The sequence below is a fragment of the Rhopalosiphum maidis genome, chromosome 3, assembly GCF_003676215.2.
Source record: "Rhopalosiphum maidis isolate BTI-1 chromosome 3, ASM367621v3, whole genome shotgun sequence".
Classification (NCBI taxonomy): Eukaryota; Metazoa; Arthropoda; class Insecta; order Hemiptera; family Aphididae; genus Rhopalosiphum; species Rhopalosiphum maidis.
In genome coordinates this window covers 43746380-43890558 of record NC_040879.1, presented here as the reverse complement: position 1 = coordinate 43890558, position 144179 = coordinate 43746380, and the positions used below count along the sequence as shown (strand labels likewise).

The 144179-nt window shown below is 26.7% G+C and overlaps 2 protein-coding genes across 2 annotated transcripts in view; both read right to left on the bottom strand.

Annotated features, from left to right (window-relative positions):
* Positions 1-26419: 26419 nt before the first annotated feature.
* Positions 26420-130959, bottom strand: LOC113555596. Its single transcript, XM_026960044.1, has 75 exons — positions 130800-130959; positions 121875-121919; positions 121643-121800; positions 121458-121579; positions 120771-120912; positions 120556-120708; positions 117917-118121; positions 117409-117527; positions 117223-117347; positions 116618-116752; positions 116227-116434; positions 116028-116158; positions 115785-115951; positions 115524-115694; positions 115339-115448; positions 114832-115023; positions 114573-114701; positions 114313-114500; positions 113358-113540; positions 112726-112999; positions 112488-112629; positions 112259-112432; positions 111846-112141; positions 110543-110783; positions 110283-110431; positions 109499-109684; positions 109181-109350; positions 107800-108023; positions 107456-107618; positions 106635-106860; positions 106288-106501; positions 101985-102250; positions 100641-100841; positions 97339-97581; positions 97100-97252; positions 94898-95146; positions 94505-94654; positions 94143-94405; positions 93806-93932; positions 91927-92097; positions 90604-90749; positions 90277-90516; positions 89207-89405; positions 88901-89100; positions 86143-86292; positions 85870-86041; positions 84463-84681; positions 83785-83893; positions 81765-81904; positions 80869-81111; positions 79784-79965; positions 79430-79580; positions 79186-79354; positions 77918-78099; positions 77612-77766; positions 76241-76372; positions 75981-76083; positions 74046-74156; positions 73756-73930; positions 73474-73662; positions 65926-66035; positions 65664-65776; positions 64828-64939; positions 64560-64689; positions 61492-61700; positions 58156-58312; positions 51460-51710; positions 48081-48214; positions 46970-47170; positions 43031-43152; positions 42714-42835; positions 42489-42600; positions 33108-33239; positions 31752-31951; positions 26420-26707 (listed from the first exon to the last, which is right to left on the bottom strand). Exons 1-75 carry the CDS (start codon positions 130867-130869, stop codon positions 26621-26623), a joined length of 12594 nt encoding a protein of 4197 aa, XP_026815845.1. The 5' UTR covers positions 130870-130959; the 3' UTR covers positions 26420-26620.
* An 11147-nt stretch (positions 130960-142106) lies between these two features.
* The window catches only part of LOC113555715 (chymotrypsin-1-like), a 2338-nt gene continuing 265 nt past the window's right edge, over positions 142107-144179 (bottom strand). The window contains exons 2-6 of the mRNA XM_026960232.1: positions 143962-144084; positions 142728-142921; positions 142405-142672; positions 142231-142335; positions 142107-142112 (exon numbers count right to left, since the gene is read on the bottom strand). Coding sequence (XP_026816033.1) covers positions 142107-142112; positions 142231-142335; positions 142405-142672; positions 142728-142921; positions 143962-144084 — 696 coding nt within the window. The remainder of the gene's footprint in view (positions 142113-142230; positions 142336-142404; positions 142673-142727; positions 142922-143961; positions 144085-144179) is intronic.

Sequence of the window (144179 nt, the reverse complement as noted above, 5' to 3'; positions counted from 1 at the left end):
TAATATCTATTAAATAATACTTATGAAATAAATGTATGCGGTTATATAGTACGACGTGTGTTTCGATTGTGTATACTGTATACCGTTAACCATCGCGCGCTGTTTTGTTTTCAAAAATTATTAAAAAATCATGTGCCTACAGCGTTGGATGTGTTGCAAAAAGTCATACATTAAATAAAATGATAAAAATGAAATATTAAACGTACTAGTGAACACGACCGTGCAAGTTATTATGTCGAAATATTAAATAGACAACAATTTATTAAGCAATAACTTGCAACACAAGGCAATATAGACGATCCTCTTTAATAAGTCGTCAAAACTAAATCATAGGGAATTATAAAATGATGAATGCAATATATCGATATCGACATCGGATGCAATATTAGTATAGTCATATAGATTTCATCTGACGCAATTAGTTAGCAATTTGTTGTTAAAAAAAAAACATGTTATCGGTACGCAATTCATATGGAAAAGGGATCTTGGGACGCAACTCGTTTGCTGCGGAAACCCGAAACCCCAACGAATGATTCGGATACAAAACCCTTGGAAAATAATATTACCTTATAAGGCTTAAACAAAAGGAAAAAAAGGTGGACTAGTGGGTGCGCCATTGCTATGCAGTAGACGTCGAATGGGTCGCCACTGTGATGGATGTGTTAAATTTGAATTCAATGATACGCCGTTGAATATACGGAAAACGGTTCTGAAATTGCCTGATATGAGTTTATTGCGGCAGCAGTTCAATACAGTCATCATGTATTATCTCCGCGAAACAGCGATTTTTTTTTTCGTGGTAAAAATGTAAAAACAAAACTAAAAAAATCGTATACCACCTAACGGATTTGAACCGCTTTTGACTATTATATACTATATAATATTGGGTATACACGTACTACCTATATAACTTTGAGATATTTTCCGCCGGTTAAGAGCAGACCGGCGATGGCGCGCGGTGGCATTTTACGTTGGTATAGGTATAATAGGAAGCGATATCGCTTGGGAAACTCGTATTACCTCGTATAATAATGGCTCTGCACTGGTTATGTACCTATAGTGTACACAATAACGATATTAATAACGTGTATTTTGTTTGGAAAATACAAAAGGTTGTCAATACTGCCACGAAAAAGTATCAAATGTTAACAAAGCCGTTAAGGCGCCACCGTGCACTTATCGCATTGTTATAATAATACGAGTGTATATTACTGCGGGGGTGTATTTTTATGGTTGGCGTAGAGGAGGGGGGCGAGAGGTCATAGACGTCGTATACTGTGTAGTGTACGCGGAAGTAACAGTAACGGTGTCTGGATGGAATATTTTACCCGGTGTCATACTTCCTTCGGATTGAAATTCATCATCTGAAATATCATATTTTATCAATAACTATTGTACAATACGAAAAAATAGATGAAAATCAGTTACGACATAGATACTCAATACGCATCTGATTATTTTTCGTACCTTAGTTATGTAATCCTTGGTTAGGCCAGAAAATAATATGAAAATATTGTAAAAAGTTTGATTTTTCAAAAACTATTATAGATTTAAGATCTTTATATAAAATTATTTGGAAGTTTCTTTTCATTTTCATTTTTTTTTTTTTTTTTGTGAAGAAGTTAAGGAGTTTTTAAAACATTTTATACATCCATATCATCTATAATAAGTAATACATTTTTTTGTTTAATTAGATTTGGGTAGTGGCCAGTAGATAAACTTAAGAATTAATATATATATATATTTTTTGAAATTTCATATTATACTTTAAATTTTAATATAGTTATGAAAAAAAGTTGCTGCGACAAACTATATAAAATTTATAGTAAACTAAGTAAGCTCACGACCAAGATCGGCAAGATCTATTGCCACTCATCAAGGCCATTTGTTTCTACAGTGGCGGTTCACTTATACATTTATTGATTTTTCTCATCATATATACTTAACATAAAATTATTAATATTACAATCTATTGTAGATGTATACAGATAATATATAACATTTCACACTGTCGACTGACGTGCGGTTAAGTATCTTTTATTGCAAGACTAATCATACACACCACTGAATGTTTATTTAACGTAATGTTTTCAACTATATCGTTTTTTACGTAACATGAGCACGTACCAATGGGAGATAGAAATAAAAATCATTTTATGTGTTTCAAGTATATGCACTTACCAAGCGAACGTCGAACGGACGTGTTACACCAAAACTTAGTGGGTTCACGTATATGCTCGTATACATATATATAAGCGATTGTGGATGCTGCAATGCTGTTATACTGCTGCTGACGTTGTGCAAACTTGAAGCGACGTATCCAGACGATAATATTATTACAATTGTGGCGTGTTTAAATGTACATAATATTATAGGCAGTGTTGTCATGTGAACGCTATCAAACACGTCTAAGTAAATAATAAAAAGACTGGAGTGTTCATTAAACGAAAACCGGGGAATCCGCTTTGCTGTGAATGTGTCGAATGTCCCTCGTCATCGAGAAATAAACAACTGGTAAATTATTATTGTATACACGGATAACGATTGGGATTGAAGACCGTCTATCAGCCAGTAAAATATGTTTTCTAAGGACACTTTATTGTACAGTATTTATATTCGTACTATTTTAATTAGATCGAATTATTTTGTTTTTCCAAAAACAAACCGTACATGTTATACAATATTATTTTATATAACACTGTTAGATTGCTCGTATTAACTTATAACTTATAAGTAAATGTATAAGTTAACTTGTAAGTTATAAGCCAATACCAACGTACCGTAGAATAGTATGAATATGTTCGTGGTATAAATAGCTTAAAATTAATCTAAATATTTTTATGATTAAATTCCTTTGTGCATAGAATACATATGGAACATAATAATAATAATTTACTTAATGGAAAACAATTTCAAGTACTTAAAATAAATATTTTTTTGAATTATAACAAAATAATAATAATTGTTTAATAAATAATTGTTATACATTTGATATTAAATGCAATAGATTAATGTTCAGTAATTTTTAAATTTTAGATAAAACAACTTATGCGAGGCCTTGTGTTATATTTTTAAGCTTTTTTGGCAGGGCATATTATTATTATTATTTGTTTAAAATAATATTCAATTTCTTCAAAACTTTAAAATCAACTTCAAATGTTTTTGTCTATGAAAGAAATTGTTATATGTATTTTTAATAATTCTAGATTTTTGTAAGATAAACTTATTGGGACCCTTAGTTGTTTGTTCAATTTAAATATTTAATTAGTAATAATTTTTTTTTTTTATCTTATGATAACTGAACATAAAGATTTTTATGATCAGTTTAAAATAAAAGTAAAAATATACAAACATTTAATTTTTAATTGGTTAAAATTGCTTAAAAATAATTTAATATTTTTGAAAATCATATCGTGTACCTATTTAGAAAAAATATAATTTAAATAGCTTATAAAGAGTTTTGTATTATGGTATTTATCTTTTCAAATATTTTTAAACAACAAAAATAAAATTATCAAAAATGTAAAATTTCTAAGGAAAATGCTAGTATAAGTATTTGATAAAAATGTCAAGTATCGTCAACTATATAATTCTAATAATTACAAAAAAATCGACTGCAGTATAAGCACTACAAATATTAAAATTAATATTGTCGAAATAAAGTTTATAATAATAAATGATTATAATCAAAATATGAGATTTGAAACAAGTCTAGTATTGATGGATTGATTGAAAATATAAAATACTAAAAGCACACCGCGATGTGTTTAATAGTATATAATTAGTTCGTAATGTCTTTAAATAAACTTTTATTAATCACAGCTAAAATCTTCGATCTAAGGGATTTACACGATGAGTAAAATTGTCGAATAGGAACATATATCACGAAAAAAGAAAAAAAACACCCAATAAGCGGCGAGTGTGTGCAGAGCCGCCGCCGGTCGATCACTCTGTGGATGTTATTATTTTTATTTTCTTCTTATTAACGCGCGTATAATACGTGTATCGATTCGTATTCGAAATAACAACCGAATGTGTATACCACGTATTACATCGTACGTAATTACTTGTGACGTGTGTTGGGGGTTGATAAAATATTCCCTGCCCTCCGATGAGCGCTATTGATATAATAATATTCGCAGGTACTAATGATGAACGCATAGTGACACATATACGACCTATACCCTATTCACAACGCGTTGACAATAATATAATAATATATTGTAATATTATGTACGCATAAACAGACAGACGATAATGTCGAATCGAAACGGAGCGATATTGTGTCGCGTGACACGGGCGTACTGTTATACTATACATATCGCGGTGTTCTAGTGACGGCCAAGACGTGGACAACTCACCAGACTAGATCGGCAGAACAGCTCACAGATTACTACGAGCGCGCGTCACGCCGCGGAGGATTAAAATTTTAAAAACGATTATTTCGTATGCGCGGCGGTTTAGGTGACGCGATTGAATCGCGAACGATGTGTGTGGGGGCCCATTAAATATCATTTAGAATATCGTTATACAATAATATACCCATTGCCCGCGCGCCGAGGACGGTGCAGTATGTACGTATACAAACATACAAAGGTAGATACTTAAAAGTGAAAGCTTCTCGGCAAATACACCTGTTAAAAACAAACACCCTTATGTGTTGTCGCTAACGAAATATATATATATATACAACGATGTAATACTAGACGATATATAATAACAATAATAATAACAATACACTTACCTAGCAATCGGATACGCGTGTACGATAATATGCCGCGGCAGGCGCGCTGGGGCTCGCCGGCGAGGGGGTTCAAACGCGAGTCTCCGCGGGTGTGTGGCTCAAAATTTTAGAGCGTTTTGCATTTACGATATAATATATATACATATATCAATATAACTACGCTGTGTGTGCACGTGCGTGCATACCGTCATAACATATATCTCGGTTTATATTATTACTACATATACAGACACGCCGCACGCGGGAATAAACAGCGAGGTTGTTTACAAAACATACCGCCGCCGCCGTCTTTGTGTTATAAAAGACGGTATGTATATTATTGTAAATAGCTGGTATATAACACGAGTGTGGGGTAAAACGTTTTCGGAATCGGATCGCACACAAACACTCGTCGTTCCGCGCGCACAACACTCCGCGGTTATAGGTAACAATATATAACTGCAGCAGTGCATAAACATTGCATTCGACTATTTTATTATGTACATTTCATATACGTTCGATCTATCTGGTACGTATATAGTGTGATTTCTTTTTTTTTTTGGGGGGGGGGATATAACGAAAATAAATAAACACATATTATTGGGAAAATATATTTCTACAAAACTATATTTTTCTCTCAGATTTTTTAATTCTCGTATTGAGGAATATTTACCAACTGTGCGTTGTAGATTGAGTACATTTTTATCGTAAGGTACTAATGATACTTTTGATATTCAAATCAATATCCGTTGATCGAACCCGACCTGTTTTTTTTTTAATTATGATTTATGATGTCATATATCTTACTGTGGTAACACTTTACACCGTCGAACTTACAACTTTCAAGCGGCACATTCGATTTAGCGGAAGTGCATATGATGTAACTACGAAGATTAAAGGGTTTGATCGTGTTTGTAATTTTAAGTGTATTCTATAGTACCTGTATATAATGTTTGGTTGCCAATTATTATTGTCGTACTGTTCTGATTTTTATCGAGTGTGCCGTTGTACCAGGGCGTACATCGGGCGTTTTATTTTTTGAGTTTTGTTTTTAGGATCAGAGCGAAGGTGAATTCTGTAAAAACTTTTATACTAAAAAAAATAGATCAAAAGTTTCAACTGATACCTCTTCACCAGAAAACGGGTGTGAAACATACTTTAGTGAGGTAATTTTTCAATTTTCTCTTGTTTTCATAGCATGGGGAAATATATATACATCATAAGCTTTTATTAAACATTTAATAAAGGTACTTTATATTTCTATCTGTGAATTGGCAATGCTTAAATCGAATATGACTTGGTGGTGGTGTTATCTGCGCATTTTTATTGTAATTTAAAACGTATAGTAAAAATTGTAATAATTTGGAAATTTAATATTGTGCTGCTCTGAGGAATTTATCCATCACTAAATGTATGGGTATTTGTCCAAGTGGAGTAATTTCGTTACGGCCGGGCAGTAAGAGTGAAAGGGAGCCGGGATAAGCGATCTTATTGTGAACACGCAGTTCTCCTGTCAGATTCAATAGAATGTTGAGCATTTACCTATGTATAGAATTCTACAAATACTAAAATAATTTGCACATTATCACGGTAGAAACATGTATGCTATAATTCTAAAAATCAATTAATAACTGTTGAATTCAATTAGCAATTTGATACTTGTTAACTATGTGACCTATATCGGCTATATTGTAAATAAACGTTGTTATAGGTTGCAATGGTCTGCTACTAACTCATTATTACTATTAAAAGTTATAATGGACATTATTTTAATGGTCTTTTAATTTAAATGACCTAAGCATATTTTATTTCAGAAAATTACTACTAATGAAGTTTATTTTATAATATTAAAAAAAAATTAGTTTCACGTCACGCCAAAAACATATCAAGATTTGCCGTTTCCATATCCATGTAGGTACGTTAAAATGATTTGCATTTATAAATAATATGTTTGACAACTTAGTTTTGTAAACTTTAATCTCAGGGTACCCTGATTTCATAAAATTTCCCTTCAAATTCCTTTCTATTTACTATTTTTAGCATATTTTTTTAATATTCCGTCGAATAACAGTTCATTTTTTCTTTGATTTAAATACCCAACGTTGGTAATCTATCTAGTCATTACAATATTTACTAGGGTATAAAGTTAAAACGTAATTGATTGATGATATATTAATGCATAACGTAAACCACTGAATGGATCAGGTTTACATTTGGCATGCAGATAGCTATTATGATGTGAGCATCTGCTAAGAAAACATGTTTGAAAATTTAACTTCTAAAAGGCTAAAACAATAATTAAAAGGCATAAAAATTATGTGATAGCGAATTTATTATATAATTATACTCGTTAATGAAGTTTCAATTTTTAAAAATCCCTGGTCTAAAAACATACACTTTGACTTTGAGTTAACAAAAAAATATAGCTAGTACTTTAATACTTCATCAGATAATGTCACGTACGTAGCATATCATTATTATACTTAACGAGTACCAGCAAATTATATTACATTTTTATTTTGTAAAAGCTATCTTTAAGGTAAATAATACATTTATAATTGCATAAAATGCTATTGTTTTTACTATGAATTTAAATTTAAAAAAATATAACTTTTTAAATAGGTATTTAAAAAAAAAATTGAAGACATTTTGTGATACGATTTATATTAGAATAAGTATTCAATACGTTAAGTCACTTAATAGTTGGTAAAATATTATTTTACACTATGCGCCATAGGTTATAGTTTATGTAGTTAGATACACATCAATTGACAACAGTAAATTATTATTTAGTGAACACCATAAATACCTACCTAAAATTACAAATTTATGAAGGCGTAAGTTTCAGTTACTTAATCATTAGTGTCAAAATGTATGAAGATGAACGATCCAGGGTATAAGATTAACTTATTTAATATTTTTACACCTTCCTCATTTTTAAATTTTAAATTAAACAACGAGATATATTACAATTGTCTTAATTAACACGTGTTATTTATATAAACGCATATAATCATTTAATATGATAATAATTTAAGTTAATTTTGTGAGTTTATGTTAAATTATGAGTAAACTACTCAATACCGTGTTAGTTTATACTATTGTTATATAACTTTTAATAACAATCGAGTAAAATTAACATTTGAGTTTAATTTTTAAGCCTACCAAAAAAAAAAATGTTAAAACAAATTGATAATAATGTCATAACACTCATAACATCATGCATCTGAATATGGGTAAACATACAAAAAACGTCATACGTGAAAAATGCACATACAGAGTGATAAAAATATCGTGCTACAGCAATTTTCACATATCAGCATGCTAAGTAAAGAAAAATATATTGATCACGAATTCATGAATATAAAAAAAACCCACAAAAATCTCAAATATTTGATAATTTTTTAATACTCTTTCAAGGATGGTATATGAGGTATAAGCTTATGAAAAAGAAATGAGGATATTTTATTTTATGCAATAATTATGTAAAGATAGTATACATTCACATACATTGAAAATTCTTCTTACCAAAAATTTAAAGATCTTAGAAAATGCATTTAGTTTTAAACAACGCATAATAGTTATTTTTTTATATTTAATTATTTATATTAAACCGTATTATAGCATTCAAAATCAAACCAAATAATGTTCTACTGCTGTAGTACTGTATATATTAAATCTAGGTATACAATTCGTATACCTACATTGATTGGTTTCAAATTTTTTTTTTAAATAAAGAAAAGAAAATTATAAAATGTTTACTAACCCCCCTGTTTTCGAAAGGAATGAACATATTATACATAAATATTTTATAGTAATACGACTAAATAAAATATATTTTAATATTAAGATGGTGTTGCCGTTTAAATATCTTTCAAATTAAATGAAAACTCATGCTTTGTATTCAATTCTATAAATGATCATGAACAGAAAATTTTAAACAGTGACCACGCCATTATATCATAAGAAAAACAAATACCAGTCGGTTGTATACAATGAAACGTCGTCTGATTTTGATAACTTTTCATCGGGCGTACTCACTATTTAACACGATTCTAGAAACGTGAGAGAATACGCACGATACCGGCAGCGTGTACATGGCGGAATATTAACGATCTTCCGTACCGCAGCCTATAAGGACGCGCCTGAGAAAGATGCAGTATTATCCGTGTAACGTGTGCAATGAATTGTTCTTCAAAAGAAGCCGCGTCTAAAGGCACATCTGTGGACACACGCGGTCGAAAAGCCGTACTCGAGCAACGTGTGCGATAAATCGTTCGACAAATGCAGCTATTTAAAGTCACATCAGCGGACGCACATGGGGGAGAAACTGTATCCGTGCGAAATATGTGGAATGCCGTTTGCCACCAATTATTCACTAACGCAACGCCGGCGGCTGAGACACACACCAACACACCATCAGTGACAAGTGATTCGCTCAATTTGACGATTCAACGGTATATATAGGTATACCGGCGCACGCAAATGAATTAACAGAGGTTATTTAGATTTCTGTTTGTTTGTTTGTCACTTGTTCGTGTTTTAGATTCTCAATAGTAAATACTTATACTGATTGATTTTGAACGTCCGTAACAACACAGTTTTATAGTTTTCCATTCAAATCAATAATTATTATATCCGCAGTTAATTGCGTTTAAAATAATATTATATTGTCAAATTGATAGAAACCTCAAGCCAACGCATTCGTTATATAAAATTACTATTTTTCTATTATAATTAAAATTAACTATTGAAATTGTTCTCACTTTTAAAACAACCACTAAAATATTTCGTACATATCCCGACAATTGGAACAGGAAACATGATGTATTATGTAATTTGGTATATAAAAGCTGATTTTATGACCACTGATTTATATTATATATATATATATATATATAATATTGTCTTTATCGTGATGTTTCAATTCAATAAAGGTTGATGAATGATGATGCGTTTTTATTTTTCTCTGGTTGTCCCGTTTTACGCATCTCACAGCTTGTTATACCTTGGCTATAACAGTACGATTCTTTATTTGTGCCTTACTTATCTCAAATATTTAACGATTTTATTTGACGATTCTCGTCCAATGTCTGACTGTGAAATAAAAATGGCTTTTGATACTGTTATTTTCATGCTGTTAAAACGTCTATACGGTTGTGAGCTATACATTCTGCCCATGTACACTCCAAAGTTTTTACTCCGGTTTGGGATTGACACATTTCGTTAAACGGTCTACACCTAATCTAATCATAATAATATACAATATTATGGTAAATAAAAATGTTCATCAGAATGAAATTACAAAGTCAAATGCAGATTAAATCAACTTGATATCATGAATTAAATTCAGAAAAAAATATTAGCTTAACGAAAAAATGCGTTATACTTTTTATTTTTTATTTCGAGGATGAATATATTTGTATCTCGTTTCGTGTAATATTCCTGTATTTATTATTAAATTCTTGAATCATGTTGTCGTGCTCTATAGGGAAATAATTATTTCACGATTACTTGAAGTTTGTGTGAAATTTCTTTTACTGGGGATGGCAGTCGTAAAATCGCTCATTGTTATTATTATTTTATGCGTACACGTGACATTTAGACTGCCGTTCGCGTCCATACTTTACATACAACGTATTTAATTACGATCGCATAGAACGATAAAATTATTTTCTAAAATATAACACCGATCGTCATCGATTAAAAACAAGTCCATTTTTAGCAATAGTCGTCGGGTGACCTTACAATCAAGCACTTATATTTCCAAATATTTTCCCAATCATCTGTACAATTTAATAACCAATCAGGTAGATTTATTTGTGTGTGTATATGTTTATATAGTGTTGTTAAAATGAGTCTCTATAACATCTACTGTATAGATAAGTATACATAATATTCACTTTATCTGTGTTATACTTGACATTTTATACTTAGTTATTTATACGTATGACAGATGTTCGCATATATTTATAACGGGCTAAGATCGAAAAACTGAAATTCCCTCAGAGAAAAACAATTGAGAAAATCGAACGCATTTTCTGAAAGCGTTTGACGGCGAACGTGGCAACGACATTATGATTTATATTATTTATATGGTTTTATATAGGGTGATTCACTAAGTATATTTAATCCAATTTTATTATTTAAGAATAATATATCCTCAATGCATACGTTAGAAAGTAAAAACTGCTCGTTTAAATCTTGATTTATGGTAATTAACATTTTCTAAAAAATCACCTGCTTAACAATTTACACGAAAAAGATTGGTTTTGAAAAAAAATAAATTCGCATCACCACAGAATACTCCTCGAATAGTATAAAAATCTAAACGATCGACAATTTGGTCGCTATATAATATAGTTAAAAATTCCAAAACTCAGATACTTAACGCCTTATAATTGAATAATAAAAAAAAAATGAGCTTGATCATAAACGACGAATCACCCTGTATAGCGTATATGTTGTGCGTGAACATAATCGCTTACCTACGTGACAAAATATATAGATATATATGTAATATATATATATATACTATGTGTGAACAACAATGTACGTCATACTGAGAGCACACAACAGACATTGTTTTAGTTTAAATCGATCATAGAAAAACATATATTGTGTGTACATTATATTGAAGTTGTTCAAACACACAATAGAATATTAGAATATCAACTCTTCGGGTAACTTTGCATTATATCAGAGTTCGAAAACGCTATAACTATTTACGATTTATTATTATATTGTATTATATAATATAGATTTGAATTATATTAGATACGGAATTTCGCGTACGCGCATATACAATATTGACAACCGCCCACGAAATAAATTGCACGCAGGGACCGTACAGTTTCGTAAAAAAAAAAATGTCAAAAATAAAAAAAACAACCTGTCGGAGGACCAACGTCTACACACGTCTGCAATTGCGCGTAGCGATAATAGTTATTATTCCCACGCACCATATAATATTGTACGAGTACACCTATATTATAGCGCATATATATTATTATAATATTTGCAGCGTATCAATCTCTCCGATCGATAAGGTTGTTCAGCCGTTTCGAGTAGAGGTACTTACAGTCGTACCTATATATATATATCACAAAAATAATGCGTGCCATGCGCGTTACGTAAAATAGATTGCACATCGTAGGTATATATATATATATATGTATATGTTGTTATATATACAGTCATATTATACGGGATTATCGCGAGTTGCCTATTGCACGCCTAATACACCGTAACACCATCGTATGGACAATCTGCGCGATGCAACATGGATGTGTGCACAATAATATACTATTGCATTATAGGTAGGTATATGTACCTACATATATAACACGCGTCGCCGTTGTGGCGGCGGTACTCGATAGAATCGTTGCACACGGTGGTTGGGCTGCTCTGACGAGAGCCGGAAATATGAAATTCACAGTGCAATACATAGCTATATATATATATGATATGATATTGTACAATATATACATATACGAGGGAGCAGCTATATAAGCTATAGTACCATATCGTGTATATATATATATATGTATGTATATTATTTATCCTATACGCGCGCGTTATATAGAGCTGAGTGACAACTGAAAGAAAAGTCGTGCAGCAGGCCATTACGGTCGTCCGACTACACCACGCGAAAAATGTGCACGAGATGACGTTTCGAAGAGACGCGCGCGACGACGAACATCTCTCGCCCTGCAACGCACACACGATATAATATTGTATAATAATAAAAACGTCCGACTCGTCGCGGTTGTTCTCGCCGAGCCGCGTGTTTTCCGCTGAAAATAATCGCCGTCGTCGTCGCTTATATAAACCGCGTGTACATCTCATATATTATTATTTATTATTATTATTATTATTATATGGGATAGGCGTAGGTATATAATAAAATCATTGTCGTTATTACGATCAACGCGCGCGCGCGCCGTGTAGACGCAACAGACGCGCAAGATATACGCGCGAAAACGCTGTCGCGCGGTCGTCGATTTCAACCGTTTGTAGGTGGCACTTTACGCGTTGCATCGCCGCCGCGGTGTGTTGCGAGACAAAAAACTCATTTCCATACAAACGCGTATATGATGATACGCGGCGTGGGCAGCACACGTTTTAACGACGTGTGTGCCAAAACTTTCGTTTTCGGCATATACTTAGGTACCTATATATGACACGACGAGGGGGTAACTATATTGATATATAGGTACCATTATAATTTATATGATAAATGTATATATATATATATATATTATGATATACCGCGTATATCAATTTTAAAGGTAACAGGAATCGTTTCGAACGCATGATTTTGACTTTGATTCGGAGTTTTTTTTACTGCGTACAGGATATAATATAAATACATCTGTTTTCGATAAATCTTAATTTTTAACTATTTTTATCTGCGCATTCGCAGTAAAATAACGATTTCTTAAGTAAGGGCCACTATTTTTAATACTGGATTTGGATTGCTTTATTTTTTCTGAGCAACTTTGAACTTTACAGTTTTTTGATATCTTTAAAATTGATTTTTTTAATACAATCGAAAGTTTTAAATCAGACAATTCGTATAATTAAAGGTAAGCATTATTATAATAATTTATTTTGATTAAGGCTACGAGGTTTATTTATTATTACATTGAATTTATACAAAAAATAATCACTGAAATTTATCGTTAAATTATACTTATAAATGCGTGATCACGACAGACCACATCCAATACGCTGATAAAAATAGTTAAAAATTAGAATTTATCAAAAACAGATGCGTTTATGATTTATATGTCCAGTACGAAAAAAAAAAACTCCGAATCAGGCTCAAAACCGCGCGTTCGAAATATTTCCTTTAAAATTGAACACACTGTAAAGTGTATACCGCTGTAGCGGCGGCGCTCGTATCTGTCGCGCATTTTACAACGAAAAAATACGCGTGATTTTCCCGAAAGACCGAAAGGAAATTACGATTTATTGTGAACTCGTCGTCGTCACTCGTCGGAACCGAACAATCGTAGTCACAATATTATTATCATAAAAGTTCTAGCCAACCTCGAGACACGTCGTTATAGCGCACAATGGTTAGAATAATATTATTAATGATGTTATACACTGCACGATACTGTGTGTACAGTGGCTGCTGATTGTTGTTCACGTGTGATTACTTGTCGAGAAACGCGTATACGAGGCGTAAAAAAGTCAAACATTTCAAATGTCTATAATAATAATACCTCAAAAGTTGCCGAAACATTTTTTAAAGCTACACCGCAACTATATCAAATGCTATATAGTGTAAATATTTTGCGAATTTTATTTTTTTTTAGTTTTTCCCTATTATTGAGAAAAGAACGGTGTATATTTTACTTTTATTCTTCGTTCGTCGACAATGTTATTCAAAAATTCAAAGGCGAACAACGAACTCGAGTTGGTCGGGTAGGTATTATATATAAAAAAAACGTCTTTTGTGATGCCGTTTGTAGGAGGTAGTCCAGTCACCACTGTAAAATTACGATGTCCATAGGCTCGTGCAAAAACAATTTGTACACGAGTTAAAAACCGTAAAAAAGAATAATAGTTATATACGTCAAAACCGGAATTATTATAAATAACAGGTACTGCGGTGTACACGGGCCAAATGTCACAGCACATTTACGAGTGTGTATTGGGTAGTATATACCTATTGTTTTCGAGCAAAATATTGGAATATATAATTACGTAGCGACTGATTACATAAATACCTTTTCATAATAATAATAATAATAATAATATATAATATTGCACGCCTCGTATTCGTTTCGTAAACAATATTGCAACTTATCGTTTAATTATTACCGCTAGTTCAATAAAATATATGGAATAGAATGATTCAATTTACTGTATAATATATTTTAACAAATGTATAGAAATTCGAGTGACAATGTAGAACCGTGCAAGCAGTTGTGTAACAGCACAAATGCATCGGTCTGATTCATTACTGACACTGCCTGTCGGCTCTATTATTTAATTTTAATTTTTTTTTTTTTTTGTTAGCCGTTACATATATTTTCTGGTTTTCATTATTTTAGTCTCGCGCGTACGAAACAAAACAAGTAATTTACTATATTAAATCAATTAAAAACCGTATTAATGATAAGTATTATTTATCAAGTTATAACAATTACAGCTTTGACTTGTAGCGAATAATATATACTTAGCAGGGGAATGTAAGAATTATAATTAGAGTTAGGATGTTGATGACCTAAAAACACACAAAATGCCCTTAAAAAGTGCAACAATGTCCTAAAAGCTTCAAAAAATTACCATTAAAATGGTCTAAAAAACTAATTAAGTAAGTGAAAAAAATGTATTTATAAATAATAAATTTTTATTGGAGATATGGGCGTGATAATGGGTGTAATAGTAATTTAAAATATGAATTATAGATTACAATATTAATAAAATAATAAACAATAGTATACATTTACATTTTAAGCATTATATAAAATTATTAAAAATAAATTAATAAGTAAAATATAAATAAAATTAGATTTTAAATAAATTAAATTTGTTTCCAAACTTGAGTTTAACACTTGTTCTAAAACCTAAAATTGCCCCACATTTTACAAAAACTACAAAAAATTACCTAAAAGATGAAAAATGTTGAAAAATGAAGTTAAAAAAACAAAAAAATGCATTTATAGCTAAAAATGCCGAAAAATGCAAAATAAAATTAGAATATTCTGCACCAAGAGAGCATGAATCAAATTTTTAGCTAGAATAGCATTGTATAGAATTAAAGGAAAAAAAACTGCAAAAATCATCAACAATCTTAACTCTAGTTATAATATTATGTAGAAAAATGTTAGTTCAACGCAGTTGAAAAATATCATGACGTTATGTGTATTGTTCTTTTTCGTTAATACCTAGGTCATACGTGATCATATAACACGATGCATCCCAAAAGTCCGTCATCACACTGATATAACCGATACTATCATTGTGTCGGATCATTACATCGAAAATCGCGGGATTTTTTCAACTGTTATTTTTAAGAAAACGTGAGTGGGTATATGCCGTTCAGTGGGAACTCTATTCTTATAGATCACTGTTGAATAGACAGCGTTTAAATATATTGAAGTGTGACGGCCTCGCAGTGATACTTTGCGGACGGTATATTATGACACTTTTGGGACGCACTGTATGATAATGATTGTGCAAGATTGAAAATATTTAAACAATAATTACTGACTTTTCGTCGTGGGTACACTCCCAGATAGCATCATGAGAGAACGATAGTATTTTTACAATATTTTTATAATGATGCCCGTAGTACCTATATAATATTATACGACCGTACCTATAATGGTTAGACGTAAATTACACGTATAATGTTTGTATTCGTCTGACAATTAAATATCATTTAAAATCATTGAATACACTGCGGTGGTGCGTTACGGCGTGATTGAGAAAAAACCATATTAGACGCATTTTCGCCAGTAAACTATATTATTGCTGTTGGTATTATTTTTCGGACTAATTGGGAATATATCTGTTATCGCTGGCCCTCGTTACCGCTTATACGCGTCGTGTTGAAAGCTTTGACGAAAATTAGTTTTGAAATTGCGTGCTATGCCCACCTCCGTTCGTAGGTATTTTTCGGAAAAATATTGTTGTCCACCGCCGTATAGTACTAATAATACCTCATAAACGAACATTTTCCACCGAACTCACAACTGTGACGTCATCAGCGCGCGCACGACACACACGCGACACACGCCTACGCGCGCATTATATCGCCTACGCGCCGATAACGTGTATTTACGATTCATTCAACTCCGTTTCATCGCTGTGCGTGTAAAACGAAATTATTGTTGTTGCTTTTGTTGTTTTTGTTGTTGTTGTTGTTATTGTTTTCACGTCAAACGTCGAGTGCGCGATTCGGAACAGAAAAATAATAAAACGGAATAGGAGAAAAGCGCGTGTCCGAGATCTAACTTCAGTGTTTTACCCATCCCGAAGCTGCTCGACAAACTGGTTTGTACAGTTGTGTTAAATATTTAAATTATAATAATAATAATAATGTGTGTGGTGTACGCGTTACCGATCGAACGACCGACAAACGTGCACTTGCGCAGCGCTGGTCGTTATTTCACTGGCCGCGTCTTTCGACCGTCGAGAATTTCTGTCCATAAATTTTCTCTCGCGCACACGCACTCTATGTATATACACACAAAAAATGTATAAAAATATATTATTATGAAAAAATATATATATTTTTTTTTTTTTCAAAAGAACTCACCACTAACAACCGGTCGCATGTCCACCGCATACAGCGTAAATGCAAAGTGTTCATAATACGTAAGCTACCTATATGCTTTAGAATATGATTGTGTTATACCACTACGGACCTACAACTACTATAATATGTGTATAAATATGGCCACCGTTCGTCGTACTACGTTTACACGTGCAAAATCACTGACTTGAAAATTCAACGATTTTTATAATTTATACAATAATATTGTTGTAAGTATAGGCAAAAGTACATATTATAATATGTAACATTAAATATAAATTTCAAAATTTGATTATTCAATTCGGTTTTAAATAACAGTTACGATTATAATACTTGCATATATATATATTGTTGAATATAGCAAACTTCAAATTTTAAGCTGAAAGTTAGTGAGCAACATGAGCTTTTGGAAATTCCTCATTCTTTTCAGTTCGATGTTATTGTTAAATATATTCTGACGTTAATGTTGTGCGATAATTTGACGCAAGATAAACGGGCAAACGAAGTATAACCCGGAAATCGAACAATACGCAACTGTCTTAGAAAAAAGATCTGAGAAATTAATGGCAGGGCAGTGGTTCTTTGAGCGGCTGTAATCGTTTTCACCGAAAATGAATAGTCCGTTTTAGATTTTTGAGCGTAGGTGATTAAATATTTAATACAAAACTCTTATTATAAGTTGTTAATTTCTCAGTTAAAAATATTTTTTATAAGCGTTCAAAATTAGAATTTTGACAAAATTTGTAAATATCACGAAAAATGTAATATATTTTGAAGTTAGAAATTAGAAATTCAAAAGAATTTTTATTTTTCTACCAAAAAATTAAAAATTTAATACAATAAGATTATTTATTAGTTTTTCAGCCTATATAATATGAAGAAACGTTACTACGGGAAAGCCATCGTATATTTACCCGTAAAATAAAAAATCCTACTTAAACAATTATTGATATTAAATTGTATTTCAAAAAAAAAAAAAAATATGTAATAATAATAATAACAAATAAATAAATAAATAATAACAATAGAACTTGAAATGTTCACTAAAAATTTATTCTAACCGTTTCCGCTAATAATCGATTTTTGTATACAATGATATATCATTGAATTCATATTTAACACACCTATAATAGTAACTCATTCGATATCTAAGCCGTATTCACTTAGCTAGTTTTTTTTAATTATAAATTTATTTTCATATTTTTCAATTTTTGTAATTTTATAAAAAATAAAGTTCCTAAATCGTTATGTATAAAAAAAAAAATCATGCCTGTGTATCTTTAATATTTATATTTAAATAATAATAACTTATATAATATGAGGAATTTTTATTAAATTTTCAAGGTTATTGACCTAGCGGACATTTTTTGATCGGTATTTATAGAAAATACTAAAATAATAGAAAATATCAAATGTCTAAAATTAGTTCAAAAATAATTAAATTATACCATACATAAACAATTTCTGTTTGTTGACAGAAGAAGAAAAACATATCACTATAAAATCAATACATTCACCACTTTATACTCACTAAGAATCTAAAATGTACATACTACATAATATTATAATATAATATATAAATAATTAGGTACATTTTGATTTTAATATTTTGATAACCGGTACCCGTTAAAAAAAGGTATTTTTATACCTTTTTGTATGTATATGTATATTATATATACATGTTCGATAAATCATATTGTCTATTTTTTAAGACATAGGCGTGAACAATTATTTCCAAAAATGTAAACCTGTGTTTGATATTTCATCAATGACCTGATAAAAATTATTTTTTTTTGTTTTGTCATATACATAACGAAAAAAATGTATACTAATTTGTCACCTTAACAAAATTAAGAAAATGTATAACATTCACCGGTAAAAATATCTTTAGTTATATATTAGACTTATTAGAGCCTTGGAGTTTTAAGTTACTACAGATAATAATTAAAACACAATATAAATGCCCTGTATTTTATTTAAACGTCCTGTATAATTCATTGTATCCTGTAATTTCTTCAAATTCTTTGGGTAACTTAAAGTTACATAGGATGTCATTTATTTTATTTACTTATATTTATTTCACTTTTTCTTGAGAAAAACTTTTTATCAAAATTTTTAAAATTAATAACTGATATAGTAGTAATACATTTTTTTTGCCAACGATTGTAATTATATATCATTAGGTACATGATGTAAGATATAAAATTGTAATAATTTTTACTTAACGGCCTATTAATTAAGTATTTATACTAAAATAAAACCTAATAGTTATTTGTATTTTATAATAAGAACAAAATGTATTGCCATTGATGGTTATTATTATGTGTGAATGAAACACTGTCGTATCAACTTATGATTTGACTTTTTAGTATGTATTTTTTTTTTTATCGGCGTGAAAACAGTTTTTAACATTAGGTAAGCATAATGTTATAATATACATTCATTAACCAGCTATTTGTGTTTATTGCCTATATAATATTATTAGAATTGTGAGTTAAGTGTATATTTTATTATTAAACTGTTGCTTATTGCCGTGTTATTTTTTATAGTCTATTCCAGCAATGATTTATTACCAGCATATTTCATATGTTGTCTTGACTTAAACAAAAAGTCGTAGGTTAATTTTTATCGTAATATAAACAGAAATGTTTTAAAAATACCCGTTCAAAAATATATACGTTATATACATACAAATAATAATTATAATACGTTGATATTTTTGAATTTTATTAAAAAAAATATTTATTTTCTATTTATAATACATGTTATTGCATATTTTTTTTTTGATATTTACACGTCCAGGACGAGAGGGCGGATGCCGGTGTATAAATCCACATACTTTTGTCGGCCCATAGTGGCTGGGTTAACCGTAGCCATCAATCAACAGTGTAACACGATACAATTTTGGGGTACCGAACATTTTCATTCCTCTGATATATACGAACGATTTGACCATCTCTACGTCATTAGTACAAAATATACTACTGACACATACATACACACTCTACGCAGAGAGGAAATTCCAATGCATCAAAACTACAAACGAAAAAATATTGCAGTATACAGTAACATATTATAATATTTATTAAATATTTAACATAACTGCAACGAAATAAAATACATTTTTTTCGGAAATAATATACAGTTATGTAACATCACAACGATGAGTCATTGAATTTGAAAAATTTAATAAATAATGCACTTTTGACACAGCTATGACTTTCAACTCAATACGGTTATCGATTTATTTATTCGATGTATAGACTGAGTAGAGTAAAATACATGGCTTTATTCTGCGTCAAAAAATAAAATTATAAAAGGCTAATTTAAGATATCGTTCGTTTTCAATTTGAGCGATAACTTTCGAGCAATTTTTAGTATTTTCAAATAATTATAAGATTATTTTTGTTCACCGTTGAAAGCTCATTTCATTGAAATCTTAAGACGATTTTATATTACCTTGAAATTTCCCGAAAATAGTCCCTTGCCTTTTATTGATACATGTTACGTCAAAAAGCAATTTAACTGTAATAGTTATTATTAATAATGATAATTCATTATGTAACTTTGTTGGTCAATCCCAATAATCTTCGGGTTGGTGACATAATTATTTCACTGCTACTGCCAGTTAAAGCTGGTTTATTATTCTGCGGTAATGAGGGTGACAATTACAATTCGGGTTAGTTTAGGCGTAGATTAATAATTACGTATTAGTTCACTTTAGGCATTTGTCTAGAGCTCTGATATTTTCAGACCTCTGGGGCAAACTTGCCATCTAAATTGTACATTTTCATAATATTATTAAGACAAATGTATATTTTAAATAATTGCATTTTGTCATAGGTAATCAACTTGTCAAAGACTCAACTATAGTAAGTATCTTATATGTGTCCTATGTGTATTAAGGTAAAACATTTTACTGGTGGTTGTTGTTGTTCAATACTATAAAAACATAAGATGGGTGGAGAACTATAATCTAAAGTGAACTGTAGACTGTTTAATTACGACAGCTTCATGCCCTCATGCACCAAATATTTAAGCAGATTTTAAAGACGGACTAAAATAATGTTATAAATCATTTTTTCATTTGTTTCATATTTAGCTTATAACCAATTATTAAAAATATACATACTAATATTTCATGTTTTGTAAATCATCTTATTAGTTTCTTTGCTAAATAAATGTTAGTGGCACCGAACACGGGTATGAACTGGGAAAGATTCCCCAGTACTATTTATGGGTGAGTCAGGTGGGTGGGTGGGAAATAATAAAAAATAGTTTGTTATGCAGTATCTCGTATGTATATAGTTAGAAATAAATAAAGTACTATTCGAACGTAACTAACTAAACATTTTTTTAGTTGGTTGATAGGCAGCATTTTTTCCCCGTAACATGATGAAATATAGATCGGTGCCACTGTTAATGAAATATTATAGATAGTACTTGGAATATTTTATGTCTGAAATTAATGTACTGAGATCGGTAAAATATAAAATCGGCGATCTTATTTTTAAATCTTAGTGAGTAATATTCTGTTTTTTCCTAAAGTTAATTATAAGAAAAAGAAACAAAGAAAGACCACACATCATTGTAATGCGATTAATCCATCGCTCCATCAAATATTAATATAAAAATATTAATTACAACTTTAATAAAAAAAAAGACTGCAAACATAGGAAATTGTTTCAAGTATCTTAACTGAAACAATATGTTCAAGCATCAAATTTCGAAGACGACCTTTATCGATAGACTAGGTAAATGTCGAAAGAACTTTTCTGAAGTTTAAAACTTAATTAGTAGATAACCGACAAAACTTTACATTCAATAATAATTTTGAAAATTATATTATTATTGCAATGTAAATATTTAATACTTGCTTATTTAGTAAGTTTTACGTCTGGTATTTCTTAATTATCTTCGAAATTGTATAATACTGGTAAACATAAATTATTATTATTCTATCTAGATTAAATCACGATGTTGCAAAGTACAACAGTTAAAAAAAACCTTTTCAAATGTTGACATTTTTTTTTAATTTTCATATTTGTACGGAACTATATATACTTGTTTATTTTGGTTCTTTGTATAATACTTTAAGCAATAAATATCATTAAATTTGTATATATAATAAATATATTTAATTAAATTTTTTATCGAGAATATGTTATTATAAGAAACTTTTTTGTAATTATGGTTTGAATTAACATTTTTCAAGCTTAATATATTTAACGTTTTTTTTTTTGTTTGTTTATATTACTTACATTCAATCATTTTTAAGCTTATTTCTGTATTTATTGAAACATTTAAATTCAATGTTTGTATTATTACTTATGTCTTACGGTGCTATTTTCAATTTGTGAATATTTAATGACTAATGAATAATATGTGTATATAACACAATAGCACTGATAATAAATTATTAAAAACACTTTATAGTTATAAGCTACAACACAGCTTCTAAGTTTATAATACACGTCGTGTTATAAATTGAAATTGTCTACAGTGCAGTGAATAATAGACTGGACATTTATAAAATGATTTTTTTTTCAACAACTCGACTGCAACTACACTCATAATATTTATATCCAATTCAGTAAGACACACATTTTGCGGAAATGTCAACAATTTGTTTTTCTCATATTATTATTAAATATATGTATATTATATTATTGTCTCGATAAACTGATCGCCATTATGCAATACTATTGTTGTTTAATGTTCTACAGTAAACTATGTATTCGTGCAAGTATAAGTACCTATTAAATTATGTGACTGCATTGAGTAATGGCTTTGATTGAAATTATTCTGAAAGTGCAATTAGACGCACAAATCATTTTTACACCGTAAACTCTGTTAAATAATAGTTTTCGGAATACGGCGGGGTCGTTACGCCGTCGCTCGTTTACAATAACACTGCTGAAGCCACGATGCGCGACCCCGTCGAATATGAAAATCATTACTAATGTATAGAATATTGATCAACGAAATTTAAACATTTTTTTTTCTCTTTCGAGATCCGAGAAAAGCCACGTCTAGACAAAATTAATGAAATACTGAGTTCAACGAAAAAACGTCTTGTTTATTCAATTGAAATAAATGAAAACAAAAATATTACTTCTATCGAGACGATTTAGAAATGTATAAGGTTTTGTCAAAATTAATAACATTTTCAGTTCTGCGAATAAACTCTCTGTTTATACAACAAAATTATCAAGATAAACACCACTTTAGAAAATGTTATATACTGGCGAAATCAATACAATTTCAAATTCATACGGAAAACATTATTAAATTATTATTATTTTACAGTTGGAATAATGTACAATGAAAACTTAAATATCGTACGAGACTGCCGATGTATACGAAAATCGTTATTAAATCTAAATACTAGTTTAAAACAATAATATTCATTTTTTTTGTTGGTATTTTAGTGTTTTGATAGACGTAAAGATTTTATCGGTTTTGGTACCGATACAGGTGATGTGAATTTTTTTTTTTTTTATTTGCAAACTATTTCGTTATCAAGAGGACGCCATACCCGCGCGTGTTGTCTCTTTGTCTTACTAAAGTACATTATAACAAATTTTCGTCCAGTAGAATACATTTTGTGACGTTAGCTTTAATATTAGAGTACATTTACCTATTATCAAATTTAAAGGTAAGAATATTATCTAGACAATGACATATGCTTTTAATGATATTATCATTTTAAAGTTGTTATATTTTACATAGCTATAACTCACTTTAAAATAATAATATCATAATAATAATCAATAATATCAAGCATATGTCATTGTCTAGATAATATTCTTACCTTTAAATTTGATAATAGGTAAATGTACTCTAATATTAAAGCTAACGTCACAAAATGTATTCTACTGGACGAAAATTTGTTATGATGTACGTCAGTAAGACAGAGACAACACATGCGGGTATGGCGTTCTCTTAATTCATAAAATTTTCAATTTTTATATCACGGTCTTGAAAATTTAATAAAAAGTTCCTCGTAAGTATTTCATACATAAATTTAAAAATACCATATGGCCCATTTTTTTTGTAGAATTGTTTGAAGTTTAAATTATGGTATTGGTAGATTATCAAAATTATCGATATCGAATATTCCAACAAAATTTTTTTCTTTATGCATTTTAATTATTTTTCTGTAGGTAATTTAAAAAAATGTAATCACTATAGAGACTTTTTCTTTATTATTATTGTTAAGTATATTTATTATTGTTTATATATTATATAATGCAATTTTATCAACTGATTTATTATTACTTATATGAGACATAACAGTAATTTAAACGAGTATGTGATAGTTTTGGAAAATAAGATCAATCTGCCGAATAGCGAAAATAATAATAATAATAATAATAATAATAATAGTAATAATAACATTAAGATGATGTATAATTTTATTAAGTTATATCATATTAAGAATTAATGCTGATCCATCACTTGTATCAGACATTTTTCTTTGTCAAATTTATACACTCATTACAGTGACTACTCAATGGCGATAATATATATGCGCTCCAAACTAAATGAACAGCAGATTGAATTCCGCAATATTTTCATTATCGTAGTACTATTAATATCATTATGTTTGATTTTACTGTAATATTGCAGGGATCCACTGCTGCAGCATTAGCACAATATGATTTAATAATTACAAACTCTTTGAACTAGAATTACTTCAATAGTATTTATATTTTGCAACATTTTAAATACTCCTAGTCTAAGAACTAAGTAAATGATCACAAAACAATTTTAATGTTCAGAATTATTGATGTGTCCAATTCAGAAAATTTTATCGTTGATTAAACAAAATCCATACGATATATTATTATATTTTAATATATATTGAACACCTTGTATTTTAAAATAACTTGTAGTCCGGAAATCGCAGTTGGGAGTTGCCAAAAATTAATTTTAATCAAGAATATTTAAAATCATTTGTGTGCGAGTGAGGTCGCGTGATATTGATCGTAAAATGTTGGAGTTAGTAATATAAAATAGCCAATAGATCGCCCAAGCATTGTCATAATAATATTATACAAACATATACTTAACTGATAATATGACCCACAGTTACACCGATTTAATGATTTACCCAAAGTATATTAAGCAGTGTAATGGGATTATAGTGTTTGCATCGTTTTTTCGTCGAGATATGTTTTCGTTTTTTTAATACAATAAAATTGTTGTACTTATTCAAAACGCTTTGATATGACGAATAAGGTGAGACTTAAAAGTGCAAAGCAATCGACTCGTGTATGATATTTAAGTTATAAACGAATTACGGATTTGTATTTTATGCTGTAAAATGCAAGGCCAGTGGAAGCTGGTGTTTGATCACACATGATGAAAATTTGGGATTTTTACATCAAAATTAATATAGTAGCTCCTGAATACAATTCCATTTGAATTATTCTTATATAGCTATAAATGGTATAATGTTCAAATGTTTGAATATTTTAGTGCATTGCCATACGGGTCGTTGGTATCAATGATTTATTAATGGAAATCGAGGAGCGTAAGGATGCTTACTGTTTAGCCCCATCAAAAGCCCCCAAAAACGAAAATAAAAATAATTGTAGCCTTTTTTTCTTTGAAAATATACATATTCCTAACCTTACTTTAAAAATGTTATATAAAATATTTATGTAGTCATGTAACTTATCACTAAACAAATATTTTGATTGAAAAAATGGACGAATTGCGTGAAATAGAATCATTTATTACTGTTATTTTTAAAATAAATTATTTTTTTTAAAAAAACGAAGAACTTATTTCTGTTGCGTAGTAGGATGAAATAAAATAAAATGCAATACATCATTGTATATAAAATATTATTCTGAGTGAAGGAGGCGGACAGTTCGAACGCTTATCAAATAAAACTGTGAACGTCACGACTTTTCGATATCAATAAATTGCTTTATGAACAACTTATGTGGAATATATTGTATCTCATTTGTAAGTCGTTTAGGTATTTAAACTGAACATTTTATATATTTTATATAAAATACAAAATAATTAGCGGGTACCTACCTTTAACTTAAGTAATAGTTATCAGTTTAAAACTATAGTGAAAATATTAAATAATAAAAAAGTGATGAACAGACCAACGTTGCAGTTGCTAGTAGTATTGAGTAAGCAATAAGATCCTATACAATGTATGAGTATATTATAATATTCAAGTACTATCGATCATTAACAATTCACTATTTGAATCGGTACGGAGATTATTTAGTGTCGTAATATATTATATTTTTTACCGGCCGAGCTATTTTATGTATCATCTATGTAAATATAATATACTACAATATACGTCATAGTGTGTAAACATTTAATATAGGGCGTGATTCTATGGAATAAAGATAATATCAACACATCAATAATTTAACGATAAAATATATAGCAACCAATAATTTATTAACGAATGAAATAAAATATGCAATAATATAGTGTATAATATAATAATATAATAGGTAGGGTAATAATAATATAATGAAAATAAAATTTTGGATATATTTAGAGAGCGACGCATTTCATGTGATGTATACATTATAACAATAGTAAAATAAATATAGTGTCATACGGCGTTATGTCGGCGGTTAATTAACGTTGTGATCGTCGTAGTAGAATCCGTTGCCGGAATCGTATGATAGAACATTTGGCGGAATAAAATCGTCGTTGAAACCCTGTGAAAAAAAAACAAACACTCATACATATTAAAATACTGCGTCAGCCGTATTGGTTCTTTAAAATAAAATCCACCCCATGACCACACAATAAGACTGTGTAGACGGGAAAACGTTGATTGCCTATATGTATACACGCGTACTGCGTATATATTGGAATACGAGATTTAATTAACTATATTATATAAAGTGAAATGATTAGTAATCAAAAAAATACTCTTATCGGATTTCTAGTTACATTGCTATTTTATTCGGCATTTGCTCCTTTTATCGTATCCGTTTACAAGTCACAACACAAAATATTACGACAGAAACTACTATCCACGGTGGCACGGTGGGGCGATAATAGATACGTCTTGGCATTGGCTGCCCACACTTATTCTAGCAACTAATAATGTTAGTTATTAACTTATTTTTTTTAAACTGCTTACGTACACTTGCATATAGTTTTAGTATTATTATTTATAATTATTTTTTAACAAGCTGTAAAGCGTACTAAAAAGACAATTTTCTCGGTTTCATTGGCTTAACCAAATTAAGGCGATGGTTTATTTTAATACAAATTTATTATTAATTTAACTTTCCGTATTAACATTTTTTGCACAACTTTAATAGGACAATTTATAAAATTATAATTTGTAACAAAACAAGAAGTGTCGTTCGTAAAAACTACGATTATGTCTATTTTGATATTATACATATTATTATGTTATGTTGTTTTGTGCGTAGGCAAAAAGTATTTAAATACATTCTTATAAAATCGAATATTTGTATTCGCAATATTATCATTCATTCAGTTAGATATTTTAGAATATATTTACTTGATATTATATAACCATTATTTGTATATTTTAATTATTATCATATATTTTCATTTCAAATACATTATAATTTGTTATACTTATAATCAATTTTTGGTAGTTTGACTAAATCTTAAAGGTGCCATTAAAACGTTTCGTGTTATAATCGTGATTTTTGTAACCATTTATAGTTATATCGGTAACAGTATTTTGTGAATAATATTGGATTTCCAACTACGATATAAGTCTATCGTTAAGAGTAATTTGACGTGTGGTGGAAAAAAATATCAAAAATAAGCCGAATATGTCGAAAACCGTAGATGATACGATACAACAGTCGAATAATATGATAATAATTATTATGGAACCAACGCCGTAGAGACGGCGCGGCTCTCCATTCCCGTGGAACGCTACCCACAACCCGCTACCCCTCCTTTTAGAGTCCTCGTGCTCCTTCGTCTCCGTCTAAATGTACATGTCACACGTCGACAGTATTATAATATTCGTGTAACTTAATACTATTATAATATTATCACGGTGTTAAAACAATGACGATAACACTGTTATTGTGAAGTTCTATACAATATGTCGTGTGATGACGATTATATTTTTACGCGCATACGCACTCGCATGCATACATACAAACAAACGCACACTTGTCTATAACACAACATAATATAATATAGTAATAATAAATAAATTGTTATGCAACCGGTCGAGCGTGTGTGTGTGTGTGTGTGTGTGTGTGTGTGCGTGCTGTGATCGCGCGTCGAAAAAACACTTCCCGGACGAACGAGAGACCGGCACAGCGCAGATATACTATATAATGATATTGTGTGTAGATACACTGTAGGTACCACCAGGAAGGTAGGAAATCTGTTACTGTAACATTATATTATTATATTATGGTATTCGCCTTGAAAATAATAAATAAAATATAATATCGTAGCAGTCGCAGTATTATTATAGGTAGTTAGGTAGCGAACGTATTATACATATTTTACGAGTCGGCCGCCGGTTTGTTCACGTCGTTGCTATAATAATAATAATAATAATAATAATAATATAATACAGTGTAGTCCGTACAAGTGTGTGTACGTTCATGATTTCAAAAAGTTTTTATTTTTGTTGTTTTAAATATTATTTTTACATAGCCCGATGTCTTCCAAAATAAAATTATCGAAAAAAATGTTATGTATATATTTAAACGTTTTCTGAAAGACAGAGCACATATTTTATTTAATTTTCCAAAGCAGAAAATCTATTTGAGAACGGCGATACAAAAATTCTAATGAATTTCAAACAAGTAATTAATTATAAGTATTCAAAGTTTAGACGAATAGAGTAGCACACTAACATATTGCGGAGTTCTACAGTTTAAATACTAATACAAAGTATAACTTATTAACTTCTTCGAGTTTATTTTTTGACTTGTATATGTATTGAAATACTTAGAAAAATATTCTGCTTCAGGTTATGCAATTAAAAATGTATACTGTCATTCATTTCAAAATTTAAAAAGTTAAAACCATGAAAAAAAATACAAAAATGTCTTGAAAATCTATCAAAATATTATATAAAAAGTACAATAAAAAAAAAAAAAAATTAAAACTTCAGAATAGTTAGTACCTATATAGTATTTTAGTAATATCAATTGTATATACATATCAGTATATCACACTCGTTTGGCCCATAAACGGCGGCAACGGTGACTGCACATGATTCAGTTTCTATGCGGGGGCAATTATTATTATACCTTGAAGCAGTATATATTGTTAATTTTTTATTCATACACAGAATATTTTTAAGAAAATTTCAATTTAGTACAATAATTTAATTTTAGTTATCAATCGATACCGATTCCACTATATCAGTGCCTCGTGGAGTTTAGATATGTACAGGATAATTGATTTTTAACAAGTTAAACTTGTCTTTTAAACTTTAAATAATTATAAATAATAAACTGTTAGTTCAAAATTTGATTTATATAAATCCTAATACTCTGATAAGTATTCTGCTTCGAGAAAAATCACATTCAGGATACATTTTTTTTTTCAGAGCCTTAGTTATCATATTCAATATTGTAAATATTTCAATACTTCTAACACACATAATATTGTTATAAGAATTCATATGGAATCTAGTTTAATGCAACTGAATTTGTTATAATTGTATTGGGAATACTTAATTTCAAATTGTTAATAAGTGTAACAGTATAAATAAGTATGGTTTTTAAATTTTTAATAAAACTAATATAACTGAACATAAATTTTATAGTATATAATGAATACATTATAATATATCAATACAATTCAGGAAGAGTTCATCAAACATACTCTCCTCTTTTTATGTATCCATTAATAAATAATTATGCATTTGTTTAAAACCTGATTTTTGGTATTTCTAAATATACTTAAATCTATTTTTTCAAATATTTCATTTTTTTTCTTGTCATTCAAAAACAGCCCAATACAGTCTTATTTTTTTTTAAATAAGAAGCATTATTTTTATTAGAATATTTTTTTTTAAATACCTATTACTTGGTCGTTTTTGTGTAGTTCAATTGTATTTATGTAGGTACTATGAGTACTAAGCTACTATTTACTAAGGATTAAAGTCCTTATAACAATGGTTATACATTAAATATAAATTAGATGTAGTATTTCAGGGGACATGTTTTTTATGCCAAATTTAATTCTCCAATTAAATCTATATATAAAAATGAATTTCGGTTATTTTTATCTCTCACATAAAACTCATCTTTGGTAAATCACCTTGTATAGTATATACCTATAATAAGCAATTATTTTTTTTTTAATTAGATATTTTCTCATAGATCCATTCTAGGAAACAAAATAGTTAGTAATTTAATTTTTGGATTCGCGGTTCGTTTGCTGACAGCAGGGGTGTTTGAAAACCCACGCTATATCAGATTATCGGGGGGACTTACGCAATCCGTCAATTTTCCACGAACGGACTTCTCTAACAACGACATGACGTTTATTATCGCTAATAATGATTAATGTCATTTTACGTTATTGTGTAATATCATTAATATATAGTTTATATTATATGTACAATATACTGAAATATAATGTACAATAAATAGAACATAATATGGCGTAATTTAATTGAAAAGTTAGTCCGTTATAAGAGTGTATTGTATACATTCCTACTGTAACATAATGACTATAAATTATAATGCGAGTAAATCCAATATTCTACCTATTTCGTTTTAGATTCTGAGTGGTGGTGTATTGAATCAAATGTGTTTTTATTCAATTTATGTTTTTACGTATGTCATCGCCTTTTGGTTTTTGGATCAGTAAAATTTTAATCAACTTTCAGAGTGAACTTTTACAGTTGATTTGATTTAATTTGTACTCTGGGAAAAATGCACAGTATTTTTTCAAAGAATCGGAAAAAATAAAATCACGGAAAACCCAGAATATTTACGCGATGCCAGTTTTGTGTAAAATCGATTTTGGTTTTTATTTTTTTATTTATGAAGCGAAATTTTTCAAAATCAATAAAATATGTAAATTAAATTTTAGTAAAAAAATTGCACAAGGAATGTAGATTTAAGGCTTAGAAATATGAACAAGATCTCACGCGAGTTGTTCTAACAAGAATTTTAAGACATAAAATTACATAAATGCGGTTCAGTACATTTCAATACAAATACTTAATCATATGTAGGTATCACAATTCACGAGCCAGTGACCAAACTTTTACGCCTTCAAAAATTTTTCTATGCCGGGAAACGGGAATATAATCGTACACTGAGACTAAAATACGTTTGGGAACTTCTGCAGCGGTATGATCACAAAATATCACAATGGGTACTTGTCGTTATTGTTTTCAACCGCCTGGTTCGGGCACACGCGCGGGCACCGCGACCGTATATGAACGCGTTCCAGAACGAAGACGGAATATTGTTATCGTTTACTCGTATATTTATATATTGTATACCTACTTACAATGCATTTGTTATAATAATATGTTGTAACCGTTCTGCAGAAATCAAGGATTTGCTCGGTTCATTACAATATTACAATGCCTATGATATTATTATAATTTATTATTGTATTATACCTAATACAACAATATTATTATTATTGTGCATATAGTAATAATAATATATATGATACACGGGAACTGTTGCACTATATATATATATATATATATATATAGGTATAATGCATTTGTGTGTAAGTATTTACGGTGTTTTATTTATTGCTTACGTATTCGATGTTAGCGGCCGTAGGGTACGAACAAGGATAACAGTCCATGTGGCTAATTCCATTATCGTCAGAGTTGCATTCGCACGTCTGACATGTCGGCGCCGGCGCTGTCTTGGCAATCCTTTTAGCGAAAACTTGCAAAAATTTTTTCACTAAATTCAAGTTGTCGGTTTCCATTTTTTTCGACGTGAACAACGAACCTGCGAAAGATTATAATATTATCATTAAGAATACTAACCGAAACATTAGGTATGTCATTATCAATTCGTTAAACCCAATCGAAATCGATGCGAATACATACACTAAGTATGTGGTATGCTAGGAATAATATTATAAATTATACAGAGGTTATCATTAAGACTACTACAAACCCCTATTTCTCATTTAATAACGATTTTATTCGAATTCTGAGTTTTGAGATTTTTAAATACTTATATTTAAAGATTATATATTTTCAAGTTCTAAGGCTTTTTTAACATTGTCATGAAAATGATTTGCTAAGTGGTAAAAATGGGGGCTCTTATTTGAAAAAACATAAATTTGTATTTCCATAGGACACTTCTTAAGTAGTACAAAAAAATCTCAAGAATTTAAAAATTTTGTTATTTTTGTGTATTTGAAAATTAAAAAAAAAGAATCAGATAATGAATGACTATATCGTTGAAGAAAAAATGAAGTAAGCAATGAACGAATCATTGTATATACTATGTTTTACACAACGTTTGATGTGCGCCGTGTCAATATAATACATTTTTAAAGTATGACATTTTTTTTTTTGATTATTATCACTGTATCCTAGTTAAAACTATTATTATATTTGATAGAAGTTTACGGTTTATACTTAAACTCAATAATAAAAAAATAAATAAGTATGGCGTGTCTTCGTGCAGCTCTCTGTGACACGTAAATAGTTAATTTATCGATTTTTGATTTATGGAAATATTTTAAAAGTCGAATGGCTAATTTCCATTAAGTATTCAAACAGTTGGGTAAGTTTTTAAGTCTAAGCGGGAGGAGGGTAGAGAGACTCGTATATCATATATATATACAGCAGGCGATCGTCCGTACAGAATATGTATATACGGCGAGGACAAACATAGTGGGACTGAACGCTGTATATTTTAAAGACATCGATCGCATATATGAATATATGACGTATAACATGTACATATAGTGTACCCCACCGAGGATTTACTTATTTAAAGTGTTGTAGTGTAACAATAGATGACACACCGCAGCTCGTACCATTATTGTCAGCGCGACAATTTTAAAACGGTAAATTCCTTGCGGGACGCACATATATATTTTTATAAAATGTTTGCGCGCATAATACTATCGACAGTTCAATCCACAAACCGTTCGACTCCAAAACGATCGGCGTGCAGTATCCCAGCATGTTCTTCGTTAACTTCACCTGCTTTCTGAGACCCGCGTCTCCTTTTAATGCCTTGAAATCGTTTCTCGTGTATGCCGTCTCGGCGTCGACACCTAAAACACATATGGCCAAAAACACTTAATACTATAATATTATTGTATAATACGTTATTATAAATTATAATAATATGTATTTTATAATTTTGTTTTAAACATGTTTATATGATAAATTAAAATGTATCAATATTTCAAGTCGTGTACACCTATCTCGCACATAATTCATAATATTATTATATCCACACGATCACTACACTTAAACCTTATTTCATTATATTCGATATAGGAACTCTACACATTAGCCTATTTTTTCTAAAAATTTAACAGGAATTATAATGGTTTTATTGATTTGAGTATTGAATATTTAAGTATTTCCGTGTTCTAGTGCTATACAATTTCTAATTTTACAATAATTCTTATGTGGTAATACTATTTTATTATTCAAGGGGCGATTCATTTATTTAAATGATAAGTTATACCTAACCATAATTTTTATAGTTATTTTCATTTTAAACCTTTTTATGTTGTTTTTTTCAAATGAGAATATATAGTTTTTAAAGAAAAATGTGAAACAGGTAATTTTTCTGAAAATGTTGACGTATTGTAATCGAAATTTGAACGAAAAATTCCGGAGATATTCTACTTTAAATACTAAGGAATGAGGATAATAATATAGTATATTATACTAAATACTTTGTAAATGGATACGAGCTCGATAACTATAATTCGGTATGCAATATAAAATATTCGTTAATAATTACTACTTTAATAAGTAGTAATAGTACTAAATGTTTATGGATTAATATTGCACCTGACAATTTTCAAAACAAAGGAAATGTGTATAATAGACTATATTATCCTTATTCCTTAGTATTTAAAGTAGAATATCTCCGGAAGTTTTCATTCAAATTTCGATAACAATACGTCAACATTTTCAGAAAAATTACCTGATTCACATTTTTCTCTAAAATATATATGTTCTCATTTGAGAATCTAAAGTTGGTATCGCTACAGGATTCTTGTTGTGAAAAATATAAGTGCTCGTAAATATCATCTTTAATTACGTTTAAAAATTCCAAAAACTAGAATTTGAATATATTATGCATCAGTCAAGCACAAAAATGGGGTAAGCGTACTTAAAAAATCACATTGTGTGTATATACATATATATGTATGCTGTCTTTTCCACAAATTTTTGATTAATATTTTTATTTACATTGCGTATTTTACTTGTCCATTTTATTTGAAAAACAAATAAATTGAATAATTATACGACACTTGAAACCACTAAAAGTCAAAATTTTGTTTTACTCAATAAACAAAATAAATTGGATGAACCTTTGTTTCGGTACTGGAATCGTTTTAATAATAATTAAGTTCAGTATTATATTATAGTCCGTTAAAAAACAAATTTCTTATGATATGGATCGTTTTATGTACTATATTATTATTATAAATATATTATGCTATATTACATTAATTATTATAATATTATATGATTATCTATGTGTCTCTCGTACACTGTCACTGTGTTTCAGTCGATGAATGTGTTATTAGGTTAATGGGCGTGTGCATTTTTTTCATGCGTATTTTATTACATGTATATATATAATACACAGGTATATTTTGTACCGTATATACCGTACAGGTACACTTTCGTAGGGCACCGTGTGATATAATGAGCGTTATATCGACGAAACCGCACGAGCGTCGTCGCCTAAATAAAATAAATTTTTTTTTTTCTTCGACCCGTTGTCTGAAAATGCGCACCTACTACCTAGGTATATAATATTATAATAATGATATCGCGCCGCACAAAGACAACGCGCGCGATTATTATTTAACAGATATAATACGTATATATATATATATATATACGTACGTGACGTTACACCATCATGACCGACTATAATACACCTCTTGGTTAATATTATTTATTCGCAATATAACCTATACCTACCTACCTACCGTCCGTACTGCAGTGATACTAAATGCAGCACATTCACCGCGATATAATAATATTATAATATTATACCATGATATCCGTCTATGCTGCGCGAGGTCTTTGTACTCTTGAAAACGGCTTGTATTACTCAACTGTTCCCATGGACCGCGCAAGTACAACACATTATATTGTATTCTATACAATTATTAATGTATTTCGTTTATCATTTTTACCGGCGTTTTGGTTTCTGCTAAGACAGACACGGTAACACGTATCGCTCAGGGCCAGTGGTCCGCGAAGTGGTTCGAGATATTATAAATAATACGTGGATATATTATAAGCATCGAGTGCCGCAGCCAGTGCAGAGGTATACCTGTTCAAATGCCGTAAGCACTCTATAACCGCGCAGCAGGTCTCGTATTAATTCTTGCCACGAAAACCATATAATCTACGTAGTCAGGTGTTATATAAAAAATTTAAATCTACAATTTTCCACAGATAGACGTAGCGCAGTTTTGGAAAACAAAAGGCCGACGGAAAAAAGATCGGACTACAAAAATGTAACCGAAACAATTTTTTCATTCGTTCTCCTCGATAATTCGGAAAAAGCGTCTTTGTACATTTTTCCGGAACGCCTACGACTGTAGTATGGGTACCGCGCGTATGACGTATTATCATTACAATACACGACACGTAAACGCACCTACGTTTCGCAATTTGCCGTACACGCACTGCAGACGATCCGCACGTATTTGCGCAAAAACCAGACGCGGTTGTTTGCAGTACGAACGGGCACACAGAATTCATATATCATTCTTATTATTGTTGTTGTCGCCGCGATCGTATACCCGAGATAATAATATATACGGGATTTCGCGGTTAGCGGGCGCGATATATACCGACGACGCACAACATTGTATCATGTGCTGTGCCGTTACGATATTACTTGCGATTTTCCAGTATCGGTACTGCAATACCACTTGTCGATTATATTATTATTATTATGGGTATAAGGAACACACGTCTCCGACCTTTGAGCTCGCTGTAGACGGCGATCGAGCCGATCGGAAATCGGCATTAACCGCTGTACGCGCGTTAATATTACGATAATAATATAATGCGTTGACACAGTATTACAGTAATACGGTGTATATCGTTAATTTTACTACTATACCGCCCCAGTACCCCACAATCAGTGTTTGAAAAGTATGCGCGTGTATCACGTTCACGTTGATACGTTGCGAATGACACGAAAACGTCATGATAGTCACTCGCTATTCTATTACATCAAATAGAGAACGCAAACGCGAACGAAATGCATATTTTAAAAGAACCTTTTTAGGTCGTTCAGTTGATTTTTTTATTTAATATCATTACCAAGTTTTACCGTATCGACATTTTATTTATACACGGTGGAATCGAAAAATCCATATTGTTATACAACATTCAAGATTTTTTTTTAAATGTTTATGCAATCATCAAAAGGAGGAAAGTAGGCAACCATTCTACTGTACAGTTGTAGGCGTCGAGTGAGTCTCGTCGTTGAGAGTAAGTCACTGCAATGTATGTGCTAAATTTAAATTTAACTATAAATCATTGCATAAGAAAAACGATTCTAAACGAAAACCTACCTCAGCCCACCTATATTATTATTAAGTATATTTTACGATGTATTTATATTGTATTTTCTTTTACATTTAATAATACAGTAGTCACTAGACACTAGTCAGTAGGTTGAATTGATTCTTTCCAAAAACATTGCGTTGGGTCGAAACATTGTTGAATATTTAAAATATAACTATAAACGTTGAAAGCAAGTACTCATAAAAAATATTTCTAAATTCAACAAATAACTATAATAATTGTTATAATTCGTTTAAATACTTAATTTATTATAAATTTAAAAGGTTTAAACAATTTTAAGATTTTGTTGGTTTCGGTATAAACTATACTTGTGAGAAACCTTTTATTAAATTGTTGACTGTGTAATAATAGGAAAATGTTCGTGAATTTAACAAAGTTTTTCAAAATTTTATTTTGATCTTTTAATAAAACATGTAAATATATAAAAATCATAAGTTTACCTATTAATATTAAATATTAAATATCTATAAACTTATGAAAAACATTGTATTAATTTTTCAAGTTAATTGTTCTAGCAAACATTTTTTATCGACATTTATAGAAAAAAAATTTAAAATGTCTAAAAATAGCTTAAAAAAGTAAAATACACCTTTGGCATCTTATGTATATAAATTTCTGATACTTAAATATTTGGTTAAAATTTCAAATATCTAAGTTATTTTTTTTTTTTTTAGTTTCATCAAAAATACAAAATCAATTTTGTCGAATACTGGTTTTGCATAAAATGCATGTTTTTCTCAATTATTTTAAATTTGTTTTTCCTATTATATTGAATATTTTCAATATGGTATTATATAACTAGTAATTTTTACTTTTGATCCTTTCTCCTTTCCCTAAAGTGCCAATTAGATATAATTTGCTACCGGAAACCACCTTCAAAACTGAAAATTGTAACATTTTCATAATAAAAGGTAATGGCTGACATAAAAAAAAAAAAACATCATTATAAAATCAATATATTCATTCTATTTCTTAGAATCTAAAATATGTAATATGATTTATATGATACTTTTGAGAACTTAAAATTTAAAATTTCCATTAGGTACTTTTCTAAATAATCAAGAAACAATGAAGGAAGACGGAAATGTTCACACAAAAGCAGATTAGATTTTTGTTTTTATGTAATTAAAAAAATCATATATTCTTGAATACTCGTATACCTATTCATTATTCACCAAATGATTCTATTTTCATTATCTGTACATGGCATAATTTTTAAAATATTTCGATTCTTTTTGAACTATTTTTAGACATTTGATATTTTTAATTTAATTTAACTTTTTGTTATATAAATAAAAAATATCGATTTTATGACCGAAAGTTCATAAAATTATTAATTCATTGAATTTAAATTTAACACATACATTACTGCGGCTTACTCAGTTATGAAGTACACTCAAGTACCTATACTGTCAGATTACTGGCCAACTTTTTTAGTTTAATATTTATTTTATTATGAACATACAAATTTAAAAAAAACTTAAAACGTTCATATTTTGGAGTGGACAATTTTACTTGTTTCATAGTTTTCATATTTTTTTCATATAAACACATTTTTTAACTCAGAGAGTTAAAGGTTTTTTTTTTTTAAATGAATAAAGTTTACAGTTTTCTACTAAAAATTAAAATTCCCTCTCCAAAGGCAAATTCCGAATTACGTCACCGTGTAGCACAATTAACGTGCTAATATTTTGTATCATTGTTTCTTGATATTAAATTTCGTTTTGTTTTTTAATGATGTCCATAATAAAAATACCGTCTTTGTTTATATTTTTTCATTCAAATTATTTAATGTACATTGAGTATTGTAAAGTTATAAATGTTTTATAAGTTTCTAGGCCAATATTTACGCTCATTACACCAGTGATTATGATATGTACGAGACAATATCATACGATTTTTTTTTAACGAACATCAATGCTAGGTTTTTCAAAATTTTTACATTCAGTAGTATAATAATAGATTTTTTTCTATTCAAGTATAGTTTGCTCGACCTGGTTTTTAATTAAACAAAAATACAGATAGTAGTTCACTATAATCGAAAAAGAAATTGTTTATAGTTGGATTATAAAGAGTGTATTATAACGACACATCCAAATTACTTCTGAAACAATGGATTAGGTAAATTAAAGATCCATTACATAGATGTATTTATTTTTAAAGTAAATTTATTTAACCTGCTTCTATTCATATAATATAAATATAAAAACATTCAAACCACGTTAATACCTTTCAAATAATTAGTATTTAATTTTGGTATATCAGCCTGTATCATTTTCAGAGTGATCAAAATTTAACTTTACAGCAGTTGTCTTCAAACAAATATTTAAAATATAACGACAGATCAAATATAAAATATTGAATTAGTTTAAATTATTACCTATTAAAAAAAAAAAAAAATGTAAAAGACATTGTGGTCTTAGAATTATCATGTACCGATGCAAATATTTCGTAGGATGTTAAAAAAATGTATATATGGCAAAGAAGTAGTAAATAAAGACACAGAGACACAGACCAATCATTGGAAAATATATTTTTAATGTGTTTTTGAGTTTGGTTAGTAATATTAGGTAAATGAAAATTCATAAAAGTATCAAATATTTCAATATAGGTAAGTTTTGCGGTTTTTTGAAAAAGCTACCAAGTGGAAAAATTACATTATTGATATTTATAGCACGAGAATCAACATAATATCTGTTAATTGTTTAATCTATTTAATGTATATATTATGATGAATTGACAGATGAATACATGTATTAAGACTTCTAGGCCAATATTTTTACTCGTAACTCTATGTGAACGCATGAATTGCATGAATTGACCCCAATATACAATCATTTACGTTATTATTATTTAAACCAATTTATTTCATTTTACTCGTTAAAAATATAGAAGTAATAGTCAGTTTATCTACACTGTTCGGTTAAATTTAGTATGAAATAAATGGGATATACTACAGAAGTACAGAACCATTTTAGCGCTTCACACTGAAAGGTTGAGTTTGAGTTATTACTTTTTTCTAAATCAACGCAATTGCTAATGACGACAATTTACTCAAAACGATAGCGCAAGTTTTCTTTAGTAGTTTAGTAACCTAATAGTGATAATTTATGAATCAATTATTTACCCGTTTAACATGGATTTACATAGCCAAATGCGCGAAGCGTCGATCGTACCTCATAAATTAATAAACATTAATAAATCAGTGACGTGTCCTAGTGAGATATGAAGTCTTCCCTCTATCGGATCAGGGAAATAATGTAATACAACTTTATTGATTCTTACGATACCTTGCTAATAATTTCAACATTTTCAACTGTGTACCGTGTTTAGTAACTTTATTACGAAAATGTTAATTAATTTTAATTATTATTATTTATTTTTTATTTTTATGTTACATTTATAAATTGACTACATTTTAATAGGTATTTATATAAACATTATAAACAATATAATATGTTACTTATTATGAATTTTATATTTCATGTTTCCAACGTACTTAACGTGACTTGACGTGTACCTGTTATGGTAAAGAGGAAAAAAAATAATAAAGAATAAAGTAAAAAAAGAATTCATTCCAAGCCCGAATAGCCGTTCATAGAAATATTTTAAATATTAAATATTTTAATTCGTATCGTAAATTATGATTTATAATATTGAGCCGGCCAGACCGGGTGCATTAGGTACTGTATGGTCTTCACCACGACGAATGTGCACGCACAACATACGCGTTAATGTTATAGATACCAACGCTCGCCGAGCACGCTATAAATTCAGTTATTTTTCCTCTCCTACTTATTTATTTTCTTTATTTTTCCATACAACATGCGGTAGTGGTCGTCTAATATTATATTACATAATATGCGTAGTAATTGGTGAAGCTTAATATCAGGTCAGTTAGAACCAAACGGCCAAACAAACTGGGAAAAAAATCAAATCAATCGTATACGAACTTAACCTAAATATAATGCAATTGTTTAATATTGTAAGTATACGTGACACGCAAATGCTTAGGACGTCACGACCCCTGCGATCTATAGAAATACTCACTATATCGGTTTATTTTCGGCTACTAAAATAATTATATTAACTGATAGTGGCATGAAGTAGAGGTCGAAATGACTCAAAATAATTATTATGACAGGGACATTGGAATTTAGTAATTATTTGTATGTGTTTATTTGTTCTGTGGTTCTATCTATTGTGGCTATATAGATAAGTAAAGTTTCGTATTATACAATATTTTGTATATCTAGAGCAATTTAATACTTATACGTAATGTGTTTTTTTGAAACTTGATATTTATTTGAAATATTTAATCATTAAATATATTTAAAATACGCATATATAAGTATATGTAGGTAATATATATAATATAAATATGAAAATGAAAGACTTGTTAAAAGGAATTACATGAAGGAATTACTTAACACTTTTGACGTGGTTTTTTTTTAAATATTTTCTTTTATGCTAAATCTTTACATCAGTTTCTCTTTATCCTTCTTGAAAGATTTTCTGAAGGAATATTCTTGGAGCCAAAGGCAAGGATCAGTGGGTTTGAATGATTTGCAAAGCAGGAGCGGAAAAGTTTCGAGTTTCAAGTAGATGTTGCTACTTCTGAGGGTGTTTGAACTTTTAAGTTCTATAGTGAACAATATGATTTGAGATATAAAATAGTTAATTCGTAATCATATGTATATTGATTGGAAAGTTTGTATTTACTATAATATATTAGATTCCTTTGGAGCCACTCATGGCTTATAATTAAATGCAGTAAGAGAATTTTTTATATTACTATAGTTGTAATTTAAATTATAATTTTTTTTTGTAACTGAAAAGGATGCATTGTTTTGGAAAAAAATAGGAAAATGAAAAATGCAAATTTTAATCGCTTCACTTAAGGGTGCCTATATATACAGTATTATACACGTATACGGATATACTGTTTATTTGTAGATATTGTATCTATATCACCGTTAGTTTTGTAGCATTTACAAAAACACAGTGATTTACGAGGCCAAGAAATCATATACGACGAGCTGTGTTTGATTTAGCACGAATTAAAAAAAGCCAATTAGACAATAAACGCCGCGCAAGCATGACCAAATTTGTATAGACGCTGTGGTCAAGGGATTTTTGATTTCATGCGATCACGGAAGACTTGAAGTATCTACCTATACTTTGTCAGACAATTCGCTGAATATAATATAATATTATGCACTATAGCGCACCTTCCATGCAGAACTGCAGTAGTTGTAGGCACAATAAAATAATATGATACCCTGTGTATACGGTCCTACATAAAACGACTGTCGACGTCTATATATATATATATATGTATGTATAATATAATAATAATATTATACAGCTTATAACAACAGTCGGTTCGTTCCGCGTGTTGAACATTTATCTATAACTACATTTATTGTTTTGTCTGTAGTATGCGTACCAACATTTATCTATGTATCTATAGGTGTATACTATATATATAAACCATTATACGACCGATCACAATATTATAAATAAATGGAAACGTTTCCAACGATATATCGAGCAGAGCGCTCCGCGGAGAGCGTTTATGCAGTAAGTAGGTGTACGCTCGTTTTATACCGAACAACAAACCGCTGCATTGGAGGAGACTCCGCGTGTACGAGAATAATATATGAATAATGCGAATAAGACACAACGAAAAATAAAAGTAAATTGTGCACACTTACCGAATAACGAGCTCCCCACTCGTGACTTATCAAGAACGAATGGCTTGTCCATTAAAACGTGTAACTTTATACTTTTCTCCGTAATTATGTGGTTGATAACGGAATAGTCCAACTAAAATAATACGAATTGTATTGTTGTAAAAACTTCAGGCGTTATGTATACGACGTGTGCTCTACTTGTAGAGACTTGTGGTAAATTAATGTAATTATAACAATCGGGTTTACCATCATGTTCGACGGATCGCAGTCGCTGCACGGAAACAGTAAAAATATTATTGAATGTGCCGTCCTGAAACGCAACTTTGACGCGAACCTAATGGCGTTGAATACGTCAGAATTTCCGTCACCTGTAAAAAAAAAAAAAAACCAAATGAATAATAAAAGTTTTAATATTTTATTATTTTTTTAAATCAAAAACATCGTGCGGCCGTTATACATTATATAGTACACTGTTGCGGGTTCCACATTATAGGTCTATCAAATACTTGTTTTCCAGTCGCACGAAATATCATGTAATGTAATATTGAGTATTAAAACTATACCGATTTGTATGTTGTTCAAGAACTGTAAAAACAACGTTGGGCTTGCGAACACTTGTCCGTTGATGACAACGCTATGAGGTTCGTCGAATAAACCGTTGCCACCAAAGAAAACGGCTGAAAATCTGAAATCACAAAAAATAAATTGTATAATGTTTACACGTTTGTATTATAAATGAAAAATTCTTCGTTTTACATTGTATGTATATGGTATAGAAAAAAAACTGATATTATTAGTCGTCCAAGGTCTACTCATTCAGTAATAACCAATGTTCAATTATTGAAATTAATTGTTAATTTTAATATAAAACAGAATTGTGTATAATTTATCGTTTATTTTATGGATAATTTTTAAAGTTATTTGTTACACTATCTATATTTTATATCAGGCACCTACTAATCCATATTATAATTTAAAAACAATTTTATTTTATTTTACATTAAAACTTTATTCGAATGTATCAACACGATAGAACTGATGTATTTTTAGGATAAGCTCTGCAGACTCAACCTTGACACCACTTATGATGCGTGGCTCACATTTGTTGAGACAATAGCCCGTTTCAAAAAAATATTTACGAAACGTAACGTGATAAAATACTTACAAAAATTCGTGCGTACAGTATTAAAATAAGCAAGACTTAATAGTTGATAATAAAAACCGATGCCCCATTTAATGCGCATTTACGCATTGATAGTTTAAAATTACTTCACATGACAGTCGGCAATCTATCTAACGACCTATCTGAATTATACGATTAAGCTCAATGAACTTACTCGTTTTTTCTTCTTTGTAGTAAGATATATTTACATTTTACAATTTTATAATGTACATAGATTACACATAATAAGCTATTAAATATACCTCTTTCAAGTTTCAACCATTAAACATCTTATATATAATATTTTATTCGTTTTAATGGGACGATTCTTTATAGTTGTCATAAAACTTTTGTGCAATAACGAATCAATGATAATATTATTATCGTCGTTATTGATTTAATAATTGTATATAAACCTATCAGATACCTATTAATATTATATGGGTACAGTTTATTTTAAATGCACTTCCATATTACTTTTTATAATATGTACGTAGTATTAGTTATATTGTTCAAAGTAAATGTTGATCTAACTAAATTAAAATGCCAACTAGTAGTTTACCAGTTTCTGAGATATTATAATTTACGAACTATAATCCTTAATAATGGTTTAAAATTTAAATCAAATATAAAATAGAATAATTTAAATTTACATATGATGTATAATATTAATTAGTCAAGTAGTCAGTAAGTACTTATTAATAATTATACTTTGTTAATTTATGCAAATTATAAAATTACTAATATTATTATAATTTAAAAATTATTATACCTAGTAACTGTTATATTTTTAAGCCTATTATCAACGACTTAGCTTTGAGTAAATTTGTTTTTTGGGAGAAAGAACATAAAAATACATATTTTTTTTTATTGTAATGTGTCATAGATTTTATAACATAACGACTACTTATAATATACTATTATATCAATATTATAACTTATAATATATACATTAATTGTTATTAAAATGTATGACTTATGAAACTATTTATTTTGTTATTTCTTGGATTAGATTAAGTAAATTGATAATGAGCAAAAATTGCTGTAAATAATAAGAAAAATCAGTAATTAATAGTCAAAATACTCCTCATCATATAATAAGTAATAGGCAACAACAACCTGGTAGGTGTAATTTCTTTAGTTTCAGTATTATAACATACAATAATTATAAACATCGAATTCATAATTCACTTGTTCTATCAAAACAGTAAGCCACATTCAAATTCCGGGAAAATAAAACAACATTAAATGAAAAACAGTTCTTAGTATACGACAGCTGCCCGAATGAAGATGGGTTTTTATTATTTTTAATTTATTAGAGAAATACACAAAATAGCTTGTAGATGGAACTTTTAAGACTGTACCATCTTTTATTTTACCAATTGTTTTCAATACATATACTCACTGAATACGGAGATCGTGATTTTAACGTGAGCCCTACTGTGTACGCGTTATTACTAAATAAAATTCAACGAACTTACTCTCATTTAATTAACAATTTACTTAAAATTAAACCTACATTAAAACTTTTGTTAATTTTAATGGATTTCGAGCAGGCTTCTATTAATGCATTTCGAACAGTTTTTACACAATCACATCAGCATGAATATTTTATTTTTCATTTATCACAATGTATTTAGTGCCAAAATTCAGAAATTTGGTCTTGCAGAAAAATATATAACGGATTCAGAATATGCAATAAACGTACGAATGCTGATCAAGTAATAAACGTACATGAAACACTTATAGATACGACATTTTTCACATTAAACGAACATGTATTTATTTCATTTATGAGTTATTTCGAAGATACACGAATTGTACGCCAGATAGGAAGAAAGAAGAAATTTTCAAAAACTAATATTTTCAATTAAAAAATATAGAATTGTAATATATATCTGCTAGCTTAGACTTCCAACCACTAACAATTACGTCGAAGGCGGCTGATATAGAGGATTTTCGAATATTATTATTGTTTGTGTTAATATTATTTATTATACTATTGAACTTGTTGGTAAAGGATCGCATCATTCAACACTTTGGAATTTCATCGAAGGACTGCAGATTTCACAAAAAATTGATGGAAAACGAGAAGGAAACAATATTTTTCTGGTGAGCTGCCAAAAAAAAAAAAATATTAAGATTCTGCTAAGACAATTAAAATATTACTTACATAACTATGACTGAAATTATAATTTAAGTTTCTAAAAAACTTAACACTTAGCCACTTAGCTCTCCAGTGGCGTAGCCAGAGGCAGGGCTGAGGAGGCTGCAGCCCCCCCCCCGAAATATCAAGAAAATAAAAAAATAATTTTAATTTTCAATGGTTTATGAAAATCACTACAAAAATCTTAAATTAAATTTTACAAAAATTTATCAGTCCCCGCCTCCCGAAATAAAATCCTGGCTACGCCATTGTAGCTCTCAATATATAAACAGTATGCGTATAATCTATAATAATATAATATGTTTAATACTTATTAAAATAATATGATTAAAATGAATATTTATGACTCTAATGATATGTCTATAATAATTATTATTAGCTTTTTTTAAAACTATTTTATGTAAATAATTGTGAATAAATAAACTATTTTATTATTCGGATTTCGCTCGCTCTTTTTACCTCGATATTATTACTTTTAGACTCATTTTTTTTTTGTTAACTTGTCCACTTTTGTCTATAATATAGTACGTATGGTTATATAAATATTTTAATGACTTACTATAGTAGTATTGATTTTATAATTAACTATTATAAAATTGATGCTAGTAATTACCTACATAATAAATTATAGGAACACTGGAATATAATATTCAATCATGTTTGAAAAAAAAAAAATAATATTATGATGTATAATAAATTAAAGCTTATACACGATACATTTTCTCCTATTATAAAATATCAGAGAGACAACTACTGTCCACGTCCTTGCCACCATTCGTTCGAATTTCAATTTATATAGACTTATTATTTCTGTTTCAACCTATAATTATCTACCATAGTACAACATCTAACCAAAAGACAAAAAATAATAAGTGTATTATAGCATCTAAACATCTTAAAACATTCTAATCAGTTATTCATTATTTCTTGTGTTTATTCTCACCATTTTAAGGAACTATCAATATAGAAAAAACTGTATATTATTATATTCATAATAATTCATGCGTGTTGCATTATACAATCTTAGTCCTATAGTTAGACACCACATCGTGCGATATCCATTCGGAATAAAGTACAAACATAACGCGATTTTCGTCGAGTCGAAAACGTTTGCGGTCGCGTTTAATATTTAATCGGGATCTTTGATCTTTTATGATACATAGGTGCTCTCACTTGTTGTTCGTCATTCCAACGTCGTGCAACTCTTTGACCATCATCGTGAGCAGGGTGTGCACGTTTTTTTTCTCCGCGAAATTCTCGTTGCACTTCTTGGCCTCGACGATGAATACGATGTCGGCCGACGACGGTACGTGGCTACCGTTGATACTCAAGAAATCGCCCTCGGTAATTTCCGTGTTGTTTACTCCGTGACACCTGTGGCGAAACACATGGGCAATATATCGTGAAATAAGTATCGATATTGCAGATCGGACATAATGTATTATATATGTATACTATTATGCATTAGATACACACTATACAGTGATTCGTTTCACTCTCTTTAAAAATCGGTTTTTGAATTTTTGAAAAAATATTTTTGTAAGTACACATATTTTTAATCTCATATTTTTTATTAAATTTTATCAAAAGGTTTTTAATATATATAACAACAATCGGTTGTTAAATGAATGACTTCGTTTTTATTTTTAATTGATTAAAATTTAAAGTTTGGATGATTGGAGTGAAATGATAAGCGGTATCCTACAAAATAAGTGGTACACTACCCCACTAATCTAAACTTATATAAACATACAAAATTATTTATTCAATACTTGATATTAATTGATAAACATTTTTAGAATATATTCTGATTTTAATTATGTATAATTTGTATGATATTAATGTAAAAAAAATATTGATCCCCCCAGGCAAAAAACTAAAGCCGTCTCTGTATTATTATTATAAATACTTTAATCGAACTATTCAGGGTTAATATGTCCAAAAGAAAATAGAAATGAGTAGTTTCGAGTCATTAAACTTTATGTTTGTTGTGTCACACAAAATTTTTTATAAATTACATAAAAAAAATATAAGTATATGCAAACACGAGTTAATTTAAAAACTTCATGAATCGGAATTAAAATAAAATCATCATTTTAGGAAAAATTGCGGAGTGAATCACAAGGATTTTTCTTTTTTTCAAAACACAAAAAGTGGTTTTAGAATATACAGTATCTACAAGTATAACCACAATATTATTACTATGATAAGATCCCGTATTGAAAACCCGTACGACAGGTGATTAAATAATAATAATAATAATAATACATTTCCGATCACTGACCTGACACAGTTTGTCGGTGTGCGGACCGGTAGATTTTCTATGGAGCACATTTCGCTGTAGGCGGTCGCCGATGTACACGTCTCGTTTTTGTTGGCTTGTTTCAGGCACAGGTCGTAATAAGGGCTGGGGTTTATCTGCAACAAATCAACAGTGCAACGGAGAAATTATACGAGCCGTTATCACTGGTCTTGTGCGAATCGTTTGCATTCCGAGGAAAATCATTAGGTATAAGAAGGTACATAATATTATATATAGATACGATAGGGCATACGTGTACATTACATATAGTTATTATCATGGCGTCATTACAGTTTGGCTGTAACTACGGTACCTAACATCATAACAATATGATACCGGTTGGGTAATCGATGCGAGCAACGATCAAGAGTATTACTGATTATTGTCATCAGTCGGGAAAATTTATAATAATATTATGTGGACGCTTAATGTGTATCAGACATTTGAACGATCGAAAAGCATTTCAAAATTAGGTATACTGTTTAAATTTGGCTGTACATTACATTGTATTAAACCTTCTTTTTCACCTTATCGATTTTTAGACCAAAAAATGTTAACTCTAAAACCTCAAAATGGTGAATGGATATCACTGTCCACTTAAATCGATTTATATAATTTTTGATTATTTCGATAACGGAATAATTACAACGATTAAAATTTATTAATTAATCAATTGAAAGTAAAAATATTTTCGACATTTTTGTTGACGTAAACGTAAATCATGGTTATACATAATATATGTCGATATTATTTAAATGTTAACATTACCTATAACGGCTGTAACATATTATTATTACGTATGTTCGTATATCCTATGTATATGATTATATTCAATATTAAAATTTGAATTATCGTCTATCACTAAAAATTTTTTGTCGAAATACTTTTTAAGTCTTAATGCTTATTAAATCACGATTGTCACTTATAGTAATGCAATAATTAGAGAATTAGGACTGTGTAATATGCAATAACCTGTGAGTAAACCCATTTTAGGCAAGTAGGTACCTAAAGCACGACTTTACTGATTTTTTTTTTTTTGTTAATTGCTGTTGGTCAATCATATCATGTACTATACATATGTTATACACCAATAGTCATAGAAGATTTGTTAATAAGATGCACTTCGCGTAGGTCTAATGTGAATATAGCAACAACCCGTAAACTATTACAGCATAATAATATACCGATAGGGTTTAACAAAAATAACTGACGAATGAAATTATCTAACACTATAATAACTTCTTTTCTAATGATTCAAACTATTATTTTTAAAAAATCCAATTATTATCATAATATATTTTGTTATAAATTATATAGTAATTAATTTAAAAAATAATATTAGTCAGTTAACTGTTTCACCAAATAGTCTTTTTTCACCATTAAAAAAGTAACCTAATCCTAACATAATCAATATAACAGATTAGTATTTTTCTACCAATTAAAATCATTAAAAATTCAAAATAATTTATTTTTCTTTATAATAATTTGTTTGATAAATTTACATTAAATGTATTTTTTTATTTATTTTAGAGTATAATGGACAAAATACGCCAAAATAATAGATAGTATAAAAAAAATATGTAATAAAAGAAATTTAAAATTATGTTAACGTGTAAAATTAAAATAAAATTCTAAATAATTTTTGAATAATATACAATTAATTGTTTTTAATTTCTAATCAATTTAATTTAAAAATTACAAAATATAAAGATATTTTCACAACCACACAAATGAAAGTACTGACACTATTGAAAATTCGTAAATATATTTTGTCTAAGAATTGTTGAATATAAAGTATAATCGAAGATCATTAATGTATAATAGTTATCGAACAGAAATAAATAAGATAAACTATAATCAAGTTATTAATATTTAACTAAAACTTTCATTATTTATTTCTTGTATGTATTATACACTTATAATTTGTACGAGTACTATTATCGAAGTATAAATGTATTATACTACTAAACTATCAAAATTGTCAAAATTCAAACATTTTACAAATAATGTTAAAATATATATTTATGACGAAATATGTTAAAACATGTAAAATAAAATATGTTTTATTTTATTGCAAATCACGTGAAATTAATTTATCATTTGCAATACTTAATTTATCATGTCTTACTAAAAATATGTATTTACATACAAATCCCAGTCCTAATTATAATATATTTGTTGCTGTAATGATTAGTATTGAAAATAATATATCTATAGGTTTTATTACTGTGCATGATATTTTATAGTTAACTGGTACACGTTTTTCTATACCTACTTAGAAAATTGATTTAAATTTTTTATACAGAGCGATGTGGCGAGATTAGAATTAAATGGCGCGTGATTTCCATTTGACGTTCTAAGACCAGTGCCCCACGGCGTTTGGGACTCGTTATTAAATCCGGTAAGCATAGCTGCCGTTGCGGTACGTTATTACAAGCGCAGTGAATTTAATGCACTAAAAACTCATGAAATACGAATGCATTCGTGCGCTCAAAAATAGGAAAATGAGCATTACAAAAATACAATAAATATTCCGAAATATGTGCAATTTAGTCCATCAAAAAAATGCACTACAGTTGTATAGCTTGAAAGAAGTGTTCAAATGTTATAAATAGTACGCATAGAACACTAAAATTGTACATTAGTAAATGTATATAAAAAAATAAAAATTATAAGTAATATATGAATAAAAAAAAAATTTCTCTTGAAGAATTTATGAAAAATACAATTTATATTAAAATAATATAATATTATAAGTACTGAATCTGTAAATTCAAATCCATAAATCCATATTTTTTCCACGGCTATGCAATACAAATTAAAATCATAAATAGTCAAAAAAAAATTATATCCAACAATACGTATATAAAATTATGCAAAATATATTTTTATACTAAGGTCGATAGTATCTTGAATCAAATATGTGTCTCAGTTATTATTAATTAATTCAAAATTGAGTTCATCGATGCGAAAAGTTATTAAAATCACAGCCCTAATTATTTATTACTATTAGCTTTAAATTATTTCATTAATTTTGAAGTGAATGCTTTTTCTTTCAGTGCACAAACGTAGCTCTTCCCCCCTTCCCCATTCAACAAAAAGAAAGAAATTAACAGCTCTCTGAATTCTGGTTGTACATCAAATTCCTAATGTTGGTTTGCGAGCGAACAAAGACTTTAAACTACTATTAAGTTGTTAAAATCGAGTTGGGGACCTATTCTTTGTCGGGCATGTCGAGTCCTCACATATTATATAATATAGCCGTCCACAATAATAATATAATATAATTAATTATTATTATTATTATAGTGACACAACGACGAAGACGAGCGACGACTACTGTCGATTATATTATGCGTACCACAGAGAAGCAGGTGAATAGCGACGAAGTCTTATGTTTGAAATAGCTGTCGCAGATCTCCACGATCTGAGCGCTTGGCGACGATTTCCTCTGGACTGATGTGTACGCGCTGCAGCTGTTCTCGTTCAGCGACCAGCTCTCGGTGAACTTGAACAAATCCGGTTCTAAGTAGCCATTGGACGATAGCATGTCGTCGATGGGCTCGTTGTCCATCGTTCCCAGCAGTCCCGCCGTCTTCCCGAAATACCAACCTGCAGCAATTTCCAAGACGTGTAATTAATTATTTGGTAGTATGCAATTTTGTAATCAGTTATTGTTTTTATTAACCATAATAATATATTGAAAGTCGTTAACAGACAATCATAATATCATTTATAATCAGCATATTATGCTTCGGTTATGTATATTAGTTTGTAATAGTTTCATTTAACCATCAACACTTTATGAACATTAATATTCAAACTATTAATGAAGATCTTATATGTATTCAAAACAAATTATAAAGATTATACAAGATAAACAAATATTAATAAAACAAAATATTAGATAATGGTTTAAATACATTTAATAAAAAAATGTGATAGCATTTTGAAAATATTATCATTTTTATCTGAGAAAAATAAAATTCTAAAAGAGAAAGTTTAGGTACCTATTTGAAAAAAGTTTTTTTTTTACAAAATAATTGCTCTACTTCTTAAATCTCAAATTAATAAGATTTCAATTCGGGAACGAGCGATTGATAGACTTTAATAATTTTTTAACTTATTATCCAAACCTGTTTATTATATATGGTAATTGGTAATAAAATCAAACTAAACTTTTATTTGTAACTAAAATTTCCATTTATTATTTTTGTTTTCGGTTCAGTTTATACCTATGTTCATCCACTTAAATACATAATACGAAACTACATTGATGTCTGATGATGTCGAAAACATATTTATCGAATACCCTGAAGCTAACTTTTTGTTATTAATAAATGATTACAGTATTTACCATATAATAATTTTTGTTATGGTAATTGATATTTTAATGATATATTATCTTAATTTAATTGTTTAAATATTATAATTATTTATTTCAATTATAAAAATGTTATTCTTGACTATATTATATCTAATATTTTATTTAAATGTTATGCAAAATTATTGCTCTATTTTTTCTGTTGACTGTAAAAAATGACGTGACTTACAATGTATTTACCATGTATAATTAGTAAATAATCTAAACATAGGGGTTTATTTTATCTATTTTAGCTTATTTGAGCTTTATTAATATTAACCTTCCTTATTTTACTATAATTTTAATATTAATTATAACTTAGGTAATATTCTACTATCGTATCAATTATGCAATAAATATTGTACCCCTAAAAGTACGTAGACAATAAACATAAATAATCTTACCTCGTTTAGCTCAGTAAAAAACTATAAATGTAGATTAAATAAAACTAAATACCCATTTATTATTTCAAAATTCTGAAATTTTCTGTATGGTACTTTAATTTTTCTAGTATCACAATAAAAGTAAAAATATAAGACACTGAGATTAAATATATATATATATATTATAAATTATTAATAAGACACAACATACAATTTATTTATCTATCAGTTATTCAAACTCATTTTGGAAGTTATTAATGTTAAACAAAACTACAGGAATGATATAACATTTATATCTATTAAATAGAAACAGATCCGCCTCTATGTAATTCATGATACTAAGAATTAAGATAGGAAAACTAACTTTGGCACCTACCATAATTGTTAATCTATTTAGGCAACTCTTTTCAAGCGTCTCTAAGATATGCACTAACTATAAGTAGGTAACTCCAAAAGTTATATTAACGATACAACGATTCAATTTATATATTATCTAAAATTGTCGTTTTTAATTAATTATAACTTATTAAATTCAATTTTTATAATTACCCAGATGATATTTCAAAAACATTCTTTAAAGAAATCGCATTTGTTTTATTATATTATATATTTTTACCTAGGGACATCGACTTTTTTATTTAATAAATGGACTTAGACGAGTATATTTTCAGGTGAATGGAAGTTTTCATGTACTATCACATAATATCTTTAAAAAAGATGATGATTCTAAAATTAAAATTAGTGTTTTGTATCAGTTTTTAAACCTCCCCAAATTATTATCTAAATTTATAAATAATGGAACTTTTTCACAACTACAATATGCATAATATGGTTTTAGACTAAAACGCTTATAAATTATTAATTTTTGTATTTTGTAAAGGTATTGTTTTTTCAAATTATAGCTCTTTAAAACCCAGATATTTTATATTAAATTTAAAAATTGTATTTATATTATTCAATGAAATTATGACTGATTGCCCTAAATTTCTGGAGCGAATAAACTCTAAGTCTGTAAGGTAAATATTTTAATAAATTCCGGAATAAACATAGGTACATTTAATTTATCAAATATATTATTAATTATTATATACAATATACATATATATATTTATATGATAAAATTATAATGTTTACATACTATATTATGGAAGTAATATTGTAAATAATTTTAATTTATTTTCAACAATAGTCTATAGATAAGTTTTCTTATATTTTAAAAGAAAATTCTTTCTAAATTCTTTTACTTTTAGTCAATTTTTCATTTAATATTAATTGTTAACTTGATTTTTGTTTGAGCATAATATTAATTATATGTTGTTCTTTGTGTTATTATATTGTAGTATTTAAATTATAAATTTACTTAATACTTATAATAGTTATTATACTTTATATATCTGTAATTTACATTTAATTTCCGAACGACAATCGGTTAAATATCGAGGTGAAACTCCAATAGGCGAAAGAGAAAAAGTCACGAGTACCTATTCATTTTTTAGAAAATATTGTAAACGTAAAATGCTGATTTATATTTCCAACAGTATTATTATATTAAAATAATATCGTGAAATTGAAAAATAAGATAACGGTTATATGTACCTACTTATATTTATATAGGCATCACTTGGCAAATATTTTAGGGGCAAACATTCATCTTGGTGTTTACACATCTTCAAGACATTCTGATATCATAACTTTATATTAAACTTGTTTCTTATTTTATCAAATAAAAAAAAATAATTTAGTCGTACGTAATAGTGTATTTTTATATTCCAATTTTATTGTGATTTAAGAATGAAACTATGATTTTATTTAATGTTGATAATTTTATTAACCAATCTAAAATCTTATTTTTCATTTTTATCAGATCAATAAATAATAAATATTAAGCATGTTAAAAAAATAAAATTTAAGATAAAATACTGTTAATATTATTGAACTTTTTTTTCCTAAGTTAGAGGAAGTGATGCTACAAATATTTTATAACAAAAAAAAAATGTTGTTTCCAAATAAATATTGATATGAAAAATATGTTTTTTTTTATGGTTCTGAACTAATACGATAAAACAAGCGAAATTAATCTGGAATAGTATGACAATTAATGTTATAGAAAAATCATAATAAATTTAGTTAGGTACAAAATGATTATATTATACATTTTAAGTTGGAACTATATTATGTATTTATGTATCGATGAACGAATACATAAGATAATTCGTTGTGTATATTTGTTATCCTGACAATTTTTTTAAAATAATTGAAGATTACGTATATAAATTATATAAAACCGCGATCAATATATTAATATTAAGAAGACAGGAAAATAACATTTTATGCATAAAAATTTGTTTATAATTAATGATTTTTGGAATAATAATTTTTATTTATTAATATAATACTTGTAAAACCCAATTCAAAATATGCATACATAGACAGATGATAAATAACAAATACAATAAAATGAAATAGAAATAATTCTAGAGAATATTTATAGATAATATAAAAATTTAGCAAGAGATGATAAGCCAAAATATTTGAAAGATATGCATTTTCTGGAACAACAATAACATGTAATTTCTGAACAAAAATAAAAATACAGTTAAACAAAGCTAAATCAAGTATGTCATTTATTAAGTAAATCAAAGTTTAACCCTTTCACTGCTATGGACACACATATTTGTCCAATGTAAATGACTTTAGTGTGCTATGGACGCACATACGCGTCCTATCATTTTAAAAATCAACAAAAGCTGTTATCGATAATGTGATAGTATCATAAAATGGTAAATAATTAGACGAATCTAAAGAGATAATAAAAAAAAAATATATGTTAAATATTAAAAAAGTTATAAGTAAATGAATTAATTTGATTTTTCCAGGTTTCCAAAGTGTCATTATTTGATAAACTGAAATAATAGTTCATTGTCGGCTATTTGGGAACCAATCACTAACTTAATCAACTAATATCTGTTAAAAAAAATACTTGACATTTTTTTTTTTTTATTGATAGTTATTATTTGAACTAGGTATAACAATATTTAAAACAAGACGAAAAAAATATTTAAAAATAAAATTAATCCCAGCACAGTGCTGTGAACTGGGAAAAAATAATTCAGCAAGGAAAGGGTTAAACAACACAAGGAACACTAGTACCAGGTACAGATAAAAATACAAAATCACTAAATCAATCCAACATGATCAGTTAGGCAGAACGATTGAAATAAAAAGCAAAAAATAAAATAAACCAACCACGATTAATTCAATAACAGAAATATACGGTTGCTATTAATTAACAAAAAAAATAAGTTAAAAAGTAGATACTGAACTTATTAATAACAAAGGAACTAAAATATTTTCAATGTAATTAACATTCAGAGACAAAACACGACAGAGAATATTATGTGAATTGTGACTTATGTGAGTTAATATTTTTCGGGAGTGAATCTAAAATGTTTCAAACTTAAATAGACATTGAACAGTAGTTAAAATAGTGTTTTCCGATTTTTTTTCTACGACCCTCACCCTCTAATAATTTCATCGTCACTGTATCACCCGTCATGCACACCTATATTATGACAAAAAGTCTAATTTTCTTTTCAATTTGCATTGTTAAATTTGTTTATGCTGACATAATGATCAAACATATTAACACATGTATTGATAATAATTAAAACGTAATAATCGAACACATAATTACGGTAGCTTGCGTAGAAATGCAAAGATAATTTTTAAACCAGCTGAATAAACAATTATACGAGTATACAACACCAATAATACATACATAGAGTCAAGTTATTTTAGATTTTGGCGGTCTTGTTTACATCTATCATTACGTAGAATGGTAATTATAACAACTATCAAGTAACAATAATAATAATATAAAATAAACATAAAATAATAATACAATTCGTTAGAAACAAAAAAAAAATAAAATAAAACACATACTATATTATAGAAATACTGTATGTTGTATGAAGTATAAGCATTATAGTCTATACTCTATAATTTAGTTGTGTGCTAATAAAAATAAAGTACGCTAACGAATAAAAAAAAAAAATTTTTTAAATTTTTTTTTAACTTCATAAAAAGTTTAATAAAATTGTGTATTAAATTTATAACTTAACTGAGTTAATCAAAAATTTTATTAACTAACTTTTTCTTATTGCTGCATATTAATTTAACTGAGTTTAAAAAAAATCATTAACTTGCCCAGCCTTGACACCTAACACAATATACGTCATTATATGATATATAATATATACATTATACGATTAATTCAAAAGTTAGAACATAGGTATTCATAATTTCACAATTTTTATACACAATATTTACAAGATTACAAATTAATTTTGTTTTAAATAATATAAGTATACAAAATTTAAATTACAAAATGGCTTAGTTATAAATTGACATACTGTGAGTTCCGCCTAATGTGATCACGTTGATTCAGATAATTTTTATTCTATTAACCGGTTGATTCCATAAAACATTTTTTTTTATGGGTTTATATCTATGTATGTTTAAAATTAAATTAAAATAAAGTAAAAAAATTATCTATTTTTGATTATACTTAAGAATCTACTAATTTTATTTTCATATTAGCCTGACATTAAAATCTATATTCAATTACTATAATATATACATGCATTTTAATTATTCAAAATTAAATAAATAATAATGTATGTACATTGTACCTATAAATTTTGAAACAACTGGAAAGTATCGTTTTCGCCTATATTTTTGAATAGCTCATTTTAACTTTTTTAAAACAATTCTTGTTTATTTTTAGTGAAAGTTTGAAATACCATTAAAACGATAAGAACGTTCTTAAAAATGATTCAATTGTCCGATACTTGGTGATTCTAATAAAAGGTTAATTTAACATTAGTGACATAAGATCTGGTTTGGGATTTTCAATTTTGATTCCAATAAAGGTTGATTCTATAAACCAGTGATCATATTAAACGGAACTCACTGCATATCATAGAATATAACATAAGGTAAAGATATTTATTATGATAGTTTTAAAAAATATGGAAAGTAAAAATGATGAAATATTCTGAATCACTATACGATGATGATATTAATTTGTAACCTGGTTAGCATTGTGCCGTATAACACTTATAATAGTACACCGAAACAAGGTAATCAAAACAATGATAATACTATCTAAGTAACTTTTATAAGATACACTGCACGGCACATATACCACAATAATATAATGTATATTATATACTAATATTATTATGCATACGTATATGCTCATATAGTTGCAATAATTTTAGTTAAAATAAAAATAATAATAATTTTGTACCTGATACATGAAACGTGCAGTATTGGAAATTCATGTTGCATATTAGAGATAATCCCCTCTCGCTCTCCACAATGAGTAATTCGTTTTCGTAGTAGATAACCGTATCGTTCAGTTGCAAAGGTAGTTGTTTAATACTGTCGGGAAAAACTCTCACGTCCTGAAGCATATAAAAAAGAAACGATGAAGACCGTTCAAATATACTATAGTTACAATATACCAATATAATCGTTATTAATATTATCATATCGTGATAGTATAGCGCATAACATTTACTGGAAACATCGTTCGATTATGTATAATGTATAAATCATGTACATATATATAGTATATTGGGTTAGTTTCATATTAAATAAATAATAATTATTATTATAATATAGTACTCGTTTTGAACTCTAATGGCGTATGTTGTTGGAACATGCATTATGATAATAGCGTATATATAGCTGGTTCGTCACAATAATAATGGTTGAATAATATGTCCGAGGATCGATTTTGTAGGTACCTACTCCAAATCAGCTGTAGTATATTTTAATATGCAATTTACTTAAAATTACAATCAATCAACGATCGTGTTGACTATATTTTTACAATGCGCTATTGCTAACAACTAAATAAAAACCTTTTTGCCGACATTTTGTAGAACATAATTTATAAAAAGTACAAAAACTTGAAAATTTAAATGTTTTTAAGATCGTTGGCAAATACAGAATATACGACAACAATGCAAAATACGAGTATCTTTCCATTTTAGAAGATAATCATTAGAACTTTTGTACTTAAAATAAAATAATAAGTCACAAATATGATTAATGATTAAGCACTTAAACATTTAAACCTTATTGCATAATAACTAAAATATATTCATTTTCAATTGTTATTAGTTATTACTTCTTTATAGTAGGTACCGATTATATATTTTACACTATATCCAACATGTAATATAGAAAATAAGCAAGTAATTTAAACTAAATATAAATAAAAAAATTAAATAACAACATTAACTAATTAATAATATTATCTCAAAATGAGATTATAGTGAATGCAATTAAAAAAATATAATAAAACAATTATATTAAACATTTATGAAGGAAATTTAAAGCGAGTATAATATAGTGCCATCTCGGTTTAAGTGGAAAAAGAGTTCAGACGTTGATTTAAATGAAACCGAAATATTAAATGTATTTATATGATTATGATGAGTTCGTAAAATAATATATTTCATTTGAGTTTATATTTTGTTATTAATATTACTAGTCAGTATTAAAGTATTAAAGTAAAATTATTTAGTACCTATTATAGATTTATAATAAAAAGTATAAATTATTATTTTTGTTGATTTAGTAGTTTCATTATAACTTACTGTACATATTATTATTTAATTAATTAAATATTGATTGTACATAGTGTACACGTAAAAACATCATAATTAATAGTAAAATAAAATTAATAATCATTTTAAATATCATAATTATAATAATTAATATAGTAACTTATTACTTATCTAATTGTTGCTATATTTTATTTATTCTAGATAAGTAAGTAAATTTTTCCATTAAAATTTACAGACATGTTATTTGCCTGTATAATATAAGTTTATTGTACTGAATATTTGAACTTTTTTTAAAGATTTACTTTTTTTCGTTAAAAAAATTATAATTACCACTTTTACAAATCAAAGTAAAAATATTTAAAATAACAATTTCCAGTCACAGGTTGTCAAATATTCAGAAACCTTTCATAATTTTATTTTTCATAAACTGTTTATACTTTTATAAGGTATGTATATTTTAAAGCAGTGAATCTCAATCTCATTAGAACTAAGATCCAAATGTTGCTCTATCAGTCTATCACTTTTACAGAATCAATTAGTAGTCCTATAAAAAAAAAAATCAAAATTGTTTTATTACTTTTACTACTTATTAGTGATTACTTTATACTATAAAGTTTATAAACTTATAATTAATATAATTTTATAAATGTATTTTTGATAATGAGTTGATATACGTAATGTGTACTTGTTTTCCTATAATGGTTTATCAACCAGCATCTTATAATTCATATAGTTTATGTTAATACAGTATAAAATAACAAAAATATCTTAGAATCTATATATAATTTAAAAAAATGTTCACTACCTACCTAAAATTGACTTGCAACTTGCAACCCAGTTTGAGAAACGCTGTTTTAGAATATATTAAATTATTTAAATATAGTTTATACTTTTAAATTTTAGGAATCAGTACGGTTAGAAGCATTGTTTGATAGACCACGTACTTTATAATAATATATTCAGCCCACCAGTCATTTTATACCAAAATAATTGTCGTTTACCACGTCACCCGTACATCATCTATATTATTATAATAGGTATACAGGGTGTAACAGATAGAACTGAATTTTGGAATAACTTTTGTTCTAATTAATATTTTTAATTTTTTTTTTATTTATCATTAAAAGACCCTAGTGCTACATGTAAAATTTATTTTTTTTTTATGTTTATTTTTTAGTATTGAAAATAAAAAAAATTATAATTGATTTTAATTTTTTTGGATAAATTTAAAATATCCGATTTGTAAATCTGATTATAAAAACAATTTTGACGGCAAAAATATTTATCTCAGTCAAGTAGTTTATTTTTAGAAGAATTTTTTTAAAATATCAATACTTTTTGTTTAAATTAATTTTGAACGTAATAACTTTTTTAAAAATATGATTTTGAGAATTTGCTGACAAAAGTATATTTCTTAAATTATTTACACATCATATGATATTAACAATTTTTGTAATACGTTTAAGTAGCATACATTTTTTTTTCAAGTCAAGTCTATCTGTTACACCTTGTATACCTACATCATGGAATACAAATATTGTAATAATGCAAGTACGGGATCGCTACTGTTGCGTTATTGATGCGTTTATCTTAAATTATGAAAGTATTTGTATTAAATAAATGCATTCTATAGGAATTAGGAAGAGGTGGAAAATGTGAAATTGAGTATTAAATACGGTTCGTTGTACACATTATTAATGACGTGCCATTGAAGTTTCCACTACAATAATGTTTAGTGACCATAGGTACCTACATTTAATTGTAAGCATTCGAAATTAAATAGTCAAGAGAACTTTATTCATCGAACCTCAACGTGCTTAAAAGACAATTATTCATTGGTACTTTATCGCATTTTTATAACAACAACGATACTTATGATAATTACTCATACATCATATAGTATTATAACATTAAATATATTGGTGGTATTAAAATATTATTTTTGTGTACGCTAAAAACATTACCCTTAAATCTCTATAGAAAAATATTATGCAAGTTGCTCGTACCTTACGATGGAGATCTATCGAAATCGTCTCTGATCCCAATAATAGCAACATCGTATAGTGGCCTTTGATTTCCGATTCATAGTTGAGCACCAAGGAAAACTCATGACCGACAAAATCATTGGCCAGCAGATATGAACATTGTCCCTTAAAGTCGTAATGTCTCTGATCGAACGTTACAAAGTGCTGCGAGCCAACTATCATTGCGTGAGCTGCAACATAATATGTGCGTGGTTACGCAACAAGTTAAATAATAAACGAAAACAGGTAAGTATAATATTATAATTTATTAATATTTAAGTGCAATATTGTTTCATGGATAGAGTCAGTGATGTTGAATTACGAAAGTGTTTCATAAACAAGTATAATAATATGTTTTTTATGAAGAGTGGATCAATAGCACTTTTTCTTCTATATCCATTATTTTGATGTACTTGTGTCGTGTATTACCATTATAAAATCTATGTGAATATTTGATGTATTATTTTGTCGTATCTATGAATTAACATTAAAAACTTAACGATTGGATCAAAGCCTATAAACTTATGAACCGGTTGGGAATTTTATATCGACGCAAAATTGAAATATTCTTTTCACTCGACAAATACCTAATAAAACATGATTATAACTTACTATAGTAGCTATTATAATAAGTAAATAATAATTAATGAATAATAGCTACTTCTTAATATAAATAAAAAATAATAAAATATCATGTGCTTGTGTTTAGCTTGTAATTTGTTTGATAATATTGATAATATCAATATTGTTTATTGTTATTTATTATCGTTTATCAATTTAATAAATCATAACCACAGTAAGCAATATTGTTTAACGCGCAATTACATTGTACGTATTTAGAATTTCTCGTAGATCTAAAAGTATTATTATCATCATAACCCACATCATTATATTATATAAATTGATAAGTGACAGGTATTATATCGGTTTCACCATAGGTTCAAAAAAACTTACACTACATGATGTATCGATTGGGATCGGTCCAGCCCTACATATTTCCAATCAAATATCCATGTCCCAAGTCCCAAATATCCATTTCCCATTAATAATAGCCAAACACCGTTTATCACGTATACAATGTATTACCTACCTATTATTAAGTGTTTCTTTTACGTTTATACTATTATACTTAATTAATGTATTAATAAAATTACTTTTGTGTTAAAAACAACCTTTTTTAATGTTTACTTTTTGTGAAATGATCGCAAAAGTATAGTTTGATAAAAAACAAGCCTATCATTATTATATAATAATAATAAAAATTATACCTACAAAGTACAATTTTTTTATAAGTTGCACAGATCATTGGAAAATGATTTATACATTTTTACATGTCAATTATTAGATATTTTTCGAGATTGCTATGTGCTAATAATATTATAAAAAATAAATTCTAATATTTTAATAAATTCTAATAATTTCTATTCGGGACAGTCAAATTCAAGCAAATATTAATTGCTTTATATTTACACAATAATACAATAGGTCCTCAACAATGAAATGTCACACATGTTATAATATCAAATATTATAAATATTACATAAATAATTATGTTATTTTTGCATATACACAAATATTATGTAATTTGTGTATTGTGTATACAAAAATTATTACGTTTCCGATACGAACGTTTGCATTTAATGAGGTACGTCTACTTACTACACAAGTGGTTTTCAGTAAAATCATTTTTTTTTCACAATATTTTAAACAATATTATTATGTATTTTAATATTTATAGCCATCACGCGTATTAATTGACCGTTTTTATGTATTATACAATAATACGCAACATACAAGTTCGCGTCTGGTTGGTAAAATAATTTGCGTTTGGTGCACGTAACTAATTAGTATAATAGTAGACTATTCTCGTAAGCTAAATAATATATACATATATTATATGATATTGTTAACAAATAATAATACAAAAGGTATGAAACTTTAAACCACGAAACGCGATTCGTGTATTCAAATACATTTCTTAGCAACGAAATTCCGATCACGCGTGTACCCGCACTCATATCCATAGGCATTATTATTATAATATACGGAATTATCGTCATTATAATGTTGGTGTTATAATAAAGATACGTTAAAATATTACGCGGTTACGCGATATGTAGCAGTGTAGCCTGAAATACCGAGAAAAACTGTGGCTATGCACTCGATAATAATATGATATACCTATTCGCATTATAAAACCGTAATGACAGGGCATCCTCGTGGTTTTTGTTATTACCTATACACAATATCATAATTAGGGCTGGGATTTTTATGCGAAGGCATCTTTTTTAGTGCATTTTTTGAGTTTTTTAAGTCATTTTTGCATTTTATAAGAGCATTTTTTGAAATTTTTTAGGGCATTAAAATCCCAGCCCTAATCATAATATATAGGATATTTAAAGGTTGGCCAATTCATGAAAACTATAAAATATTAGCTAAAGTTGGTTGAGTTAAGTTAACGTTAAAAACGTAAAGCTCTATAAAATTATAGTTAACAGACAATATATAACTATTTAAATCTAAATAATTAAAATTAATAACATGGAGAAATAAGTTTACTCAAATCAAACAAAAAGGAATTAATTATTTTCTTTTAATTACTACAGGGATCACACAAAAATATAAAAATTGAGAAATATTCAAATATTTTCAAAGAATAATCAAATATTTTTGTCAAAAATGAATCTTACACTGGCTATAGTATTCTTTCTTATTGCACACAAAAGCTATACCTATGCTAAGCATTTATATACGTTTTTTGTCAACTATACTATTAAGTCAAGAAATGTATTTATATCAGTATTTAACGTCATAGGTAACAAAAGATATACATATATTATATATAAACTTTTAACTTAACGTATTAATTTTTGAAATTAACTGAAAAAATATAATTTGTGGCAATGGGTTCTTTAACTATTCAAGTTAATAAGTTGATAAGAAAATAAGCTCACTATTTAAATTAAAAACTTAAAAAATATAAATTGCTTAGCTTAGCTTTAATATTTTTAATAGTTATATTATATGCTTAATTGTGTAAATACACCTACCTCGAAACGGTGGCAACCAGTTTGTGTAGTCCATAAACGGCATCAAATTGTAGTACAAAAACCAAAACGTCACATTGGATGGCGCAAACATGCTCAACAATTTAGTGGCCATTCTGTATTCTGGAATTTCCTAAAAAAAAAAACCGTTGAGTACCAAGCGATCGTGTTTAATCGTTATTTCATAGTTTTTGGTGCAATTAGTTAAATATATTTTAATAATATTAAATTGTTGAATAATTTATAATAGGCATGTCGTATTGAAAATTACTTCATATTTAGGCGTTTCGTTGAAAGCGTGCCATGAGAACGGTAACTTCTGTTCCAGTTCTAAAATTCCTTTTTCCGGATTACATAAGAATTTTGTTTTCGCCTTGTGGTATCTGAAATAATATAATAAACACGGTAATTTAAGATTTTTTTACCGTTAACTTAACTATAAAACAAATAAACTTAAATATATTTTTTAGTATATAAAAATAAATTTAGTATTCGATACATCGGCACGTCATTATATCAATTAAGTAGGTACCTATTATCCTAATAAACAGTGGTGGTGGTGTTGACTTACAATTGTTATAAGGGTGATTCAAAATTCATGCTCGCTTCTGTATATGTACTATTTATTATTTTACATAAAATATTAGATAAATGTATTATTTAGGTAAACGTTATTATCGTTCTAAGATTATTTTTATAGAAATTATAAAATTTTCATAAAGATTAATATAAATTACTAAAATTCCCAAACTATTATAGCCTTATTAATCATTCAATACCTACTTATTAAAACCTATCTCTAGTATACAAACTTAAATAATCTAAAAGTTATACTTATTTGAATTTCGATATAAATTCATCAAAATGATTAACAATAATTTACATTAAAAAGAGTACTTCTCATTTAAAAAAAGTAAGTTTCTATCAGCACAGAATACTATTGAATACTTCTCGAATTGATTAAGTATTTGAAAATATGGTAATTAAGTTTAATTGTAAATTCTAAAATTGGTAATTGAATAATAATAATGCATTATTTAAAGTAAATTGGGGGGAACATCTTTGGTGACTCATACGCCTATATACAAACACAAACACAGGCCTTACTTCATTTCATTGTCGACAGCCGTGTACGTTAAATCGTACAACCGATTCACTAGTTTGGGAATAATGCTTTGTATTTTTTTGCTTAAGTCAATGTATTCGCAAAACCACACAAACTAAAAAACAAAACAAACAGTGTAAATGGGCTGCGAATAACGCACACTTAAAATAATATTAGATTTTTTTCATTGTTCAAGATAATATAATAATATATTATGTGTCTGAGCAACAGTCGACATGTTTTCGGTTGTGTAATGATTATTACTTGGTTGATCATTGTCTTAGTATTGTCGATAACGTAAGAAATCAACGGCAACTTGAGCAATTGATTCACGCCGTCCATTATCTCCAGTCTGAGGGCGTTCATTTCGGTCGCTGAAATCATTCCAAACACACATCATATACATAATATATGTTATTGCGAAGAACGCATATGTCGTACAACACGTCTGTCTGTTTGATACATAACAGCGCAACAGTAATATGCAAAGTGAAATTTTCATACGAAAAATACAGCAACATCACAATATTTTAATATTTTTCGGTCGAGTACCAAAAATGATGTACGTACACGCATCGCACATACCTACACTATAACCTATATATCAGTAAGTAGTCACTATACCTACTACATCGAGTTGATATTTGCCCTTGTACGAGGAGATTGACATTTTGCAAGTAAAGCGGATAAATTATTCAAAAATCGTTTTGTAAAATATGTACGTGTAGTGGATAACGGAAAACCCCATAAAGTAACAATGGTCGGAGTTATCGTATATATATATATATATATATACCAGTATGGCAGTATACCTATATGGCTATATAATATTATACTTATAAGTAAAATAAGTACAAATTGAACCTATTCATGCAATAAAATATAATTATTGTACACCATATTGTCGATGTAGTGTATTTGTATTTGTACCTATTAAATATTTGTATTATATAATATAATAATATGGGGCGATTGTTTTAAAGGTAAACACTCATTTCCTTGAAAAGTATAATAAATATTTTTTCTTGTATAATTTAAATTATGGTCACTGAGAAATAGCATTAAAAAAAATGTATATATTTTTTACTATTTTTAGTGGATTATAGTTATATCGTTTTAAACGGTCCGTTTAGTTTTAATATAAGTGGAGTTGACGCCAACGTTTTGGGTTATGTCATTCCATTTCATTCATCAAAACTTAAAATATTTGGATATAGGTAGGTAACTTAACTCAAACCATTTAACCTACTCGTTCGAAATTCGATTTGATGTATTGAAGTTATTAAAATAAATATACTGCTTTGGAATATGTGATTAAAAATATATACTGTTATCCAAAATAATTAAAAGTATAACTAACTATAACGACATAGGTAATTAGTAGAAATATATTTTTTTTTCAAAAATGTTGTTTTGTAATGAATTAAAATTATTAAACAAGTACATTAAGGCTTGTCGAAAGAATTATATCAATTAGCTTTGAAAGAATCACTTATATCGTAATCGTCATTAAATTTAGTGTTGTAATTTTAATTAGGGGAAGGGCCCACAGAGAAATATACAGGAATAAGCTATCGTATTTTAATTTGTAAAGGCACATTGACGTGCTACTTTTGGAACTTAAGTATAACATGAGATTTTCCTGAGAAAAGAAGGGTGGGTTGCCATAAATCTAGTATAAAAAAGGCACAAATAGGATAAGCTTTGATTTTTTTTTTTAAAGTCAGTTTAAAGTATCAGTTTTTTTAAATAAATCTTTAATGGCGTTGTTGAAGGCACTAAATCGTATTGACGAAGTCAAATAAAACTCACACAAAATCTACCTAAGACAATTGTTCTGAACTACAATATCTTTAAAAATAGTAATACTTTTAAATTTTAACTCCAAACATAATATTAAACAAGAACAAAATACACGATGATTATTTCCTAGTTTTTACCATCATATGATGATTGTGATGTACCTATGCAATATGCATTTATTTACAATTGGAGGTAATGTGTCAAGAGGTAAGCGAATACTATTTATTAATATACTGCATGTCGAGCAGCTGAAAATTATTGCAAATTTAAATTAAATTAAACTTAAACATAGTTAAATAAATACAAATTTTCTAAAATTTAAAAATATTATATGTGTAGCTAATAAGATATTTAATTTATATAAGTGCGTACATGATATTTTATAATATCATATGTGTATTGTTATTAACGGGTTCTTTTTGGCACGACTTGAAATTGTCGAATACATTCTTTAAGTGCAATCCCTATAAGGAAACCATACGTGTATTTACACGAAAACTAGTTTTTTTGCAATCTCGTACGAATGAATTTATGCCAATATAATGTTTTTATTGGATTGAGTAGGTAATTATGCGAACAAATTTTTCTCCATTTCTCAATAACTTTAGTAGAATTATTTATAATCATACACAACTTTAAATTCATTCAAGTTTAAGATATATTAATATTATTGACTATTATACAGTCTATAACACGTATGAAATCAGTCATTGATTTAAATAACTTTATTCATATATAAAAACTACAAAATAAGTACATTGCATGGTTATAAAAATATTAATATATAGGCAAATATATAATAAATATATATTATACGCAATATATTTTAGTGAGTCTCTTGCATAATAAAAACAGTAGGAGTATAGAATATAAATATTATAATAAATTAATATACTAAATAGGTTATCTACTGCAAAGTGCAAGTCATATACCGCCTGTACAAATATACGTTAAAAATTCTTGCTTGAATGTTATATTGTTAATCAGGTTTAAATCTGGTTTTGCTGGACAACGAAGTATGTCTGATTTGTAAAAAGTTGTATATGAAAATATTATAATATAAAATGTTGAGATTGTTTCTACATGATATGTCACATGGATTGAATTATAAATTTTTTAACAAGTTAGTGGTACCTTCTACCTAAGACCTAACCACATATTTCTAGTGAATTTCGAATTATTAACTTTTCCAGAATGCGTTTGAGCAGAAAAACTTGTATGTTGTATACCTAGTTTTGTAAATAGCCACACATCTGACTTATTCTAAGTCAAAATTACTTCTAAATAAAATAGGCTTTAGTATGGTATCAAAAATAAATACTAATCTGTCTACTATAAAACACTAGAAAAAACATTATTCAAAATTAAAAGTTCATACGTTTTGACGTTTTTGAAAAGTAGCGGTTAGCAAGCAAGTGAGTAGCATTTGACTTGTATACTGTATAATATATTTACAAACATATACACGATACACAATATTACAGAGTTTCTTATATTTTAACGTACGGAATTTCAATTGACGTTGGTTTTTATTTCAATTTTTTTTTTTAAACCCCTTTAATATTTAACTTTAATGATACGTATTATGGATTTTTATCTTGATGAAAACGTGTAATAGGTGCCGAATAACAAAAGCAATTAAAAAAAAAATTTAAAAAAATACATTTCCGCGACAAAACGCGTAACTATAGTGTAATGATTGATTACAACAGTGCTATATTATGTTCACGAATGTTATGTGTAGGATAAATGATAATACAATACATATAGTGTTCTACTAAAACTATAGTTATATGTATATAAAAAGTCATATTTTGACACTTGTTTTTATTTATTATTATTAAATTTATTATTTCGGTTTATAAACAAATGTTTGACATACTGATACTCCTTCGTTAGGTAAGTTCGCTTTACATTTAACATCAATATTATTATACTTATATTGACACCAGACACGTATCTACGGGCTGGTTTAACTGTGGCTGGACCACAGACATTTTTAAAAATTAAAAAACAAATGGTGAAGGCCCCCCAAAAAATGCTATCAACGTGCCTGATCGACACAGCATGAATGCGTAAAATACAGTATAATTGTATTCATATATTACTGCAGTAGATACGATATAATTCTACAGAATAATTCATAACAAATGTATATAGCACGATTAGACAACATTATAATTTGTATTATTGAATACTTGTATAAGCAAAGGTACGGAGAAAATATTTGTTTTATGTATATACGAAATATTCTGGTACGTTGTACTTAAAATTGTTTAACATTTATTAATTGTATTTAAAATTGTATTATATCATTAACTGAACTGTATTTAGCATAACTGTTTTAGTCTTACGCTTTATAGTTAATAGGTTTACATGTACATAACATAATATATATTTACGTAGATATAAGGACCTATATTAGAAAACTAAATTAATAGTTTTAAAGTTATTTCGGTCGTTCTTATGAATAATATATAACTATCAAAATTTTCAGAATCCTGATATTGAAATGGTCCACTGACTAAAATGTCTTTGATATTATATTATTCAACATCTCATTATTTTAGGCAATATAAATTACCATAAAATTAAAAAAAAAAATTAAATCCACCAATACATTATATCATATATTCATATTTTTATGTTGATATGTACCTATACATTTTATTTATATGCTATATATTAAAGTTTAGTGACTACTCGAAGTAGTTCCATAATTATTCAGTATTTTTTTTTTCATTTAAGGGTTCAATTACAAAGGTCAAAGATCATTAACCTAAAGTAACATTTACTTACTATAATTAATTTTTACAGTATTAGAGATAACATATAATATAATAATAACAAGTAAATAGTTAAGGAGGTAAGTAATATAAAGTTAGATCAAACCAAATGTACAGTGTACATCAATAATAATATTAAAACATTTTAATAGCCCATATTAGTTTTTAAAGCTATTTCAAACTATTAAATAAGCCACATTTTTTACAACGTGAACGAATCTGTCAAATTTAGATAAATCTAATCGATATAAAACGTATTTTTATTATTTATTTGACAATATCTACTACATTAGCCTTAATTAATTTCTCCATTTTAGAACTTGAAAAATACGAAAGTATAGCTAATTTTAATGTACGGATTAATAATGCACGAAGTTTTTCTATTGCTCTATTGCGTATTATGTACGTAATGTGCTGATTTTCCAGATCGTATTCCGTTCTACCCGAATCACTATAATACTAAATATTGTAACTAAATATCTTATAATAAACGTGGTAAAATATTTTCGTTTATAATAACGAAAATATCATACTGACAATGATATTTTATCTAGATGTTACAAAACACTGAAATCGTAAATATAATAATATGTAGAACGTATAGATATTAATTTTCGTTTTTAAAAAACACATAGATGACTGGATTGTTATTTTTTAATGAATGCTACTATTAGAAAAAATAGATGAATCTACTATTTGTTTTATTTTACTAATTTTTGCTTTGGGCTAATTTTGTGTTTGGTCATGTTTTCCTCTGGTTATTTTTGTACATGCACATTTATTTAGCTGTACAATTTGTCCGTAGCCATTTTTACCAATTACCGTTAAATAATAAATCCATTAGACTAGAAAATATTTTGTTTTTAATTATTTCGTATTGATTTTAAGCTTTCTCAGTTTTTCGACGACAATAATTTAAAATTATTATTTTAAAAATTACCAAAATAATAAATCATATAAATATACGAATTATAAGCTTAAATATTTCAATGATTAAACAAATTATGTTTCAAGGTCTTTCCGTGCACGTTGCTTCCGTGCCTACCTTCCTAGTCCGGATTATTATCAAAGTATACATACAAGCAGTTTTATTATAATAACTCATAGTCCACACAATATGAAAGTTATGTAAGTATTTACTTCAAAGTAAAAATAAACTATTTTTATAACAATTTTAGAATGGGTTTAATTCAAATTGTGATCTAAAATTTAATTTTATATTGAATATATTATTATTTTATTATTTTATCATGTTCATTAAATAAATACAAATATCATTATAACTAAATGGTGTATATTTTTGAGACTCAATATTATTATAAATTATTTCTTGTCTTTAAGTTACTTCTTACGTTGTACATAATATTTATTTAAATATAAATACTACAAATGTGAAATGTACGTTTTTTTTCGATTCTATATAGGTACTAGAATAATTTAATAAATTTATGTACTTTTTTATTTATTTAAATAATTAACAATTTCAATTTCAACATAGGTACCTATCGGCTATCAAATGTTTTATAGAGTTACAAATTTACAATTAATACAAAATGTAATAGTTCATAGTAACTCATTAAGGATAAAATATAAATTGATGTACACAATATAATTCTATGTACATATCATAACCATGTTATAAACATCTCACTTTTCCTGGTTTATTTGTTTACACAAATCGATCCTAATCGGATTTTAGACGATTTATTAAATAATATACATTTAGTCATTACGGTATTATACATTCACTTTACAAAATGTATGCGAATTCACAATAATAAAACAATGATAGATTGTATATTTGCATGTGGATGATTGCGAATTACGTAAATTCCCTATTCTGTATTAAACTATAAAATGCACACTGTTATTGCGTATAAATGTATAATACAATATGCACATAATTTATATTATTTGTATTTTTATTTTTTTGCTTTACATTGAAATTGTAAAATTTGCCAACTTTATTGCGTCTGTTTTATGTGGGATAATGGTCGTTGAAATTACTACCCTGTGACTGCGACATTGTTGATCGTCTCGGAAATAACTTCCCAGACAGTCAAAAACAAAATCTTGATTTCACAGCAGATTAAGTTCATTATATTGCTTGATTCAGTGTTATTGCCCCCCACCCCCAATTGCGATTTAAGTATTGAAGAAGCGGCGTTTCTCCAATGTTTATCGCTATAGCTGTCGGACAGAGTCGATATAATTATTTCTCATAACACACGCAATAAAACGGCGTAAACGCACATAGTCCAGTAAGGTTAGCTTAAGGCAGAAAGGGTAGATAGTATGGAAATCGCCAATCTCCTAGTGACGATTATTTGCTTTATTGGAGAAGCCTATCGATTTGACATATTGATAATTTTCAACTTTGATGCAATTATTATAATAGCCATGATATTTGTTTGTCATGTTTATAAATACGAAATACACAGACATAAACGAAACTGGCGAAGAAAATAACTTATTACGTCTTTATTTAACAATATTACCTTCCTATTTAATAATAGAAAAACAAACCAAGATGAAAAAAAAGTCTCAGATATACCATGAGCACCATCGTTTCATTGTCAACTAAAAAAAAGATCATTTGTCTTTGCTAAATGACTAGATTCACTGCTAATCGGTGTCCCCGGAGTGCGTTAAGTTATTTTCACTAATAGGTAAGCTATCCCTTACAGAACTACATATAATAGGTTATTATCTCAATTATCCCAATTTGGTGGGAGGGCTTGAAGGAGGGGAAGTGATTACCATCTCATAATTACACTATTTGCGGACTAACTTAAAAAAAAAATAGGCTTCAATACCCCAGTTTTTCTATTGAAAATTTGCCATTGTCCATTATAATAACATGGTTGTGTACTTGTGTCCGGTGTTTGATATCAGAACCAACTTATTTATCAGTCACTCAAATTTTACTGGATAAAAATATAATTAAATATAAATAAAAATAAATACTTTTAACTGTTCATTTCATCATATGAGTCTCAAAAAAAATATTTTACGTTCAGTTCTAAACTGAAACTGTGTCATATTTATATACACAGATATTTTCGATATATTTTTATTGTATAGACTATAGAGGCATATAATATATAATATATGCAGATTACAGATATATTATCTATATATATATATATATATATATATATATATATATATATATATAGAAAGAGAGAGAGAGAGAGAAAGTGATAGCGAGTGAAGTACTTACCGAACGGTATGAGGGGATAATATTTAGTCTTGATGACGTTGTACAATATTGTGAAGTATTTTTTTAGATTTGTAAATAAATCATTTTGCATAAGATCTTTGTAAAATCTGTCCAAATCTTGTGTCATATTCTGTGTGTGCGCATAATACGGTGATTGCATAAGCTCTTGTTGTCTCGCGTACAAAAACTCTGTTGTATCATATGTCCATAATAATAAAAAAAAATGTTCGTTATTATTTTTTTTTTTAATTCATTTAAATTATTGCTGTTCGTGGAACTCACGAATGACGTGTTTTGTAGCTGACACAAAAACAGCTTCGATATGATGGAAAATTTGCACCACAGTCGGCTCAATAGTTTTCAGTACATTGCTCCAATAGGCCGCCACTGTGTTTGACGATTCTTCCAACATACTCTCAACGTACCGTATGAACGATATATGAACGTCACGTATCAACTGGTCAACAAAAATACAGTAAGCCGATGAAGTTTTACTTGTATTTAATAAAAATTATATATTATTATATTTCTATCTTATAGTAATTATCTAATATAATATATTTTATACTCACTTTGTCGTATTTAACCATGGAGCTATTGATAAAGTCTGAAACGTAAACAAAGGCTTCGCCTTCCATCAATCGTTTCAATAGTTTACCAAATTCTTCGTAGGCCATTTTTATCTACAACCAAAACAGTCAAGCAATAAAGTGTAATCATTTTTATAAGACATATTATAGTTCATTGTTCTTATCATGATATTATAAGGCCATTATGTTTATTGTATTCACGTTTAGTATCGACGAAAAACGTTAAGTTCTCATTTTTATCAAACATACGTAAATTAGTAAGTTTGATTTAATTTAATTTAAATTGACATTTATTTTTAGAACATTTTTAAATGTTTTTAGAGCATTAAAATCGTGGAATATTTTTTTTTAATTTTAATATATTTAAAAATTTATACCATGTTTAATTTTGTGTATTATTGTATAATTTAAAAATATTTGTATTGTTTTTCAGAAAAATAATCAATAAGTTATTTTAGTCTATAATTAATACTCAATGCGAACAGTGAACAACCAAATAAAAATATTATTATTTTCAATTAACGTAGATACTGAACGAGTTTAATTTTGTACAACAGTGAGAATGAATTTAACAGCCAATAAGAATCTGGATTGTGTGAAATCTAAGCTTATAGAACACTAAGCACACTATCTGTGGTATGGTTTTGTAGAAAAACTAAAATAATATATGGTTTAGAAATCACTACGATGACAAAAGCAAAAAACCAGGGTAAGTATTATAATAGCTCTTCGAATATATATTATATTTTCAATAAAAACAATGGGACCGGAATACTATAAAATATTATAAAACCGGGGTAATTGACAATTGTATATAAGTACACGAACGTTGCAAATAATAATAATAATTCTCAAAGAGTTAATTTAACAATACAAATGTTGTTGTTCGAAACCGTTTTTATTACAATATGCAGCAGTTGTTTATATTTCTGCTTTCTAGTACAAATATTTAAACTGTTATTTTATGTAAAAAAGATATTCAATTATATAGTAGTCTTAACGTGCTTCTGAAAATGGGCTATATACATCAATATCGGGGTAGACTATAATATAATATTATAACTTATAATGTTTGTATCCATATAAATATAATAAAATAATGTTTGATATAAGTATCCCTAATTTAGGTATCATGCATTTTTATTGCATTACTGGGCGTATATAGTAGTTGTTTCCAAATTGATTTTCCTTATAGAGTTATGCCACATAATTATAATTACTAAAAGTTACGGTACGCAATCGATAAACTTATATACTTTCAATAACAAAAAATGTTAAGATCCAGGAAAAGCAAGCACCTCAGACCAAACTAACATTAAAATATTCATAATAAAATATGAAATTAATGTTAATTGTATTAATATTTTATTGCAAAAAAAGTTATTTCTCGAGTATTTTTATATTTTTATTGAAAATGTGTTTTATAAAATTATGTTACTAATATTTTTATAGTTTTTATAGGTCTAATTAAAAATATTAAATGTTAGTAGAGAACCAAAATAAAAACAAAATGAGAATAAGAATCAAAAATATAAAATATAATAATAGTTAATTTATCAATTTTTGTTCTTTATATCCTAATCAAAGTTACATTTAAGTATTAAACTAGAATTCCATTTGAAGAATTGATATATTAAGTAAAATTTAAAATGTATGATTATTCAGGTTAAATTTTAAAGTTAGATTCTTAAAATTATGTATATAGAATGTAATAAAAAGAACTGACAATTTGTAATAATTTTTTTACTTATCAATATTTTTTATTTTATTTTTATTATATAGGTATATATAAAAAAATAAGAAAATATATTAGTGATTAGAAAATATATAACAGCACGTTAACTAAACTTATCAATTATACTGTAAAACCATGTATATATTATGGGCATTGTATAATATAAGCATAATATCACTCACGTTATCGATAAACCAAACTATAGATTTCCTAATTGTTTGGCCTGTGTCACCTAGTGCTGTCCATATTTCATTGACGATTTGTGGTAAGGATCCCATTGTGTCCCTAAAAAATGAAACGAAAACATAATATTAATAATAGAAAAAAGTTACTAGTTATTATTTTAGTGTAAACGGAACACCACAAAAATGCATCGTACTAATACATTCATTTAATAAGTTTATATTACTTTCGATTTCGTCAATGCTCATGAAATACTTACATAAATGACATGTCCTCCATCATTGCAATGTATAGCCCATGGATATCTTTCAGATAAAACTCGTTCGCGTTATAAGAATTATTGAACACCTTTCTGAAGTACGCCAAATCTTCTTCTAGTACGTGGAAGTTGCTGAATAAATTACGAACAACATCAATAAATGTAGAATAAACAGTATGTGTAAATAATATAGCCATATAGGTAAGTATACATAAACAAGATGTTCCATTTATCTGTCTACTCTCAATATTTCAGACGATTTTAAATCTTTTTGAAAATATTTTTTACGTAATAATTTATGTTAAAATAATGTTGTTGGAAAAAAATATTTTCTATTTTGTATCGTTATTATTTTTTAAGTGTTGTTTTTTGAATGAAAGAATACATCTTAAATACCTAGCATCAAATATTTTCGAACTATTTTTATATTAACGTAAAAATCGAATTTCGAACGAGTAATTAATTATTTATTAGTATTTAAAGGTTTAAACAGTGGAGAAAAGTGACACAATGATATAGCATAAAATGCTCCTAATGGTACTTAGGTATAACTAATTGATCACTAATTTGTTAATTGATTTTAATTTAGGTATTAAAATATTCTACATAGGAATATAATATTAAAAATGTATAATATATAAAATGACGACATACATTATTGAAAAATTAAATTTTTCATAAGAAAACTATGTAAATCAAAATTATATAAAAATAAATTCGTAAAAACTTTACAATTTTTTGAAATAATAAGTGTAGAAATAACGTAGTCAAATTTCAACTTAACTGTTTAACAATATAACTATTTTCCTTAGAGTACTTAATATTATAAAATGCAATTCACAAAACATTAAACTATACTTATTGATCACTTAGAAATAATTAAAATATAACATTGTTATTAACTAAATGCTAAATAATACTTCTAATCACTGATTCAGTTTTTTGTTGATTTCTTGAAAGTTTTACTGTTTAAACTGAACATATGTCCTATTTTAAAATCAATCGATTAAATCGATAAAATACTTGAATATTTGAACATTGTCCATGATAAACATTTTATGTACAAGAGGTGATCCAAGAAGATCTAAAATAAATTTTTCTATTGTTTTAAATCTGTAAACCTTCGTGAAATCAAAGTGAATCGACTTTGAGTGTGCCGAATTTATGTTTGAACAAATTCAACTTCTAAGAAAGGGTCATATTATACTTTCTATGTACAAATCAATAAACCAAAAGTATTTGGTATTAAATTATAAAGTGCGTCACTCTATTAAACACATTTATTTTAAATAATAAAACAATTTTATCACAAAGTTTTTCTTTTCTTAAGTTTCTATTCTCCAAGTTTGAATAAAATAAAAATCACAATACCTTATATCGTTGAGAAATTCTTGTATTTCCGGTTTTGTGTCAGCCCAAATGCCATTTGCAGTTTCCACCGTCTGAGATTTTATGTAATGTGTCCAAAACTCTGTTGTATCTTGGATATAACACCAAGTACGGTTAACTGATGTACGTAGCACACTCTAAACATACACACATAATATTATTATGCATCATAAATTACCAAGTTAAACACGAGGTGTAACATAACCAGTGTAATAAAATCATACATTATATAAATAAATATAATAATTTAACTGAATAGTAATAATAATAATGATGTATGTTAATTACCACAATATTATCTTTTAAATCTATTCTCCATTCCAAAGAAGAAGACAGTAATCTAGAATGGTTAAGACTTAAAGAAAATCCGACATCTGGAATAATTACATTATCCTCGGTTCTCCATATGTTAAATTTGGCAATTTTATTCTCTAACATATTTCCAGACATAAACAATTGTTTTGTTGCATCTAAAAATATAATATAATATATAATTATATAATAAAAAGGTATACATTATAATTTTAAAATATTTAAACTAATATTATGCTTCGTATAGGTTTTGAAAAAATCGAATTTTAGTTTGTTTTTTATAGTTGTTAAATATGTTTGTGTTTGGTCAAATTTCCTAGAGACGACATGGAAATCATTCAATTTGGGTGATTGACCGATGTATGTGTAGTGTGTACACAAAAATTTAAAATATGGAAGTACAAGTATAAAGCTGCAGAGCGACTACGCCTATCAAAACGCCACAGAAGCATTTTTATTGTTATTTAAATAAAAAAAATTTTATTTTCTAACAATATAAATTTCATAGTATAAATGTATATCATTATATGTCCAATATATGACAAGCATTTTATATAACGTTTGTCATTGTAAAAAACGTACAAATTTTATCTTCTGCTCATAACATGATTTATTAAGTTCAATTGTTCACAAAATAGGATATTTAAAGGACCTACTCATGACTATTTAATAAGGGTTAACACATTAAATCAACTTGTACACTGGTTGCCACCAACCAGTACCTTTGTGTTTAGTAAATTATTTTTAGTATAAGTGAAAACTGTAAAGTATTGTTGTATGGACTACTATACAATACACGCATGCATATATAAACTGCTCTGCCAGATAGAAAAATTACAATTTACAAGTGTGATTTTATGCTTAAAACATAGGTATGTTATAGGTCTGATTTCAATATGTTTTTTTTTTTTTTTGGTAGAAAGAAGAAGGTATTTAATAAGCCACATTGGACTTTGATTTACAATTACGTTATTAAAAATACAAATACATACTAAAAAATATTAAAAACTCGTGAAAATTGATGAAGTTCAAACTTTTAGTGTACGATTTAGAAAAAAAATTTTAAAATCAAAGTTATGCCCAATAAGAAGTCCTGTTTTTTTAAATATTCATTAATGCGATTTCTTGGTTATTGTTGTTTTTTTTTCATTCAATAATACGGATAAATGTAAAATATAATACCTACCGTTAAATACTAATCAATACTCGTATTATTGATAAATTATAATATTAATTATTCTCACCTGGAGTGAAATTAATAACTAAATTTGTATCTTTCTGTGGAATATTGACGTAGAATTTCCCAACAATGTTTTGATCATCTCCTCTTCGTATCAGTCCGTTCACATAATGTGTTCCTTGAAAATTACTGTAATTCCCGTGGATAATAGTAGTATCGTGAATTGAATATTTCTAATTCACAATATTATTTAATGTTAGTTTTTTTTTTTTTTTTTGTAGTAATAATTTATTATTAAAAAAATTTACCTCGATCTGTATGGTTTTGTTAAAAAAATCCAATAAGCCCTTACCATCCCAATACTGATCTGGTAAGTATGCTCGTTTATAAGTAATATTGTTATGGAAGTAATGATAAAATTCTTGTGATTTAAAAGTGCCAGCAGCGTCTAATTTAAATCTAAAAGTAATTCTTATGTTTTAGTAATAATATTTATTGTTTTTCACATTATTTTTTTGTTTTAACAAATTATCTATGAATATATATTTTCATCGATGATTTTGTCTTACGGTATTTAATTTTTATCAATAATTTGGTTGTGACTTTCTTATCCTTCATAAATACAATCATTCACGTGACTGATAATTATAGTTAATTATTACCTGGTAATCAAATGTCTTCCTTTAAGGGATAAAAAGTAGTTTCGTTTAGACTTAGCCGAATTATTTTCAATCAAGCAACCAATAGTAAATTTCCGTCTTGAATCCAATGCGTAGTCGTATTCAGCATTTAAATCGAAGAGTATCGAATTACCACGTGAATAGTTTCCTCTAATTGTAACATTCTAAAAATATAATACATCGTTAGACCCTAGGTTAGGTTAGGTAGCAACATACATCAATTACATTCATTGGATTAAATATTATGATAATTGCACCATTAAGCAATTATCTTAAAACCTAAATCTAAAAATATAAAGTGAAGTAACAGTATCTTTTAAAATATTAAAATGTAAAATATAACTAATTTGTGAATATTAAAATACATTAGAAAAAAAACAATTCAAGTAAAATGTGAACATTAATTTTCTCTAAATAACTATAAATTACTAACTAAAAATAAAATAATTCACTAGTTTTTTTTTTTTTTGAGGAATTATAATTAAAATAAATTAAAAATCATATGATTTTATTTACCAGACAAATTACACTATTCTAATTATTCTAAAAACAAGTTGTTATAATATTTATAGTTAGTTATTTTTCTCATTTGAATGGCGTTTTTAACGCATAAAGTATCCTTATTATTATAAATAAAGGGGCCCACATCTTATAATATAACAATAAATTAATATACTACCAAGGTAGGTTCGGTTAGGTTAGGTAACCTACTCCTTGTTTTAAAAATGTCTTCTCTAATATTTGCTCATCAGAGGTGTGAATAGTTTATACATTTACAAGTTTACCAGCGAAACTGGGAATATTATTTTGATTTTTACCGGTGCGAAGTTAAAATTATCAATACAAATATTTTTAAATAGAAAACACAACACTGTAGTAAAGTATATTTATAAGTGAATATTTAAAAAAAAACCCTATCGAGATCCAAGCTCTCTTAAAAATATGCAGACATTGAATAATTTTTATAAATAAAATAATATAATATGTACGCACTCAAACAAAATTAAAGTTAACAACTACAATTCGAAGTTTATTTAATCGAGACGTCTTATACTAGAATTACTTACTTTTTGGAATGAAGGGTGATATAGTAATACAGATATACGATGTCTATTGACTTTAGACTCAAGTTTTCTCCAATCAATTCTATATCCGAGTACGTATTTATCGTCCGGCAAAGTTCTGTGCTGTATTAGTGTCATTTGAGACATCAAATATTTAGTGTCTGTCTCTACATCGCTAATAATTGAAAAATTCCTCCTGGGATATGCTACGTTTATATCAATGATTTTTCCATATTCACTGGGTGTCTTCAAACAAAGTTAAAATTATTGAAATTATGCAATTTAAAAATGAAATATATACTTGTAACGATGCCAGTGCGCTATTGAATTTCTTTTTCTGAGATTCGTAACAAATTTGCATTCAGCAAAACTAATCTTGTGTTGTTAGCTTAAATATTATAAAGTGGATTTAATATGATCAAATTTAAAGTGAAAAACATTGTTTGTGCTTTTAAATTTTGGCTATTTTACGATATTTCAATTTTTCTACAAATAATGATTAGTATAAGTCAGCGGTTCTCAAACTTTTTTTTCGGTGGTGCCTTTTTTTGGACCCAATTTAGCCACGGTTCCCTGCTGTGAATAACACGAAAGACAGAACAAAAAAAATGTTCATTGATAACCAATTTTATGTAGGCCAGGGTGCCCTTAAATGTGCTCGCAGTGCCCCTAGGAAACGGCTGTACACAGTTTGGAAACCACTGGTATAGGTATATGAAATATTAAAATTTAAAAAGTTTATACATCACAAGTTTGTTAGTAGACACTCTAGTATTAAATATAACTAGGCAAACTATAGTTAATTCAAATTTAGTATGCTGTGCGAGGACCAGAGATAGAAAACAAATAGTGCACCAACATTTTCTGATCTAGTTTAATTACAACCATGCACTACTTACCGAATTATGATAAGCAACCCTCAGTGCCGAATTCAGCCAAGCTTCGGGATTCAAAACTATTTTTACATTTCTTGTATAAGAGTCATCATTATCGTCGACATAATATGAATTGACCACGACGCTCCTGTTGAAATTGATCACTGCAAATTTAATGAAAACAACTTTAAATTATTTTTATTGATTTTTAAAAAATGCATACTATTTGTATAAAAAAAATTAACTAGAGGTATATCACGAAAAATAAATAAATATCTGAATTGAGTTATTTTTTTTTTTAATTTTACAATAAATTATTATATAAATTAAAATTAAGAATATATTAGAGTAGGTATGTATTATTTTCTAAAGTTTATATACTATATGGCTTTTTAAATAAAAACTTCGGTAATACAATATTAGAATCTTGCCCTGGTAACCTGAAAAAAATCCAGAGTATGCTACAGATAGTTCGTATAGTAATGAAATCAAATTATTTAGTAGTATTTACCTAACCAGCTAACCTAATCTATTTCCTAAAGTAATTACGTCTTACGGAAGAGGAATGAGGCCAAATTTTCCCGTAAAACATATAAAGCATTACATTCCTAGTATCGTAATCTTTGTGATTAGTTGAAGTTCAAATCAAATGCTTGACGTATAATTTAATATTTTTTTAACTGTATTTACATATTTATTAAAACATAATTCTACATTTATAGTATTGTTGATTATTGTTGCAGGTATTATATAATATATTCTACATTATAATGTTGGTAGGCCGATTTCTTATTTGTTATTAGTAATATCTAATAATTCAGTACGATACATGTGATAAATACTAACAAAACAGACATAATATCTGATGCCAGGAAATTATGCACGTTGTTAAAAAGAAAAACTTTAGCAAGAACAAACATATATTATATTTTATAATGGGCCAGTAACAATGTTGCTCCCATCGTTTATAATTTAATTTTATAATTTTGAAAAACACGTATAAAGTTATATTTTAATTTTAAATATTTGTTTTAATACATTATTAAAAGAAGTATTGTATTTTTTGTTTCACCGATATTTTTTTTTTTTTTTAGACACCAATACGTTTTTAATTTTTAATATATATTCAGGAATTGACACATTTGCATACTCAGTTAAAATTAGATTGACAGACTAGCTAATAATTTTTGATGCCCATCTCCGTTAACTTTAATACTGTGTGTATAAACAACTGATTAAAATTTCAAGTATAGATAATTTTTAAATATTTTTATTCTGACTTTTATGGCTTTTTTAAAAGCCTTATATCTTTTTCAGCGTTTTTCCGGTGCATCAATTTTAGTCGTTGTCAACGAGTCTATACGTGTCACGTACGGACAAAAAAGTATATAGTTTAATTTTAATTGCGTATTTTATACTTATGGTCTTCTAATAGTCTGTACGCGTGAAATCATTTAAATCATAACAAAAAATTAATATAATATTATTGATTAATGAATCTAATTGTACACCAATAACAGCGTTCTCCTTGCCTTGAATAATTAGTTTCTGACATCAAAGACATGCCCAGTTATCACAAAATTCACTCAATCATTCTACGTTTTCATCTATTGAAAAATAATTAATTTACTGTTGACCGTAATAGTACTTGCAATGTCAAACGATACCGATACGCAAATAATTCTTGGTAAGGTATTTGATAAATGCGAACTTACGCGTTGTTTACTCAGGATTCATTAAAATGGATTTTTTTTTTAATTATGCGAAGTGTTGTTTTAGACCCATGAATGGTAACTCAGGATCGATTACGCAATATTTATTTTTAAACTACAAATGTACACACAACTCTCAGATCCCTCAGATTAGTCAAATTCTAAGCGCAAAGTATATAATAATATGATACAACATTATTGTATTTTCAATACAAATTCTTTTTTGTCATTATTATTATAAAAGTGTAAACTACAGCCATTTAGATTCAAAAATATGATATTAAATCATCACACGAATAACAATCTCGATTACATAAACACAAAACCCAAACCTTTCAATGTATTTGCCCTGGCTACTTCATATTTGTCCTGCAGCATCTCAAGAGTCACGTTGAATTCAGTTTCGTTGTGAAGTTTAAAAATTTCTATACGTTTAAAGTCCTAAAATCAAATACAAAAATATTATTCAATAGTATAATAACAACTCTAAAATAGTCTCTATGTATAAGCTACTTAGATTACGATTAAGAGGATGACTCACCGGCATTTTCCAATGATTAAATATAAGTAACATTATCGGTATTTGGAAAAAAAATTAAAAAATAAATGTATGTGAATTGGCTCAAAGTGGTTTAAATTAAGCATACATATTTAAATCGTCAATTACTTTTTAACATTTGTCTTAAAAATAAAATAATTTTGAGAGGATTTCATATTGGTTTTACTACATTTGAGCAAGTGTTGTAAAATTAAATTTTTTAAATTTATTTATTTATTAACTCACTTTTTGTTAAAATATATTTTTTTAAATCATATGAAATTCCTCCCAAAAGGTTAAAATCTTTAGTCTCCGTAGTAAATATTTTACCTCTATCTATATAGTATTAATATAAAGGTAGTAATAGCCAATCTGAATCAACGTGTTTATGTACAAAAAAAGGGCGGTGAAGCATCCTTGACGGATAAACGCGTGAAAAAAGCAATCAAATAAAAAAAAAATTGTTACGCACAGTTTTGGGAACGTTCACTGTGGCCACATGACCATCTTTATTCACCCTGTGGAGATATTTTACGCCAAGTGGTAACACTTTATTCTGGACCGTCACGTCAATAGCATCGTCAATAAAGTCGTTTTCGTGTACAGTAAATACCCTAGTGAAGTTTCCTTCAACGATTTTAATATCGTCGTACACAACTCTTGAATCCCCGATTATTTCTTTCGTTAAGTCCTATAATGCATAATAATGTATTTTATAGAATTTAATATTAATGTACAGTGAATGGAACAAGAAATACGAATTTGGATTATTTTCAACAAATAACATGCATATTATACCTGTATAAGTATCATAATCAAAATGACCAGATTAATGGTGGTACGGATATATTATTATTATTCTACCGTCTGGCTTTAAATTGTAAGTTAGGGTTATTCATATATTATGTTTTAGTACATAAATCACCAATAATTATTATTTTTAAATAACAAGAACCGTAGATTAAAAATTACTATTTCATTGTAAGCATTTTTTTTTCTATTTTTCAATTAAGTATGACATAATAATATGAACAATAAGCAAAACGGGCAAAATAAATTATAGAGTTTTCCGGTTAAATAGTTAGTCGGGACTTTTTCTTTCATGTATTTACAGAGTACTTACACATTTTAAAATATAATATGCTTTTACTAGATAAGTAGAATATGACACCAATGTATTTTTAGATTGCTTGAAATAGTTTAATAATTAGTAAATTATAATAGTGACTAAGTACTGAGTTAGTGATAGTTATTGAAAAGTTTGTAACGGTGTTTTACTAATTTAGACAAGAGTTATAAACTGAAATAAACTAATTTAAGGTATAATCATTGAAGAAATGGTTTTCTAGTAATGGAGTTTTCAAATTATAACTCGTATTATTATAAATTAAGTATTGTTTTCAGATTTTATCATTTTACATTTTTTTTTAATTTAGTTATTTTGTTGATTGTTGTAATTTATAGATGTCTACTATAATATACATGAATTGAATATCTAAGTTGTTTTATAATTTATAAATTTGTATGTTGGATATAACATTTTATTAATTTATAATAATTATCAATTAATATTTCTTATTAATATTGTTGGCATTAAGTAATTATAATTAATGTATACCGTATAGGTACAGTAGGTACACACGCCAACGTTAGGTTAAGTATGTACCTAGTTATATTAAATATAAGATTTAAAAGTTACAATCTTAGGCTTGAACAAGAATTTTCGAATCTTAGATAATAGATTATTTAAAATCTATGATAATGACAGGACTTGGGTATTTTTGTTTTTATCCGAGAGAAAGGAGGTATCTTGATCTAAAAGAAATTGGCGTATACGCTGTATATATATGGTATTACAATTGTATGCCAATGAACTTACTTCGTATTTGAACGCGAACCTACCGACGTGGTACTTCTTGTCGATTGGGAACTGTAAAAGTATTTCTCCAACGTTTAATGTGCTGACTTCTTTCAGTGTCTTGGAATTAGTGGCGTTCAATAGAGCGCTAGTGTGTGGCCAAAACACTTCGATATGTCGGTGAAAGTTCAACCTGTCGAATGCATACCACCACTGTAATATTATTGTCGCAGAAGTTTCCGGTTTTAAAAGTCAGATGTATTTATAAAAGTTTAAAAATAAATTATATTTTACAGTGTTGTTTCTGCAATAATGCGTAACGCAAAGTATGGAATAGTGACGAACGGCGTAGTCGTGTTAATGAACGATATAAAATTATCGAACGATTCGAAATTCACCATTGCTGAAGTGATCTTGACTTCCGGTGGATAAAATACTTCCAAACTATAAATTAAAAAATAAATACAAACATCTATACAATTTATTGATTTTACACATTATGTACAAATAGGGAATTAAATCAACCATTGCTTAAGCAGTTGAGCACTTCAATTTTTTAACGAAAACCTCACTGCTACAATTTAAAAATAAAATAATTGTTTTTCAGTGAAACCAACTTAGATTATTATATTAATATTATATATTATTGTTTATATTCTTTTAAAAATGTCAAAACAATTATACTATTGATTTATAATCGATAAATTAATTGTTTACTATCTAATTAATTTTATACATATCATAATAGTTATAAAAATATTAAGAAATTTTATAAAGTACATATTATGAATATGTTTTTTATATAGGTGGTGTCAGCGCTATATTCGCAGGATTTATTCGAAATAAATGTAATATATTTATTGATTAAAAGATATTCAATTTTAAAACGATGTATATAACCTATCTAAAAATTATTTTAAATTTATTTGTAATTTTATATGTTTGGCTTACTTTATTAGTATTTTTGAAGTTTTCTAAAAACATAATGTAGATTTATTTAGCAGATATTTTATTTACACAATATCTACCCACGCGTAGTATTTCTAGCATTTTTATTACGTATGTATTTTTGACAAGCGAGAAGGTAATATTCGAAAAGGTATATTATAAGAAATTCTGAAAATTGTTCATCTTATTTTATAAATAGACATGAAATTTAATTAAGCAAATACTATTAAATTGAATATGATTGCAGACTGTAAGTTATTTTCCGAGTAATTTTAAAACAATTTGAAAAATTCAATGTTGAATGAAATTTATATTAATGATCATTATAAGAATTCTTTTTAATTTGCTATTTTGGATAGGTACTTGATATTTTGGTAAAAATTATGGTGGACTAATGATGAACTTATTTCGATCAAGATGTTGGGATTATATTTATTTACATTTGTAAAAAATAATTAGATTTTCATTCTTCATACAAGCATACCCGTTTTTAAAATATTTTACTTTATCAGAGATGTAGGTAGAAAATCTATGTATGATATTTTAGACGCTCTGAATAGTATTATTATTATTATTATTTTAAGTTATGCACGTGTGTTATTCCTATGCAAAATATTATTTATAAATAAGCTGTGTATAGAAAATTATTTCAATATTTTGTCTGCAGCCTTTTTATTCTTGGTTACAAATACAATACTATTTTTAACTCTATGACCCTAAAGTTTCTTTTTTATTATTATTCAACTTAATAAAATGTCTAGCTTTCATTCTGCGAGATTCGTGTACATAATAATAATATGGCCACTCTATAATTACTTTCCTTTTCAAATTTCATGTTTTCGTTTTCATTATATTTTTTATACATTTTTTAAACGATAATTAACAATAAAAAATAAGCATTCCAAAAATCTAACAATACAATTTTATTTTTAATAACCTACAACTACTCATAAAAATTTTAAAAAAAATGTTAATTTTTATTAACCTACTTTTTATGTAGTGATACATCGTTTTTACAGTTAAATTTACAATACTTAAATCAAATACATAATCCAACATTTATCCGTACAAGTATCGGGTACTAATTTTACTTTTAAATATTGATAAAAGGAATCTCTTAAGTAATAACTTATAACATTGTCATCATCATGAATTTAAAATGACTAATTTTTATTGATAACGATGTCTATACAGATAGATTCTATTATTAAATCACACTCATTATTTCAAAATCTTTTAACGTTTTTTTATATCATATTTTTTAAGTTTCTTACTTTTTTAAATGACATACATTTTTAATTTCATATTCTAAAGCAGAATATTTTTTTGTGTATTTCGATAAATAAAAATCGAAATTCGAACGATTCATGAGTAGTTTATGACTTTATGAGTTATAGGTGTTTACAGTTTAAGTGAGTAGTAGAAAAAAATTTTGTGGAGTATCTCTGTGTTTTTTTACTCGGTGGCTCATTAAACTTCAAAATGCACAAATGTGTTCCATTTACCACAATACATACTTAAAAAAAATGTTGTGTTGTGGTTTTTTTTAACCAACTTACCAAAATATGCCATGGCCATAATTGTGTTAAATTAAAAATGTATGTTGTCAAAAAAATTAAACAAATAAATAACAAATTATAACAATAAAAAAAACTTTTTTTTAATATTGTTTGATTTCGTTTGGAAGTTATGTAAAAAAAAATATTTTTAAAAACTAATAGATTTTGAAATAATGAGTTTAATTCGATAAAAAATATCATTCGGTAATTACAAAAAAAAAAACAATAATAGTAATAAAAATGTTCATAGTTTTTATGAAAATATTTATTTAATTTTTAGTTCTTTGATGGTGTATAGATTAAAATATAAGTATATATTAACCACAATTATTGTTATAAATTTGAATTTATTTTTACGTATCTAATATTATTGAGTTAAAAAATAATTAAAATAAACTTGAAAATGCTCATTGAATCATAAAATCATTTTAATGTTTCTATAATATTTTCATCATAATAATTATTTGTCCAAATAGTAAGAATTATAATAATATAATATGTACCTACTATAATAATTATATACATGCAAAATTAATTTAATTCACCTGATATTATGCGGTTTGTTTGGCTTTTTGTACACTAAATTAGAAATATGTCTGTGCTTAAGGAAACTCGCGTCAAACACATTATGTATGTCGTAAAACTTTTCCATTGTCTTACCACTGAATGTGTCAACCAAAAACACGCGATTTTCCGTTCTATACGCCCACGTCACCAAACCGTTTATTTTCTCGTTCCAGAGAACCTGTGTCAAAAACATTCAGATACATTTAAAACCGTCCGCCACAACAATGACATTGCCGTTGTCCGTCATAGTTTGGTAGGTAACCACCTATACATAAGACACTTACCTCGCTGAACGTGGCAAATTCGTAATTTAGATCTGGCGACCGGTAATGGAACAGATGAGAGATGAATTCGAATTGATCGTGAATCTTCAGATTGCCGACAATTGCGTATTCATTGGTAATGTTTTGTGGCAATATCAAATGCGTCAAAAATGATATGTTCCGGAGCGACGGTATCATCGCTGTTGAATTAGCTTCGAACCTATTATTGATTAAGCATAATAAAATATTTGGCGATTGCGAAAACTAATATTATCATGCTCTATATATAAAACGAGCTATTCGTACGGTTTAAGGGCAGGTTGTAACACTGCCCTATGAAATTTAAACAAACAGGAAGTTTTCTTATAACAACATTGCTTTACTTATTTTCTTTTAAACATTTTGTAATTTTTAAAAAGTATCAGTTATCAAAGGAAAATGTACAAAGTTATTACAGTTTTTTTAGTAGTAAGAGATATTTTTTTAAATATTTTATGTAATGAACTATATCTTGTTTTATTACTACGTAGATATTGTTTATTATTAATGTATTTTCAGTATTATAAAGCAAAAGCCAAAAGCAATTTAAAAATAAATGGCATGCCCAGAGTTAAGAATGGATAAACATAATTTATTATCCACTAAATACGTCAAATACGTTTGTTTTGTATTGAAACTTAACTGCTATATAATATGTCAGATACTCAGATGTGGTAGGTGAGTTAGTACATAAACAATAATAACACTTTCGATAAATATAGAAATGCATGAGACGTAGACTTGGCAAATTATTATAATGTAGTTATACAAAAATCTTTAATTTAAAATTATACCTAACCAAAAAAAATTAACAATAAATAAAAACTTAAAAATATTTAATACTTATTTTTTAATTTGAGCCTTAAGGTACACAAATAATTATAGATCTGTAAATTTTTTGTTTTACAAGTATAATATTTTAAATAACTAATGTCATAAGCACTTATTAATACTTAAATATTAATTATTATTACCAATGTAAATTGTGGTTATCCTACAAAACCATTAAAGTTTGGTAATAACTAATAATATATGCAATAAGTATGACTTACGTCCACTTTTTGTTGGCAGTGACGCGTGCTCCTACGGTTATTTGACTGATACTGTTATCAGGGGCAATGAAGTACATTTTGGAAAATAGCTTTTGGTACGACATTTTATTCAGCGCGTATTCGATGTCTACCGCTCCCCAGATATGTTGTGGTGGCGACATTACCCAGTCGATATTTATGTGTCCTTGTAAATATCGAGATTCCACAGAGCTTCTGATTACGCCTTTATCGCCAATGAACCTGTTAGCACAAATATCGTGATTTAAAACTCTATTATCGATGGAAACCCCTCAACTCTCGACCATCCGACCTAACAGCCGCACGTACCACAATTTGACGTTTCCTAATAACAAAGTGGATACTCCGTCGATTATTGATTCCCCTTGAACGTTGACCACATATATTCCTGGCCGTTTGAACACTAATGAACTCTTCACGAATACAGCTTGAGAGTTATCTTGCATTGAAGATATCTACAAGTAAACCAATAATCAAACATATATTATAATATAGTAAATAATATTATATAATATACTCATAATACGTTGATAAAATATAAGGTCATTTGGAGAAGTTTTCAAAAAAACTATGATGGCAAAAAAATTATTGGCCTACGCGTACCCACTCAAAATTAAAAAAATTTGAGCCACTCGTGTTTTTTTTTTTTTAATGAACTATTAACTCCCGAGGTAGAAATCTGATATTATGCTTATCAACAAATTTAATTAATAATATCGATCATGTTTCATTCACTGAATAATAATCTGCTTGATTAGAAAACTAGATATTTGTCATTACTCGCTAATCTAGAAAACAAAACAACCTTTCACACATCAACATTGTGAATACGACGTTATAGAAAATCCATTATTTTTAATAGAATAATTACAAAGTTAAATATTTACCGAAAAAAAACTAACTGAATTTATTGATTATTTATTATATACAGCTGTAGGAATGAGCAACTCAAATTTACCAAAGCGATAATTTAAAAAAAAATTATAAGTTCTACAGGCAGCATTTTATTTGTGCTTTTTTATACAAAAATTTTAAACATATATTATTTATTCAATATACATAAATTTATAAATACTATAATCTATTAACACTGCCTATAACAACTACTGATGTTTGTTTCAAATTTAAATAAACGATTTGTTATAATAAATTACTTTATTAATTGTATTTTTTTAATCCTATAATAGTCTACAGCCACATTTGAATAATATGCACCTACTAGAGAATTCTTGTATGAAAATAATAACGATTTAAAAAGAAGCGTTGGCCGGACAAAAGAGATATGAGGTTCGCAGATTTTCCAACCTTGATATATATATATATATATATATGTATAATAATAAAGTAAAATGTACTACCTAATAATCCGTGCAACAGAATTTTATATTAAAATTAATTATGTTTCATTCATTTAATAATTCGTCATGATTCATTATCATTTTTAGCATGTGTATTTATTTAATTTTGATATTTTATGTTGGCGATAAGAAGTATATCACAAAAATAAATCTAATTCAGCTGATACAGGTGTCTGACTACTACACAAGTGTCTATAATAAAATTACATATCTTCGATTCAATGCCTATATTCATATTAATATTTGTTGCGCATATTAAACAAAACTAACTTACCTCTACAGTAGTCATTCTTCCTTCTTCAGTGGATACAATTAGTGTACTTAGTCTGATTATTTTTTTCATTGATTGCAACATTGCTAAAATCATGTAACCATGGGTATCATGCTTCACTTGCATCACAATACTTCCGACCGAAATCCCTTCTTTAGTTAAATAAGCTTCCAGCTAAAAGACGGTTTAACATGCGTCGGTTATAAATATTATAAATATACCTATCATAATAATATAATATAATATTTTCGTTATAATAATAAAAGATTGTTTATAAAAAAAAATCTTTTGATATTTTTTTTTTTTTTGTAAGCGTCGTTCAACCACAAAGGTTGGTGAAGTTGATTAAAACATCTCCATCTGCTATACAGTTGGTTTTTCATTTGTAATATATGTGTTAAATTTGAATTTTTAAATAAATCATTATATATATTTAAAAAAATATATATTCTGATTGAAGTTAACAAGTGAATCATCGTATAAATTTAAGAGGTTAATTCGGAAATGGTTCCCAGATCAAATAAAGTTTACGAATTGGTTCCCAAAAAAATTACTTATCAGTATACAACTGTTATAAAATATATACAATTCATAATCTTATAATTGTTTATTAGGTTTTACGATGTCTGGGAAAGTTTATAAAAATAATTTCATACCTAGTAGTATCTAGTAGTAATTGTTTAGTTTATAAACAATATTACATATTATTATTGATATAAGGAAAAAATACTATTATTGACAAATAAATACGAGTACTTATGTAGTGTATAATATGTATCATGTATATTATTATACTGGTCAACATTTATAACCATACCTAGGTATTCTAGATAGTGTTTGAAGTATGAAGTATGAAATATTATATCTATAATAATTCTAGACAGCCCTAAGTCTGCATAAAATGAGAAGAAAATTGTTGATTGAATATATCATAATAATTTGAAAAGTTAATTTAAAAAGATTGTATTATCATTTAAGCTCACGGGAACCAATTCGTAGTTAACCATTTAAAGAAAGTATATGCCATATTCAAAGGCTGTAACTGGGGAAAAAGCTACAGATTAAATTTGGTGAATATTGACTATACATGTACAGTATTTATATTTAAAAAAAAACGTTGGACCTTTATCGATTTTTTTTTTAGTTACGGCCTTGGTCTTTTTAATTTATAGTGTATAAGTTAAGTTCATTGTACAAGTGGCTTAAAAAGTATCAGTACATATCATTACATTGCTAATAGCTACAAGATTTCTCGCTTCACTCAAAATCCAAAATATTGGATATTTTTGATTTTAACAACGGCTACCTGTTTATATAAACATGAAATTTATTTTTTTTTACAAATCAATTGGAAAAACTAAGTTATTACAATGGCCTCAGTTAAATAGAAAAATAAAAAATAAAATAACTTTTTAACTGGCTTGTTGTCATACGACGAGGTTGAAGTAAAATCCACATAATATATTATACTCATAACTCATTAGTCATTACACTCTTCAGTCTTCACTGAAGAGAGGATTATAATTTGTAACAATATTTACAAAAATAGTATACTATTAGTTATTATGCGTAATAATATTATAATTTAGTTATTATTATTATTATTTTTTTTTTTTATCAAATAACTATTAAAAACAATGTTTTGCAATATACCTAAAATGAGTACTTCATTAGGTATGGGTAATAAAAACATTTCAATATACGTCTTAATATAATATTATTGATTTAATGACAACGAATAAATCGTCGATCCACTTTCGAACTATTCTAATAAAAACCAAACCTACAATGGAAACAAATAGGTACCTATTACTACAAAACATCTTGTTACCATATCACAAAAATATTATTAATTATAATGATGATAATATTGAATACATACTGCTAATGGAAACGAGCTATTTGCGGACGCCCAGCCACTGATCCTATATGACTGGTCACCGATCATAATCGCATCGATTCCTTTTCGACCATCCTTTGCAAACAATGATCCCAAAAAGTGAACGTTCCTGTACATTATTATTATTATATTTGTATGTCAAATCATTAATATAATGAAATAACCTTATTCAATTATTATAATTCTATTATGGAATAAATTTATAAAAACGTTCGAAAATCAATAATGTTATACGAATTTTGAATAAGTACTTAAAGCTGTAATGTTTTGTAACATATTATAATATTAAATATGATAATGATGTTGTGGTTTAGCTGACCTCAATCCCTCCAGCGACGATTCCAAGTTAAGAGTGATCGACTGTTCTTTTAAATGAGCTCTGGCCTTCATTTCGGCTTTCCGAGAATAGTTGAGGTATGATTCCAGGAAATACGACTTAGTGTCTTTCTGGTGGAAGTACTGTAAGCTACCTTGCACGTGGTTGAGCACCGCGAACGGTGTTACGATTTCACCACTAAGCTTTATGAAATTGTATCCGTCTATCTGCCAAGTACTTTTGATGTCCAACACTACCTCGTTGACCTTTTTCGCGGCGTAACAATTTTATTCGGGTGTCAATAATGTTATAGTGATAATAATTTAAAAATGATTACAAGTTCATGTATTCACGCCTAAACTCACCTGTGACACCGTTGGTCTGCTGATCACGAACTGCACGTTTTTCTCTATCTCTGTATAATCTTTTTTCACTTGAACACGGAACACAGGCAATTCGAATAGTTTTGATGTCACGTCCACGTCCACTATCGTATCGAAGTAACCGTCATATACCTGTGAAAACACACGACCAATATTATTAATATAATTGATGGTTGCTCGCAGGTATGGGGAAAGGACTAAAGGAGTGCGAGAAAAATGTACAAATACATTTGGAAAAAAATAATTCTTATTAATATAATAATGATAAAAATATAAATTATTGAATCAAATTAATAAATTTATCATTTCAATCATAGTTTGCCCTTCCTATTAGGTTTTTAAAGATTAACTTAAATAATATCATTAATGTTGTACCTCCATATTGCCTATGACAAACATGTTGGTGTAGTTAGTCTTCACCGTGATGTTTGTTTCGTAAAAATGTTTCAGTATTTTTACACTCATGCTCGAGTTACAGAACTCGAGGAGCTTGAACGGCGAAGTTAAGTAGAACTTGATCTCATAAATACCAAATGGAACGTTGTTTGCCAAATCCGGGTCGTCCTGATCTTCTGAACCGGGATCCGATAAAGCCGTCGTTAAAAAGTCAGCGTCGAGAGTTGTCTGTAATAACGTAAAAAAATATAATCGATTTCATACATTAAAACGTAACTTGATTTTATTATGTATTAAATTGAATTAAAATAATATTATTAAGGACTAAAGATATTTTTTTGATTTACTCTGTTTATTAAAATAAAAACCCGACATACCACACAAATAAACTACACAATGCATAACTATAAACTGTTGTGTAATAAACGGTGAAATATCAGCTAGCTATAAATATTATGTTTCGTAATTTTCCTTTGTGAAAATTAATGAAAAATTAGTTTGAATGGTTGGAATTTAAATTTTTGCATCTTTTTTATATTTTTATTTATTTAACTCAATAATATTATTATTTGTAGTTATAATTTTTTTTTATACATAAAAAAAATAATTATTGTGTTTCAAACTTATACTATGATATTTTTGAATAAACTTTTGATTTTTGAACATTAATTAAATACCAAACTAATAGTTTAATCTATTTCCCAATATTAATTTAATTTCAAATTAATTACTATCATTTCAACGAAACACTAATGTAGGTAGCTACGAAACTTCTATAGTATGAGAGTTATAATAATATTCCAATAAATGAGCAAATACAGTAATACTAGAAATTGGAATCCATGAAATATAACAATATTTGAACTACCCGTTAACGGCTAAGTAAATCTTAAAATACCGGAAATTTTTGTAACATTTAAAATATAGTTTAATACAAAATTAAATAGTATACCAAACATGTATTTGAATTTATTTAAATGCCATTTTATATTAAAAAATAGTTTAAATTCTAATAAATACTCCTAATTGTAAAATAACCCAATAACACTTTTACACATAAACAGACATTTACTTATATATAGTTATTACGTACAGGTATATGGTATGTGGTACTTTCAAGCACTTTGATTGTTAATATTATTATAATTTCAAAAAACAAAGTTATATTTAATAGTGTTTCTATTTTATTTTTATTACACGAATAAAATATTTGATTTTTTGGATATGTTTCAATATATTAAAACATGCTAATATTAAAAATAAACTAATATTCTTTGCACGTGGGCAGTTCATTATCTTAAGTTTAAACTGGGTAAATCAATTTAATTAAATAAAAAAAATATCAAATCAAATAAAATGATTCTCATCAAATATGTAAAGTATGTAAACCTAAAAAGAAAATAAATATATTAATATTCAATTGAAATTTAAATAATCTAAAAATCGTATTACATGGTAAATAAGAAATTCATGGTTATTTGACTATTTAGTTATTTAACTAAAAAATATTTTTAAAGATTATTAATATATAAGTATGCTACTAATTTTTAATTGAATTGCATAAGTACGCTGTAAGAAATGTATCGGTAACGCCTTTTAAATTTGTTGTTACCATAAAGATGTGCCTAACTGTGACTAATTTAACAAAAATATTAAATTATTTATTTGGATTTATTTGGATGTTTCTTTCGCAATTTTCATGAAATACTCTTAAACCACCTGTGTGCAAATTCCAATTGATAGATTGATTGATTGACATATTGAACTAAAAGTTATTTTTTGAAAACAAACATTACTGCATTACTTATACATAAACCATCAATACTTTCTCTTTCCCAATCATAGTCTAACGCTCAACATTTTTATTATTCTAAAATAAAAAAATATAAAATTTTCTGATCATAATAATACTTTATACGTCAGATAAATAAAATTTTATTTTTTTTTTTACGGGGCACAACATACGGCTGTCACTTTTCTCGTGTAATAGATATAGTATTACAATGCACCAACAAAATTATTTGTATTATTCTCGTATTCACATAAAATATTAGTTTGAATATATTGATTAAATTTCACTCAAGTAATGTTTATTGATTTAATGAGTTTCAATAAACAAAATTTTCGATGTCTGAAAATTCGAATTTATAGTTAGATGTAATTTTACTTTTTGGGAATTACCGTTAATGTTTTATTGAAATTGACCACAGATGCGATCAAATTGGATATAATATGATTTTCGTTCTCGGCAAACACCGCAAACTCTGAAAATATCCTCGAAAAACGTTCGTACGAAGTTGTCACGTTCAGTTCATTTTTGATATCCATAAAATTCTGACAACAAAAATAACATAAGCTTACAATGATAAATGATTTCCCCAAAAATAAAACAACATCGATTAAATTATCATATTGTATACCTTTAAAAATAATTCGTCTATCAATGTGACCTTTACGATTATTGCCGACAGGCCGACTTGTGTTGTATACATAATATCTTTTTGTGTTACATTGAAATTCGCAATCACTGAGGGATAGTATGCCGTGTCTATTTCAAAAAGCCCGTTATAGAGCACCATTGATAACTCAGCGTCCTCGTCATAATAATATTCGTCTATTTCTTCAGGTCTGGGTATGGTTGCGTACACGAGTTTCACGCCTATCTAAAAATGTTATGTAAAAAATAAGATTATTATTATTATTATATGGCATACCGGCAAATCTAGGCTCAAAATTTTGGGGAAAAGGCTATAATCCCAGAAAATAATTTTCCAATAAATATTTAAACCAGTGGTTCTCTACCTTTTTTTATTCATCTTTCCTTTAAGCTTTTAGCCACTAGAGTCAAACACTGCGTCACCCTAACATCAAAATAATAAACAATCTCACTGTATATTTTAGAATTATTCTTATATTAAAAAAAAAATATACAATAATACACTGAAAAATAATAATTAATAATACCTATACACTTAATTTGAGTTATGGGTTCAATAAACGTGGACACTTTAAACTTTAAATTGACAATTAAAAAAAAAATAAGAGCAAAAATAATAAAGATTTTTATAAATTTAATGGGAAACTTGACCCTGGTGGAGATTTCGTGTTACCCCGGTTGAGAACTACTGCTTTACTATAAAAAAAATTGGGTATAAGTCGATATTTGAAGAGTTTAATTGCTATTCCAATGATTGTTAGGTTCTTAGGTAGTAAGTACCTATATTTTTCGTTATTATTATGTATGTATTCAATACATTAAGATATATCACCTGCAATTATTGTTTGAAAATTATTTAATTTTAATTTTGATGCTCTTAATAGTATAAATTCGAATATTATATTAATATGTGTAGCTTAAATTGGCGAGGGAAAAGACGCAGAAGGATGGGCACATCTATTAACTTTAAGAGCATCCTTATTTTAGATTATTTTCATTGAACCGGGGGAGGTAAAGCCTTTTAAAAGGTTTATTTTACACATAAACAAACACAATTATGTTTGAAATTTGTATTAAGTGCATTTTTATTAAAAAAAGATATGTCATAATTCATAATCAATGATATAAATATGGAATTTGCGAAAAACTCTGTCGGTACGGCACAAGTTGAATAATTTCTAAATTATTTAAAGATGTTAGTGAGTTAAAGATATCAATTTATATTTTATATAGTTTATGTCTACATTTATTAAATTAATTTAATATATAATTGTATATATAAAACAAACAAAAACCGTTACCTCTTTCTATAAAATTATTAAATATTTTAAACAGCATTAAGTTTTTACGTGCAAAACTCATTTTCAGGAAAAGTATATTATCATAACTTTATAAAAAATAAAGTTGTTACAGGAATTTCAATTAATACAAAAAAATACAAAATTCTTGAATATTTTAGTACCAACTCTTGAAACGGTCACCCTTTTCGTCGTTTACCCTAATTAAATATCAACTTATGATTTTTAAATGGCAGCCTCGACTTATATAAATATTTTTTTTAACAAGTTTATCATTTTTAATGTACATTTAATATAATCCGTTTGGTAACGTATAATTACTTTAATTTGGTGTTTTTTCAAAAGAAAGAAACGCTTAAATCTTTTTTTAAATATCATAATAATTATAAGTCACTAAATATTTTAAAACGGTAAATAGTGTTTTATTGAACAAGTAATGACAAAAACTAATATATTTTGTCATAGTTGTAAGTTATATTTAATAATTCATAAAATTAATTTTGAATACTCTCATAAAACTGTGTTTTGTTGTAAAATTGTTTTGTATAGTATTGTTAATTGTTATATCAAAAGTATTTTTCTTTTACAGGTAGAATAATACATTGTTTGTTAATACAAACAACTTTTATTATTAAAATTTTTAAAAAACGCTTGAATTTTTCAAATTAAATTTCTCAATAGCTTTATTACTAGGTGTTTAAGTATGTGATATTATACGGTTTTTTGTATTCTATGGTTAGAATTTAATAAAATCAAATTCACAAAATATATATTCCAAACCAGTATCACCTTTATCATCATAATATACTTAATATTATATAATATTATTCAAAAACGCGTTTTTTTTTTATTTAAAGTTAGTATTTATTTATATACAAACCATTAGTACCTACTAGGGCTAGGAACTTTATAAGAGTTCGCATGTTTTCTAATATTCATTAAAAACATAGCTTAGTGATAATATAAAAGATTGTTTCATAATACCAGGAATCTACAGTAATTATTTTTTTTTTGCATATTTTGAATATTTTACTCTTTTTTATGTGTTATTGCATATTTTTTTATATTTTCATTTTAAGTGGATATTTTACTTATACTTTTAAATTATAATTTAATTTATTTTTAAATAATTTAAAAAAATGTTTAATGTAAGTACCTAAAAAAATATATTCGATGAAGTTAGTGTGAGTAGTGTTTTCCTCGTCTTCAAGAACATTTATAATTGAAATTATGAATTACCGATATGCTTTTATCCACGCACAGACGATACATAACATATCGTACCTATATGCATACCTATTACCTAAAATATTGTTTTTATTTTTTACAGTAACTAATAGACTTCTACGGGTCATGCCGTCACGGGATATCTATCATTGTTATTACTTGTTCGTCAATTTTATATCTCTTATAAACTAATGATATAGTTATTGCTTAAGTAGTATTCTCCCCGTTTGTATCAGCATTTATATTTGAGATTAGTGTTAGTAGTCAATGTCTTATATTTGCATTTATTTATTTATATTTTACAAAATAAATTAATAATACAGTATTATTAATACTACCTAACAAAAAAAATATTTTTCTGGTATAGTGTTGTTAAAATGTTTTAATTTTTAAGGCATGTTTTAAGAGGATATTTAATGTGTTTAGGGCATAAATAAATGCATATTTTTATGTTTTGGAGGGCACAAAGTCCCTAACTCTAGTACTTGCATTAAAAAAATATATATTTTAAAAATTTTTCTTTGATGGGTACCAATAAAATAATATTACATAACTTAATACTTATTTTTAAATAAAATTTCATAAAAAATCTATGAAACAAAATTTTTGGATAAGATCGCCAAGTATATATAAATATAGTTTATTGCGTATTATTTACGTATCATAAAAATCTATTTTCTAGTGGCTGTGGTATGGTTTCAATTTCTTATTTTTTTGTATTGTTGAATGAGAATAAAGTATTTATAAAAATAATAATCACCATTGATAAATCCGGCAAAACCGCTCGGATCTCGCAGTCAATGTCATCGATAATGTAAATTTTTACAGTAGCGCTGCTGTATGTAAACTTCTCCACAGGCGTGTATATCTGTAAAGCGTACTCAAAATCGGACCAGCTGACGTAGTGCGAAATTCCAGCAAAGCCCAGTACGAAATGATTCCATCCTAGCCGGAAGTCAGCCTATAACAATCGCGATATTGATATAATAATGTACAAGGTATAGTGATTACTAGTTTATAAATATTTTACAAGTATAACAATCGAACTGCGTACGATAGCGCAACGAAAATATATTATTGTTATTAAAATAATTTTGTATAAACAGCTAATGGCAGTTTTTATTTTTTTTGTTGGAATATTGTATTGATATTATGGTAAATAGTGTACAAAGATTACAATAGAAAGTTTTCAATTGTGTAACTCGAGTATTATACCAAACGTTTTTGATAGAAAGTTTTTAATTGTATAGCACCTAAATGTTAAGTTAGTTTTTTGAGACACCGGCGTGGCATCTGAATCTATCTCACAAATTATGTGTATTTAGGCTTTAAATGTGGTTTTAATTTTAGTGTCATTTAGAATTATATAAATGTTAGTTAAGACTGTAAATAACAGTTTAAAAAATAGCTTGTGTATTTATTGCATAGAATATTATCAGGGTTGTAAACTTTCTGAATTTGCATATATTTTTACACGCTCAAACAACATAATTTATTTTATCAAAATAAACTTATGTCAATGTATAAGGTCATTACATTTATATATGATATAAACAAAACTTAAATTATATATTATTACGTATGTCGACGTCAATATGTATAGGTATGTTAATATTTTATTAATGTTGACTTGCATAAGTCTATTTGATAATTTTAATGAGTGAAAAATATTTTTAAAAATTATTACTTTTATATTAACACTCAATAATTCTTATTTCTTACTTGCTTATAGGAAGTATTAAACCATGTCATTTTAAATGAAATAGACAAATAATTTTGAGTGTTTCAATAAAAATGATGATTGAACATTTTTTTTAAAAGTGCTTCTAAAAAGTGTTTGTTTTAATGAACGTAAAACAAAGATTATTATAACAGTAATTTATTTTTGGAAAAGATATTTTTCGTATACCTAGTTTATAATATTTATTTTATTATTTTTAAAGCATTTATGGTTTTAAATTATATTACCGCATGTTGTGGACATATCGAATTCAAGGTCCTGATTGTAATATTATATAATTTACATATAATATACATCCTACTAAGTTTATTAAAGTATATCAACGATATATTTTATAGGTATCAGGTGAAAATATATACTTACTAATTCACTATTTAGTTTACCGGCAATGATCAACTGTCTTAATGGATCTACAGGTGTGTTGATACGTAACTTAAGATTATAGTTGGATAGGTTTTTGTACAAGTAACGCAATTCGGTTCCTAATTTGAAGTGATCACCGTATATATCGAAAAAAATGTGTTTTTCTCTCGCTTTGTATCCTATTTTTCCGTATAGAGTCTTGTAACTTTCATAAGGAGTTGAGATTTTCAACAATATTTTGCTATTGTCGAGTGGCATGTATACACCTAAAATATAAAAATAAAATATTATTATAAATTGTTATTGTTGTACATGATATATTATGTGCGTATGCGGCGTAAACAGACAAAAGAAACACGTGTGTAAGTTTTCGCCAAAATTCGGGATAAAGATCAGCACTGAATTGCTGTTGTTACCTAAAATACACTTGCAGATGACGATAATATTCTGTCAAAAGAGGTTTGACAGTGACATTTTAGAAAACTACAATATGTCAGTACAGCATATTATAGTTATACACCTGTATTAGATTTTGGATATAATGATAATATTATAGATTATACGTATTATATTAGATTATATTTAATCTAATTGACTGTTTAAAACAAAAAATACTTGCATTATGCGTATCATCATACACCGAAATGACAAAAACATAAATAATGTTATCATAATAAATCGATACTGAATTTAAGTAGCATACTGACAACTAAAAAGAGTAAAAAGAAATAAAAAAAAAAAGTGAAATAATATCATTATTAATGATCTAGACTTCAATAATACCCAAAAACGATCTCTATTCAATAATAAAAACTTAAACAACAACTTTCGGTTAATAAATTAGAGCTCTCAGTGCATAAAATGTAGACGTAAAACAGGATTATGTCACACAATAGACACTTGGTCAGGAAATTACTCGGAAACTCGAAGTAGATAATAATAATAACCAGGTTACGTATCGCTCATATTATACTCATACCCAACGGCCAACTTACTCACAGTTTCTTAATGAATATAAAAGAACCTGAATATTATGATCTTCATACGTAGTTAACTAAAATATAAATAATAATATACTTATTGTAACTATTAATGCCGCACTTACGAAAATGTCAAAATAAATATTAACATTTTATAGTGATTTTACCCTAAGGCCTAAAATGTCTTTTGAAATATATTTTTGTTATATTATTAAATTATTATTTTATAGTATTTATTCTTTTAATTTTGATAATCAATCGATGTAAATTTGTATTTCGTATTTTTATTACTATTATTGAATAATAATTCATGAAAATATTTAGCTTTGATAACTAGGGAATATTAAGCATTATATTTTTAAAAAAACATGGTGATATTAACATAATATTTGCCTTACTATTGATCGTTTGTATAATATCACAAAAATAATAGTGATCAACAGTTCTTATATTTCATAATTTTATATATTATGTTGTTGCCAATTTTGGTAGGTACAGCTATCAGGATATATGTAGGTAACTTATTTCTTCCTAACCTACCTATGTTTTACTACCTGCTTGGCTGCTTGACTTAATTTTAAAACTCAGTAGTTTTCAGTCTTAGATAACCGGTTTAGAAATGTTCTGTTTTATACATTACACAAAATATATCATGTTTTCACTTCTATTCATTAGACAATTAGCGACATATTTAAATTAAATGTACACAAAATAATAATATTCACATGATACCAAATGTCTAATTCATATCCTTTGTATAATATTATTAATATGTATAATATGTTGTTTATTAAATTCGTTTTATTCGCTGACTTAACTAGTTAACTCTATAAAACGTATATAAAGTTACATTAACAAAATACCTACTATTTTCTTCTTTGAAGAGATAAAAATATTATCTAATATTTATTATAGCACTAAGTTATAAGCAAATAATTTTTGTAGGTATATTTTGTAATAAATGTTTGTCTTATATTACCATATAGGTATAGATAGATCATTAAACATTTTCAAGGTGAAAATTGAATATTTGATTGGTCTGTTTTTTTTTATCTATACAAAAATGGAAATTATTATGAACTAAATGAACTATTGACGTTTATGAAAAATGAAACAAAAAAAATACACAATGCACATATTATTATTATATTTTTAAATAGTTAACTATAGGTTATGGGTATCTAGTGTTAAAATTTGGCGATAAATTAATATAGAATATAAAATATCTATTTTCACTGTTTTTAGGTCGTATAAGAAATTAAGTGTTATTAATTTATTATCATTAATATAATTTAATGATTCAGTCACAATGTATACACTATACAGTAGGTACATTATAATAAAGCTATAAACCGATATACTACACATATGCTATTAATACATTATACATGTAACACACCGAAACAATGAAAACAAAAAACAACACACATTTAAACGTTATTGAAATTAATTAAAGTTTCAATGCCAAGGTTAGGTAATAACACAAATACCATCGTAAATAGTTTTATTCATCAACAATAGGTATCAATATTAATAATTTTTAACTTCGTTAAACGGTCAAACGAGAAACTAGATACTTAATTGAACGACTATATATACTATAATTCCACGTGGATTCATTTAAATTACTTAAATTTTATTCCTTATAATTAGGGAACGGATTTGTATACATTTGCATATTTGTCTGGGTAATCGTATTATATTATGCTAAGTACGTTTCTAGTATTATGAATTTAAATAATTTTTAATGCATAACTTTGCATATTTTGACATTTTTTAATATTTAGTGTACTTAAATTTTATGATTTTAAGGTCATATTATTTCGATTATTAATGCACATTTCGATCTTTTGTTACAAAACATGTATTTTGGAATAATTTTATCGATAGATTTTATGGGGAAATGATTTGTATACTATGGATGTTTTTAAATTTAAATAGCAAATTCAATAATAACTTTTGTTTTTACAAACTATTACCAATATTCGTGTATAATTGGTACTCGGTAGTATATCAGGGGCAAACTGGCCAAAGAAACAATTGTACGATCGTCTCCCTGTCCCGCAAATCTCAATCATGTCACCATATTAAAAATTATACATACTTATATATTATATTAGTAAAATACCATTTATTTAATATAATCGTAAACAATAATATGTTATCATGGGTATATAAATGTAAGATGGCTCATAATGTTCGTTATAAAAATACGAGTAATATAATTTAATAATGTCACATGAGACGTATTCAACTGATCAAACCAAACCTATATGCAATTTAGTACCTATCTTTACTCTAAAGATTTTGATTTTCTCACATAATTCTTAACGTAAGTATGTGTATATATGTAGGTATATGGAATATAAATATACTGTATACAAGTATAAGTATAATGTATGCATGCAATATTGAAATATACCTATATTAGAATAACTGTAATATAAATTATTAAACTTAATTTCCTTCCTGAAAATCTTAGCCCGTGACGAATTCATAATATATTAACTGTTAAATAATATTTACCTTTTAATCATTTATACTTTATCTGAAAAGTATAGTAGATATGTCCAAATTTTAAACGCATATAATTCAATTATAATGTTCTTACTAATTATTAATTACTAAAAAAAGCCAAATCTAAATATATTGATTGGCCACGGAATTACTAAGGGTGATACGGAACTTTCGGGACGTAATAGTGTATATTCATTTTTTTAATTTGTATTTATATAAATCAAACCCAACAAAATAAAATAATAATATCGTATATTCTGACATTCAAACTCGCGCAACAAAAAGCTAATCGCGTGATGGCTGTGGGACTTTTACGTTCTCGTAAATATTTGTTAATATTTTTCTATAAATAAACTTACGTAATCTAAATTCGTAAAGCTTAAAAACACCATAAACCCTGTATAGTATATCGTGAATAAATATAATATTTATATTATTTAAATTAAACCATTGGATACGGAACACGAACAAAACAGTGAACCAACTTACAAGTACAAAAGTGGTTATACTAAAACGTAAATTGAAGTCAGAAAAATAAATAATACTATAAGTACTACTATATTATTAATACTATCAACAAAAATAAATCGATAATTCAAAAATTAACAATGCTTATTAATACCAGTGATCAGTAGTCTGTTATTAACCGAATGATTAAGTTGTGTAATTGCTTATCCGACAAACTTTGTCGTTTAACGTGGATTATTATTGACTATACAGTTATCAACCTCGTTGACAATAGTAAGCGAAACTAATTTTCTATTAAAAAAAAAAATGCTGTATTGTGTTGACCAATGTTATCTTACCGTGGAACTCGACTTTGAAATTACTAGAATCTATTTGTAATCCGACGACGCCATTGAGTTTCTTTTCTTGTATACCGACTTCTGATTCAAAGCTAAATGTTTTGTAATAAAAAAACGGGGTGAGCGTAGTCACTGAACCGCTGTAAATGGTTTCAGTCTTCGTGCTGTTAATTTTCCCAGTCAACCCCAACGATATTACGTATTTCGGATTTATCTAAACAACGTAAATTTAATATTTATCGTAACAAATTTACAAAATGTATCGAACAAGTTAATATAGTGTCAAATGATATAAAAAAAAACCAAAAATAAAAGTGTACATTATTTAGGTTTAATAAAATAATAACCTGCAGTAAGACAGTGGTGTTGAAACTGTTGGTACCATAATTGTGGTTGATATATATGCGAATAGCGTTAAGATCTTGCAGCGAACTGTTAACAGCTGTATTAAACGAAAATCCAAATTCTTCGTCTAGCGTCTGGTAACCGGATTGTACATCAAAGTCCAAGTATTGAGTACCTTGCCACATTACACTGCCGTTTGTGTGCAAGTTCTGCGGTCCAATCATAACGCTATAACATCAATATAGTACATTACACACAGGTAGCTACGCCGTTTTAAGGCTTACTAGAAATTAATATTGAATTTCAAAGTTTAATTATTTTAGATTAAACGTTTAAATAATAAACCTAAACACGTAGGTAAGTTTTTAATACAGATTACATGATATTATATAATGTAAAATACCTTATATTATTGGCGCAAATCGTGTCGTTATAATTAATAAGAAAAAATATCACCTTGAAATCAAAAATAAATTTATTTAAATTTTTTCGAAAAATTATTTTTATTATAATTATAGTAATTTTAAGAATTTGTTAAAAGTTCAGTTTTTTTACAGTTCTATTAACATACACAAAACTTAATATCTATATATATCGTAAACGTAAAGTATTAGTTCTAATTTATTAAAAAATATGCCTAAAACGGTCCATTTGAAATATCTCACTGTCAAATCTCAGTATACAAGACATGAACCATTATTCCTGGACAATATACATTTTTAGTTATTTTATTTGATTATATTTTATTAAAAACGATCACTATCAGTTAAATCAGTTTTTAGTATTTTTACACTATAGTCTATAAAATATGGAATCACATTACCTTTGTTCGTATAATGTTTTCACCCAATTTTCGAATGGCGTGAGCATCTTACAACCAATATATCCACTTCCTCTTGATAGAAAATCGTTTTTCAATATTAACGAGAAGTCAATTTTTGACACTGGATCCCACTCGATTGTACTTAAAACAAAATAGTGTTGCCCTGCGTGGAATTTATAATTGTTAAAAACAAATTGATACCTCATGATAATAAATATTATCATAATATAGGTAGGTACACCTATTAATCTTGAGCATGTTATTATAATAGCTACAATCACAATAAATTATAAAAACTGAACCAGTAAACTGAGCACTTCTAATTTCTATTGTTATATTCGTACCCATATATTTCAATTCTAAATCGATGTTCACTGTCCGACCAGGATATTCTATCACCACCAAACCTAGAAATTGTTCACCGTCCACGATGTCGCTCGTATTCGTTTTGAAGGTGACTGAAAATTTTTGATCAGGATCTCGATTGGCGTCCCATTTTATTTCAAAAATCGTATGAGTATTCCATTCTTTAGCAAATCCTTTACCATAAATTGATATGTCTCTGTACCTAGATCATGCCATTAACACACATCGTTCGATGGTTACTCATATAATGATGATCTAGTATGTATTATAGTATACTAATAAAAATTAGGCACATTTTACGAACGAGTATTATGTACTTTATAGTTTATAAAATTAGGACCATTTAATAGTAAAATATAAATAAAATAAAAAATTAAATAATTTGGTTATACAAATTGGACTCTATTTTGGAATATTTTTGTATTTAATAGTATTAACTTTTGTACTACCCGCCTTATTCAAAATTACCCATTATTACAATATTTTATTTTACGATGTCAAGAAGTAACATACTAGTAAAAAGCACAACGGAGTATAGTTTTTAAGTGGTGGCAAAAGGGGCTAACCTCATATTCTGTAGGTTTATACATTTTTTTAGTTTTTAATAGTTAATTTTTCTGTGAGTTAAACTGGACTGTTTCTAATTAATTTAATATTAATAACATTGTATATGAATTATTAATGTGTACAATAATAATTACTAATAATAAGTTAAATGGAGATATTTTATAAATTTATATTATACTCGTCTTTTATAGATTTAGTAAGTGGTTAAAATTATCTATCCATAATCTCGTGACCTCGTACGTCGTACCCATATAATATTATTTTAGTTTGAATAACGCTCAATAGCTAATTTTCCGTTCTGAATAATTAATTTTACTTTATTGTTTTTTACATTAAATTAATTTGATCTACCAAACTTAAAGTTAAGAATATTATTTAAGGTTTCTTTAATTTCATTAATCTTGAAGTAAGTTATGCTTATTTTAAATTTAAAACAAATTTACATTTTTTAAATGTTTAAAACTTATTTTAAAATTAAAATATCAACGAAAACAAAATACACCAGGCACTAATATATATATATATATATCATCGATTCATGATAATATATTAAAAATAAGAAGAAAATAAAATTGATTATTCTGATAGTAAAATTTGCCATATTATGCGTTAGTACGATGAAGATTTAGTTCGTTTATTTAATTAATAGCTTAATTAAAAAAAAAAAAAAAAATTAACCCAAACAATAATATTAAAATTTAACAAAATCTACACCAACAAATGAATATTTAGGCGGTCAGAAAACATAGATAATAATTATTATTATTATTAAATATTATTGGATTATCATACTGGTCCAGATGCATGTCCAGAGTTATCTCGTGATGTTTCAAGTCGATCAGATTGGACACCGAATACGTGCTTGTGTTTAATTTCAGTTCACCGTATGATTCATATTGCAACATATTGGAATGAGCCAAATGCCTCAAGAGTATAGCGTGCTTTGTGTTGTTGTGGTCCACCTGTATACACAACAAACGAATACAATAAGTCGATTTTTTATGTTATTTAAATAGCCGTTTAAGAGTTTTATCGATTTGATCTGTGTGTTCAACATAATATTAAATAGACGGCACTCGAACCAGGCCCACTCGTTGGTATTATACTGACCCACGATTCCATTCTGTATTCCTCGTCTGATACGTAGATTCTTCCCATGAACACTATGTCGTTAAACAAGTGAGATTTTATTAAAAGTTTGAGCGTATGACTCGTTAGGTAATATGATGAGTGGTCCTGGTATAGCCCTCTTGCAGTAACGTTTTGTCCTCCAATCCAAGTTCCCGCAAAATCGATCTAAGCAAATTAATAATTATCAATGTTCAGATCATGTTCTAAACAATGTATATTTTATTTACATTAAATATATACAGTAACGGTTTAGTATATAAACAAAATTATGATAACTGACCGATAAGATATAAGAATATAATACGTAATTTGTCGTGATTCAGCGATTATCATCATACTTTATTTTATTTTATAATTATAAATCATAATACAATATTATATTAAACAAAATAAGTTAACTAAAAAATGTAGTACCTACTCAAATATAATAATATAACGATTATTTTAATTACTCAAAGACAAGAAAGACAAGTATTGACATAATACATTTTTGATTAAAATAATCAAATAGTTGTAATACAATTTAATATAATTAATATTGGTGTTGTAGATGACTGGTATTTCATTTCTATGCTAATTTACTTAATGTTATCAGATTAATTAATTGTAATTTAGATAATTAAAACCCAGGAATCATTGTAAAGTATTAAAATTAAAAAATACAACTAACAATATTTTATAGGCTAGCCCGTCCATTATTGCTGTTTTTTGCTATCTACTATACAATAGTAAATAACGGGTATGTTGACAAAATCATACTCACGTCATATTCGTTCATGACTTTTTCTTTGACCACAATGTGTACGTCCAACGGGAATTTTCCAGACGGTATTGTCAATTTGAATCTTGTGTCTACGTTCAATAATATACTCGGAGGCATAAGAATGTCGAGCTTAGCAGTGATATTTTTATCTGTGCACGTTACAAAAATACAGTGTGAATAATATATTGATAACACGTTGAACACGCATTTTAATAACGTTTAAGTAAAAATAAATTGAACAAGACACAATTGGTTTGTACCTGGCGCATACTGTACAAGAACTGCGGTGTTAGACATCGTTTGCGTGTCCTGATGGTTTGTTATGAACTTGAATAAAATGTTGTCCGCCACCTTAGTGACGAATAAGTTTATATTTATTTTGTTACCCGAATAATATTTGATTTGTGTAAATCCGAATTCGACGTGTAACTTTTTACTGTTGTCCTTTAGGCTAGGATAGTTGATGAAATCGATACGACATTCTGTGTGACCTTGTGCTTTCTGAAATAAGAAGAAAATATCTTTAGATTAATGAATTTAGTGAGCTGTAATTCGTATAATTATAAAATCCAATTGAGCCGTAATATGATATAGTAAATAATTAAATTATACTATTAAAATAAATATCTGTACAAGATAATAATATAATCTATGTATATCTTTTAACCATATTTTACATTTCCAGCATAATATTTTAATACCAATATAATTTAAACAATGACAATATTTTAAAATAACCTTACTGAATGGTTTTAGAGGCATATATTAAATGGAAAAAATTTCAGACGTTGGATGGCGTAGTGGCCGTGGCTTTACGGAAAATATAATCAAACTATTGCAACGATCAAAACGAATTGACAGAAAAAAACAATCATACGAATTGTATAGTCGGGATTTTGATGTTTTTTTTTTATTATTATTATTATTTGAAATAGGAAAACTTTATTTAGGTCACATATTTGACTCGGATTTTTGAATTAACTTTAAATAACCCTAAAAAACACATTTCAAAATGCTCAATCATTATTTAGATATTTTCATATATCTATAGAAGTTTACAAAAAATACTGAAAACTGAGGTTTAAACACTGGAGTTCAATTTATTTGTCTACTTTTTTAATAGTAAACATACGTATTAAATATGTTTGCACAATTTTTTACATTTACAATAAATTAATAAAATGTTCAATTTTGTTGAAGATGTATTCGTTCGTATTATCAACAAATATTTATGTTTGACTGTTATGAATTTTGTTTAGAAAATACTTAATATTCCAAGAATTTAATGCAACTCATACTTCAATGATATTTTGTAAAGCAAGTAAAGTACTGTTAATCGTAAGTCTATACATAATTCCTGTACGTTTTATATTAAATATGTATCGGAGGTATACAAATAAAACATATGAACTTCAGTCAAAAACGTTATTAATATAGAATAATATAGATAAGAGTATATTAGTTCCGATGGGTACTATATTATTATAATTAATATTTTCACATAACATAGCGTGCACCCATGTGTTTATGCGCTTATAAACCAGATTTTAATTTGTAATCTACCTGGTATATGGCAGAAGTCTGATGATTGATGTGTGGATAAGCTGATGATTCTAATTGCATGGTTCCCTGTAATGATGATAAGGCTTTGGTTGAACGATCACTGATTTTCACTTCCAGTTTTATCGTGTCTAGAGTTACAGCTTTGTCGAACGTATATTCAAATATCAAATTTAATGCGGTCGACGCATCGTTTATTTTGATGTAACCGACAATTGTAGAATCAAACTTGGTAGTTTTAAATGTTAAATTGATATCGCACTGAGAGATTCCTTTTTTTTCAACCCATTTGTATTGACCTAACATTCGATAACAATTATTATGTGATTATCTTATTATTTAAGTAATTACAATATAATAAATTATAACATAAGTTTGATAAACTGAATAAGAATATTAATGATAATAAAAACCACCTTCGAGTTCAGCAATTCTCCTCGCGTTTATGTCAAGGTATAATTTTGGTAAATACAAACGACCGTATTTTTCATTTTCGATTTTGAGTTCCATGAACAGATCGAGGTGTTTTACATCGTTAATATCTAGTGTGAACGTCATCAACTTGTGCAACGGAGAATTCCTATACAAACCTAAAAACATTGTTTCAAAATAAGTTATTTTTAGACAAAACTACAGAAATAGTACCTAAGGCTTGTAGCTGAATGGTTTTTCCATGAACTATTAAAGTAAAATTTTGCGTTTGAGTGTCCATTTCCAGAAGTGCTTTCATATAGTGTTTAACTTGAGATCCAGGTGTTTCGTATATAAAACTGATGGATGAGTTTTTCTAAAACAAAACAGTAGCAAATACTCATCTTAGTTTTAATACTAAGCCTATATAATACATAGATACCTACGCAGGAACAAATTGACATTGACTTACTTTTCCAGTGAGCCATTTGTATTCCATTACGTATTTATTGACTTTCACATCCGATTTAAGTAGAAAAATGTTCAACCTCAATGGCCCGTTAAATATCACCATAGGTGATTTAATTATTTCAGTAATGTTTGGTAACCGATAATTAGTGTACAATTTAAGACCCATCATTTCTTCAAGAACAGGCAAACTATAGGACAATGTAGAGGGAGTCACGGAATTTCGATTTGGATTTACATCGACATCTAGTTTATGATTTTCTAAAAACAACTCGGATCTGTCATAATATGAAACAAAATTAATAAATTAAACGATGTAAATGTACAATATTTTTACTGCAAATTAAAAATATCTAAGTTCAATTTTAAAATATTATTATTATTTATATTTTAATTATAAGTACTTAAATCGCTTAAATCAAGTCTATAAATCTTAGATATTTAAACAACAATAATCTAAATACCTAAGTATAATATTATGTACGGAAATAATACAAGTTTTTGAATAAATATAAAATAAATTATTCATATCGATAAAATAAGTCAAAATATTATTTAATATGCTTAACTTGTTAACAAATATTATTGTATTTATATTGTTGATAAATATTTTATAGTCAGAACATCCATACGTACTCGATGCTAATAATATCGGATCTGATCTTCGGCAAATCAAATACCAAATTCACGAATTTGTATCCCTTAACCTCCGTGGTACCTTCAAATGCAGTTGAAGTGTACAACTTTGATTTAACTTTGGCTTGAGTGGTCTCGTAATGAAGATCCATAGTCATTGAGCCCTCCAAATTCAAAGCTAGACTGTACATATTTCGTAGAAATAAGTAATTTATTTAAAGTTAATAAATGAGATATTGTATTCCGCATACGACAATAGTATTACAAAATAGAAACCAATATAACTATAATATTACATAATACTAAAACATTTATATTATATAATTTTGTCAAAACTTTATACAAATATATTTAAATAAATCAATCTCGTTTCAGAGTAATTGTTCATGTGTATTTTAAAAATTAGAAATTAAAACGCTCAAAGTATGCTGTATAAAACTAAACCAACTACTAATGTTCAAACAGTAATTTTAATTTAAAATTCTGAAACAGAATAATATTAGTTTTAGAAATGTTGATGCTTTGCATGATGATAATTGATTCTTTGAAATATACAGCACTTTACATTTTAGGTACTTACAAAATTACACTGCTATTTATTAAAAATACATAAAACTATACACGATGTATGTAGTGTGTACACGCTACATAAATCATAATAAATATCCGTAAATCATAATAACAGGACTATGGGAAGTTAAAATATATATTTTCTAAAATGTGTAGATGTAATATAGTTTAGAAATTTTAATATAAAGATTGTTTTTTTTAATGTATATATTATAGAGATATGCGATAACATGCCAAAATTAAAGGAAAATAATTGATTTGTTTAATATGAATAATAACGTAGCTAAAAATATATTATGAGATTTCTTCATTCGCAAAAAAACAAATAAAAATTAAAACCAAGATAATAATATTATCATTATATTTTTCCTGAATTTTAATTTACCTTGGATACAATTTGGTTAACAATTTAAACTCCCCAAAGTTTTTGAAGGCATCTGCGTTTATGTAACTTGACATGTTTAAGTTTACTACAGAAGTACCTACGGCGTCTAATATCAAAGGCATGCCAATTCCAGTAGGTACAACGTATTTTAAGTCCATAAACATGGCAGATTGGTCGTATTCAAATTCCTATAGAAAAAGTATAAAGTACAATTTTACTTGGCGTATGCTAAAAAGTTAAAATATCACAGAAATATTTACTCGTCCGTTCATGAAACTTTTCATAATATTATATACATCAAAAGAACGGATCGCTTTGTTAATTTCGTCTACACCATTAAGACGCAAAAATTTTACTTCGTTTCCAAATACTTTAATTGCCAAGGATATCTGTAGGAAAAATAAAATAAAAATACACGTCGATTAATCGCTTTTAAGAATTTATCTAGAAAAAAGTTTAATACTAATTTCATTAAGAATCAATATTGTATAATATTTTTCAAATTAAATTATCACTGACCTTTGGTGGAGGCACATTATCGAAAACGACATTTGGCAATTCGTTAATCCTATCCTTGAGGGTGTCAGGCATTAAGCTTCGCACAAAACGCAAAGCATCCAATCCTTTTTTTACACGTTCAGAGCTAAATACACCTCCGGGCTTAAATAATGCTTCTATGTAGTTTTCAAAGCCTTCGGCATATACTTCTAACTAATATGACAATTATTAAATTATTAAAATCACTTTTTTTTTTTTAATGATTTCGTGTATTAAATATATATATCAATACAGGCAAGCAAAAATTATTTTTAATAAAATAAAATAAAATTCTTTTAAATACTTATTAATTAAGTATTTCCATTTATCGTCAAAAATCAGAACTAATAAACTAATCTCTAATTATTAAACTGATAGAGAAAAAAATAATTGAATTATAACTTTTAGTTTTAATTACTATGAACTTTGACGTATTGTTCAATTATAGCTGTAGATTTTTTTTATTATTAATACTAATTAAACACTTACTTCAAGTATGTTAATGTATTCTCCAAACAGAGTTAACGTGATGTTTGATGTAAACGATCGAGGTAGATATGACTTTGGAGAAAATATCACATTACTGTCGAAAGATCCGCCTTGATAAAATTATATTTGTAACAATGATTAGTAATAATTATAATTCAAAGGGTCAAATCTCCAAAAAATCTTACCAACGCCGTATTCGCTTAAAAAAAATGAATTTTCGTAATTTCTAGAAAACTTTCGTATGTCAGTGTTAAATTTCTTATTTATGTCACCAGCTAACATGGTTTGTAGCTCTAAATAAAATGGTACAGATGTCTTTTTCAGGTTTTGCAAATGTGTCCAAACAAAAGAGCCGACTACAAAAAAAATGAAAATTATGATATTAAATATCATCATATTATTTAATATTATATTCTACTGTCTAATAAATTCTCTCACTTAATTACCTTGATTGACTTCCTCCTTGTCTAAAACCGTTACTATATGCCTCACCACGCTATAAATGGGACACCTCATTACTTGCAAGTACGCAGCAATACGGACTTCTGAATCCAGAGATTGGTTAACGAAGTTGTCCAACATAATCGGTCTCGTTATGTTACAGGGGAATCGTCTAAAATGTATTATTCCAGACAATTTAGTGACTGGCCAACGTGCAATATAAAAATGTATTATATTTTTTAACAGACCTGTAAGCCTGAACTCCTGATACTCTAATGTCCACGGTTAAATCTGCATTCGCAATTATCGTATTTAATGTATCGAGGGTAGTAGGCGAAGTCTGTCCTGTATTACCTAGCGATTTCAGCCATATTAACGTCTAAAGAAGAAGCAGATATGTTCGTTAAGTTTTTACTGCATTATTTTCGAATATTTAGTTTAAGTTACCTCGTCTCGGTTTTCTTTTATCAAAATATTCTCTTTGATTTTCTGTTCAATGTATACGATGGTTGGTATTAACCCAACATTTTCTTTACAGTTTGGATTCAATTTGCAGTATGTATGAATCAAAGAAGTAACACTTAATAATATATCTGACGAAGCATTTTCTTTGTGTAGCAAATGAGAAATTTCAGAAACTACTTGATCGTCGGGCCTGTAGCATAATAATACAATTATTAGTTTAATATGTGTTTTCGCGTAATATTCTATAGGTCACAATTTAAATAAATAAGTAGCATTAAAAGTTTTTCACAACGATAAAGCATATTTTTAATGACTGTGTGATTTTAAAAATAATTTATTAATGACAATATGCAACAAAATTAAACTCAATTACCTATCAAACATTGACATTGCCATTAACCAGTTGGTAGAAATGGATTCACTAATGGTTCCATTCCATATTATGTCTTTCATAAGTATTACCGCAGATGTGGTACGAACATATGGTAAAGCGCTTTGTAAATGTTTGCTTGAAATAAAACAAAATTTAAAAAAATAATTATAAAGACAACATGACATTTTAAACACTGATGTATATTTTATTTTATACGGTTTGAGCAAAACCAAATAAATTTAAATAGAAACTATATTGTAACTTTTTTGAATCAACTTCAATAATTGCGTAAGTTCAATAATTCAAATAATTTTTCTCCCCTCGTGAAATCATTCACACGTTCAAATCAGTATACAGTATATTAATGATTCAAAAACTCTAAAAAGTAAAAACTCCACAACTTTGGATTTTTTTTATCTCTCTCAAGTTTTGAATTATAGGAGTTGCATACAATTTAAAAATACGTCTAATAATTATTTAAATTTAAAAATATATTTATGTGGAATATATATTTATATACATACTCAATACTCATGTATATATAATGTAGGCTATATACATATATTTGTAAATAAAAGGTCAAACATCATTTAAAAAAAACTTACGTTGCAGATGAACATAAATCATTTTGTGAAAGATAATAAAGGTGTTTTAACGCATCATACGTTAATTTTCTAGCTGCTTGAATAACCTTATAAAATTCGCTTGGGGAATCAGGGTCGAATTGTCCCTAGGAGGGAAGGTAAAAGATAAATTATTTGTATACCAAATTAGTTTTTATTTTTCCGTACCTCACTCATTACGCATAACTTTTTAATCAGTTCGATGGTTTCCGTTACATTCGACGAATCCGGATTACTAATGAGCTTGTGATTGTATAACAAAGGTTGTCTGGATGTAATTTCATAAGCTAATCAAATAAAACAGTTGAATATAAATTCAAATGAATTCCATTACCTTGATTTAAATATGATATAAATTGATAATCTTCGAAAAATGTGTAATTAAATATAATATATCAATATGTGTAATATTAAATTTGTTATGTAATTTATACAAAAATATTTTACTCGAATGTCATATTATTAAGATCATGATTAGGTAATTAAAATTAAGATTCACGATATTTCTATTATTATTTTTTTATACATTTTTCTAGACATTTTTGAATTTATGATAAGTATAATATAGCTTTAATATTATAAGCTATTTGAACTATTAGGCACTAAAAGAAGGATACGATTGTATGACAATTACAAATGAGATAAATTACAGGATAAAATTTGAAAATCGCCTTACTATTGGGGTGAGATGAATACAATGCACTATCTTCTTTAATCAATACCATCGTTTGAAATATTTTTGTTCTTGCGCTATTTGTTTCATTACTAGCAAACGGTTGGAATGAGTGTTTTTCTTGACAATCGATCTTTACAATAATATGATGATCAATGTGGTAAAAACAAACAAATAAAGATTTCATCGGAGACCATTTGTGGTATTTCTAAAAAAAAAATTATATATAATTTAATGCATGAATAAAAAAATGTATTATAAAATAATAAATATTCAATCGAAAAATATAAATTAAACGACTTCACTAAAAAAAAAAAACCTAAAGCAGTGTAAAAAAAATCACGAATACATATCTACAACGGATACAACCTACCTGAAATAGGTATATTAGATAGACGCTCACTAATATTTAAAAAAATATCATTTGTATGATATTGACATTTTAAAAAAGGATGAATATAAAGTAATCATGTTATTTTAAAAACAAATTCATAAAATATTAAAATGATGATAATATAAAAACATCGAAAAGTTAAAAAGTCTGTTGTCTACCCCTTTGAAGCCAGTGATGAATATTAGTTGTATAGGTAGTATGTACATAACTAATTATTAATAACATCGTTAAGATGGTTATATATAATATATTTCAATATTTGTATCATGCTTGATATAAACAAAATTTATAAAATTAATAACCCATCTACATAATATTATTAGCCATAGGGTTAGGTTCGTTTACTATAAATTCACCTATTGGTATAATAAACCAAACAACTAATAAGAATACAGCATACTTATTATTAAGAACATTAAATATTGATAGTACATTAGTACCTACCTATTGTTAATTCAAGAGTCATAATTATTTACTATAACTATATAGGTATTGTCAATATTATGATTATTTTTAAAACTTGAGTTTTTATTTCTGTTGAAAAACTATTTACTGACAATGCTGTGGATTAATTTAGAAGTTTTAACTATACATCATACTGTAAAAGTTTTGAATTACAAGAACTTATTTGAAGGATACAAAATATAAATATAGGTAGTCAAAAGGCACATTTAAATATTGAATACTATATATAATTTATAGTCCAAAATAAATGTCATCATTAATAGACTAAACTATAATAGAATTTTTAATCACCAAGCATATCGTTAGTTATTAATACTTTTGAATGGAAAACTTGAAAATTTTCAAAGACTAGAGTCTAAACAGATTCATTGGACTAAATAAAAGTATTATTTTTAATAATTTGCATTATTAATATGTAATTATCTGTGGTCGTTATCATTGTTAACTAAAACTTCTAGATTAGATTTTGATATTTAAAAATGAGTGCGCTGATACCATCTTAACAATATTGATCATATTCATACTAATTTAACTTAATTAACACTTCAAATTGTGTAAATAACGTAGAATATTTTTTATTAAATTTTTTCACCCTTTCAATTATTTGTTCAAATTTTATTTTCGCACTATAAAGAATAATTTGTAAATTTTATAATTATTTAAAAGTTATAACTTACAATAAGGAATACATTTTTTGATTCATATAATATTAATTAAACCCATCAAGTATTGATAATATAATGATATAATTATCAAACCTGAATTTGAATAGGAAGATCATTCGGGATTTTGAAAATATTATTCATAAAGCATTATATTATTATAAAAGATACTTTAGAGTTATTCACAATCAATGTATTTTCTTTTATTATAGCAGGTCAAAGCTCGACCTGTAATTTTGATCAAACACATGTAGCTACACAGGAAAAACTCTCAGACCTCTAGAGTGAATTGATTGCGATATTACTTTTTTTTTTTTTGAAAAAGAAAGGCTTTTTTACAGAATGCATTTTGCTTTTATTTTCAAAATTGTCATTTCAAATCCTATTGAAAGAGTTTCACCAATTTTCGTGAATTTTTATTCTTTTATTATTTTTGTTTTTAGCGTTGTAATCAAAAACCGTAATCAATATACCTTTTAAAAAACGTTTATCTTTTTGACAAAAAAATATTATAATCAAACCAATCTACGAGGCAGAAAACTTTTCCTACGACGTTTTTTCTGAGCATTTAACATTTTGTAATTTTTTATCTGGCATGACATGTAAGTGCGCATGTATAGTAGCTTCGTAACTCACGTAGCGTTACTAACATTCACACTAATAATCATTTACGTCTAACACAAACGTACCGACCGACGACACTGTGTGTACAATTGCCTAAATGTTACCCTTTATTAAATAGTTACGTTAAATGTATGTTTTTATGCATGTATTTAGTATAAGTCATTACATTAGATAGTATGTCTATGTGCTCATTACCTCTTCTTAATTTTTATAATCATTGTTATTCTGATAATGTATGAATTTAATGTATTTAATTCAATTCGATTTTTTTTTTTTTTTTTTAATGTATTTAATAACCAAACTCGTGTATAGGTAAATGTGAAACGTGATAGTTTAATAAAGTAAATATTTTGTTCAAATTATCGTTATTCGACTACGTTAGAAAATGTTTCAATTAATCCAGAAATTTTAAACTAAGTCTATTTCTCTATAAAGTATTAACAATGAATGGTTAATGACTAAGAATATTGTATTAAAAAAAAAAACTATTGGCTTACACTTTGGAAAACATATGGTGAAGTTGGAATTATAGAATGCATGTGATATCTCTCGGTACATTCTGAAATATCCTTTACTTTATCTACTACTATTTGTGTACCATTCGATTTCAAAAACGTGTATGACGTTGGACAAAATCCGTTGATGTCTCTCTAAAAGAAAATAACATATAAATTAAACATTACATTTTATTAAAAAGAAAAAAATCAAACACCTCTGCAACAATGTGATGAATATCGAATCTCTCCATGCGATTCTGAAACGTCGATAGTACAGCTTTTTTTATGTTTAAAGCCCATACCGGTTCGTTATCTTTGGGACAAACCGTGCTAATATGGCCATCTTGAAATGAAAATCTGTGAATAATTTGTTTTATTCATTCGAAGCACTTAAATATTTGTGTACGTATTTCGTCAAGTATAATTGGTTTCGATAGTCACGTTTAATTTGTAATTTAAAACTCAATTTAATGCACACCTACACTATTGTATAATCATAACGAACTAATTTATTGAAAATTAATAAGAAGCCAAGACAAATTTCTACTCCCCCCCCTACGCCAAAAAGTCACCCAATTATTACTCAACTCAAGTACCCTAAAACAATCATATCGTCGTGAATATTTATTTTATAATTAATAGAATTTCCATTTTATAATTAATAATAATTTATGTGGTGTAAAACAAATTTTCCTTGTTGCGTGAATCATTTGCGTGATTATTTTGCAATCACGATATTGCAAAGTTTACATTTTCATTGACATTTATTTTTAAGTAATAATAATTAAGTGAAATAAACAAAATTATACGATAAAACCAATTTTTGTATCACTCAAACTAGTTATTAAAATGAAATTCATCATATATTTTTTTTTTCTGTTTGTTAAAAGACAAAACCAAACCTCAACATATTTTTTTCCAAATCTTCATATAGTACTTCGTCATCTGATCTTAAATAGTTTTCTTCATCCACAGTATTGGAGTTCCTTGTTTTGACTCCTTTGTGAATGCTAGTATCAGTAATCTAAAAAAAAATACGTTATTATTACGTCAAATTTTGTAATGAATAAACTTGAATCGCACTCACAAACATGAACCCATCACATTCTTGAATGTGTATATGAACTTTGAAATTAAATTCGGCGATCGATGCTGTGTTCTTGGACTTATCAAACGTCGTCTGTGTACTAATGGAATGTTTGTACACATAAATGGTACCGGGTAAGAAGTTAAATTTTCCATCATCTACAGTCAAAAATAATGAACAATGTGTTAAAAATAAACTAAGATGATGAATAATTTCATTGTGGTTTTCATACTAAAACAAGCAGATCTTGAACAGCTGTTGTGTTTGGATGTGGTATCTGAAAACAAAAAAATTTTCAATAAAATTCCTAATCCCAAATAATAAATATATATATATATAAATAAAATAATAAATATGTAATTATATAATAAACATATTGCAATATCACAATAAACATAAATATTAACCGGATTAACAAAAAAAAAATTAAAAATTAAAAAAATAGATCTCTTATTTTTATTTTTGTTGATCTATAATAGTAAGAATGTATTAAAATATGACGTATGTAATTTTTCACCAATACAAAAGATTTAATATTAAACTACTTCCAATATTAGTTAAAAACAAAAATATTTCATTAATCGAAAAACACACATCAATTAAAAACCAATACATTCATCGCTCTACTTAAACTCTATAAGTATCATAAAATACGAAAAATTTGTCACTATGGGAAATATTACCCCTTTTAATCTACAATGGAGGTCGTTCCACTGCACAGCATATTATTACACTTGTTATCTGAATAACACAGAAATTATGTTTGTAGCTTATGATATTATATTTTGTTCGAGATATTCAACAATAGCTTGTAATAATATGTTTATTATCTCTGTATTAGGTATTTAGATTTATGTAAGTGGTAATCAAGATTCAAGAGTCAATTAGCTTATAAAATATTAATAGCAAATAATATTGTTTTTATTTAGACTTGTTATGTTATTAAAATAGGTATTTTATTGAATATAAATTACATATTATTATAATAATATGCTATCTATAAATATGAATAATTTGATAAGAACATAAGTATTATTATAATTATAATAATTTTCATTGAAGATTTTCTGATTTATTGTTTGGATTGAGTCATGTTTACAATTATTGTGTAAATAGGTAGGCATTCACGTGATTAAAATATATGGTAACCGCACATATAAATTGAACTTTAATCAAGTTAATATAAGTCAATCATTTTGTCGCATTCCTTATATTGAAAACACTGATTAACACGCTTAGATATATTAACACTTTGAGTGTTTATAGAGTTGACATTATTATAAGTATCTTCACATAATAGATAAAGAATTAAATTAAATATTTATAAGCTATATTATATACATTATTATATAATATTATAATACTATAGCTGTATAACTCGACTTCGGCCGGGAAAAATACGAATAGACATAAAATACTGCGCTATATCGACGTATCTCGGTTTTAGTGTATCGCTCAGTTCGAGCGCGAATCAGCATCTTACGTACTTTGTGAACTAAATAACTAATTCGAGCGGGATGGGCAATATCCGTTTGTAGCGTATTGGATATAGCTTTTAATATATTCTCGAACATGGTTCAAACAACTCTCTAAACTTTTCTATCATATCTAAGAACAACTACTGAAACTTTTGGCAACGTCGGTCAAGTAATTTTTGAGTTTAATAAATAAAGTATAATAAATTTAATATTATTTTATTTTATTTAAGAAAAAATCTTATAGTAACGCATGGTGGGTCGACTAGTTTATACCAATTACTATTTTATTAAATTTAATTTCTATAACCACTGACCACACAATATTTAAATATAAAAATATTTATGCAATTTGCGCCACTTATTAAGATTGTAGTTTGCGCCACATAAAAATAAATAAAAGGACATTATATAATTTGCACCATTTCGTACATTCAAAAATTGTAATTTGCACCACTTTTAAATAACTAAACATTGTTTTTTTTACAAAATAACATATTATTGTATTTTTAATCATTGATTAATCAAGTTAATTTTAATAGTTGTACATTTCTTGAAAATTATTTAAAAATGTATTAAATAAAAGTACCTAAAATTTCTGTTATTAAAAAAACATATAAAAATCATTCATATTATAACTATAAATAAATGTATATAAGAATAAAATAACTAAAAAAATTATTTTTACAGATAAACAAATTGTATTTTCAGTTATTAATTAATCAAGTTATATTTAACAGTTAAACATGTCTAAACAATTATTAAAAGTAATAAAAAAAGTATAATTCCAATGTATAAAATTAAGCCATATTATAGTTATAAATAAATGCATATAAGTATACTTAAATTCCAACAATTGAAGTTAAAAGTGTGGTGCAAATTACACATTCTATTTCGTTTTCTGTCGTGGCGTAAATTACTGAAATTAATTTTTAGATGTGGCGCAACATACAGGTTATATTTTTATATTTTGACGCAAATTACACGCGTACTTAAATTTACCTATTGGTGGCACAAATTACAGATAATAAAATTGGCGCAAAATACCATCTTCCTAGTGTAGGTGTGTTAAATTTGAATTCAATGATATTTCATTGTATACGATAAAACGATTCTAAGCGGAGACATTCTCCCAACTTACATCACCAAGTATATTTTATAATATGTATTTTTTTTATATCTATTAAAGAGGACTCAAAAGGGGTCAAAAGATTTTGAAAACTTTATAGTAAATATAAAATTTTAATAACAATTTCGAAAAAAATCACATTTTTCCGTAATTTTTTTTTCCTCCGATTAGTTTGGAGAATTTTTAATTTTTAGGTACCTATCTAAAGTATAAGCTAGATCAAATTTCCTTTCTAAAACCATCCTTTTTTTTGAAAATCGGAACATTATATCGATTACTTATTGTGTATTCATACGTAAAAAATGAAAAAAAAACACCTCATTGTAAAATCAATAGATTAATTTCTCTTTACTCAGAATCTAAAATAAATTCTTTAATGTTTTATACTTTCTTGTTTTAAACTAAAAATATTAATGATTACAATGGTTTTTTTTCTTTATTTCTCATGCGAGCTATGAACTATGCTTATGAATTATTATAGCTTCACTGCAATAGCTGATTTATGTAACAAAGTAGAATGAAAAAATTATAATAAATGGAACAACAATTTAATAAAATACAATAAATTACAGCTAAAGTTGGGACAATAAAATATTAATTACATCGGGAAGCCAGATAAGATAACCGAATAAAAAAGAAACGGATTTATTTTTATTTTTTTGTTTCCGGAATATACAATTTGTACAACAAATAAATGTTTTGTCCAAAGTATACTTTGTGCCAGGAGTTTGGTAGTGGTAGAAAAATATACAATACATAATGACATCACCCGCTCGTGAGTCAAGCAAAAAGGATTTATGATAAGAATGGAATTAAGTAATAGGAACTCTTTGAGCTGTGATGCAATATTTCTAATAAAACAAGTTGATTTTAAGTAAGTGCTTGGTTTATAATAACTACAACGCAAACAATAATAAACAAAAAATTAATTTAACAAATGGCTATACGACGTTGGATCAAGACATACATTTTGTAACCATAGTACTTTCAACAATTTTTTACCAAATAAAACCAATGATAAAAAACATAGTGTGAAACTATGTAGAATGTAGAGCTATATTTATGAAGCGGTCGAGTCAGCTGCAGTATAGATATTATAGGTACGTATTAACGTGTCGATTTTAACTTACTTTATATGCATTAACATCGAAAAAAAATAATAAGTAGTGTTCAAGAATTTATAAATAAAATTTTTATTTTATTTTTATTACAAAATTAAATTAAATAAATAGCAAGTAGTAGGTGCTATAAACAATATTAAATTGTATTTAATAAACAAAAAATATTGGGTCCCGTAATATTTATATTCCACCCAGAGGCAAACAAAAACATAATAATTCTGGTCTTCCAACTAGGTACCAAAACCTGGTCAATATTATGGTTAGATTGGCTTATTTTTCTTCAAGTTTCTATTGTTCCATTCTCGTAGTACTGCTAGAAATTCAAAAATCAAATCACCCAAAGTCTTCTATATTCAATTTGTAATCTAGACAAGCTTTGAACGAAATGCGTCGAGGTTTTTTGCCGTCCTCTCAGTGATAAGTAAGAAAAAAATCAAATAAAATCACATGTCATTGTAAAACCAATGCACTCGACAGTCCATTCGGAATCTAAAATCGGGACAGTGATCACAATGTCTGGCACTCGAAACTCAGCATGGCCTCGGCCGGGATTTACATCATGATAATAATGGTGCTTTGTGTAAATATAGAGCACACAATAATAGTATTATTCTTAAAATTATGAATACGATTAATAATCGCTTTCTAAAAACTATTGTATGGATTTCACTTTATATGGATGCGTTGTCTGTACATATTGGTGTTTTTTTTTTATGGTTTCATGCAAAATAATAAATTGGAGCATTGTTAAGCATACTGTATACAACTATAGAATTTAGCCTGGAGATGAATAATACACGATCATCCAATTATCTGTTAGTACCAACTAACATGAAAATATTTTATACCCGTACAAAATAATGTTATTACAGCATTTTACATTAATAAACCATCTATTTTCAATAATATAAATTTCAACGAATTTTGAAATTATTAAAAAAATATATATGACCACCAATATTGTCAATTTAAAATCATAAAAGCAACATTCAATGTTAAATACCTAATCAATATTCTTTTTACAAATGCACAAGTGGGTTTAATATAACAATAAAAATTATTCCAAGTAATTTTGTTAACTTTATCAGACTTGTTGTGAACATAATTTAATATCTGTATAGTGTATACATTGAATACGTGAACATTTATTTCTAATAACTATTATTATTTTATATTTGTATAAAAAAAATGAATAAATAGAACAATGTAAAATTATATTTTTAAAACAATTAATTTATTTTATTATGAATTAACAAGTATAATTAACAAGATATGCACTTAATAAAATGTATAATTTATTTTACAAGTGGTAGATAGCTTTGATGCAAAATCTAAGGTACATACATTTTATAAATCGGATTATTAAAATAATTTTGCTCCCTTCAACTTTAATTTAATAATAAATACCTAATTGATAATGATCAAAATATTGGGAACAGTTATTAAGGTAGAGATTTCAATGTGTTTATTTATTAATACATAAATATTAAAATTATACTTGTATAACTATATAAGTAACCTAATATCAGTAGGTATTACTTTTTACTTATCTGTGTAATGTGAATTATATTGACAGCTACTGAAGTAAAAAATATTGTTATGGGTATATTAAAAAACAAAAGATAATATATAGTAATTTTTATACAAAATACATTTATTAACATTTAGATAAAATAACCTATATAACATTTTCATGTTTGATTTTAATTTTATAAATTAATATTGCTGTCATTATTTTTGTTTGAACATATAATTTCAATTTTTTAAACAATTATTTAATATGCCTGACAAATAAAAACTTACTTATGAAAATTTTGAAAATAAAGAATTTTATAATTGTAAGTAAGATACATTTGAATGAACTATATGTGTTAAATATAATTTCTTTTTTGAGTTTACTTAAAATCTTATTTATTTAACCAATAAAATAATTCAGTAGTTTATTTAACTTATTCCATTTTTAATAAAACTTTTTTAACGATTCTAAATGATAAATTAAAATATACAAATATACAAATTATTGGTAATATATAAAAATTTTAAACAACCACATAATTCAGTGCAAAGTTATATTACCTATATTAACACCAACAGCATTTGCACCATTTAAGACTTAAGCGATATCCCTAAATTAGGTCGACATAAAATTTTGATCAAGTAATAAATATTTAAAAAAAAATTATGATATAAATCTTATAAGCAGAGTTAGAATTTCTATGTATTTGCATGTTTTTTCCTTAAGTCTACAATTGAATGGTTGTTAGATATGTCCAGGATTTGGCTATTTGTTCACATTAGAAAATTTAAAAAAACATATAATAATAGCATGTAAAAAAAAATAACTTAGTAATAATATAAATATAATGTTTAAAAAATTTGTTTTTTCATATTTTGCAATTTTTTACTGCATAGAAATCCTAGCCCTAATTATAAGGTTGAAAAATCTAAATTATAATGTAATTGAACAATATTATATAAATAATATAATACCTAGTTTTGACAAATATGGAATTGAACCTAAATTATTATAATTTTTATATCTATATTTACTTATCAATTTCAGTTAATAATTCATCAATAATTAACCAAATAAATGTCATTAATCAGAAGTTACAGTGAAACTCATACAGATGCATGAAAAATTTACTTTGTATAATAATTATTTTAAAACGTTTCAATCATTTTATAAAATTACGTGTTAACTGGTCTATTATTTGTGTAGTAAACATTCATAATCTGATATTTTTAATAATATTAACGTTTTTTTTTAAATATTTGTTTTAACTTTTAACATAATATGAATTTAATCCAAAACAAGAATTAAAAATATATATATATATTATACTTATCGTTATCATTATAATATTTTGTTAAAGAAAACATTTATTATTTTATTTATTTAAAATTATATAATATAAAGAATTTTTATCAATAAACATAAAATTAATTTCGAACGAGTAGTTATTTGATTAGTTAAAATTATTTTAAATGTATACATGTGCATAGTAGTGGACCAACATTTTACGAATTTCCTCAGTGCCACTCCATTGAGCTCATATTAACTTTAAATTTAACACTATTAACCAAGTACCGACGTGGTTACATTCGAATTGCCTCCCAATTTTAATAGGTAACCTTTTTTTACTCGAATTGCCTCCCATAGCCAACCTAGACTATTAATTAATATATCAATAATTATACGTATAAAATTGATTAATATGATTTCCGCAATGTTCCAAAACATTATTTTTAAAACATGCAGTATTTTCCAAATCGATTAATTTGTCGAATGCAAACATTTTGTTGACCTTTGATTGATTATATAGCTAAAGAATAGATAGTTCGTCATTATAAACAAACTTAAGTTTTTGACTGTACGCCTAACAGAATGATATTCAGGCATGGCGCCAATGGGGTGCAAAGTGGGACTCTAGCCCCCCCCCCCCCAAAAAACAGTTCAGCCACCTCACTGAAAAATATGTACGATATAATTAAGTCATAAAATATTTTAATAATTAAATTGAATTTATTATAAATTATAATAATTGAATTAATAAAGTTTGAGTAAATAACATTTTTGGTCTTTTTGTTATGGATTAACCTACTAGTATTGTCTAATAAGGAAAACATTTACTACAATTTCAATAAAATATGTTTTGAAATTTGTAAAATAAGTAAAAATATTTTATTTTTTTATTATTACCTTTATTGAGTACTAATTACTGGATGAAAATAAACAAACAAATGTATCACAAATCATTGCATTAAAGTTGAGTCAAACAAATTCATCTCTCCATTATTTAACACGATTACTTTAATTTATATTAATGAAATGTAATTAAAAAAACATAATCATTCATTCACAAAGGTATGTTATATATTAAAGTAATAAAGAAATTGTCATTTTTCTACATCATTATTAATATACGAAGTTGTTGAAGGTTTGTGATTAAAAATTTTCTTACATAAGGTACATAAAAAATATTTGACATTATTCTTAAAACATTTTTAACTATTCAAAAGTTTGTACTATATAGCAAATTATAGCTTATTGCTACATTATGTTATGTTATATGATACGAAAATATTTATATTTTATTTAAATAACCTCATTAATTGCTGAAAAAATCTTAGCCTGCGTAAAAAAAATATTTGCCCCACTCTGCCCCCCCCCCTGGAAAAAATGCTTGATGATATTTCATCTAAATTATTTTATGTATTGATTATTTATTATTTTTATTATTATTAATTATTACTGCTGAGTGGGTCAATTTACTAAAACATTATAATTATTTATTAACATTTAAGGAATCTTAATTGACATTAAATCCAATTGATATTAACTCAATTTTCTCAGATTAATTAATTTATATAAATATTTCCTATAAATCAATTAATTATATAGCTATCGAAGGCGATTCCAGTACAAGAAAGTCACTACCTATACAAGGAAATAATTCAAGTGAATGATATTTAGGAAATCGGAAGGCAATTCATGAACGCCCACCGAGGTACCTACTTGTTTTTATCTATACATAAAAGTACATACAAATAATGTGTTTCTTTAGCTTCTGTTTATTTTAATTTAACTCACCGTAAGTCTATTACAAAATAAATAATAATTGATTACTTAATTTAAGCAATCAATACGTTTAAAAATGTTTTGTTAAAAGCAACTAATTTATCAAGATTGTTTCTAAATGTCAAATTGAACAAATAGAAGCCAAGGCAGGGATAATTTATAAGCGTTAAGTCTTGGCTTTAAATTATGTTTATTACTCAGCAGTCATTATAATATTGTTCCATAATCCACTTGATTTCATTATAAAACAATTAATATATACCCTCAATAGCAAAATTAATAAAATCTAGATTGAGCATAGCAATTATTTTCTAAACAATCAAAATTCAATTGTTATCTTAATCATTAGACTAATGCACTTGTTGGTTTTCAAAAACTGACATTCAAATCTAAAAAGTTCGTTTAAAATTCGAATTCGACATTAACATCTAAAAATTTATCTTCAGGTACTTTGGTACTTATAACTTTAGTCTATAATAATTTCAATATTGTCTTAGTTAAAATAAATTGAAAATTTTTTTAACATTAAATATTTTATTACAACAATAAATAGTAGTACTTCAAATTCATTAATAATAGATAATAATAGTTATGTTACAATAAAAAAAATATTCACAACGAATTATCAAGGAGTCCATTATCATACAGTCGGGGAACCAAAAATTAATAATTTATACATTTAATAAATGCATTTATTTATACAGAAATTACAATCCAACATTTTCTAAAAAAAAGTTGTTATTTATGGCAACTGTCATACAACGAAATTAACAAAATATAGATTTATATAGATATAGATTTTCATGTATTTGATCGTATCGATAATGAATAATAATCAACGGATACTCACATGGCGAAGCTGTATCCAATATGACGAATAGCGTCAAAACAATAAGACCATAGATGTGTTCAGATTTCATTTTTCCCGTATTTGTCTGTTTTTAAATTATATATATAATACGATTACATTCTAAAAAATGAAATTAATATGATTTTTCACACGTTATAAACCATAAAAATGGTCTGCCCGATGAAAGAAAAAAATTACCGCGAACGCAAGAATAAAAACAAAATTATGACAATAAAACGTGGCATGAGTTTTGTTACTAAACACTGAAAACCAGCATAATTTTCTACAGACGGAATTACAATAAATACATGCGTCAAATATTTCAAGTAAATAAGGTAGGCCGTTATCAAGTTCAAAGGCTATGTTTGTTAGAGATACGAATGTTCTACATAAAATTGTTAATCATTGGCTATGTGTTAAACATTTATAATATTATATAGTACAACGCTCACCGTGTGTAATAGGTACAGCTTAAATCGAATCATTATTGCGTGCATACACGATAGCACTATTACCTATTAAAGCAATGTAGCATCCAAATTACCAGGAACAATAATCGTTTTGCGATTAATGATTTTCTAATTATTTTTTTAATAAATACAAATGAACAATGTTTTTTAATCGAAATAGTGGGGCATCCAAAAGTGAGATACTGTTTTCTCCACTATACATTTTCCTCTACAAAAAAATATGTCAATTATCATTTATTAGTTACAAATATTGTTTTTGAATTAAAATTATGTCCATTTTCCTTCGACTATTGAAATTAATTTAATAAAAAATTGCCGATATTTACCTAACCTACCAATATTAACAATGTTGTAATTATATTTACTGTATAATTATAAAGGGATATTATTTATATTGAATATAATATGATAGCAAAAAGACATTACTTTGTTATTTATTTTATTTTTTAACACGAGTGTTTTGTGCTACTCTCCGTGGTGTATATTTGCGTAAACAATATAGTACGGAAAACGTTATAAAATAGTAAATAAAACATTTCTAGATCGACATGACGCAGACACGTAGACAAACTACGATTGGGGCTAGTCAAATTACTCAATACTCAATAAATTGTAACCAGATACGATTCACAATTTACTTTAAAGTAATATATCAAAATATATTTTACAGGTTACTAACCTAAAAATAAATCTAAAAAGAAAAAATTATTTTATTAAATAATTATAATTGTTTTATAATTTAAAAAAAAAATGTATTTAAAAATACAGACTATAGAACACATATAAAACAAGTAAAATAAGTTGTTGAAATAAATTATAAAATATTAATAAATATAAGTATAAAATTTGATTAGCTTTATTATAACCGAATTTCATTTTACGAATACGTGTTTTTCAATATTATTATCTGATAAATTTGACATAGTGCAGAAGAATAAATGGATCTATATTCTATATTTTAGATATTTAAATATTTTACAGACAACTTATTATTTACAGAATATTTATATGAACAAACCGCGAAGATTTGTTTTTATCATTTAAACATTGCATTTATTTTAAATTAACTTTTATTCTTTACATTTACCTCGAGTTGTTGACTTGTTGTTAGTTTTTAAAATAAGAATACAAGAAATATTTTTTTTTCTTAAAGTGTACAAATTTGCTATATTTGTTTGATCGAAAAACTATACACTGATGATTAGACGGCGAATGTTTAACAATATTCATCTTAATATGTGCCTGTTGATTATATATTTTAAATGTTATTAGTTATAACACGTATAATAAGTGTAAATATACCCCAATTATTGTGAGACAAATACGATGTTTTATTAAATTGTGCACTTTAATTGTATTGTTCATTTTTTTTTTTTTTAATGCGTTAATGTCCTTGTATTTATTCATTATGAATTACACCCCAAAAAAGTATATAAATGTAAGATGCAAATGGCTTTGTAAAAATGTAACTTGATTAATGATTATATATAATATTAATATCTCAGTTATATATCTAAGTTATATGCATATCTCTTATTTAAGGCCTAGCTCTGCCTACAATATAAAATATGAAAATGTATATGATTGTGGTAACAGAATTTTTAACTATGGTAATAATATTATACTAAATATATTATACATAATGTATAAAAACATTTATATATTTATTTTTACATATTTACCCTCGAACTCAGCGAGTGTCTCACAAGTTACAGTGTCTTTGTTACAATATAATCCATCTACTCAACTTAAGTTTCAAACTTACATAACTATTTAAATACACGACGGAAAGCAGTAGTAACACTAAAAGTTATTAAAATATTTACAAATAATAATGATTATTGAATTTTTTTGTTTTTAAGAAATACAAAACAGAAAATATATTTATTGCATGTTCAGATAGACCAAAACATTTTTTACAGTACAGCGCAATGCATAAAACTCTAATTATTTTCCAAGACCCTAATATACTTCAATAATATTAAATATAAAATGTTATTGATAAGAGAAATAAGTAATAGTGTAATACCCTTAAATTAGAGAGTGAAATTCATCATGGGACACATAGCCTGAAACTTGTTTAGAGAGAAGTAATGAAGTCAATAACGGTAGTAAAATTTACAAGGAGCGTTAATTATAAAACTAAAGAAATAACTGAAAGAAAATATTTCATAACATTATAATTTATAAAATTACATCTTTTAAATATAATTTTGTTCAAATTTATGAATTTATTTTTGAAGAGGAAAGTAGTAGTAATTTGGGGCTTCTGGCTCCATTTTTATAGGGAGACGAAAAAAGTTTAAGGCGGAATGTCCTCTTTACAGTGTAAAAAATTTCCCTGAAAAAGTTGGAAAACTTCTGTAAATTCATGGTTTCAATAAAACTCAAGATAAATACTTGAAAAAAAAAACAAATCAATAAGTTAATTTACCAGAGAAATAAAAAAAATATAACACGACTTAATTGTTCAACCGCTAGTAACTGACTGACTAAATGTAATCTAATTAAATAATGTGACTGTTGAAATTATAGGGAAATTTTTTACACAGTAAATAGGACATTCTGACTTAAACTTTTTTCGTCTCCCTGTAAAAATGGAGCCAGACACCCCAAATTACTATTACTGAGGAATTTTATTATTTTTTAATGAAAAATTTACAATGCATGATTTTATAAAAGCACAATGTTGTACAACAACATTTAACTAAAATTAGATTGAAAAAATACTTTCTATGTGAAAAATTTTTTCTAGAAATAAACAAACGTAGTATATTATGTACACAGGTTCTTTTTAACAAAATGTTGTGTTTTATAATTGGAAAATAAATTTATATTTGTTAAACCTTTTTAAAAAAAAATTATAAAAAAAAAAATATATTTATTATACTTTATTAAAATAAATAACCAACTTAAAATACCTAAAAATTAAAATAATAGCCCTCGGTAAAGAATAAAAATAAATTACAAGTAGGTAATACTCTGTTACACAGCAGGTTTCAAGTACACCTTGTTATTGAGTAGGTCAATGTAATAGTGTAATGGATGTGTTAAATTGAATGTAATGATAAATCATTGCATACAAAAAAATGCTTCCAAGCGGAGACGGTCTGTCAGCATTATTATAGTAAGTATTATGTATATAATTATTAATTTCACTATACATTCATATTACTCTACCTATTCTAGTAATTTATTTTGCTGAAATAAATAATATACGGTTGGTTTAATTAATTATTGTCGAAAACATTATTGTATTATTATTAAATTTTTAGTCAATAAGTATTAGATACTTACCGTAGAACAGTGTCAACAATAGTATAAATTAATGGAATTAGTAGAATTAATCTAAATATTTTAAAATTTGCATTGTATATTGTAAAATACAATGAAATACGTTAAAGTTTAAAGTCCCCGTGAATAATATTCCTAAATAACAACAAAATAACTAAAATCGTTATTCTCGTTTAAATATCCAATTTTGTTAAAATGTTATAGAAGGGACCTATCAAATAGTTGAACCAGTGGTTTTCATTTTTTTTTTTTTTACCTTTTTTTTATCGTTATTTAATTTTTTGAACAAAACCTTACACCACCCATTTTAAAAATCACTGCCTTAAACACAATGAAAATTTGTACGAAATTAAATATTTAAACGAAGAATAACGATTTTCTTTATTTTGTTCCAATTTAAAAGTATTATTCATGGATAATTTAACTTTTTAAAGTATATTATTATATTTTACACACAAAATGACATTTTCGTGTATAATATTTTGACGATAATTAATTCGACCTATCGTATTATTAATAATAAAATAAATTGCTTTAATTGCAATATCATAAAATATACATAATGATAAAGACTATTTCAATACGTGTCCTTTTTTACATATGAACCCAAAATTATTAGGTATTTGTACATTATTGTGTATAATATATAACTATTAGTTACCACCACAATAATAATTCCAAACAGATCTTCGATCAATATGCAGTATGCACCTATATTTAGTTGTTGCAGCTGCGTTTATTTTACAAAATAATATGTACCGAGCCCACAAAATGATGATTAAATTAATTCTTTGTCGTTTTTAAATAATCTCGTACTATTAAAAAATATTAATAACGAATTACAACATTTTTAATAATTGTTAATCCGTTATTATATTATATTATTTGTGATAACTAATAGATCAAAAATTCTATTTCTATTACTAATTCTATTATTAACTTAGCTTCTAAATACAGTAAATTCCCGTTACAACGAATACCAATACAACGAAAAATCCCGTTATAACGAAAGTCATAGAAGTCCCCTGACGAAAAGCAGGACTTATAAAGAGCTTTTTCAAATTTTCGTTACAACGAAATTTCCGTTATAACGAAAAAAAATTCGGTCCCCTGGAGTTCGTTGTTACGGGATTTTACTGTATATACATAATACATGATACTTGTTTGATAATAATTAATAACACGTTTAAAACGCAATAATATAATATTATTAAGTGCCTTATTCATTACATAATCATATTCTTTAGATTTATAAATCTCACGTGGTTTATTTTGTACTTAAAGCCGTAAAATAGAATAATATATCTATTATTTTTAGTGAAACGGATTACAAAAAAAATATTTTTTCATTATTTAATTTTTATTTATCAATATTTAATAGGCATAAATTTAAGTTTATTAACAAAAATTAAATCGTTCTTATAAAAATTACGTTAGTTATTTTATTTTTTATATGTGTTTTACACTTACCGTATTTCACTAGTTCGTAAATATTTTGGGGATTTATGCATAATATTAATAATATTATATTATTTTAATTTACAATAATATTTTGAGCACTTTGTGTTTTAAATATGCACACACAAATAGAATATTCGTTTAGTTGTTTCAAAAAATATTTTAAGTTCTATAATGGGCTACATTAAAGTGTTTAACATTAGATCATTTAAAATAACGTACAATTCAATTCAGTGGCGGTTTTTGAATTATTTTCTCATATTTTCTTAAAATATTTAATAAGACTATAAAAGGTTTAACCCATTAATAATTTACCACTTAAAATTTAATTCTTACATAAGCGAAAAAAATAACAATATTTAAATTGTTTAGTTACAAAACAAAATCCACATTTTTTTTTTAATAATTCGTCCAAAACTTCATTAGTCGTTAATTTCGAATTTTTGTGAACTACACATCATAGACCAGTAACGCGTAAGCGTAAGTTATGCGAAAAGAAACCATATTATAATAACTGACATACATATGGTACATTGAATATTCAAATTTCAAAAAATGTTGTAACCTGTAGGTACCTAATTTTAAAATAATTAATATTAAGAAATATTAAAAATTACATTTACGATAAATAATCATTTACTTACATAAAACTTTAAATTTACTACATATAATATTATTAGAATATGTAAAATAATATGGATAAACACTTTGTAAATCAAAAAGTAAAATAACTTAAAATATTTGTTATACGTTTGACTAACCTGAATTGTAAATATTTTTCAAGATAGATTCAAATTGTTTGAATACGGTAGTCTTAGATTATAAGAATATTTGTTAATAAATTCGTAACTGGTAGGTACCTAACTAAATCGTACAAGACGTCAATTTACACGTCCGACGGGCGCGACGGCTGATTATTGAATAGTGTATCAATAATATTGTCACTTGCCAATTTATCACTTCTAATAAAAGTTCTTCGAAGTTCGAATGACCGAACGCTGTTGTTATCAGCAAATTCCAATAATATTTATCGTAAACGTCGTCATTTCGGATAAAATATGAATACTTAAATAGCCGTAACAAAAATTTAAATATACTGAATACTGAAATAACCAGGTGTATGTCGGTAGGTATATAACCAACATATATTATAAAAATCATAACAACTACTTAGTCAAAGACTAAAAACCCGAGCGTTCCAAGTGAACATAATATCCCAGCCTAAGTCATGATAATTCGTGAAGGATTCGAATAATAAATTGCTCAAAAGTCTACATTAATGTTTTCATGTCGTAATATTAATTTATACTTATTTATTTACATAATTATTTTTAATTTACTTTCCATAGATGTGTAAAACTAATATATTAATAATTAGTAGCATATAATCAAGACTTAAAATTACGAATAAAAATGAAAAATGCTTAATTATATAGGTTAGTTAACACAGTGTTTCTTAAACTGTATTTTGTGAAACCCAGGGTTCCGTAACACTCAAATGCTTTTTTCAAAATATTTAAAAAAATTATTTTGAACAAATCTAATTACAGAAACATTATTGGGAACAATTCGTGTTAGACGTGCACATTTATAATAATATTACTATATTTTAATATTACATTGTTAATGTTGCCGTTTATCGTCATGTTTTGTGTACCCTCCTTTTTTGAAGATAATTTTCACAAGGGTTCCACATGAAAAAATATTATTGTTTAGTGTTCCATGATTTCAAAAAGTTTAAGAAACACTAGCTTATAATACAAGTATATAAAAATTATCATTCACTAAGTGCAATGTTGAATAAATAAGTAAGTTTTTATAATATTAAATATTTTGTAATATTGTTAACTAATATTAAACTTGTGAAGTACCTACCTACTTGCTTAATTTTGTCAAGTAAGATTGACTACCTTTTAACATTTAGTTTGAACTTTATATTAATATAATATTTACTAACGACCAATGTCAAATAATACCTATTAAAAAAATAAGAAGAGTAAAGATATTTTTCAAGATAAACATAATATGTTTAATACATAATATTATTATAATACACAATATTCAAGTATAGTTATAATAGATAATAGGTATTATTTTTATACAGAATGAATTACCAATATGTTCATGTTATTTTATATTTTATGATTTTTATTTTTGTAAATAATTTAAAAAAAAGGTAATACTAATTTGAAAATAACTAAGTTGGTACAAGTGTATAACCATAGAACTATATTTTATAGAAAACATGATAACATAACATAACCACGTTATACTCCTTAGATGGTACACAAATTCTACGCGTCTAAAATGTTGGATATACATATATTTATACTTTAAAACTATTCCTAAAATTAGAATTTTTTTAATAATAAATTCTTTCATAAAAATCAAAGACCAAATGGATTGGATATTCTTAGTGAATCATTGTATATTATACTAAAATTTACCAAAATCAATTTTCATTACCTATAAATCTTTAGAGATATGAGATACAACTAAAATATTTCGATATTAATATACTTATTAATTATGTATAATAATTTACACACAAATACACAATGCAATACAATAGGTATAGTCGGTATAGACTTTTGGAATTATGATTTCAACGTCGAATGTGTCATTATACTTAACTTTTAATGTTATATTGTGTTCGGAAATAACGAATAAAATATGTCACAAATGTTATGATTGTATTGGAAGCAAAATAATAATAAAATTTAAAAATTTAAAAAATCAATCATCAAAAACAGATGATTACTTCTTAAGTAAATTTATATTTTAAAGTAATATAATTATATTACACATAATGTTTAAACAAACACATGAGTACTCGTTCATATAAAATAAATTGAAGAATAACAACTGAAGGAAAAATTAAATATTATGAAGTAATTATAAATAATTTTGAATTAATGATTTTTTAACACCATTTAAATTTTAAAGTGTTGAAATCATTTTGAAACTTATTTTTAATAATTGACAAGTTAGTTTATTGGGAATTTAAAGAAAAAAAAAATTAAAATAATCAAAAATCAAGTACCTATCACGCATTTTTGTAAATAGTTATAATAGTAGTAATGATATCAGAGGGGGCATAGAGGCCATGTCCCCAAGACATCTTGCTCTTTATTTTGTCAAATATTTTCATTGATTTAATAATGTATACCTAATTTGAATAATATTAATGTAAAAAAAATATTCCCCCTTCCCCAGACAAAGAACTAAAGCCGCCCCTGATTGATATAGCGTTATTTAATTTATTTAACGCTATATTTAATAAGGTCACGTTCTCAATATTTATCTAAACACAATAATAATCTTATGATTTCTTGATAAAATACTTACCACTTACCTACCAGACTCTAGAAACTATATTACGTACCTACACTATACATTTTTAGCATATAAAATCATCGTACAGTGCAGTATGGTGCTTATTTATCCATTTATTTATTTAATTTTTTTATTCTCTTGTATCCATCCAAGCAATTTTGATACAAATTTTCACTTTGCAGCATCATTTTTAGATAACAAGAAGATATTTAGATTTAGCTATAGAACATAATATAATATACGATCGACCAAACTCAGCTGCCTCTTGAAATCAGCAATAAAATATCACCGTGGCGCTATCTGTTTGAATTGTAATGAATTTAATTTTAGAACTATTTCACCACCCGGACAACCATTGACAATTTATCGTACTCCTCTCATCACAAGTACTAAGTGCTAAAAATGTACATATTTTTACTGAACATGACAATTTTTATAATTTAATGTATCGAAATGCATCTACCACATTAAATACTTAAAGTATTAAGTGCCAGGCATGAGAAATAAAATGGTAATTGTAATAATTATTGTATCATGTATCTATTAAACACAACTTTATATATTGAATTTTAGTGTTTTAAGTAACATATAACCTGGATAAAAATATTATTTACGAAGTTTTTGTCAACGAGCACAAATGATGTACAAGTGGTTATATTTTAATATCTATAAAAAGGAGTATTTGTATGTGTATAATGCCTATTCAATAATTATAAGGAATAATTTTAACACAAACTTGAACGCACAGCAACAAAATACACATTTGTTATGTTGAAGAACCTTGTATTCAATTTTTAAGCTTATTGGTTATTACGTAGTATACATTCGTTAATCGACATAGAAATAAGAAACATTTAAAGAAAGAAAAAAATCAAACACAATGTATGCAAAACATAAATATTAACTTTTAGTGAAAATTTCAAAGTAGGTAACTATTATTAGTTTCTGTGTTAGATATAACAGTATAAAAAGATTTGTTAAAAACTAATTTTGTGTAAAAATGTCTGTTTTACTCTAATTGTTAAAAAATACTACGAATTAAATATAATTACCGCAGAATATAACATGTTATATATAGTTTAAAATCAATTTAAATATTTTTAAATGATAGATATTGCGTAAGAAAATTTAAGTTTTAATGCTATGATCAATATAATCATTAAGGTACCTAATGAAAAATCGTAGTTCTTCATATAAATATCCGAACACACCAATAATTTAATTTCAAATAATTATAAAAAAACCTGTGACTATGTGTTTAATATTTTTTATTTTCTGCAAGTACAAAATATGTAGAGGAATTTTATGTTTATTGTTCAATTTTTTTGTCTAGGAAAAACCATTTTATTAACATAAATCAAAAAAAAATAAAAAATAAAGTTTAAGAAAGTTTAATTATTTTAATGATTCAAAAGCTGGTGTTAGACAAAAATAAACCACACATTAAAAAACCATTATATTTAAAGCAGAGCACTAAATCTTATAAATAAAATGTAACTAAATAGTATACATAGGTTACCTATATAACATTTAAAATAAACCATTTATAAATAGAGTGGTTTTTACTTTTTAAGAGTATCATATTAATTCAATCAAATGTGTGCATTAACTAATTAAAAAGTTAAACATTATAAACACTTTTTAACAAAAAAAAAATCAAATTATTTTATCAAACATATTTATGTACCTAAATCAAAATTCAAACGAGTAGTTTTTAAATTATTAAAACCCATTATATTGATAGATTTTTATTATAAAAACTCAATACCATTGTTTTTTTTTTTATGTATACACTAGCTATATTTATGAATTCACTGAACTCCACCATAGAAAAATCATGGCTAGGCGTTTATTTAGTTATGCTACTGCTTATTAATAATATGTTAATAACCTTGAGCAGTGTTTTTAAAGTTTACAAATGGAAAATTAGTTTTAACAAGTACCTAATATTATTTTAGAAACATTCAAATAACCATATATTTTTTATGCTAAAGTTAAAAAACATTTGTTAGAATGGTTTAAAAATAACTTATAATAACGCAATGCAAATTATAGTAAGGTTCTTATAGCTAATGTTTGAGCTAGACTAAGACTTTATGGTATTAAGAAGAGTCCTAAAAATAAAGACCTATAGAAATTGGTAACAACTTTTTTTTTTTATTAATTATGAATATTTATTTATAGTTTATTAGAGTATTACTTATTTGATACAAAACATTTTTATTTAAATTATTAATAGGTTAATTAACTAAAAAAATATATAACATACACAATAATAAAAATATTTATTATTAATTATTATATTTTAATTTACACGATGTGTTATATAATGAATATGTATATATATATATATATATATATATTAATCAGTTATTAATTCTAAATTGTATATATTAAGCCAATATTTGGTGTATTTTTAAAAAAAAAAACTAATATTATATTTTATTTAGTACTAACATTCTATAGCTATGTATTAATTTTATAATAGCAAATACTATAAAATCCATGTCCTAATTATAAGTCCTAATTTCTGTTTCAAATTTTATTCAGTTTTTTTAAAAGAGAACTAAATCTAACAATCTTGTTAAAATGTTCAGTATATAATGCAATGACAAATGTAATGTATAAAATATTACCTGAAACCATTACTAAACTTATACTAATATTATTCATTATTGATCCTTACAATATTAATAAGATAATATTATATTACTTTTTTTATTTGATCAGAAAAAAATGGTATTTGGTATTACATCTAATAATATTAATAGACATTCGATTATTATATATACTTAATAATATGTAATATAATTCGATTATCCATAAAAAAAATATTTTTTAAATTAGTTTTTAATTTCAATTAAAGGACATACGTAATAAAATAACAATGCTGAAATCGTATACAGTATATTTTGGTATGATGTAATCGATTTCCCAGAATTTTTTTTGTTTTTTTTTTTTGGTTTTTTGGTAGTAGTCTTTGGAGTTACAGTCGTGTCCGTAGTGTCCGTAGTGTCCATTATAACCGTTGTGTCCGATATACTAACTGTGGGCTGCGTGTATTGAGTGTATGGTGTATCCGATCTTATAATATTATATATCCATTTTCTATAATAGTGGAGGAACACGTGGACAGTCTGAAGATTTTCACTGCCACATATGTTTTCTATATCACCTTTATAATTTATTGCAAAACTACATATTCCATATAGCAAACCGTTGCAAATCATCGGACCACCGTTGTCTCCATCACAAGTTGTATTCTCGCCTGGTATCGTACACAAATATTGTGGCCATGTGTTTTTTATAGGATTACTATTTCAACACGTGAATTATTTAAATCTAGGACTGAATGATTTGTGTTTATTACCTTTTAGATCCTCGACATGCTTTTCTACCATGTTTGACAAAAACATTACTCATAAATCCTTTTGAGCCCATAGTATCTTCATTAATTAAACCAAACCCAATAACTGTACAATTGAGGATTTTATCGTCAGTAAAATCACTAGGAGTGCCACCTATTTTTATATATTTCTTTATTTTTGGAAACGGTTCATTGATCTATATATAAATATAAATATAATAACAATAATTTATTACAACACACGTACATATAAAAAACATATTTTTTTTATAAAGCAATATTATATAGTAAATTATAAATAAAATATAATATGAAAAATTAAATTAAAATACTTTTGATTTTATAATTAAATAAATATGAAGCAATAAGCATACAAAAGTAATTAAATGAATCTCTTTTTAGAATAGTGGTTCTCAATAGCCGTTTCTCCGATGAGGGTGTTGGTGAAATAGGATATCGATCTAAGATTGCTAAATGCGTAGGTGGACCCAGGAGCAGGTTTTAGGAACTGACCAAAATTTTTTCCACAGTATTTTTTAGTTCCTATACTAACATTATTGGTTAACACACTAATTATATACCTAACACTATTTTTGTTTGAACAAATATGTACAACAATTGTCATTTAAAAAATTGTCACTCTACCGAATCTTTATAAAATAGTATCTTATTAGTTATTATAAAAATATATAATAATTATTAATATTAAAAAATATACAGTACAATTCACTTTTTTTAAATGTTTATAATTTGCTTCTGAATTAAAATATCAAAAATCCTAGATCCTAAATTATAATCTAATAATGCTTCAGTACACTTATTTAGGATATTTTATAAGAATTTTTATATTTTCGTACAATAAATAACATTCATTGCCTAATCAAATATTATTAATGAAATAATCTTACCATGTAAGTATTATCTTGTTAAATTTAACTTAATATAATAATTTCGGTGCAAAAAAGTAAAAAACAACTATAAACTGCAACAATAAGTTTTAAAGCTTTTTTTTTATTTATATAATACCACTTATTTCCTTCATTAGGGGCGGAAAATGTCATCTGCCTAGTACCTAATGCCACAAAAAAAGATAAACCCCCTTTGTAATTGTCAAATTGGTATTTCGTTTTCAAAATATAAAATAAATTAAGTAATTCAAATTAGGCTTTTTTAATTAGTTTATACTACATGAGTGACCTCTTGTTACATAAGCTGACATACATTAATTAGTGCTTACTTTTAATACACTAATATCTCCTTTTATAAATAAATGTTTATTATTAGAGTCATAATCTTCGTGTATGTATATTTCAACTAAATTTCGGGAAATATTATTTTTTAACCATGTACCTTGATATACCTGTATTAAACATAGTGATATTAATAAAAATGAACTTATAAAATAAGCTTCGTAGATTATATAATATCATGTGGTTTATTTACGTAGGTATTATA

Excerpts from the sequence above, each read along its gene's own strand:
- LOC113555596 (XM_026960044.1), bottom strand. The coding sequence starts at position 130,869 with ATGAAATCTGAACACATCTATGGTCTTATTGTTTTGACGCTATTCGTC. Across the intron at positions 115,952-116,027 it reads TCAGGAGTTCAGGCTTACAG|ACGATTCCCCTGTAACATAA; the intron begins GTCTGTTAAAAA and ends AATACATTTTAG. Across the intron at positions 86,293-88,900 it reads AACAAACCGCATAATATCAG|TTTGGAAGTATTTTATCCAC; the intron begins GTGAATTAAATT and ends TTTAATTTATAG.